The following is a 118371-nucleotide window of genomic DNA, read 5'->3' as shown; positions in this document are numbered from 1 at the left end:
GTTAAAATAGGAATTCATGTACATCCATCGAAGTAATCTGTTTATATTCAGTTCTGAAAAGAGAAATTGGTCAAGCTGGGTCCAGCAAATATCCTCCAAACCCCTTCCGTAATCCAATGAAGGATGAAACAAATGAAATAAAAATTATACACCAATTGACTGTTTTTTTATACTGGCGGTCAATAAACACGCCCGCCACGCTGTATACAGACGAGTGTGAGAATACGTACAGGTTGTTAATTAGGATTATTATTTAACCCTCGATGTGTTGATAGACCTCGCGTGAGTCGACACGCGAGGGCCATCGCGTACGACAAAACCACTATTTACATTGACGATTCCCTTTACTTTAGAAATGCCTATTTTTTTTAATCGGTTATTCTTATCTGCAGATTAAAAGCAAAACAGAAAGTCAACGAAAAGAAGGAGTTTTATCATGTTATTTTATTGTATTCATGAGATTCTGAAGTTTCAACAGTACTCCCATTTTACTATCCCTGTATTTAGATTGGTATACATTTTTTTCTGTTTATAGTTGGCCCATTTTTTCATTCCCATGTTTTGCTTTTTTATTGTACCGATCGATTGTCTATATGCTTTTTTTATTTGTTATGTATTTCCCCTTTCAGCATTTGATTGTATTAAGATGCGCAGGACTTTAAACAGTATGTGACGAGAATATCCTGCTCTGGGTTAAACCGAATAAAGAGGAAAAGGGGAAAAAAGATAGAAAACGAGAAGGGGGAAGGAGATAAGAACATGATCGAGAACAGAAAAAGAAGAAAAAAAATTGAGACGGAAGACGGGGAAAAATAAAAAAAGAGAAGGATAAGAGAAATAAAACAAAAAGGAAGAAATGTAGAGGATCGAGAAGGAGAAGACAAATCATGAAAAAAGGGGGGAGAGAACGAAGAAGAAAATGACGAGGAGAATTATTAATATCTTATATTATTTGATCACTCAACATGAAACAATAGGCTATTGCCCTCCGTATCAACTTTCGGTTTCTCGTGACCGCAGGATGATACTGAGGAATGCCATCTCGCTGTATAGAGGACCTGTTTCAATTAAAATGAAGCATTAATCATATTAATCAATAAGACAGCGGCGTTGACCAGAAACTGAGTTCTTCGTTCAAGCTATATAGGAATAGAAGAAGCATTCGCTTCATTAGTGATGACATTGTTTGCTGACGTTAATCCCGGGTGATGGGATGTATCATAGGGAAGGGGATGACCTGGACAAATATCACCACTTTCTAAGTAAGGAAGGAATTAATATTTGCTTATCAGCAAATAATTGATTGGATTGTATGAATCGTTTTTTTTTTCTCTCTCAATGTTCCTGTGGCCAAATGAAAGAGACCCAACCCGTCGTCGTCGTCGTTGTTGTTGTTGTTGTACCTTAATCATTTAACATATTTCTCCCTCGATGAAACCTATGTTTGACTCTATTACGAAGCTTATGTCAACTGCAAAATAGTATTTATTTATTTGTAGATTTATTTGAGGGTGGCATTGTCGGTTTCAAAACTGCTTCCCACAACAGTCCTGTCATAAAATACAATTTGCTATAATTGATATTATTATTATTATGGTTATAGAAAGAAAAAAAATGACCGGCATTTGATGACCCTCGATTTACACAATACAAACGTGTTTTAAGTATAAGGTAGTGATTTGAACATTAATGCAAGGCTGTTCCCTCCTCTTTTACACTTTGTCTCTCATAAACCTTTGTGAAACATGTACTTTCGCTCTAATTTTCTCTTTTTTTGGGCATGGATTCATGAATTTCCAGTGAATGTCCTTTTTCATCGTCACACCCCTTTCATTAGTGTCCTTGCTACTTATCAATATGTGTGGCATGCGTCCACATAAGATAACCATTGTATATGAGTGTCGATCGGTGTTCATGGTGGAGAGGGGGAATACTGACCAAAATTTTGTTCTCTATGATTAATTTTCTTTTATTGTTTAGGGATGGGGGAGTTGATTTATATAATTTTGACCTTTTTTAAACAAAAATCCAGTTTTGTGATAGATTTTGACATGATATATTTATGAATTGTTAATAATTTTAGAATTTTTCTTTACCTTTTATTCCTTTTCTTTTTTCTTTCTTGGTCGTGATAGTTTATGGGGTCCAAGGCCCATGCACATCTGTATGTTAGCGGGTGAGGCCCGGGGTAATCTTTAAATTGAAGGTCAAGTTCACCCCCAGAAAAGGGTTGATTGAATCATAAGAGAAAAATCATGTAAGCATAATACTGAAAATTTCATCAAAATAGGTTTCAAATAAGAAAGTTATGACATTTTAAAGTTTCGCTTGTTTTTCACTAAACAGATATATGCACAACTCATTGATATGCAAATGTAGTCCGGGTTATTGAGCCAGGTGCCACACGGAAAAGGAGAAATCTTCATTTAGTGCTTATAAACCATTTTTTACCCTAAATATGAATATATGAAGTAACTAGACTGTATCTTGAAAATTAACTTGTGAGGGAGCTTTTTTTCAAAATGGCCGCCAAATTTTCAGAACAAATTATTGGAAAAACTTGTAAAAATGTGGGGTAACTTCTATTGTCCCCTGAAGTGAGTAAGGCTTTGATATGGCAGCAATTATAGCTGAAAGAGGGGAACCTATTCTTTCCTCTCCAAGTATAGTTTCAAGAAAATGAAATTGGGTGTACACAGCAGAAGTGCATATTGCCTCAATGGGGGCTCAAAAATTGTGAATTTTCAAATAATAAGGCAATAATTCAAAAGAGGTGGGGTAGTTTGACAGCCGCGCAGAGGGGTAAACTTCAATATGCCAGCACTTTTTTTATATAGCTGATAGAGCAAAGCATATTCTTTCCTCTCTAATAACTCGGTCACATTTGGTCTACGGCGAGCCGAAAATAGCCGTTTTATTCTTTTTTTTTCAAACTACCTATATTTAGCTGGTACAAAAAAAGTTAAATGACCTGCCGTTTTTTTGTTTGTTTGCTTGAAATTTATTTCTGCGTTCCACATGTTCAACATAATACAACATAATCAATTATTACATAGATTTTACATATATATACATTTTAGACACACGTATCATTTACAATCTCTTTCTGTATATAAAAAATATTATTTAACTGAATTTCAGAACGCAGGAGACCGTCGTCATGAGCGACCTGCTTGATGTTGACGACGGCCTCAAGGTAAAAAAAGCGACATGTAAAACTTACACATTTTTAACAAGAGGTCATGAGGGTGTAGTGCAAGTGCAAGTGTAGTGCAAGTACATTAGAAGAGGAGGGGTCAAAATTCATCATTAAAAAAAGTACAAGTATAGTCAATGTGGCGGATTTGAATACAATGATATTAGGTTGCGCTTCATAGTGGCTTTAAAGGAATAAAGTGAGGAACACATTTTTGTAGTTTGTTAGGTGAAAATTTCCAGAAATACGGGTAGGGTATGTGTGAATTGTACTGTTTAGATTAAATAAATTTTGAAATGAGGAGGGAAGTTGATGTTGTTTTTGTATTTGAACATAAAAACTGCAACTTGCATGACATTCAAATCAGAAACCTTCAATGTTTTGAGCTTACAGAATAGTGGATCAGAATGAGAAAAATAAGACGATCCTGTACAGATACGAAGAGCCCGCTTTTGTAAGGTGAGAATAGGGTTGAGTTTGGTAGTTCCACAATTGGCCCAAACAATATTACAATATGTTATGTAAGGAAGTATTAGTGTATTGTATAGTAAAAACAGAGTTACTCGTGGTAACATAAACTTTAACTTATTAATAATTCCCACGCCTCGAGAAATACATAGTGTAACATGATTTATGTGATTATTCCAAGTTAAATTCTCGTCAATAATGACACCCAGGAATTTCGAACTCTTCTTTTCTTCAATTGTATTGTTGTCAATGTTAATATTAATTGGATCATTATTCACATGGATATTGTTATGCTTGAAATGTATAAAATGGGTTTTCTGAATATTGAGAGAAAGTTTATTGCATTTGAACCATTTCGAAATTTTTATTAATTCGGCATTCAAGATATTTTCTAGAGACTTAAGGCTCTTATGAGAATAAAATATGTTAGTGTCATCTGCAAATAGGACAAAAGATAACAGTGATGATGTATTGATTATTTCATTGACGTATAATAAAAAGAGAAGTGGACCCAGGATAGATCCCTGGGGGACACCACATTTGATTAGAAGAGACCGTGAATTAATACCATTAAAAGTCACATACTATTTTCGGTTGCTTAAATAACTTTTAAACCATACGAGCGCTGAGCCCCGAACACCAAAGGAATACAATTTCGAAAACAATATATCATGATTAAGAGTGTCGAACGCTTTACTAAGGTCTAAGAAAATACCAATAATGTGTTCTTTTTTGGCCATGGCTTCTGTAATTTTATCATATATCTGAACCAGAGCTAGATCCGTGGAATGATTTTTTCTAAAACCATACTGGTTTGGATTTAATATTTTATGGAAGTTTAGAAAATTATATAATCTATTATAAACAATTTTTTTCTAAAATTTTTTATATACTAGGGAGAATGGAAATAGGACGGTAATCATGCAGTGATTTCATGTTGGTCATCTTTTTTGAAAATTGGGGTTACATTGGCTATTTTTAACAAGTCTGGGAAAATACCGGATTGTAAAGACTGGTTAAATATGTGTGTTAGTGGATCAGCAATGAAATGGATTATTTCCTTTAAAAGTGAAGTATTAATTTTATCATGACCTTTGGATTTCGAAGAATTTAATGATTTAGCAATATTAATGATTTCATTCGGGTTTGTCGGTCTTAAAAATAAAGAGTCTTGAATCGGTTCTGAAAAGAATTCAGTAAAATGAGCATTATTCGGAGTAGTAATTTGGGTGGCAAGTTGAGGACCAATATTAGTAAAGAAAGAATTAAAGCAATCGGCATAGTCGTTAGAATCTGTGATTTTGTTACCATTGAAAGTAAGGTTACCTTTAGGTATAGTCTCATTTTTTGTTCCCATAATTTCTTTTATAACTTTCCATGTGGCTCCTGAGTTGGATTTTACCTTTTGTAATTTGTTTGAGAAGTGTAACTTGCGAGAAAAACGAATTAACTTTGTTAATTTGTTACGATACGTTTTGCACACAACTAGACTTGTATCCGTAGGGTTCCTCAAATGTTGTTTATAAAGTCGGTTTCTTGTTTTTATAGATTTAAGTATACCTTTCGTTATCCATGGGTTTATGGGTGTATTACGTTTACGTTTATTTCTTACAAGTGGAATGTTTTTATTGTAATAGAATTGTAGCCGTAGAGTAAATGTGACCGATGTGTTAGTGGTTAGGCAGTAAAAGTGGCAAAACTATATATTAGAGATGCCTTTTTATCTCAATGGGGCTCCAAAATGGCGAATTTTCCAATAAGGCAATAATACATAGGGGGTGATTTTAATAGCCCCCAAAAAGGGGTAGGCTTTTATTTGCCAGCACTTCTTTATGTAGCCGATAAAAAAGCCCATTCTTTCCTCTTTAAGTGGTTTTAGTGGCAGAACAGTACCGGTATATCAGAGACACTGCCAATGCATCCCCTGAGAGGGTTAAGTCTCGATGTGCCAACATTTTTTATATGTAGCTGAGAGAAAAACTTATTCTAAACTTTCCAAGTGGTAAAAAGCAGAAATAGTTGCATTTAATTGAAAAAAAAGGAAATAATGAAAGGGGGAAAAAAGCGCGAGCTGCAATTTTGGAAAAATCGACCTACAAATGAATCATTTTTAAGACTATTATTGTAGGTTTGGTTATACTTCCCATTTATACACTCTTTTAAATTTTAATAGTTCTCATTTCTGTTGTATTTTCTTCACTTATTTTACATCACTAACTGAGATAATTTTCAAAAATTCATAATCAGTGTCCCGTTTCATATGTTATTAAAAACAAATGTAGCTGGCCTACAATTTCGGTAAACTAGGCTATTATATCAGCCAATCAAATTGAATATGAGTAGCCCCGGCAGCAGTAGCTTTTATCTGTCATCGCAAACTTGTTTTTTAACAAGTTATTAAAAAACGGGCCCCATATTGGTCATTCTTTATTTTAGTATTGTTATTTGTGGAAACGTGGGGTGTAGCCCCCCCCCCCTCCCCCGCGGCCATTAAAAAGTAATTCGTTACTCGTATTATTAGATCTGTGCTTGTATCATCGTAAATATATATATATTTTTTTAATATGTACAGCGGCGACATGCGTGGAAGCGGGTCCTTCCTGGCGCTGCACACTGCTGCTAGGCCCACGATCAATTAGGCAAAACAAATTTTCTGAGTATTTCATTTCTGAGCGTTGTGAGTGATGTCTATATTTCGATCCATAAAATGTGGATTTTTTTCCGACTCTGCATGAGCAGGGACGTGAGGGGGAGACCTGCTCTAAGAATATACTAGTATACAAAATTCTTTTTTTTTCCGTTTAATTTGGATCTCAACGTTATACCATAGACTTTTATTCGACTCCGAATCAGATTTATCTTGAGATTAGACTTTAGAGCTTGCCTGGAAAAATGGACAGAATTCAAGTTTATGCGAGCTCTGACAGCGAAAGTGATCATGAAGAGTTTCATGAAAGGTAATATTCTGGCAAAAATGTTTAGGTCCGCTTCACATTTTATATATTACCCAAAACGTGACGCTTTACATGGTACTGCCGTTTACCGTCATGCGCCAGCGGTCGTTCTGATCGGACACGGGCTGGTTCGGCGTAAAACTGCATACGGTACCGGTACCGTACTCTGCTCAGCTCAGCGGCACTCGGTGCGAATGTGTTTGCGTTTGTAACTGTCTTATACCCCTTTCATAAACCCAATTAAAATGAATTAGGCGGCTAATAGCAGCATAATTTGGTCGTAAATTTGGAAGAGGACAAGAGTTATCCGCATTACTCTGATGCTGCTATTATCCGCATAATAGCAGCATCGGGATAAGATTTTGAGTTTATGAACGCATTTCCAAATAATGCGGATAATTGCCATGGTGCGGTCACAAGGTTACCCTTTTCCAACACAACCGCATCGGAGGGGGCGTGTCCAGTTGTCATGGCGATTATTCGCCTTTTTCAGGACGGGCGCTCGTAAAAATAATGCGGCTTATTTTCGGAGTTTATGAACGCAATTTTTATTGAATTATCCGCATTACTCTTAGGCGGCTAATTGGAGGATAGGTTTATGAAAAGGGTATTAGACCATGATGTAGACTGGAGTCCTGGGCTGGGGCCGATTGCACGAAAGGGTCTTTCCAAGGATCGTCTTTCGTGTCGTCCATATTTTATGATATGCTATAAGCGGGGTGTTTCTGAAATTTATGATAAAGAATAAGATTCGTTAGTTTGCTTTTATTCTTAAATCAAATTTTATACAATTTCATTATATATCACATCACTTTATAAACAAATATTTTGTTTATTTTAACGGACGAATAAAATATGTTTGCAGATGATTAATTTAATAAAAAATGGGCGACACGAAAGACGGTCCTTGCAAAGACCCTTTCGTGCAATCGGCGCCTGGCAGTGGCACTTACCAGTTGCAAGTTGCAAAAACTCAACTGCATGCTAAGTTAAACATGGTTTGAAAGGAAAAACTTCCACAGGCAGATTGTCTGCACCGCCCGGTGTGTGGCCGCTTAAGAATAAGATTAACAAGTTAAGTTAAGCAAGGCCTAGACCAAAAGCTTCGGTCTCTGTTATGTTGGTTGTTCAGCTGAACTCCGTTGGCTTCACTCACCAAATACAGGGACCGAAGTTCTAGCGCGATCTGTACAGGGGACTCAATGGCCATATGTTTATGTACTTAAGATCGGATTAACGGGGAAGTGAATTTGCACGACAGCCCAGGTAAGTCACTGTTTTTGTTCCTTTTAACTTGATTTTTCTCTGTTTTTTTGGCAATTAAATGAATTAATGCCAAAAGGCAATATTAATTTGCATTTTGGTCGCATTAATTTTCAAAATTTTTATTCATTAAAGACAAAAATTGAAGAGCCCCGACGGGGGGATTTTGCATTGCAAGTCCCCTAATGGTGGCTGCACGATAGCGAGCCGTCTGTGTACAGTACGAGGAGAAATTAAAAAAAAACTAAATGTTAAAAAACTCGAAACAGACGGCTGCCAGCTGTCTAAAGTTAAGCTAGCCTGGAGGCGTCTGGGGAGTGAAAGTCATATAGATCTACTTTTATTATTTGTAATTGTCTTGCTAGTGATTGCAATTTTCCATTGAAGTATTAAAGGCCAAGATGGCCGCTTGAATAACCAGTTAGTGTGCAAGACCCATCTAGTAATTTGACACAAGCTTTCTGTCTGTGAAGTGAGAGATTAGGACAAATGGAACAGACAAAGACAATCAGTTTAGATCTTGTCAAGACTCAAATTTTCTGTTTTGAACTTTTAGTTTTGATCCCTCACTCTTACACAATGTATTAAGTATCAGTAACAAAAAAGGCATTAAATAAAAGAAAAAAAAATACAGCATTTGACATTTCAGTTGTCATTAAATTGTTAATTTTCTTCTTCCCAAGCCTCCTTCCACTTTCGATTTCCAGTAAAATTGAGCTTAATGTTATTTGTTTGAATTGTGTGTGAAGTATGATCATAACTTGTTACTTTCATTAAAGTATTTTCCCGGGGGGGGGGGCACTTCCATTCACGAGTGGATACCATGCGCGACCATGGGGTCTCGAAAAGCACCCTAAACACGTATTTTCCATGTTCTGAAAATGCACCCCTAAACAAGTAATGGCATGTGAAACCTTACCCTTAACTAGTATTGGAAACAAAACAATACTTTTGGCAAGTATTCCCTGAATTGAACCCCTAAACAAGTGATGTGGATAAAATAGCGATATTTTATTGATTATGTCACGGGCCCGTCGATCGTGGGTTTTACCTTTACACATCATTAATTTTGGTTTTGTATACGGCCCCACCTTCCACACCTCGCAAAAATCGGACTCTAAACACGTAGTGTTGGGGCAAAAAGGATATCCTTTTAATTTTGTTTTATCATCCCTGCAAATTTGACCCTAAACACTTAGCTTTCCTAGCGAAATAGATACCCTTTTTTCATTATTTTTGTGTTTTTGACACCCTTTTCACGTTACGTACGTAATGTGCCCTATCGTGAAAAAAAATCCTTTTTACATGTTTTTTTGGTTGCGCATGGTATCCACTCGTCAATGTAAGTGGCCCTCCCGTGAGTATTTTTAAGTGGAAGTGTTCCAACATTCAAATTGTGATATCTAAATGTCTTTGTTTACTTGATTTCCCATCATTTAATTAATAATATGTTCTTATAATTTGCATGAAAAAAAATGATGAAATTTAATGGGGAAAAACAATTTCCAATAAAAATTGCTTGCAAATTTTGGGAAGTGTCATTTTTAGTAATCCCCCAGAACAAACCCATGCAGATTGACAAAATGACAATCGATGTTATTGCTTCCTTTTGTTGTAGACCCTTGAAAAAGAAGACGTTCCACCAACCTAGAGTAAAAATTGCCCTCCAAGCCTCGGCTGAAAATAAACAGTTTCAGTTTCATTCATCTGCTGAAAGACCAGCTCTGGATTCTCAATCAAGAGGATATGGGACTTTCCTGCATATCAACAACCCATCAAGGGATGAGTCACCTAACAGTAGCATTTATGGTTCAACAAGAAAGGAGAAGCAGATGTCACACGATCATCATTTACGGCATAGCCAGACCAATGGGTTAAAAGGTAGACCTGTGAAAGACCATCGGCAAGAACCCCCACCTCTGAATCACCAGTATGACAGCAGAAGTCGCGAGATGACCTTTGACATTTTGCACCAAATGATGCAAGAATGTCGGCAGAATTCAGAGAGAAATCAAGAACCGTCACCCATGAATCAGCAGGATAACCGTCTTGACAGTGGATTTCAGAAACAAGAACAAACTCCAAAAAGACACTGTCAGGGATCGGGACTGACACCTTACGTTCCAAAAAGGTTGAGGAAGTCCAATAGTAGTAGCCTAGATGAGGATCAGAGACATGGTAATTGGTCAAAGAAAAACAACCCTGATATTTTTTCACCTGATCCTGTAATTGAATCCAATATTGAACAACCTACATCATGCTCAAAACCACCCAAACGCCTTTTTTGCAATTTTGTTCTCCACGAAGGACCCGTTACCCACGTTGAATGGAATATTCCACAGTTCAGCCATCTGTTGCTGTCTAGTTCTATGGATAAGACTGTTAGGATATGGAACTATTCTACTCAAAGGAGGTGTGTTCAGACTCTGAGATGCCATGAAGGGGCAGTGAAGGATGCACAATGGAATGCAGACGGTCAGCTGATACTTAGTTGTGGGTTTGACAAGACTGCTCGCCTCTCCGATGCCCGCAGTGGTTAGTCATTTTGAGTTTGTTTTATGTTTTACACATATGGGCTATTCCACGGTTACTCACATTACATTTGGAGACACCTTGACTCATACTTGGAGCTGTAACTCCATTATTATTGATAAGAACTAAACATCTCCTTATCACAACAAAGTACACAGTCTGACTATCCTTTGTATAAAAACAAAACTTGGGAAATTCTATTGTGCTCCTGGCAAATCTTTGGAATGTGTCGGTTACTCACGTTACATGATTTGGACCAACCTGTGGAATTGCCCATATATGTATTAGGAATGTCATGGTGATATGTGAGAGATTCATTAAAAAAAATCCCAGGTATATTGTTTATAATCAATCTACATTATTTGATGAATATATCCTCATTCATTATATACTTCTGGTACTTCTCGATTTTTATAGATTCATATATGTGATGTTTCAGTTCTTAGAAACAAATATCATGATTACCAGGTAAAAATAAAATTCGATACTACAGAAAAGATAAATGATGATAAAAAGTAGTTCCTCCAATAAATGTATTCAAAGTTGATGCATAAAATCTTTGTGTTTAGATATGAATAATTCCATTGAGGATATTTGTACCTTTATAGTCAGTATGTCAAGTGTTCAGTGTTTTTAACTTAGATTAAGTTAGCCATTTTCCCAACCAATAAAAGATTTTATATTTTGCCCATTGAAAGCAATTACTAACTGGTGTATTGTGATGGCCTGCCTTAGGCACAGTTGGTTTAATAAGTTATTTTATTGGTCTATCACACCATATTGTGAATTCCTTTTGAATTTTCATCTTTCAAATACAGGAACAAATTTCCAGGTTTTTGACCATTCATCCTATGTGACGTGCATCAAATGGCATCCCACCGACCCACAAATGTTCATAAGTGGCTCCTATGGCTCTACTATGTACTGCTGGGATACAAGAACAGGCTCTGTAAGTAAATCAAATATACAGAGAAAATTGTTAGTTTGTAGTTTAAGAATAAAATAACTTTTAATAATCTGGTTATGAGGCGTTATTGATAGACGTACATTGTACATACATGCATATAAGAACTTTACTGATTTATTATTTCCTTGGTCATCAGAATCAATTGGTCATTCCAACACATAATATGTGTACATCCTCCACTCCCTTGGTAGTATTCTATAGTTTTGTTGATCGATGGGGTTCAGAGAATAATTTCATGGTGTAAATCGATATATAAAAATCACTTTTGAAATTCGAATTTGCTGGTATATTGTTATACATTCGTAATTTTGTATGGATAACTATTAAATTGAATCATTGCAGAACTTTTATTAATCCACTCTTACACCATTTGTTTTCTCCTTTTAGATTGTTCATCAATATGCAGGCAAACTTGGTCAGATCCTGGCAGTGGAATTCATCAACAATGGTACTGAGTTTGTTGCTACGTGTGACACTGTCAGTCGAGATTCTACCGATCGAACCATCATGGTCTGGGATACGAAGACGGCCGCTCTTCTTTCAAATCAACTCTACCATGTAAGTTGGGTATTCGTAAAGGAAATGAGTAACTTTTTGAGGTTTGCAAAAATCCTGTGCCATAAGTGCTGTCAGTATATGCATTAATGTTTTTCAAGAAAAATCCTGAAAATTTTTAATGATAGTAAGTTCTTGTATAGCGCATAACACATTATGAATAACGTCTCTATGCGCTTCCAAAGGACTTCGATATTATTACTCTGGCTGTAGCTCAAGCAGCTTTCACGCGCTCGGTATTTCAAGGAATAAATTCCTTTCATGTACCCATTCACCTCACCTGGGTTGAGTGCAGCACAATGTAAATTAATTCTTGCTGAAGGAAACTACGCTATGGCTGGGATTGGAACCCACGACCCTCTGTTTCAAAGTCTGGAGACTAATCCACTGGGCCACAATGCTCCACATTTTATTTCATGATTTGCCTGCTTTGCAATAAGTAAAGAGTGATTAATTTCCCTCCAAATTATTAGACCTTTCTTTCCCTAGCGCATTTTTGTTTTGTGGAGCAAGGATCAGGTCTGTTGCTACTTCACAAAAATGGTCAAAATATGACTAGGTAACAAATAAGTTGTGCATAAGAGTAAGGACCAGCTGATAAATATTGATACGCAGTGTGAAAGATGATTAAAAACCACTACAGCTATTTCACTCCTACATGTAGATCAACATTATTTGAAAAGATGAAGACGTATCCAGTTACTTTGATCATCTCATATTAATTGGAATTAATCTGTGGTTGAATTCTTAGATTGTATGTGACACCACAGTCACACCAATCATGCCATTCAAAAGATCATAATACCGTAAATAACGGTGTATTAACCGCACCTTTTTCTCGGCGGGGTAGAAGCAAAAGTCGGGGGTGCGGTTTATACACGGTGACGGGTCTGAGCCAGCCCGCCGTAACCCCTCCCGTACATGTACGATGTCTGCCAGTTCACAACACATCGAGTGGCCGGGCGTAGCCGCCCAGGCAATGTCGTTTAGAGGGGTATGAGCCGCGGGTAATGGGAAGCGATTATTGCAATATTAATTAAATGTTGTCCATAACAAACGCACTCACCTTCATGACACTAATTTTGACTTTATTCTCGATTCAAAGTAGTGAAGTTCCCTGACTAATTTAGAAGAGACGCCAAGCATACTCGGTAATATTTTGTCACCGCTGAGCGAGAGTTGAGTGAGCTTAGAGATTGCGTTGTAATGTGGTTACAGTGCGACTTAAGCTGGCGCTATTCAAAGTCCTGTTTCGCGTCAGCTTGTTTTTTTTTCTTTCCTGTTTGCTTTTCATAAGATACCATGTAAACCACGCACGAGAGAGACGGCACGAAGCCGTAAAAAAACAACTGGAAAAAATGCCAATTTCTTTGTTTCTTGAACCTTCCTATAATCCCGTATCCAAAATTCATGCTAAGACATCAAATTTCTGAAAGTGATTGTGAGATTGTGATGCAAGAAATGTGAATGTTTCTTCCTCCTACGCTGGGAAAGACACAGATCATAATTTGATGTACTGGCATGATCCTGGTACTGTATCGTAGTTTGCAATGTAATGGCAGTGCTGTGTGTGTGTACACTGTGACTGTGAGGTGAGCGAGTGTGTAAGTTGCCAATATTGGCGGGACCGTTCTTTCTTTCTAACATTTGTAGATGAATTGATCAAGAACAGCATATTTCTGCATACCGGTAATCTCTTTGGATACTTTGAAATCTTAAAAGCTTAGATTTTGTTTCTCCGTACCTCAAATATGCATGTAAATGTGAGAAGATTTTTTTTTTTTTTTTTTTTTTTTTTAGTCCAAAGTTGGGGGTGCGGTTAATACACGGGTGCGGTTAATACACCGTTACTTACGGTCATAATAGCTTTGATCAGTCTTGAGTCAATTTCATGATTTTATGATGATTTCTTCTTACAGGAGAAGTACACCTGCTGCAGCTTGAAGTCTCATCCTACAGATGATGTTTTCATGGCTCAGTCCAATGCCAACTATATTGCTCTCTTCTCTACCAGTAGGCCTTACCGACTCAACAAATACCAACGCTTTGAAGGCCATCAGGTGGGTCTTTGCATTCTCTGATCTCAAAGGCCCAGTATTCTGATAGCAGGTTTAACTTAAACTCAGGTTTAAAGTTGTGGTTTAAGTATGGGAAGCCAAAAGTATCAAAATTTTTTATTGAGTTGAACGTTTCTTATGTTTACTGTGCTCTTTCCTGATTCATCGATGGTGAAAACAATAATATATTTATACTTCCTAGACAATTATGAATAATTTGAGAGCCAAATTAGCTGAAATACGTTATCTTTACCGTAAGTGATTTATGAAACAATTGGCCATCCATACTTAAACCACAACTTTAAACCTGAATTTAAGGTAAACCTGATATCAGAATACGGGCCTTACTATTTAAAGTTCAAGCCCATCCCATCAGCAAGTTGATTAGAATAAATAGAGTAAAATAAGAAAGTTGTGATATAAGAATAGTCATTTAATTTCAGTATTAAGTAGGAGATGTACAAGTGAAAAAGCTGGGTCCCGTAACACAAAGGTTAGCTATTGATCGTAGGCTTTATTTTCATGATTGATTGTATACTGTGGTCAATGCAATCAATCGTAAAGATGTTCTTCTACGATGATTGCTAAGCTTTGTGTTACAGGCCCCTGATGTCACCTCCAACACAAAGGCAATTTTGATTATGTGATGTCATATCACATCCAATTTTGAATAAATTTGCAGCATTATGTTTGTTTGATTTTAGTCTCTTCATTGAAATCAAATTGTTAGGGTGGATTTAGGTTCTGACACATATCTGTGTTAAGCACTCCAAATATCTGTGGCTTACAGTTAAATATGAATAGGTCATGTAAGTTTTGTCTCGCCTGCATAGCAGAGCGAGACTATAGGCGCCGCTTTTTCAACAACGGCGGCAGCGTCAACATTGAAACCTTAACCAAGGTTAAGTTTTTGAAATGTCATAACTTACAAAGTTTATGGACCTAGTTCATGAAACTTGAACATAAGGGTGATATGTATCCCTGAATATCTTGCGCATGTTTCAGGTCACATGAACAAAATCAAAGGTCATTATAGGGTTAATGAACTTTGGCCGTGTTAAAGGTATTTGTTGAATTGGCATCATAACTTAGAAAGTTTATGGATCTACACATGTAGTTCATGAAACATAGACATAACGGTAATGAAGTATGAATGATTGTTTTGCACGTGTCTGAGGTCACATGATCATGGTCAAAGGTCATGTTGGGCAAATGGACGTAGTGTTTTATTATCATATGGGTGTTTTCTTTTGCTAATAATAGCTGTTTTCAAAGTCTGCAGTGCTACTATATCAAATCGCGTAATGCAGGCGAGACTGCCAGAGGCTTTCCACTTGTAATTTCAACTTCAACACATTTCTATACTGGATATATATGCCATCGACACCAGTTAGTTGAAAATATAAAAAACATATTTACCTTGATGGTACAATGGCTGAGTAGCCTTTCTCTCTTCCCTTTCTGCAGGTTGAGGGATACAGGATCGGTTGCGACTGTTCCCCCGATGGCAGTTTTGTGGCCAGTGGCAGTTCTGATGGAAAGGTGCATATCTACAGCTACAGCAGCACCAAGCTGACAAAGACCCTTGGAGGTGGTCAGCAGGAGGGCGCCTGTACTGATGTGGCGTGGCATCCTGTCGTGCCTGGTGTCCTAGCCAGCTGCAGCTGGGATGGCAAAATCAACGTCTGGACCTGAGAGGTACTGTCTTTCACATACTCTCAAACCTGCTGTAGCATCTGCCTGTAGGACCACCACTCTATAAAAGCCATAATTTGAATTGTACTTGAATTGTTGAACAATGTATTACAATGATCTGTCCAGAAAGACCACCTATTCATAAAGAATAAATTCACCGTCTCCCTTGGACGGTCTTCAGAGCATATACATGTTCACTGTATTGGTTATACTCAATGTTTGAACAGTCAAGTAAGAACGACGTGACTGATTATGGTGATTTGTCCACAAACCTTGGTAATTTCTGTTATTCCTTATTCTTTCATTTGCTCCCACCCTAGTAGATACGCAAGTGATCCATTCTTTCAAATGATATTCACTTATTTTGTAAACAAGGGAATAAAACGTTAGCCTAAGTTTGTTCATACATGAAGGTGTATCCTAAGATGAAAATGTATGGAACGGAACAATTCTAATGGCTATACTCTATAATTGTGGTTTGCAGTGCTTTGACTCCATTTCTCCTCCCTTACATAACATGACAGAACCATCTTCAAGATGCAACTGGCTGCACATTTGATGCCGATCTGATGAAGACGTCCTGCAGTATTTACCTGCAGAAGCCATCCTAAATAAAGATTGGCTGCCGATGTCACAAGAAAGGATCATCACCCGACTGTGAATAACTGGCCGATTCAGCAACTCTCCTTGATGTGCTGTTCACATGTGGTCATCTTTGGAATGCATGTGTTCCATACAATGCTGCACTGAGGAAGATCTTCTGCAGAAGCCATTGAAGAGACAAACTGGCTACTTATCTCACAGGGAAGAATCGTAACCTGAGTGTGGATGGAGGACCATTTTACTTCTTCCTCCTTTAATTTAAGAAGAGCTTCAACAATATTATTTTCTTCATTCTAAATGTACAATAAATAATGATATCATCTCATCGTAAAAAATATAAAATTGGATTCACATTGCGCCTTTTTCAGAGGATACAGATTGCTGTTTAATGCATATAGATAGTTTGGATTTATTTTAAAGATTTTTTTCCCAAACCTTTTTTAACAGGTTGAGTGAGGTAATGTTTCGTAAAGTTTGACAGGGTTTGTTCCACATACTTAGAGCAACATAAATATTTGACCACTAGAAACAATCCTTAAAATACTTTTTCTTGCACAGATATTCCTCTTGTGAGACAACTTCTTATACAACTAAATAATGAAAGTTTTGAAGAAAAAAAAATTACAGTCTGAAATCTCTTATCCGTACACGTTCGGACCAGCACCAATCCAGATAGGGGATTTATCCAGATCTGGGAGACCCAATATTAAATACCTACAGCTGCCTCCCCAATGGTAGCTACATGTAATCTATTGTAATGGGCGTAGACAGACAGTATTCACTGCAGTGTCAGTGCAAATTATAGACGTTTTTTTACAGAAATAAAATCGATTGGTTGCCAAAAACTCTTGGATAATTTACCTTCAGATTCATCAAGCATACCTCGAATGAAACTAAGTTAGAAATTTTAATCATCACAGCAGGCATCACAGCTTTGCAAAGTCAGCCATTGTTACACTGACTGTAGGCTCAAACGTGATAGATGGTGCTGTACGTAATGCAAGACAAGCTTAGCTCGCGAGACATGGCAAACGTTGTTTTTTCCTCAAGAAAAAAGAGAACCTGATAAAATGGTTGCGCTGTGCCTAGATTTGCTGGAAAATTTTCTTAAGTTCTTTTGGTAATTTGGGTAAGTTATTTTTGTCACATTGTGTTTGATGTGAACTCGACTAATAGTCTAATCAGGCTGTGTGACCACCCAGGAATTAAACGATAAGATAGAATTGTACATTTCAATAAAAATGAATTTATTATGTATATCAATATGACAAACGAGAACTTACCGTTTGAAGTTTAATTGATATTTTATTAGTAATAAGAGGAGGAGATTACGTGTATGAGAGAGCCCGTTACTGCGCATGCGTCAATTTTCGTAGAGTAGAAGGCGACTGTGTATAAATTTTTCGAGAACTGAATTAGCGTTTGAAGTACATGGGAGGGTGAGGAGGGACGTAATCTCCTCTTATTACTAATAAAATTACACTGTCGCCTTCTAGTAAAACAGGAGTCATATCTTGTAGACTACTGGCTTAGGATGGCCTGAGAGAAGGTCCTTCCACTATCCACTGGTTTATCATAGAAAGTCTTGAAAGTCCTTTCATTTGACCAGCCTGCTTGGCTTAGTATAGCTGATACTGGCAAGTCATTGTTCTTTGCTGCCGACGTTGAAGCCGCTCTAGTAGAGTGGGCCTTGTACTTGACTGTATCAATGCCTGCTGAACTCAGTACATATTTTAACCATCTGGAAATTGTCTGAGCTGAGACCCTTTTGTGTGGCTTCTTAAAACTGATGAACAATCTCTGTTCATTTTTTCTGATTGGTCTAGTCAGCTTCAAGTAGTATCTTACAACACAAAGTCTCTTATCTTGGGGGTAAGCTTCCAGGGTTACAGATGTATCTAAATTACCTGGTTTTGACTGTTTGAACAGTTCCTCAAAGTGGAAAGAGACTGCGCTGTTAGACAAACTCATTTTGTCCAGTTTCATGAGGTGGAGTGTTTGAACACGTTGCGCAGAGGTCAGCGCAATAATCATACATAGTTTCAGCGTTAACATTTTAAGAGTCAATGAGCTCGCTGGTGAAAGAGAACGTAGGTAATTAAGGACATGGCTGACATCCCAAATCTCTTTATATCTTGCTGTGGGAGGACGAAGATGAAACACACCTCTCATGAAACGCTTGATGAGCGGGTGAGTTCCAACTGAATAAGGGGTGTCCAGTAAATTAAGAAAGGAAGATAGAGCACTCCGTGCACAGTTCAAAACATTATATCCAGCATTGTCCTTGTAATAAAGTTTGCTCAAGAAGTCTAACACAACAGTCACGTCTGCATTCAAATGATCCGAGCTTAATGTTTCACAGAAACCTGCAACAGACAAGATCAAGGCGAGAATGTAAAGGGTGAGGTTCATTAGTAATAGGTTGTGTAAGTAGTGATTCACTTCTTGAGAGGAACATGGGTTTCCCAATTATCATTTTCTTGAAGAGGGGGAACCATGCTTGAGTGGGCCAATTTGGGACTACTAAAATGCCCGATGCATTATCCTCATTTATTTTTTGGAGGCATTTAGCAACAAGACAAAAGGGTGGAAAAGCATAGAAATCCAGCCCCTTCCAATTGAGGGTGAAAGCATCTACTGCTACAGCTTCTGGGTCAGGCAACCATGAAACATAACTCTCTGTTTGTTGAGTCTAGAAGCAAACAGATCAATTTTGGGCAAACCAAAATGATGCACAATTTGAAGGAATTTATCTTTATTTAGCATCCATTCTGTTCTGTCATTAAAGGATCTTGACATTTTATCAGCTTGGGTATTGAGTTTTCCAGGGAGGTAGGCTGCCGTGACCCAGATATCCCTTTCTCTGCACCACATCCACAATTCTCTTGCGGCCTTATTACACTCATTTGATTTAGTGCCACCCATGGAATTGATATAGGACACTGCTGTGACATTGTCTACACGCACCAAAATATGTGTATCGCATAACTCTGAGCACAGAGATTTGAGTCCCAGCAGAGCTGCCCTAGTCTCAAGATAGTTTATTCTATTATTCTGGGCATATAAAAGTTTGATGCTGTTCCATCTGCCACCAGTATTAGATTTTAGATCTGTGGCCCCCCAACCGATACCACTGGCATCGGTACGAATTTCATGTTGTGGTGTGGACCGTCTCAAAGGTGAGAAAGTTAATTGCACATTGTCTATCCACCACCACAATTCTTTCCTGGCTTCTGGTGACAAAGTCATCTTTCTATCAAAATGACCCCTATTCATTTTTAATGAGACAATCTTGTCGTTTTCTAGTGCCCTGTAAAATAGTGGACCATATCTCGTGGCAGGTAGAGCAGCAACGATTTTCCCAATAACTTTGGCTACGTGTCTTATGGAAGGATTGGAAGTATGTAGCAATTCAAAGCACAAGCTAATAATGTCTTGGGCCTTTTCCTCTGGCAAGGTCATTATCATTTTCTCTGTGTTGAGAACGAAGCCGAAGAAAGTGATTTCTGTCACTGGAGTGATTACCGACTTTTCTGGATTGATTAAGAAACCAAGTTTTGAGAAACTTTCAACAACAGCCCCTAGGGCTTTCTCATTATCCTGCTTTGAGTCAGCAATAATGAGAAGATCATCTAGGTAGCTCACAACCACATGTCCTTGTTTCCTCAAATCAGCCAACAATGGTTTGAGTAGCTTTGTGAACATTCTAGGGGCTGAACATAGCCCGTTTGGCAAAGCTTTGAATTGCCAAAATTGGCCTTGCCAGAGGAATTTTAGGTACTTCCTATGATCTTTATGAATAGGGACTGAATAATAGGCGTCTTGGAGGTCGTCTGAAGAAAGAAATGAATTTTGCGTATTTTGCAGTATTAATATTTTCCATCTTAAAATGCTGGTCCTTCTACCTGGGTCATTGGTCTAAAAAAAACAGATGTTCACTATCTGGTGGTGGACGAGATGCAGTGGCTGGTGCTGCACTTCTTTTCCATCCAGCCTTAGCATACTGTGAGTGTGCACCCCGTCCTGATCTCCGACTATAGGGGTGATAGTTATGCTGATGGGATGATTGGGGCTTGCGATTTGGGCCCTTAATAACCCCTGCAGTAACCTTCTGTTCCTCTTTGAGCTCTCTAACTTGTTTGCTCAAGTTTCCAAACAGCAAGTCAGTGACTGGTGTGGTAGGCTTACAAAGGTGCCGAAAGTGAGGGTTCATGGCAGGTTTTATCAACTCCTTCCTCATGCAATTTATCTCAAAGTTGGCATTGCACAAAAGTGCTAACGCATCTTGCTGGCTTTCAGTAATGTCAGTAGAAGAAAGCGTGTGTACAAATGCATTTAGCCCTCATGTAAGTGATTTCTGAATTTTTTGAAATTTTTGGAGTTGAGATGTGGTGTGTTGTTCCGTGTTTGACCTCGCCATACTTGTAAATCGGCCTCACGATGTCGGGATACTCTCGAAGGAGGGTGTCGTAATGTGAAGAAGAAATAGCAGTCATGATGGTAGGCGTTACATACTCCCCGCTGGCGTGAATACCATTAACTATGAAGTTTGTAGTACTGTCGATGAGTCTCCGATTTTTAACATCCACGAGCAAACCAAATTCTCGTAAAAAATCGGCACCGATGATGGCTGATGGCAAGTCTGCTATTATGAAGATCCAGCGAAAAGTTCTCCTCAGCCCCAAATCCAGCGTAAGGGATTTCTGCCCATATGTAGAAATAGGCGAGCTATTCACTGCTTGAAGTTTGACGGAAGTAGGCTGGGTATTTGAAACAAGTTTCTGAGTTACTGGCAAAATGCTGACCTCTGCTCCGGTATCAATAAGAAATTTAGTTCTTGTAGACTTGTCATAAACGTGAAAAAGGCGACTCGGGGGTGAGCTTCTACCAAACGAGTCGGTCGCCGCTACTCGCTGGCATGAGCGTTTCCCTGGGTCGAAGAAGGATGTGGTTTATCCTGCCAGGAACACGGAGACGAACACTTCTTGGCATCTTTCCCGAATTGCCAATGATACCAGCATTCACCACCTGCGTGTGTATCGAATTGGCGTGCGCCTTTTGGATTGTTACCACGACTGCGACTACGGCTTCGATTCCGTCTCGAAGACCTGGTACTTGAGCGACCACGATCCTGATGAAGCACCTTGGTGAGCGACTGGACCTGCAAAGTCAACTGCTGAACTTGGCTTGACAGTCTCTTGAATTCCTCCGGGTCTGATCGTGTCGATGGTGAAGGATCGGAGGTAGTCACATTTGAAATAGGGAGACCAGACGTGGAAGGAGAACTGACTTCAATGATCTTGTCTGCCATTTCAGCCAACTGAGTAATTGTCATAGAATCACTGCATGGAGCAAGGACAGTCTGAACTTGATTAGGAAGTCTCTGCAAGAAAAGCTGTCGGAAAATGCTGACTTCAAGCTCTTTTCCTCCAAGTAACTGTTCCATGCGGCGAAGGAGTTGAGTAGGCGAGCGGTCTCCAAGCTCTTCTGCAATTAAAAGCTGGTTCAGTCTCTTCTGTTCCGAAACTGAAGTGCGTTTCGTTAATTCACTTTTCAGAACTTGATATGGATTGGTAGAGGGTGGAGAGACAAGTAAATCCCGAACTGCAGCAGCATACTCAGGTTGCAGAGATGAAACCACGTAGTGATACATAGTTTTCTCACTGGTAATGCCTCGAGTTGAGAATTGTGCCTCGACTTGAGCGAACCATAGCACCGGATCATCGGGCCAGAACGGGGGTAGCTTGACGCTAACACCGGCGGCAAGAGCACCGGGCTGCTGCACAGTTTGCTCCATAGCTACCGGTATAGGTTTATCCACGATAATTAAATGATGTGAAACAGAATTCCGGAGAAAAAGTAAGCGAACGAAAAATCACGTCGGGGTCACCAATGTGGAAAGTAAGACTGTGTGTTGTTAAAATAAAGCTTACTCCAAAATAAGTTACTTTCCAACTCACCGGAAAACTGTGAAGTTCGAAGAGGTGTAGATCGATGGCAGGTGAATGACCACCAACTGGACCGAGACGCGAGATGAGTGTCCGCGAAGAGTTCGGGGCAATGGTAGCTGAGCGATGAACGACGTGAAGCGCTCAGGTCAAATAGTTTTTATCACCGCGAAAATGAAGTCCAAGTATATTGCACAAATCCCGGTAGATGAAATTAAATAAACATGTCGCGTTTCTTGATCGCGAAAATGAGCTCATGAAATAATACGTAACTAAAGGTCCGACATGAAAATGCAATGTATCCGAAATGATATTCCGTGAGTAAATTAATATCCAAAATAAAGGTAGTAGAAAAGGACCGCGTGGGTAGTACAGAGGTTGACTAACTCCTCAAGACGTGCGAGAAGCATGAAGTGAACATGACGAGTTCGCAAGAAGTGAAAAAATTACTTCATAAAAAATAATTTGGTTGCAGGTTGACTATACTGGGAAATCAAAGTGAGTTTGATTGATTGAAGGATTTTATTGAAAATATCCATTCTCGCAGTCCAAAGACTGAATTGCAATGGTTACAATGTATGTACAAGATAAAATAAATGATACAATTAAACATAGGAATTTTGATGTTAGATTAAAATTTCATTTCCCCTTGTACTAGATTGAAAAAAAAATTGGCAAGTGTTTGTCCGGATAATAGAAAGATCCGGACAAGATAAGAACAGTCGGACCATAGTATCGCGAGTTCCATACCATGATTGCAGCATTTTCCTTTTGTGGACATTATTGATGGTGTCTTTATATCTTCACTCAAATTGGTCCGTCATTGGTGATGATTGCTTCCTTCATGCTTTCTTGTCTCACACGAACTATTTAATAATTTCTTTCAACATTTCAAAGTCCAATTTATCAGGGATGTCACTAGGTGTCCTCCAAAAACCCTGATTTTTTTTTTGCAGGCAGGGGCAGTGTCCATGGACAGTGACGACTCCCTATAACATGGTACCGGTATGGTGGATAGTGAAGAGGCAGCAGCAAATCTAACCCATCTTGAGACCAGTAAGATCCCCAGACAATCACACTGATTTGGTTCTTCATATTTGTTTTTGTTTGAGTGTGTGTGTTTTTCAAAGGTGGTTTCTTACCTCATTGTGATCAAAAGGTTTGAAAGACTGACTGGTAGTTGTTAGATGCTGCTTTTCTGATGAATTCCTTTCGCGGCATGTTCACAAAAACTCTGCTGCTTGAAGCATACGTCAGTTGTTTGTTGCACCAAATACACAAAGCAACCACACCAGGTTTATCTTGCGAATATATTCCAACATAAAATCTCCATTGTTATCTTTATCCTCCATCCATGACCAGTTCCATTTGTTCTTAACGTTCACTTCCAATGCCTTGATATCGTCCGTTCTCTCAATCTCTTTCGTACTCATCTTGGCTGCGTAATCATATCCAGTGCAGTGACAGAGAATCATAATCCAAAGAACCTGGTGATGATGATCATTAATATATTCTTGCAAACATGTTCAAATTCGATGGAAAAGTCAGATGATAAATCACAAAATATATCCTGTTTGGCCTATGTACTCATGCAGCTCCCCTGGCCTTGCTCTTGCGATGTACCAAATATGTTTGCACATGGCAAGCTGGAGTTAGCACGATGCCCAGCACAGTCTACACCGATGCTCCCAGCGGGGAACTCACTTTGATTACATACATTTCCCAACATAGTTTACCTACAACCACATTTTTCATGAAAATATCTCAACCAAATCACCAAAAAAAACTTAGATAGGATAATTTTCCAGTTAATAAGGGGGCAGCGCAAACATTTGTTCACGTTCTCTTTTAATTTCCCAGGGAAAAACAACACATGCCTTGCTAGCTAGCGCTAGGCCTCAATACTGACCAGACATCGCCATCTATCATGTTTGAGCCTACAGTCAGTATGACAATGACTGACATTGCGAAGCTGCGATGATCCAATTGGTCCTTTGACATTCAATCCATGTTGTTTTCATGCGGACACATATTTTCAGCATTGTTGACTGGTTTTCCAATCTTACAGCCACCACTTCTTCATCTCCTAGATTATCATTCATTTCTTTATATTCCAGGGATGCCAGTGGCAAATTGCTCGTAAGCCTGAAAATTTGTTTTGGGGTGTGGGGTTCTTAGATGCTCTTTGATGCATTCTGAGGGATATTTTTCCCTCATATCTAATCCAATTTTGAGTTATACAAGGTCTTGACTCGTACAGCCCACTTTCACTTCCCAATTAGATCCATCCTGGTGAGATCATCAACCTGCATTCTTGAGCTTTTCAGGGGTGCTTTTTTATTACTTTTATTTTATCGTGATAATAGAGCATCTTGACGAGTATGTGACATGGCCGATTATGACGTTTTGCCCCAACGCGATGAGCCCTCTCGATGCGTGTAGCTATGCCAAACTTATCCCGTAAGATCTCTTCAACGAGGGACACGCAATCTTCCTGAGACGAATTATCAGCTTCCTTGATCCCCACAAGTCGAAAATTATTTCGGCGTGAAAATCTTTCTCCCTTGTTGATATCTAATTCCAGATGTACAACCTTGTCGCGTAGTACATCAACTTCTTTTCTCCAAGTTTCCTACCTTTTGCTCTCAAACTCAATTACCTTTCCTAGTTCAGTTTCTACTCTCCGGACATTCTCAAGTAGGCTATCCATGGCATTTCGAATCATAGACTAAAAACTAGCTGTAGTCTGTCGAAAGTAATCATCCATTGCGGCTTTGGCTGCTTGTGGGATACCACCACCTGAATCGGGTCTATCAGCTGGCGCCGTGGAGCCTTCATTGTTGGGTGTGGTCGCTTCGCCTGCTGATAGCATTTTAGCTTTCAAATCACTTTTTCTGCAGATTTTCCTTGTTTTTTAGCCTTAGTAGTGTTGGGTTTCCGGAGATTATATTTACTCATAATCAACTGAAGATTGAAAAATCACTTGAAGTTCAAGTAAATCCAAGAGTTTGAGAGGTTATAACTTATGAGGTCTCTGCACACGTCTTTACACCTACGCCGCCATATTTTTTATCCTTTCAAAAGATTACCATCATAATTTTTTTTATATTTTCCAAATTTTATTGATTTTCAAGATTTTTTGTTACATTACAAAACAACAATCATACAGGAATTACATAATTGTATAACATTAAAAGAACAATAATCATATAGGAATCACTGTAGCAATTACAAAAAAATAAAATAAAAAATAACAAACAAACAGACCTGATGTAAAAGCTGAAAAATTTGTCCAGGTTCAACATATATTAAACAATCAGGTTCAGCAAACAAAAAACACAGAAAACAAATCATAACGAAGGCTAGTTCTTCTGTATGCCTTAGGGAGATCAAGGTGGCGCTCTACATCGTGGTCTTTCCTTTTCTCCTTTGAGTGGTTTTCCACATATTCATGTACAAAAGTTCACTCTTGGAAACAGTTCATGACAGTTCTTATTGTTTTTAAGTAGACAAGGTAAGTCCAACTCTATATCATTATTCATGTTTTTGTGTGTTGTTTTTTTAATGTTTCCGGCATTTTGATGTGGAATGATAACATTTTCTTTCCTTTGACGTTTTGAGTTATTTCATCTTGTATTCTCTCTCCTTCCCGTCTTTTCCTTCTTTGTAGAAGATGCGAGCAGGATACTTGAAGTACACCACTCTCCTTGTATTTTCCTCTTTCAGCTTCTTGATGTGAATCGCAAATAGGATGCTTTCCATTGTGCTCAAAGGGTTTCTCCGCTTCAAGAAGCAACGTGCATTTACCAAGATCATATTTTTGGTCGAGTACCGATTAAAAGCTGCAATAATCGGCCTTGGTCGAGGTGATGAGGTGCTTCCGCTGCGATGTGCCCTTTCGATGATTACTTCAGCTTCAATCTGCAAATGCGACTTGGCAAATGACTGGATCAAATTTTCACAATTCTTGTTCTCAGCACCCTCTGGTAAGCCTTGGAACACAAGTGTGTTTCTCATTCCCCTGGCGGATAGGTCAGTCAGACGTTCGCATAGCTTCTCATTCTCCTTTTCTTGTGCATGCAATTTTTCTTTGATTGAACCAATGTCAATCTCAATCCCTTCTTACTTTTCATTTACTTCTTCTATCTCTCTCTTATTGTTATCAATCTGAGCAAGTGATAAGTCTAATCTGGCCACAATGTCATTGAACTTTGAGTTCATTTGATCCATTCTGTCAAGAAGCCTTGCTAGTAAATCTTCAGTGGTAGTACTTGCCTGCACCTTTTCATCTCCATTAATCTTTCGCTTCTTCTCCGCCCGTGGTTTGTCTTCGTCTTTTTCCCTCTCCTTTCCCCGGCAGCTTGCGGGTGCGACTCCTGCGAGTCCTGGCCTACTTCACTGATTCCAATATTAAGCACTGACTGCTGAGTGAGATTTTCAAGTGGAACATCCAAATTTTCATCGATGTCCATATCTGTTCTGTCTGAAACTGAGCCAGAAGGGGTGAAGTATTGGGAAATCCTTGGTAAAACGTCCATTTTGTCCATCTGTCTTTTCTTTCCACTCATTTTTAAATGATTTTACAGAAATTTTCCACGATGAGAAATAATACGGTTTGACTTAGTAGGGCGCCATCTTTTTCCTCATTACCATCATAATTACTAAGTCCACCAGCTGTCTAGCTGACAAATCCCACAATGTCTCGTGTTTCAGGAAACATGCTAGGAAACTTCGAAAGAGTTCTGTAAGTTCATCATGCACTACAGTACAGATTCATACATGCATGCAAGTTCAACAGCTGTTCAACAATCCATTTCTTCCTAGCAAGTTTTTAGCTGTAAGTTGCTTAGATTTCAGTTTGGTAAAATTGCTGTCAAACTGCTTCTTGTTTACAAGGAACTTTGCAGGATCAACTTTCCTTACTAAATCATTGATTATGGATTCACATGCTGGAAGATTGTCTCCATCAGCCCATGCAAAGTAGAAGGTGGTCAAGGCTTCTAGCATTTCAACATTCCGGCATCAAACATAAACTGACAGCCACTGATGGGCAACCCTTTCTGTTGGAATTTTACATGCATTTTCCAAGCAAATCACAGATATCTGACAAATGTTCTTGTACATCAGGGCTGTAGTGGAAATCATGAAAGAGATCATCTGCAAGCCTCTACTTATATCGGCAACTCTTTAGAAGAAATTCGCATTTGTTCCAATTTCTTGAAAACTGAAGAGCATGTGTTATATACACTTTGGTTGTTTCTCAAAACAAAATATTCCCAGAATGCTGTTGAGCACTTGAAGAGTCCCAGGTACCTAGAAGACTGTGGCTTGTGATGATTCCAGATTGCTGTTTGTGGGCACTGATGAATGAGAGACCCAGGTACCCAGAAAGCTGTTTGTAGGCCCTGATGAAATGGAGTGGTCCAGAAATCCATCTTTAGATATCGGGCCAGAGAGGCGAGATTCACCCCCTCTATCTCAAAGAAGAACATCCTTCAGTCAATTTTGGAGTATGATGACTATTAAGTTGACAATTGCATATGACCTCTAGTAATCCAGTTCATGTGTCAATTGATGATGAACTTTCATGTTCCTTCTTTGACCTCTTCCTCTTCTACCACCTGCATGAACTCTGTATAGTCTCAAATCCTGCATCTTTTCCACAACAATACACGTCTTCGGGTTCAAGTGCTTAGTCAAACCTGCTCTTCTTTGCTCTCCTTACTCATCTTGTCTCTTTGAAGGTTTCCATATTCTCGTCATTGTCATCATCATCATCATCTGCTAACATGAGAGGCTCATATCTTTTCTGTAATTGATCACCACAAAATCCACCTTTCACAGGGCTCAGGAGGTTCGCCTGGGGTTTGTAGAAAAGGAGATGGTGCTGGTAATTGCAAAGCACCCATGATTTTCCTTCTCCAATGTAGTATCTGTAGTATTGCCAATGTAGTGGAGCGTTGTGGCCCAGTGGATTAGTCTTCTGACTTTGATACAGAGGGTCGTGGGTTTGAATCCTAGCCATGGCGTAATTTCCTTCAGCAAGAAATTCATCCACATTGTGCTGCACTCAACCCAGGTGAGGTGAATGGGTACCCGGCAGGATAAATTTCCTGAATGCATGAGCGCCGAAAGGCAGCTTGAGCTGAAGCCGGGGTAATAATATTGCGCCTCAGAATAGAATATTTCTAGATAGATGGTGCTATATAAATACCTATTATCTGAGGACTCAATAAATGATGGGAGACAAGATATGTAACATTGTAGGGATACTTTTATTCACATATCGAATCGTGGCTCAAAACGGGTTACATGCAGGAGCAAATTCCTCGCAACATGTTCAACTATGGAATGCCAAACACAACATGTGTGTATCATCCCATTCAATTTATTCCACGGGGGCAATCTTGAGTTGTACCATATTCCTGGTATTCATTTTCTAGCTCTTCTTTGGCTACTTTGAGATTTTCTGGAGTGAATTTGTCCAATGCCCCCATGCATTTTTTGACTGAATGGAACTACATATAAAAAATATGAATTTTAGGATGCAATGTTCATCATGATGAGCATATTACCTGCCCATTTCTAACTTTTCATGGCATTTCAGTAATATGCCATTATTAATATGCAAGGCAGTGCAGCAATTTTATATTACAGGAATGACTTTTATCATTTTGCTATTTGAACACCCATTTCCTTTCTATGTGGAGGAAAAAATGTTGGATGTAACTTGATATTTTCATGAATGTCTCCTTTATGAAGTTTAATAAATTATAAGATTATACATCTCTAAATTCCTTGTGTATTTGTTATTTCTTTTCATTTTGAATGCAGTATCTCAATATTTTTTTAAGCATCTTATTCTTTTCATTCTTTTTTTTCTTTCAAAAATTAGCATTTTAGGGGTCTTATTTCTTCCTCAGTCACATTTGCTCGACGACAAGTCACAAACAGCCGTTTTAACATTTTCGGTAATAGCTACATTTTGGATAAAAATTAATATAACAGCTGTTTTGACTCACCGTACAGCCGCCATAGAGCAAATGTGAATGAGGTATTAGTTAAGAAGAGCAAACTTTTTATTTTATGCATAAATCAGCAGAATTAAATAAAAATTAAATTTTTCGAAAAAATTTGATCATACAATTCTGTAGATTGTGCCATGGGCAACGCGCGTGCCGATTTTCATCGCAATCAACGGCCCAGATCATAAAGGGGAGGGGCTGATTCAGCCCCCCCTCCCCTCTCGTCTTCTTAAGTGTTAAAATAGCCGTTTATTACTGTCGCAAGTTCTCTCCATATTATTTAACACATGTTATTGTGGGCTCCTTTGTGCATGATGACCATTTTTGATCGGCATTTTGAAAAAAAAGTGGCTTTTTAAGGAAAATCACAGAAAACATTTTTTTTCTCAAAATGCACAGTATAGCAACTGAAATTACTCCAAAATCCTCAACGAAAGACAAATATCAACTGGAAAAAACACGATCTCACTTTGCTACAACAATGATGATCCACACATTTATTTATTTATACGTGTGAGGAACTCAATGCTGAAAGTGAATTTAAGATTTTCTGAAATGGAAAAGGTAATTTTTAGAAACAGAAAATCACTGTCCCAATTGCAATTAAAATTTAAGTGCCACAGGGCCATATTCAGTGGCGGAACATAACCCGGAGGAAACAACGTGTTACAGGGGCACAGCATTGTTCACCAACAATACAGTACCCCTCCATTTGTCTCCAAGTCACGGTCCGCCACTGGCCATATCTATAATAGGAAATATTGTTGTGTCTTCAGAGTTGAGATAAAATCTAATCCATTTTCTGAGAACTATCGTCACTCTTCTCAAAACGTACATTTCACACTGAGCACTTATGATGCCGAAGCTACATGTAAATTTACAGATGCATCATTAGCATTTTTCTGTCAAACAATTCAGGAAAAATGAAAAACAAGGCTGGAAACGGATCTTTCGTCCACGGTTTATCTATACATTATTCATGTTTTTATTGTGCAGAAATGTCATACATACAGTTTTTCACATTAACATTTGCTGATCATTGACTTTCTGAAATATGAATTTATACACCTACAATCACATAGTTGATTAGAAAGGAATAGTACAAGAGGCTTAGTATCTATGGTTTGTTGGTCGTAATATTTTACAGTGGTACGTGGGAAGAGAATATATGTTCTACTTTTACTGGCATCATATGTTATGAAACATGTATTATATCACCTGTTGATAGAATTAAAACTTGCATTTCTTGAATATGAGAACAAAACAAAGTTATTACTTTGCATGAAAAACAATATGTTACATTTTACTACTTTCTACTTCTTGACCACTAATGTTTCTAATTAAAAGTTGATTATTAAGCAGTATAAAAATCTAACGGCATGATGTTAGTAGTATTTAAAAAAATGGTTAGCCGCTGTTTATTCTACTTTCTAGTATAACTTCTTGACATTTGACAATTCTTTGTATCCCTTCACATTTTACAAAAACACATAATATACAGGAATATTTTCAGAAAGGATAATTTCATCACCATACGACCTCATTCCCATTCACCTCTCTCATGATTTATTTCAGTCCCAGTGAATACAATGGAAGGACTGGTAAACATATATTTCAATATGAAGTTATTCATTTTTAAAACAAAACTCTCTGATACGTCATCAAATTATATACAAAAATCTTGTCCACTGTTAACAAAAAAATAGGAATACAATCTTGCCAATCAAATTTAAACTAAGCGATCCTGCTATTGTGTTTCTTTTCTGATATACATATATATATATATTCAACATTCGGGTAAACAAAACTGAATACAAACTTAAGTACAGTAAATGATAAATTTTCACACACAAATATGATTAAGTACTACAGTAACATGTTTACGATACATTAGGACACTGTTAGTGTTGCTTTGGTTGGTATAATGAACAGGGTAGTTGCAATCTTAACTAGGCACGGTCCAGATTAGACCAAAAATTTTGAAGGACCAGCTATAGTGCAATCGTATCAAACTATGCTACATATGACACTTTTTACATTTAAATAAATAATGTGAGTAACTAATAATTTTTAAAGATATCTCTGAATTTGCTGATTGTAACTTAAAATAAATTTTTGAAATCTTAAATAAAAGAGAGCCGTGCATTTTTTTTAAAATTGGGAATCATGATTTTCATCAAACAGCTGTATGCTGATGGGGATTACTGAATAACTTTTTTTTACCTGTTAGCATAGACAACTGTTTGATAAATTTCATCATGCTTTCATGAAATTGCGTTATGTAATACTGATATTCATAAAAGTAAAATGTATGAAATATAAATACAATAATTAAATAATATAAATAAGGTAATTGATTAATAATATTTTGAATTTGATTCAGAGGATAAGGAAATCTTATATTTGAGTTTCAGATAGAGGCAACCATTAATGAATGATTTAGTTGTTTACAGAAGAAACAAAATATTAAAAAAAAAACTGACCGTTAAATTAACCTTTGTAATGATTTATTTCAATTTTGATGTGCCACCTGCAAAATTTATTGAGTAAATTATGATGATAAATGTCATAGAAATTTGAATGTGTTACTTTAATTTTCTGACAAGAGTATATATGATAAAAAGAAAAAAAATCTGTATACTATCATAGGCTAGTCAAGTCATCAAAGCATGCGAGTCTGATGATATGCATGTAGACTACATTGTTAGTGCAGGTGGTAGTATGCAAATAATACACATAATCAAGGTCATTAGTAAGAATTATACACCTTGGCTTTGTAACAGTTCTAACATGCCCGAGACAAAACAAGGGCGTTGGACTGTTTCAAAGTGTCTGTTATTGTTCTAGAGCCTGAGTAAAATTACGGTATATATTTTATAAGATGTGATGTGGATTCTTATTTGATAAAACCATACTCATCTCAAGACCATTAGCAGTCAATATAATAAATAGTCACTGGTCAATAGTACCAGTTGTTAGTTAATGTTCCTGTTAGCTAAAATTACTGACTGGTCATGTAATAAATTTCAGCCAATCGTTGATTAGTATCTATGTTACCATTTTATAGAAGAGGATCAAAGCAAATCACTCTGAACAGTGACAATCCCTCCACCCACACCCAACCCCTTTATCTATGTGTAGATGTAGGATGCCCGACAAAGAATACATACATGAACAATAAAACTAAGAGACAACATATCACACAACATCAATCTAATTTGCTTTGTTTATCTCAAGATACACCTTGACATAAATAACATGCAACTAATAATTTACTGTCTTTATAATATAAAAATCAAAGATATATACACATAATGCCAGATTGTGTCTTGCTCCTTATTATTCAAACCTGGTGGGCCGTTTCATTAAGCTGTTCGTAAGTTAAGAGCAACTTTAAGAACGACTGGTGATCATTTACGAGGCCTCCATCATCATCAAGCCTAATCGGTCACGATGGCGGTCTCCTGCATTCATTTATAATCTTGTTTAGAAAAAATATATAACACAACTTTTTTTTTTAATATTTATTTACAAAACTAATACTATGCGACTATTATTATTTTGTTATAATCATGTATTACCTTTGTAAATATTGTATGTACATGTATGTATTTTGTAATTCTGATATTGATGTGAATGCAGAAATAAATAAAATCAAATAAAAAAATTATCGTGGTAAATGGTATATACGAAAATATTCATTGGCGATGGTTAAGCACGAAAGAAAGGATCACCAGTCATTCTTAAAGTCACTCTTAACTTATGAACAGCTTTATGAAACAGTCCCCAGGTGGGTGTATCATAAAGCTGTTTGTAAGTTACAAGCCACTTTGTGAACGACCGGTAATTCTTTTCTAGTCGTAAATGATATAGACTTAATGTTCACTGTGTACTTTAGCTTCTAAAAAAAAATCACCAGTCATTTATAAAGTCCCTTGTAACTTACAAACAGCTTTATGAAACACATAACCTGCTTTAGTGACAACCTGTCTACTAAGACCTCAGGTTCGGATTTCCTTGACTAATTTTCCCCCATAGAACATGTACGACGGGAACCTTTCCATAAAGGCCCCTTCATTGTTTCCCTCAAGCTACGATTACACCAAAACGGAATTCTCCCCAATAATTTGGACCAAATCAGAGGCGAATCGGTCCGAAAAAGGTCCCATATCGGAGCACAATTGCCAAGAATGGACTTCCAAGAATTACCCTAATGCCTCTAAGAATCCAACCGAATTCCATCCAAATACGGATTGTGGCCTGAATGAAATTTGCCGTGGCCACATTCGGGAGTATTTTGGAGGGTATTCGGCTGGTTTTGAATATTTAAAAACGAGGCGAATCCGTCCACGGACGTTCTCGAATCCCTCCCGAATTTTCTCACATTCAGGGAGATAGAAAAGAATACTTCCGAATCCTCCTGATTTGATTCGGGCAGCTCCCGAATCAGAGACCGAATAGTTTCTGAATCCACCTACATGTAACTATCCAAATCAGGCCATATTCGGCCAGAATCAGTCCAAATTTATTTGGCAGAATTTGATTTTGGTGTAACCCTGGAGTAATATGGTCTTTATATACAGGATTCATTGTGTTATACATTAAGCCTACCGCAAACCTTACAATTGGTCTGCAACAAGATTTTGGAATAAAACGTAATAGAATTTGATGTGAATATTGAGACCTGGAACATCTTACTGTGTACGGTTCTAAATCATAGTACAAAATACTTAATGTATGTTCAAATATGGGACTATGCTAATATCCTAAGAATAAACGTGAAATGAATGTCTAGTTGTTTGATGTCATAGCAATCGTGTGATTGGCTACCAATTTGGCCTTTATTCCCCAACAAAGGCCATAAATTTTATTAGTGTTTTTACAGTTAATTTGAAACCAAAATGAAAAGATACTTTTCATTTGCATTTTCAGAATATGAACAAAATGTGTGATTTGTTCCAAAATCAGATCATGATCCAGTCGCAAGGTGTATGGAGGCCTGTACACTGACAATAAAGACAAGAAATAAACTGACAATATAGATGAGAAATAAACTTTAAAACACAATCTAAGCTAATGCAGTATTCAGGGGCAACGTGCTCCTCTGTATCTCTTAAAATGAAATGTGCAGGAATTTCTTTGCATAAAAACCTTGGACTAATGAAAGACTACCAAGTATAAATAATCAGTTTACAATTAATCATATGTACAGAAATTTACAACATAATTTTCAAAATACCAAAAATATTAAAATTCTTCTCTCCATCATTTGGCCATCCAGACACATTCTCCTTTTTTTCCAACGATTCCATGTTTATTGGCATTGTAATCATTGTTTGCATAGCTAAAATGAACTCATCCGAATCCTATATTGTATAACACGCCATCGAAAATAACAATGTAACAACCATGAAAAAATCTCCCTCCTTTCTTGTTTCTATGACTGATACATTGAAAACAGTATCATATTTCATTACCTAATAGCATAATTGTCATACACCATATCCATAACATACACAATAAATTCACATTTTTTTCACAGCATATTTCCCTATTGTTATTGACAAGATATACATTTACAATTTTAGGAGCAAATGAAAGAATGAAAAAGAAAATTGTCTTGCATTTATTCTAGGGTACTGAAGCGGGGGAATAGAAATGTGATGAAGGATAGAAATACAGTTAAGAGATGATACACACATGTACCACACAAAGAGCATTTCAGAAGAGAGACAGAAAAAAATGAGACATAACTGTCCTTATTAGAACTAGGAGTGATCATGACTTTTGTATGCCTAGTAACCACTACTCACAATATTTCATCTCAAATTTGGGTTGACATTTAGGTTTCAGAGAGAAAAGTAATTGATCATTCCTGAACACTGCTTCAGGACAAATGAGGTATCTCCATTTCACCACCAACGTCGATCCGTTTTTCTCTCCCACGTACATACGCAACAAGTCAATCCCTCACAATGGACGTCAGATATACCAGGAATTCCCATTCTGCATGCACATGGAATTTCTGTACGTCTCTAGACATTGGTTTGAGCCGTGAACACATTCCACCTAAATGCAGGGCCGCATGGCTAAAGGTGATAGAACAGGAGACATTCCGGTTGATGTCATCTGCGTTACGCTACAGAGAAACTGTTTCCGAGCAATTCCCTGTGCGTTCTCTAAGCCGGCTTTCTCTCTGTGTGGATCGGCAGTGCGATTCATCAAAACGGCACGCAGAATGCTTTTTGACACTTCCATTAAGTTGATTGCCTGCAGCCCTCGGCAAGGAACACTCTTTCAAATGCGAGGACCTTTCTCTCTCGTTCCAATGACGATGCATCAACAGTCGTAGATGTGTGGCAATTTATCATCAAGCAGAGAGTCGGAGGAAGAGGAAGGGAGAAAGGAAAGAGAGAGACAGAGTAATAGAGGAAACAAAAATAAATAAACAGATACAGATAAAGGGAGAAACAAGAAATAGCATAACAGGTAGACACATATAATTGACATAAAAAACACTTCCTATTTGGGAGTTAGTTAGGAGCTGTTCCATACATACTTCTCTCTATCTCGACCATGACAAATGGAAAAAGGGAAATAAACTACATAGCTAACAGAATGACTATAAAAGTGGGTTCTTTATGTACCACTTAAATCTGTCAGATATGACATGTTTTTAGAAAATTTCATATAAAAAGGGCATTACTAAATGATTCCATCCTTGATGCTTCTTCATAGATGTGTTATTTCTGATTGATTTTTTTCTTCTTAAGTTGATACTTTATTATGGTCACCTGATTATATTGATAGTTTGACCTATTAAACTACCTGAGTAACTATTACAGAAAGGAAATAACATGTTTATCTTGGTCACAAAGCGACACTCAAGTACATTCCATCTTGAATGCATGCATAATTGATGGAACTTTATCTTCCTAAGAATGTCCCTAAAACTTTACCACAAATAATTCACCTTCATTTCGTGAATAAACCTTCAAACATATGTTCATGAAACATCCACAAGAATATAGAGAAGTAATGAGAAATATTATCATTTCCTGTGATAATTACACTTTTCACAGAAGTTTTGCTCTGCAGTATTGTACAAAAATGTAGAATCCCAAATATGCAACTTCTCGGATAATTACAGAACATGGACACAATTATGATGGCATGGGCTTGCTGTAAGATCGACTTCTACATTATCACCTTCTGAAGTCGTAATCACAATTTAAAGCATCTACAGTCCTATAATCAACCTACACACAATGTTAAACCATTCCTAATTTAAATGGTGTTTTAAAGACGTATCAAGACAGAGGATATAGAAACAAATGAAGGTAACAAAAAATAGTTTCCTTATGAATCCTTGGGAAATAAAATTTGTATAAATTTTGGAATGGAAATGACATTCAGAAGTACATGGTTAAAAGAGTCCTGAATTGTTTGGTTTTCTAAGTACATTTAAAGTGGCATTAAACACGAATACGAGAATATCCTGAACTACGCAGTATAAAAAACAAGCAATGAGTATCAGAGTTGTCTCTAATGAAGTTGCTACATTTGCAATCATGATTTTTCTGTTTTCATTCATTATAATATGCAATATCATTACTAATCTACACAGACTTAGCGTAGCGTCACACACTTGTCTGCATATACGAAGCCTTTGATCTCCCAATAGGTGCAGCTTGGTTGGTGGAGGCACTACCGATGGGTCTTGGCTTTTCTTTCATTGGTCCATCTTTGTTAGCTAATTTACCTGGCCTTACACCAGCATTTATCTGTCCATTGATTCTGGGTTTGACGATTGCTGTTGATGTACCTGTTGTCTGAGGAGGTGCCGACGTAGGTGGCGGAGGAGGTGAAGTCTTCGGATGCCTTGGCGGCGGTTTCTCAACAGGGGTTCTGACCGGACTTGGTGGAGGACTTGGCGGATCTTCATGTTGCCCGTCGGCTGACTTGGAGTCAGTGTCGCTGTTGTAGTGTGATGGTGGTGGACTGGAACGGCCACCGCCGTTGACTTTGTGCTGTGGGCTGCCGTCACCCTCGGACCCCAACCGTCTGGATGGTGTGCTTCGTCTTGACACGTTCATTGCAGCATCCGCCTCGGGTTCAAGAGAAGCGATGTCACTGGAAGCAGCTGAATCAGAGGTATGGGTGGTTGCACTGGAGGTTGCCAGGACATCGTCAAAGATGCCCGAATCAGCGGGAGTTGCAGCATCCTGAGGGGAAGTGGCATTGCTCAATGGGCTATCAACAGGAGGATGGCTGACATCCTCAGGGACACCTATAACCAGGTCGGACAAATCAACAAGGGTCTGCTCCTGGGATGTCTTCTCCGCTTCAGGTGCATCATCCGTCTGTCCATCAAGCAAGTCAAGCAGGAGACTAGTGTTTGATGGACCTTTGGGATAGGGCACCCGTGGAGGTGGAGTGTCCGTAAGATCAAGTAGATTAACAGGAGGTGGAGCTGTTTCTTCATCGATGCTTACATCCACCAATAGATGCTTTTCGGGCTCTGGCTTTTCTTCCACCCCTTCACCCTCCTTCTCCTTTGGCTTGTCCACAGCAGCTGAAACCGAAGAGGATTCCTCCTCATCTTTCATGCTCATGCCACATTTCACACACAACAGGGAGTATTTCTTATTCATCGTCGGCCTGGTGATCGTCTGAGTCCCCTTGTCATGCAGCAGGACAACACCATCCTTCCCAGTTTTCCGCTTCCTGGTGGTCGGCACAAGCTTTTCCATTTCCTTCTTCTCTTCTTCTTCCCTCCGTTGCATGGCGCGGGCCACGACATGAGCAGGGACGGAGTTGTAGGTCCTGGCAGCAATCAAGCCATTAGAGACACTAGTACCTGAGCTTGACAGAAGAGGATGGCTACTATTGGATTCGGTAGGAGATGTTGCCGATGGTTGGAACACTCCCTTGTTGATCTCACCCATAATTTGGTGGACATAGTATTGCAGATCTTGTGGAAGCTGTTAAGATATAAAAAGAAAAAAAAATCATTAATCACTGCATCATATAATTCCTTAGAACTACACCTTTACTGCTGCTGAGTATTGCCGTAAAACTAGAAGTATAAATGTCCAATATATATTTTCTCAACTCACAAATATATAAGACTTGATTCTTCCAAAGTTTGAGGTTATCTCTACATTCTAAAATTTCAAGAACAATGTAAATTTTATGACAAAAAAACTAAAATGACTTAAATAAAATAGCTAAATTTTTCATATTGTCAAAAAAATTTTTTTAATGATTATAAATCATGATAAATCATAAAATTCAATGACTTAATTCAACTTATTAGATAAAACACATAGAAAAGGAAACAAAAAAATAACATTATTTTTTTTAATTTACATTGCAACATATTCAAAATAAAACTCATTTACCTACCATAGCATTACTAAAAAGGACAAAGCAAAAGTAACTGATGGTATAAAACCTTCTAGAAATGACATCTTCCAGAAAATGACATCAATCTATTCTTGCTGAGGTCTACAAGAGATTATCTTTGCAACTAGGTGAAATGAATGCTACAGCCTCTGGCAGAGACTATAAGACCTTTGACTGACGAGGTTGCTCTATAGAGAAATCTGGGTAATTAGATTGGCAATCTCAAGAAGCTAATCTAATTGGGATTAATCCGATCTTACTCTGGCAACTCAATCTGTTAAGGATGTGTTGGAAACCATTCAATTTAGATCCGATCAACCAACAGAACAGCAAATAATTTCAAAGTATTTTATCTTTCTATTTCTGTTTTTACTGAAATTGTGGATTTGATACCTATCAAACTATGAAATCATTGAGGCATACCGCACACAAAAGCAAAAAAATATAATAATAAATTTTAAAAAAGGAGAACGGCTCTAGCAGTCTTGCCTGCATTACGCAATTTGATATAGCAGCAGTGCTGTCTTTTACAAAAACAGCTAATGAATAATTATTCACAGAAGAAAAAACTAATATGATATGATATTATGTCCATTGACAAAAAATTCATTGTGAAATGACTGGTATGGAATTTATAACATGTGACCTCTGATTGCGTTTTGATATGCAGGTCTACTCAGTACATCTACCATCCAAATTTAGTCAAAAAGTGACTTAAGGTTGAGAAGAGAGTCTTGCACGTGAACTTAACGTTGACCTGAAAATGACCCTCGACCTTAACATGTAACATGACATGTAGGTCTTCTTACCGGGGGGGGGGGGCACTCGACCAAAAAAGTGGTGGGGGTGTGCCGCGGGCAAGACAAAAAAAGGGGGCCTTGGAGCGGGCTTATTGTAAAAAGGAGGGTCCTCGGAACGGGCTTCGGAACGACAAATGTTTGTGAAAACGGGGGTCCTTGGAACGGATCGCCAGCGTGTGAGTGCATATGCATCCCTATGGAACGGTCATGCGTGCATGATGCAGGTAGCGCGGCCTCCGCCGGGGGAGCTCTGCGGCCGCTTTTCACCAAAATTGCAGCTCATTCAATGCGATCGGAGCGGCGTAACGAAAATGCGAAGCTTTGGAGCGGATTTCTCTTTTTTTTTTTCGATAAGAAGAAAATGCTACGCCTTAGAGCGGCTTTCTTTGTTCTTTTTCTCAACAAGGCAAAAATGCAATGACTTGGAACGGAAATTTGAGTGTGAAAATGGGGGTCCCCTCCGCGGCACATACCCACTATGCATATTATACTGAGTGCCCCCCCCCCCCCCCCCGGGCTTCTTACTACATCTACAATCCATGTTTGGGTGAAAGTGACTTGCGGTTGCAGAGTTAGGTGTCAACAAGAGAGTCTTGCATGTGAACTTTAACGATGACCTGAAAATGACCTTACCATGTGACCTCCGACTACAGCATAATATGCAGGTCCCCATGTACACCTACCGTCCCAGTTTGGTTGAAAAGTGACTTACGGTTGCGGAGTTAGGTGTAATAAGAGAGTCTTGCATGTAAACTTTAACGTTGACCTGAAAATGACCTTCGACCTTACCATGTGACTTCTGACTTCAGCATAACATGCAGTTCCCCCCAAGTACATCTCGTATCCAAGTTTGGTTGAAAAGTGACTTACGGTTGTGATGTCATGTGTCATAAGCTTTGTGACGGACGGACGGACAACATTTGGATCCCTAGGTCTCGCCTTCACCTCTGGTGCATGGGCAGGACAAAAATGACTCCATATTCTTCTTGGGATAATGGAGCAAAGAACACTGAGTTGCCCTGCATGCAGGAATACTTCAAAAGTGCTTTGAAAACTGTAGTGTCTAGGACTCATATCACGATCATCACTCCAGGACAACGGAAGCTCTTACAACCTCAAATAAGGAATGATTACAAGTGACATTTGCATTTAGTCAAGTTACAGGAATTATCCATATCATGTCACTTATACGCTCCAAATGCCTTTTCATGATTATCCAAGTACGGTTATACAAGCTATACAAGCTATCAAGTGTGTTAAAGGTGGAACAATGTCTTGAACTAGCACCAGACAAATTAGTTTTTAAAAAGTAACTATTTTAAAGTTGATTCTGACATTGGTGATAATTTTTTCAAAAGACACAATCTTGTGCTTTTTCGTGTGCATTTTGGAACTACTCAATGTACATGTAAAGGTAATGTTTATGGGCATGAAATTTTCCAGCCCTGACTCTATAGCTACCCCTTGTGAGGGATCAAAGAAAGTATACAAATGTCAATGTGTGAAAACAATAGTGATAATGATGATGACTTATGAGATGATGGTGATGATGATGGTGACGATGATGATGATGATGATGATTATGATGATGGTGATGGTGATGATGATGACTTATGAGATGATGATGATGATGATGGTGGTGATGGTGATGGTGATGATGATGATGGTGATGATGATGATGATGGTGATGGAAATGATGATGATGATGATGATGGTGATGATGATGATGATGGTGATGGTGATGGAAATGATGATGATGATGATGATGAGGGTTGGAGGAGGAATGGGATGATTATGAAAATGGTGATAAGGATGATGTTGATTATGAAGAGGTTGAGAGATTATGATGATGTTGTTGATGATGCTGCTGATAACATGATGGAAATGTTAATGATTATCACAAAGGTTATTGAAAATGAGGTTTAGTACGACGATTAAGATGGTGATGTTGATAAGAATAAAATTAATCAGAAGATTGTTGTTGTTGTTGATGATGAGGATGATGATGATGGCGATGATGGTGATGATGATATGCTGTTATTATTATTTATTAGTATTATTAGTATTATTATAATGATGATGGTGGTGATGATGATGACGATGATGGTGGTGAACATGATGAAGATGGTGGTGGTGATGACGACGATGATGATGGTGGTGATGATGATGACAATGATGGTTGTGGTGATGATGATGACGGTGATGGTGGTGGTGATGACAGAGATGGTGGTGGTGATGATGATGATGGTGATAGTGATGTTGTTTATATTGTTGGTGATGATGATGATGATGGTGATGATGATGATGGTGGTGGTGATGATGATGACGGTCATGGCAGTGATGAAGATAATGATGCTGCTAATGCTGATAATGATGAAGAAAATTAACTAAAGGTGATAACTTACTTGGCTAACTTTATGTTGCATATACGCTCCTGATGGCGTACACTGTAATAGTTGAACAGCTAGATCACAGTCTTTCTTGTATCGATTCTGTGAAGACAAAAACAAAATGAATTGCCATGAAAACATTTGGTAACAAATATCACTTTATCAGAATACTCCTGAATCGTGAACTTTACTCACCTGTAAAAATGAGAATTAAATTCATTTCATCAAAGTCTGTTTAAAGTTAGAATAAAAAAATAAACTTGATATTTTAACTTAAAATGCCATTCTACACAAGGAAAATATCACACCCTAAATCATTCAAAAAAGTGTTGCCAGTCTCTTTCCATTGTTGTCTTTTTCCTCTTCTTTTCCCCTCTCCCTTTATCCTTCTCTCTCTCTCTCTCTCTCTTAATCTCTCTTTCCCTAAGTGATCTTTCGTCTGATCTTCTTTCTTGTTTTGCAATCTCAGAGGGCAATTTTCAATATTTTTTTAATGGGTGGGAGTGGGAATGTAGAAATATCTTTGTCCAATGTATTTTGCGTTCATTGCATCTACAAAGTGCAAACTGTTTTATCTCTTCTGAATTTAACAAAGTTGTCTGCATTCAAGTGTTATCTGTTATCAGTTGCCAAAGGCAAAAAAAGAAAGAGTTACTTTCAGGTGAAATACAGTGAAAAGTACATATCACTTACTTCCCACAAATGATTGGCATGTATTTTAAGAATCGTTTCCATTCAAAACAGATGCATTTTTATTTTTTCATGCTTTTCTGGTTTTCATTGAAAGCCTCACTTTATAAGAGAATCAACCGCAAATGCATTCTTTACAATAACTTACATATCGATGAGGTAAACCACCATCGCAACAGAATTATTTCATTTTAAGTTTTAATTCTCACGCTTTTCATTAAAGAATATGTTCATATCTAAGGCTGACAGTGACAGCTTGGAGTTAATTGTTCCTTAGCTATGTGTGCAGGCAATACCATTATTAAAGGCAGCAGAAGCAGTATAAGCTAAATTGCCTAAACATGTCAAAAACATTTAATGGACTAAACTAAATAATTCCTCCATATCTCCAATGAATTCCAGAAACGAACTTATTGGCATGTTGAATGAAGTCCGGAAAATTCCCCACTTATATTTTGGTGAAAGATTATTTTCACATCTACATTAGGTAGCTATGGTGTGTGCATAAAGGACAAAAGGACTGAGCGGAATGTATCTATGAGGTAGTATCTTTCAAAAGCAGTCATGCAAGTCAAATTTCCTACATTATTCAAAAGTATCTAATGGACTGGACTACAATACAATAAAACAACTCCATTGTATTCTTTTAAGGATCTTCTTGGAATGTCAAATAAAGTTTGGAAAACACCCCCACTAAACTTTTATGGAATATTACTTTCACATTTACTTTTCATAGCAATAGTTTAAGTACCTTGTCAAGAGTCAAAGCTGCATCCTTCATGTGGGAATCACGCAAGCAGTCCTGCATTTACAATTCTCGCACTTCTTCATACCAATGAAGAATGCAGGAAAGCTGCAATGAAAAGATACATCATGCCTTCAAAGGCAGGATTCTTCTAAAAGACGAAGCAGAGACTCTTGACAAGTTACCTTAGAGCATAAAGGACATCGTTCAACATGTTGTACACCCCTGAGCAGAATACACTGTACTGGGCCTTTAAAGACTGTGGTATGCATCGACTCAAAAGTTATTTTTAAAAAATATATTTTGTCTTAAAGAATGCATGAATTATTTCTTTCCAGTATCATCAATTTTTGTAATAATGATGGTATACAAATAGCGAATACGCATGAGTGTGATGGTGCAAGATTTCGCATGAGGTGAAAGAAAGATGCTCTATTCAACGAGGCAACGAGGCATTGGTCGAGTTGAATAGAGCGTCTCTTTCTTTCACTGAATATTCGCTATTTGTGTTGTACAACGCCAATCTAGCAAAATTATGAGAAAAAAAAGAGTTTTCCCTGTGGTCATTTATGAAAAGGGAGCCAAAATATTGAAAGCGAAAAGCATTGCGCATTCAGCCAGCATACGCATATTTCACCTTTATTTTTACTGAGCGCAATGAATTTAATCATATTGTGACATCACCTCCTAAAGCCGTGCAACGGTACATTTTGGATGGCACGTCGTGCGTGCAACGGTACGATTGTTTGACATTCAGCCTCCTATTTGCTCGCATACAACAAGCTAAGTAAGCGTTGTACAACAGTGGATAACAGCATTGTGGACATTGTTCAATATACAATTTACCCTGAATGTGCCACATGAAATTCAGGCCCGTCTCACAAGGACTTATGTTCAATTCTGATCAATTGCAACTTTGTCATTGACTTCAGTTGTATCACTTATGAAATAGAAGTAGAGAAAAATCTGGAGTTGTAATTATGTCAGACTGAATGCAACTATTTGACAGAGGAGGCCAAATCCATCAAATCACTCTTAATGGTGAAAGATTCAGTGAGGTTTTCTTATGATTTTATATGTAAATACAACTCAGTCAGAATGGAGAGAAACCAAACTAAATTGCCTTAAGATATATTTTTTCTGACGTTAAGATATATATATTTTTTTCTGACATAACATATTAAGGCCTACATAAAGCTTGTCAAACAATTTATTTAATATTGCAGTTCATTTCATTTCAATATTTCTGAGGTCTAACACACTTTACTAACTGCATTTTTGTTACTGTCCTTATTGATGCATACCATGAATTTGCAATTGCACGCTTCGCAAACTGTGTAATGTACATGCATACATTATAACATCAACATGTAATCTAAGACCGCTGCCATCAGCAGAAAAATAATGTCACATCTGACTTTAAAATCTTTGAATTCCCAAAGAGAGACAGCCTCAAACCATATCTCTGATTTCAATCCCAAGGTTTGTCTTTAATAACTTAATGCTTAATGTAAACTACTCTCTCACATTGAGATTAGCATATAATGTGGTATCTGCTGATGAAAATAACCTGACCATCGGCAGTCATAGCAACATTATCAGCTAGTAATATAGCAGTTCAATCACTACAGAAATCAAGTATGGAAAGCCATATCAGGGGGGGTGTTTCATACAGATGTTTGTAAGTTAAGAGCGACTTTAAGAATGACAGTGAAACTTTCTTACACGCTAAACCACCGTAAATGAACATTTTGGTGTATACTATTTACCACAAGATAGGCTCACCAGTCATTCTTAAAGTCGCTGTTAACTTATATACAGCTTTATGAAACACCCACCCGGCCTTAAATGCAAATATAAATGGCAAGGCCACTTTTCCATTGTACATTTCTATATTACTGCTTAAATGAACAAAAAAGGGAGCAAAATCTCTAAGGGGGATGGGGGGGGGGGGCGGGCACTGAGACCAATCAAAAGTGAATCTCGCCATTTCCAGCGAAACATTATTAATTCATCATGATATACATGTATATTTCTTTTAATTTCAATGAGTGTTTATCAATTTTGGTTTCAACTTTATAACAGAAAATTCAAATTGCATGTATTTGTACTTTAATTGTTAAATTCCAAGACATCTGTATAGATTTTGTACTGGAAATGAGCAAAAATAGAAACTGAGATGAAACAGGTATCTGTATCTGACTTTCAATGGCAAGTCCTACAATATACAGAATAATGTACTGTTTTGTCATCCATACATTCCCTCTAATTACACAGACTATATATATGGTCAATTCATGATTACAGACCAGTTATTGGAGAATTCTTATAATTACAAGTCCTGAAGATGTTTGATATTTTACTCAATTACACATACCATGGTAGCATATATCATTCACTTGATTCTTTTCTAAAGCAAATTATTGATGACATTCACTTCAGTACTCTTTCATCAATAGAAGATAAAATATATTACATTAAAGGTACCCAGTATACAATATCTACTGGTGATTTAAATTCATAAATGTAGCAATTGGGGACCTTTGGGTATGTAAGGGAAAGCTGAGCTTACAGTACTTAATTAAATCATACGCAACCATCATTATTGATTGTATTGTTCACTTCAATACTCTTGCATGAAAAGTAAAATCAGAACATAAATATATTGGATCATAATACCCTACTTTGTTTTGAGAAAAAAAATTTAGGAAGCTGCCAAGGTCAAATCATGCTCTATACATGTGTTAGTCAAAGCAATTGCTAATGGACAAATGCGGATCGTTCGAATGTACGCAGCTACCATACAGGTGTTCGCAAGATGGAACGACTATGATTTATCCTCCTGCATTTGATTTCTTTTTCGACCGATTACCCATGGCTGCTTCCGCACCGCTGACTCATCAAATCGTATCTGGGTCCGTGGCACCCGACGTGTCAGGATCGGCTCGAAAGAAAACACCTCTGTCCGCCCACGTCCCTCTCTGAGGGGATGCGTCGCTAAATCAGGGCGACTGGGTATGGCAGAAAGGCCAGGGTGTCTTGAGGAGACGGGGACATATCCCTCACTTGCTCCTTTTTCAAACACAACATGAATTTTGATGTCAACGGTAGGGTAAAAGACCAGGTACAAGGAGTCATATGGTAGAATTGTGCTTGGGGTCAAAAGATACATAAAGCATTGATTTGGCGTTTTGAAAATCAAACTTTGGAAATTAAAAAAATCCAATACAGTTAATATGAAGAGGCTTGAAAATGACCTACATTAAGATCTGAACAAAACCAAACTTAATACAAAACATGATTTGAATAGTTAATACTTAATTAAATGCTTAAAACTAAAAAATAATACATCATTAAGAAGTGTAGTTTATCTCCATTATAGACATCCAAGTGTGCTCAAAAGTTAGTGAACTGCACCACAAAATGCACTCCTTCATGCTGAGTGTTGAATGTAGACAACAACACTAAAATGTTTGACGAGCCCAGCGAGACAAACTATATTGCATGTAAAGTTTTATCACCTGACTTCACAATGAAATATCTAAAACATGGCAGAACTTGAACATTCTAAACGGCACAGAGTTCACTGCCCCTTTAACAACAAAATATTGGTGCTCTTTTTAGAAGTTAAAAATCCTCATTTTCATTCTCAACTCTATTATGATCACGCTATTATCTGCAAAATGGGCAGTTGACTAAATCAAATTATCTTTCACAGTATCAAAACAACTCTATAGAAACATGGCACAGAGTAAGTGCATCCATACAGACATCATTTTTGCCTCTTAATTGTACTATACAAATAGAGACACAATTTTGCATAAGTAAACACCGATATTAGAGAGGTCCGCTGTCTGTCTCCTGGGAAATAGACACTCAACACTCATCACGTAATTGCTACAGATTCAGTTACTTCATTTATATTCATGGATTTTGTGAACGTTAAAAATGTCTGATATTGAATGAATTTTTTTCTGCAAACTTGCTATCATAATAATAATAATAATATAGGATTTGTATAGCGCACGTTTCCACCTTGCTAGGTGCTCAAGGCGCTCCTATATTACCCAGGCTAAGCTAGTCTACCGAAGGAGAGTAGTAGTAGTAGCAGTAGTAGTAGAAGTAGTATTAAAAGTAGTCGTAGTAGTAGTAGTAGTAGTAGTAGTAGTAATAGAAGAAGTAGTAGAGTAGTAGTAGTAATAGTAGTAGTAGTAGTAGTAGTAGTAGTAGTAGTAGTAGTAGTAGTAGTAGTAGTAGTAGTAGTAGTAGTAGTAGTAGTAGTAGTAGTAGTAGGAGGAGGAGTAGTAGTAGTAGTAGTAGTAGTAGTAGTAGTAGTAGTAGTAGTGGTGTAGTAGTAGTAGTAGTAGTAGTAGTAGTAGTAGTAGTAGTAGTAGTAGTAGTAGTAGTAGTAGTAGAAGTAGTAGTAGAAGTAGTAGTAGAAGTAGTAGTAGTAGAAGTAGTAGCAGTAGTAGTAGTAGTAGTAGTAGTAGTAGTAGTAGTAGTAACAGCAGTAGTAGTAGTAGTAGTAGCAGTAGTAGTAGACGTAGTAGTATTAGTATTAGTAGTAGCAGCAGCAGCAGCAGTAGTAGAAGTAGAAGTAGTAATTAGTAGAAGTTGAATTAGTAGTAACACAAATAATTGTGATATACACAAGTGTATTTCCATTATCATCATTATCATCAGTTTTTTGTTTTTCTATGATTTTTATCATCATCATCATAATTACGATTATGATTATTAATATCATTATCATCATAATTACTGTCATAATCATGTTCAATTATATCTCCTTCTTTCACAACCATTCTCCATATCCTTTCTTTTCTGCAATCTGCATCTTCTTCTCTTTCTTTTTTTTGGGGGGGTTCATAACCATGTCTCCTCCTCTCAACTACCTTATCTATCCTACACCACGTAGACTTTGCCAAGGGCTAAGATTAAGACACCCAAATCTCCCTTACTCACACATTTCCCCTCTCTTAAAGGAAATCCATACAGGAATTGCTTCATTTTGTTGACATCATGACTAGATTTGATAAACATCAGATACATCTCACCAAAATGGATGTCAAAACTGACATTTTGGTTGCCACGGGAGACCTCCTAACGATGTAAACATCTCCGGTTTCATCATCATTTCCCATTGCTTCTCACAAAGTGAAGAAGCCATTGTTTATTAACACTATCTCACTTCTTTTCAAATGTGTAAAGATGCAAACTTTTCTAAGGTTCTTGTTGTATAATCTTATTGTTTGTTATAATCAGTTTTTCAATCCCTTTCATTCTATATGCCTTTATCAAAATTTGTTCGGTCCAAAAGAGAATATCTAGGATTCAAGTATAATATACACACTTAAAGCCATTTTAAATGTTAATGAAAAAGAAGTTGTCCATTTCAATTCAATTCAGTATTTCCAAGTTCAATTGCAAGGCCCTAATGAGAACAAAATTATAAACAGAAAAGGTTATAATGCTATTCTACCTAATTGGTAGAGGAAGAGAGAGTTGTAAAAAAGGGACAAACAAAATCTTACTAGAAAAAAATAGGTACAAGATAAAACAAGTGGAACACCTCTGGCAGTCTCGCCTGCATTACGCAATTTGATATAGCAGCAGTACTGCCTTTGAAAACAGCTAATGAATAATTATTCACATAAGAAAACATTAATATGATGAAATGTTACGTCCATTGACCCAAAATGACCTGTGACCATGATCATGTGACCTAACAAAAAATCAAGTAGACACTTTGTACAATGGTAATTATAATCAGTATGGAAATCTCTTTAGGGGCATACAGAAATATCCAACTACTAGACAACTGCTTTTGACAATTTTTAACATAACACTTTTCTGAGCATAACGTGCAGTCCAGCTGGAGAGCATACTATGAGTCATCCTTCGTCACCTGATGCATCATCCCTGACCGACCCAATGATGCATCATGGGAAGGAAAAAAAAACACATCACTTTCACTGGTATCTGTTGAAAACCCAATCTACAGGTAGCTGCTTTGATGTATTCAATGCTAATGATCTTATTAATAGTACATCTCTGTGATACCATTCTGAGGGTAGGGGGATATGGGATTATCTAATAAATGCAGTTGATACATGAGACAAAAATTTCTGAAATAGATCTTTGCAAAAATTTATTGAAATTAGAGTGACATTCATTACGTTATCTGCAATGGCTTTTAATGTCATTTTATCTCCGTTGAATTTACTTTAATACAAAGGAAACATTTTGTAGTACAATGGTATCTCAATATTGTTTCTTCAAACAAACTAACAAGTTTTACTGATATACCAATCAGATTTTCAATAAATATTGCTCAATGAAGATGAAATGCTTTGCTCTAAGGAATAAGTGTGATGACAAAGATTAAATCCCAATATTCTATTTAAGTACTTTTCAAAGTTAGTTACATCTATGTATATAGATTAATCTTACTTTGCATTAAACTTTTTATTTTTACTAAAATATTTTTCTGTTACTCAGTTTGATCAATAATTGGATGACAACCATATCTCTGATTTTTTTAAAACTAAAATGTGGGGAAAAATACATGTATCAGGGAATAATTTTGCGACACAAATTTGAATAGCATTTTTGGTCATAAGAAAAAAGCTCTCAACTAAGTAATGTACAGTCCTATGTAAAAATATGCTATACAAAAGACTTTATGCATAACACTAGCAGTCTTTCAAAAATGTGGAGCGAATTGCGATACGATACCAGGAAAATCATTCACTGTGTACACACTCTTACAAACAAACTAGTGAAATAACCAGATTAGTAGTCATCCGGGTAAAATTGACCAGTTTCGTCAAAATCCCTGATTATATTCTAGTCAGAAATGACTGCATTCTGGTCAAATTTGACTAGCCACCTGACCTTTCCATCCAGTATTTTCTAAGAAACTTAACTTGTCAAGAGTGTGATTGAACTAGGTTAATTTCAATGAATGTTATGTAGAGGGAGTACATGGAGCAGCTTTGAAAAGAAAAAGTCACCTGCAAAAAAAAACCCCAGAAAGCACCTGTGATAAAAAAAAAACACTTTCTAAAATCACTATGATGTCATTCGGATACAATAAGTGATAAACGCAGCACCCAGCACTTGGATGCATCACTTCAAAGACTTATAAAGTATTGTGCACTGAGTCAATTTACAATAATAATGAAAAGCTAAGATAAAGGTAAAAAAAAGAGGTTTGTGAAAATGTCAAGGCCTTGGAAGGCCAAGAAAGTCATCCAAAATGTACAAATTGCATTTCGACCCATTCATGGATGCATGCCTAGTCTAAATCCATTTACATCCAAGTCAGCAGGTTGTATACCTTGAAAGTCAGAAAAACATCCCTCAGTATTTTCCTTTTCTTTCTTTCTCTCTCTCTTATCGATTCAATTTCTTTTTGTCACTAAAGCTAAATCATGTTTTACTTTCGGCGTGCTAGCTAATTGTAATGAACTTGCAAATCAAATGAGTATATCCCAGTTATTGATAGTAAATTATGAAAATACTTACCATGATTTTCTTATTTACGAGATAAGTGGATATACTCATTTGAACCCTCCCACCGACCCCTCGCCTTGCGTGGCAACATGTCCTGCGTTCAGGCTCATAAGAGGAAATGGACGCCAATTTGCGTGATGATCTTGGGATAGTGCGTGCATAGGGAGATGCTGCGCACGCGCAGGAAAAATTGTGTACTTTTATTCGGCGTGCTAGCTAATTGTAATGAACTAGCAAATCAAATGAGTATATCCCAGTTATTGATAGTAAATAAGAAATGAGAACAAAAGAAGGCAACATCAAGAAAGACATTTCAGGTTTATTTCAAAGAAATTGTATATTCCTAATCTTTGCAATTCTCCTTTTTGGCATCCTCTCTCTAGTAAATCCCCATCGCTTTTCAGTTTTTTCTACCATTCACTTCAAAAGTCATTCCTCATTTGATATGTTTTCTTACAAATTCTTATTCTCTCTTTCAAAATCGGAACTCTGATAATCTACCATGTATTATGTTCTTAATCCCAAGAAAGAAAATATAACAGACACAATACCTAGCAATTATGCCTTATTATGTACATGATTTTCTGTGGTGACACAACATTTGCTCCTGCGACAATTGCTCCAGGCTTAATTTCGTCTAAGATGTAGGGTTAGCATTAAGGTTGCAATAGGGTTTTATGTTAGGTTTAGGGTAGGTATAGTGTTAAACCCAGGGTTAAAGGTGATCATTGGATTGGTGTGTGTAATTTAGAGCGGAGCAATTGTCGCCAAAGCAAATGTCATGGTCCCGATTTTCTACCCTCTATGTACATAAGTTTGAATTCAAAGGGAAACAATGCAGCATGTTTATCTATGCAGCATGTCCTCATGTTCAAGATATCTACATGGGGTTTTCCCTACACCTACAAGGAAACTAAATATATTTTCTAACAGAATCAGTGGTCAACGTGGCTGGGTATTTTGATTCACAAACACCAGTAGGACATAATGGCCAAAGAAAATATAAAGAATCAATTAGGACTTACATTTTTCTCCTCTAATTTGTTGATTTCAAACTTGGTGTCTAAAAGCTTTTGACTCAGCGTCAAGACCTCCCTGTTCAGGGCTTGCTTTTCCTTCTCATATGCGGCCGCCTGTAAAAATACAAAGATGTAAAAAGAAATAAACAAGAAGAATACTAGAATCGTCATCTATATTAGGCTATCACAGCCATCTTTTAGAAATATGGTATGGAATTTTTGAATAAACCTTCATGAAAATACAATAAAAAAAATTAGAAGTCATCATACTTCAAAGTTTGACCAAAAAAAATAAATACACTATCATTTCACATATACAAAAATTTTCATCACCATATTACAGACTGCACAATGGCGCATAGAGCATATTTGACCATGCTGAAACCTTAAACCAAATGGCTCTCATAATATAACATTATATAAAAGGAGAGAAAATCTGACCAATATGAAACCGTATTCCATATGGCTCTCCTTAAATAAAAATGTAATGGTAAATCACATAAATAATAGACACAGCACATGAAATGAACAAATTAATGAATAGATGAGGGAAAATAATAAAGAATATCTCTGATATGTAGACAATGAAAGCACATACACGGATGGATGATTTTTTTACACTACAAATCTATTTTACAATGTTATGGTGAAGCAACCTTATACCCTTTTTACACACGCTAAAATTTCCTTAAATTGCCATTTAGACCCACCTATAGTACGGGGTTAAGCTTAGCCCACTTTCTTTATACACAGCATTTTTGCAAAGTGGGCTAACCCCACAATTAGTACGGGATTATTTGGCCCTGCAAAAAAGCAGGATTATCCAAGCAATTGCGGTGCTAAGAGCGATAGCGTAAAACGAAAGTGGGCTAACCTTAACACCGTACTATAGGTGGGGCTAAATGGCAATTTGGCCCCACCTATAGTACGGGGTTAAGGAAATTTTAGCGTGTGTAAAAAGGGTAAGAGTGAAGTACTTGTACTACGAATGATCGACAAATGTATTTAAGGCATGAGCTACCACTAGTCCGGGGTTAGCGAGTTTCATGTGTGAAAAGCAAGCATTCCTTATCCGGGGTTAGCAATCACAATTTGGCATGTGTGAAAAGGAAAAAAAAATAGTACGGGGTTAAGGATAGTACGGGGTTAGCGATAGTCCGGGGCCAAGAAAATCCTGTGTAAAAAGGGTATTACTGAATGAAAGATAGTTAATTGCTGATAAGATTAATGATTTGACTAGTCTAATGCTTTTTTTATCAGTATGTCAAGCCCATCATCATAAAACATTTTAAATCATTACATAGACTGCATGTGACCATAATTATGGTCTCTCTGAAGAGAGGAGTGATAAAGTATTCCTATAAATATCACATATTCCTTAAAACTACAAATAACACAACTTGCTTCTGTATAATGCAATTTGCACTTTTTATCCTGGTTATACTTACAACTAATGAGTATTGTGCCACAGGTTGTATTTGATATTCATAGCTATCACCATGGGATGGAATAGTAATGAATAATGCATGAAATACCTTGTGGGAGGGGAAATATTAAATAATATATCCCACTTGTGGCAAGTAGTGTATGCATGATAGTGTTTTGGTGATATATTTCAGTAATTCAATAATTTGTCATAGAAAATATATGAAACTATACCACTTCTGTTGTTGTTTATCATTTAGAAAAATGTTACGATACTTTGTATGAGAACTTTATGTGTAACTTGCGTGTTTGTAAAATTGATCAAAATTTGGCCTTTGGCTGTTATGATCTTTTAATAAACCATTTATCTAGATCTATCTTTCTATCTATTTATCTATCTTCTGTGTACTGGATAAAGTAGGGATCTAATTTTGAATATGAAAAATATGCCTGAGATAGTACATTCCACCCTCACATGATAAAAACACAATCATGAGGATAATTGTGCCTCCATCAGCTCTGGAATTACAGATGCATGATAAAGATTAACATTTTGTTTTCATCTTATTTATTAAGGTGAAAATTACAGCAAAGATGGAGGTAGGGTTTACAACAACTGTTGTTTACCAATTTAATTTATCATCCGCATTCTATGATTATTCTACCATGTAATGAAAGTCTTTTGTTTCACATAAAAGTAAATAGTCATCAATTTCCATTGACATACATGTTCTGAGCCAATTAGATGCGAGGATTTTAGTAGCTTATAACAATAGTCAGAGAAAATCACTATGTGTTTCATTCATGAGAATAATGGTCTCTAAGTCTAGTGAATAAATATCAATAGAAAAGTGTCAAGTATTTCACAAAATAATAAAGAATTTTTCTCTGAATATATAGGCATGTTGTGGTCTAGTGGTTCAGATGCTCGCCTTTCAAACAAAGGGTCGTGAGTTCGAATCCCAGTCATGGTGTGTTTTCTTTCAGCAAGAAATTTATCTACACTGTGCTGCACTCTACCCAGGTGAGGTAAATGGGTACCGGCAGGAAGTAATTCCTCAAAAAGCTGTGCGCACCAGAATCGGTAGACAAGCTTAACCGGGGTAATATAGGAGCGCCTTAAGCACCTAGCGAGGTGGATACGTGCACCACACTAATCCTATATCATTTATTTATTTCAAGTGACACAGCTGAGAATCCATGACAACAAGGCATGATGACCTCTGGCTTGCTTTCCACATGGACGACAAGGACAGAATTGAAGAATAACCGAACATTGCAATCTCTCTCCCTTCATCGGCCTCACCACAAAGGAGGAGAGACATACAAGAAATGCTGCTAGCCAACCATATCCAGGCAACATCATAAATCAAGAACAAATTTCTATGCAGAGATCCAGCACTTTTGTGCCAAGCAAAGGAAGCAAATATTCAAGGCTCCTTGAGATTGTGACATTAGGTCAATGAACGGTGCCTGGGCGGCGCAGGAAAGTGCAAGGCGTTTAACATGAGCAGAGGAAAGGAAAGTACAAGCCGTTTATTAAAGATGAGTGGTGTGATGTTAATAGCCAGGTATAGGGCCTTATGTTGCCAACACATCGCCTAAGAACCCAAAGGCCATTAAGAGGTGTTTAAGACTATGACAAGATTTGCCATCATCGCCCGTGGACAAAACATTTGAGAAGCTTTTCTTACTCAGACAGGTTTATTCCCAATATCCTTTTCTCCGGCCAGACTGAACTGAAACTGCTCAACCAAAAAACATTGTCAGATTAGATGGGTATTCTTTTTTCCAGGAATAGAGTGCAACAAGTACTACCTTTGTACTCTTTCATGATTCTTATTCAAAAACGTTTTGCATATTACCTATCTATCCCTAAATGTTGATAATTCAGTGCTTTGAAAAGGGAATAAACCTGTTTTTCTACAAAGGCTGCATGAAATGATATAAAATGAAGGGCCATCTCTTCTCTTAAACACTGAATACAGCAGAAAATTGAGAACTGTATGTAGGTGATATATAACTGTATCTAAAAGTACAGTGAAACCATTCCCTTTTTGCCTTGACAAACATGCACATGTATATATTCAATTCAATTCTGGTTTTATTGTGAAAATGGTACATGACAAAAGTCAGAAGACTCATATTATCATATTTACAAAGTAAAAATGTACATGTATATTATTAAAAGATTACAATATATCACAATATAGTGCTAGACAAATAATCAACAAATAAAGCCAGAAAAAATAATTTTGGACAATCTCAAAAAAAGATTAAAATTGATTGAAATTATAACATATGGCCTATGAAATGTCAATTGCAGCTTAAATCCTATTACACACAACAAATTAAACACCAGAATTTTGACAGCTAAACCTCCACAATATCCCTTGCATACCTCCACCTACACAACAATAAACACAGGTTATAAACCAGCAATACCTTATCTAACTACTGTATCTGAAGGACAGGTCTGGATGGCAATGTTCGTATCAACAATATCAAATCAATATAGCACATCAGCGCGAGTCCCGCCATTATTTTCACACTAATTCCATCACATGCTTTCATTCCTCTGCATAATTCATCGCCATGTTTTATGTAATTACGTGGAGGGTGGGTGGGTGAGAAAGGTGAGTGGAGGAGAGAGAGAGGGAGAATGTGTATGTGAGATGCGGGCCCTCTTTATTGGTGGATGATTGTGTAAAATTGAATTTGACGGACTATGTGTCAAGTTGTTTTTTTTATATATATATTTCGGTAGTCACGAGAGCTTTCCGAACTCAAAGAGGAGAGGCTCAAAGCCCATGGAATTTAATTAAAACCCAATGAAAGTCACGGCACAGCAATATTTCAATAAATTACCGGCATGTTTGCCACCATTAAAATACAGCGTGTGGCGTAGTAGGATGACATGCAAGTCGTCATTGTTTGATAATAACTAGAAACATCAACCACTTTTGTTTATCCATGAAGGTGCAGTCTTCATACTGACTGAATAGCATTTTTCAGAGAATTCAATTTACAATGTATGAATTTATGTTATGAAATCCTGGTAATCTTTATTCTGTGAAAATGCATAAAGTGAACAATCAAACATATATTTATCAAACAGAAATAATATAAAAATGGGCTTTAATACTGTTAAAATTCAATTTTTTATCCAAAAATACTGTTAAAATTCAAATTTTTATCCAAAATTTCATTAAAAATACATTACTATTAGAGAAAAATATATTTGCACTATGAATTTTACCCAGGTTGCCAAAAAACTTTTGATGATCGATATTCATATTGACTTTTTTAAATGTGAAAAAAGACTTGTCATGTATTCAGTTTTAATAACTTGAACTGCATGAAGTAATTAACATTTTCTATTTTTTGTGGTTTTTTTTAGACATAAACATCTCATAATGTAGATATATTAATTGCAGTCCATCACAATTCAGTTTAGTGTAATTATTTGTACTCTCACTTATTGATCCATTTAAGTAATATCCCCCACTGCTTACATTATGATAATAAAGAAGTGCACTATTGTCTTCAACAGTTTAACATCTACCATTGATATCAGTCATGTGACTTTTTACATGTTTGCATGTAGGAATAATTAATTTATCCCCCAAGCTGTACTTTGTGTGGGAAGATGATTGGACCCATCATAAATCATATCATGATATGACAGCTTGCTTGAATTCATTTCACTTTCAATTTATTACTCAGATGTAGGCGGGTTTAACCCATTTAGTTGCATTATAGTGCCTAATAGACTTGAGTGCAGAAAAGCAAGTCTTTCTTTATTACATTTAGATTGGGTTCAGGAATGACAAGGTGATCAGAATATCTGATGTTTATCACGTATGGGCAATTTCACGGTCACTTGCATTACAGCTTTAAATGTCTTGTCTAATACTTGGTGCTGTCACTTTAAGAGGGATGAGTCTTTCTTTCAAGTTTATATTGTCAATTTATCTTGATATCCGAGGCTTTAAAATAATACACACAGAAAAGTTGTGTGATGTATATTGTTGACGCCGTGACATTAAAAAATTGGTCAGTCACATTACACAAAAAGGACATGAAAAAAAGCGACTGATTACTTCTTTTTTCTTTCAAATCAAAACAATTTTACCAGTTTCAATACCTGCAAAGAATTACTTACATATAGCAATCTAGATGAGACATTTGAATTTGGGAAGTCACTTTGAGTTTCTTTTGTAGATACAAAAACTCTGGTCAGTCGCATTACAGTCTGTCGCATTACGGTCAGTCGCATTACGGTCTGTTGCATTACACTTTTTCCGGCACCACAAATTTGACATGTTTTTAAACATTCCCACTGCTTATATTGGTTATGTTTGTTTCTGTTAAACTGAAATTAAGTAAAAAAAATATATATATATGTAGTCCCATGCACATTGTTTTTGTATGGTTTGAATTCCCCTATCAGGAGATGTGTAAGAAAAAAATGTGAGGCTTATTTTGATCCCCTTTGTATTTATGAACTTCTATATGAGTTTTATAAGAAAATTTTGATCCAGATTTGAAATAGAGCCAATTCAAATTTGTTTGAATGTCCGCTTTTGCTTGGAATTACCCACATACTTTTGTACTTTATTACATGATATTATTTTAAATATCTGATTTTTATCATAAATACATGTGGTACTTTATCATGTGATGTAAATTCCATCACATTCAACCTAGGGCTGCAATATTTTTTTTCTAAAATATGTAAATGATCAAAATTAAAGCAACCTGAAACAATCTGAAGTACCCAGAAATTATAAATTTTCCCATGTGATATCTGTGTAGGCCTACTTACTCCGCAGCATACTTCTTTATACTCATGAAAATTTCAAGGACTTTGGACGGAGAATACAGTGTCGTAGATCATTTACGCTGTGTTGACCATAAAATAATCCTTGATTTTAAAAAAGATGGTTTAGAACAGAGCAGCATTGTGTATAAAACTGCTATGCAGCATAGGAGTTTTATGCAGCATGTGCAATTCAGTCTTTGTAACTGCAATGCATGATACAATGAATACCATACAATATAAAAAAGGATTTGCACATGAATTGACAGTCAAATGTATTATTGATCCGATACCCTGGTCGAACCATGCTATGAATATTCAAACAGTATTGCCACTTCACACAGTCCCATCCATTCACTTTCCTTTCAGAATTCATTGAGACATGAGAAGCAGCAACTCCATTACTTGGTTCGTCACATCTGAGAAACTTCTTGAATCAAAAACTTGATTGATCTTGCAGCGTTATGTCAAACAACTTTCTTACTTTACTTCCGATGATGAAGTCTGGAAAGAGTTTTGGCGCTAGTTCTGTAAAATGGCTATGCACTGTGACGGGCAGATTAGGATCTTGTATGAACCCCTGAATTAGAGTCAAGGTACTGTTAGGTAATTTGCTTTTCTGATTTCAAAATGGAAAGAGCAAAAACAAAATATTGAGTGAAAATTTATTACATTTTTTAGATTTAAAACAGAAGAAGTCATTTTTAAATATTTTGATTCAAGAATGAAATATAAAAACGGGAAAACTGAAAAACGGTTCATTTTTTTCTGTTTTACTGTGTTTACATATTTAAATTTTTCCTTTGAAAAACACAAAAACTTGTCACTCTAACTGAAGCAATAGGTATGGTCATACAAGGACGCTTTTTAGATGTTGCCTTACCAGACATCATTTACGAGTTCCTTATAACCAATGTTTTGCGCAAATGCAAAATATGATTGAGAAGTTGTAACGCTCTAGATTTCTGACTACATTAGCCATGCCTCCACCACGCCTCTCACTGACCCAAAACACCCCGTTGCGTTAAGTATATAAATTTGCGGAATGCGGAAACAAACATGTACGCATATCATATAGGACAATCCAAAGTAGATCTTGTGAGCATTAATAATCATAAATAGGCATTGAATCGTTTAGATCTATTTTTTGTAGTAAAAATGGGTGAAAAAATATTGTTTATAAAATATTTGAAAAAGCAGTAGATCCTATTGAAAAGAGAGTAAAAAGCGGTAGGTGGTCAAAATGCTTGAAAAGCGGTGACTACGCCAAAAGCGTAAGAGTTGGCAACTATGCTCTCTGCCCCTTCGAGATTATTTTCTCCCCTGCTTCAGATTCCTCATCTCCTCTGGATTTAAAGAATGTAACAGAACTAAAATCATCCAATGTAAAATTACCAAGATTTGTGGTTCAGAAATATCCATTCACATTGTTTCTATGTTCACTGACTGAGCCAAGAATGAATACTTGAAAAGCATTCTCTCACTGATCCCCCCCCCTCCCCTCCAAATCCATTACCCCCAAACTTCAAATATCACAAGGAGTTTCTGAATGCTGCACACACTGCGCGTCATTAGAAAGCAATGACCTTTTCCCCTCCTCGTTCCTTCTTGATACATGATGGCCCTGAAAGAGGAAGGACGGGGCACATTAACATCAGAGAGAGAGGCGACATATCAGAATGGTAATCAGAACGGACCGAAAGGGCCGATCGTCTTCACCTTCCACCTGTAAGCCTGGGCACACAACTTACATCAGAAAACCGATACACAGCGATTCCCCTCGCCCTGACTGACTGTTTACACTAAGAGGCCTGCTACCACTGACATTTCTCCTTCATCGCACACAGTACATCCATCAAGCATGCTACGGAGTGGGAATCTAGTTAGAGATTCCAGCAGATTTGGACATTACTGCTGGATGGACTATTAAAAGACCTTCAAAGGCAGTGTATATATTTCCTGGCAATGTCTTATCACATTTTCTAATCCTGAATAACCATGAAATAAAAAATAATATTGCGAATTATTATTCAAAACAATTTGCTTGAAGGGAGTATGAAATGAATTATAATTTTTTTCTCAGTAATTAAAGAAGTGTGCATCTACTTCAAATCATGTTATAAAACCATCCTTTATAAAGCGTTATTTTCATTTATCAAAACAATGCCCTGTACACATATTTCCATGTGCTTTCTGTTTTTATTTTTCTCCCTAGACAAGGGTAACCTTGAAAACATGCCCTTAATTTCTTTTAAGAATACATGAAAATAATATGAGGGAAAAAGGATACTCAAGCATAAAGGAATGAATTCTATATAAACAACCATTTCTTCCTTGTCTCATTTCTGCAAATAATACCATCTGTGTGATTTAACACTAAACAAATGCACTACAGAAATATCAAGATTCCATCCCAAATTCATACCCTTTTTAAACATTATTCTGGTCGCCGAGCCAGTCGTAGTTTGCTATACCTCCTGGTTATACATCCTACCATTACCACTGATACCGTGTTTACATGTGATCGGCAGAACCGTGAGCCAATGCAGAATCGGCTTTTTTGTTGCGTGTAAACGTAATTAACTTGCATAGGCTTGCGGTTCAGAATCAGCAATTTTGCACCACCAAAGTAGTAGGTTCAGAACCACAAGCCGATGCAGAATCAGCTTTTTTACAACGTGTAAACAGAAAGCTAATTCTGCATCGGCAATTGGCGCACATTTCATTTACTTAACCATTGTGACATATTTCAAAGCGCACGGATTCAGCGTTGTCTTTATTATGACGCATAATGTTGGTGAGGGGATCATTTCATGTTTTTGCCCCAAAAGCCGATTCTGAACCGCGAGCCGATGCCGCGTGTAAACGCGGTGCAAGATAAACACAAAAGCCGATTCTGCATTGGCTCGCTGTTCTGAACCAAAACACATGTAAACACGGTATAAGATAACCAAACTCACATTTCTATTATTATCTCGGACCCAGGTAGGTTTGTTTATGCAAGAGAGTCCAGACAACCACAAACATCAATTTCAGGGCTGATAAATTCATGAATAAAAACCAAATACCCTGGATTGAGTTTAGGTGCACACATTCCCTACTGAGAGATATAAAGGGAATTACTCAATAATTTATTTGAATCTTAAAAAAGGGTTGTTTTTAGGGGTTTTAAACCATTTTTACGTATCAAGCCTCAGTAAGCATATTCAACTAAATGTATAACATTCGAATTATTGCTTACATCTTATGTACAGGATTACTATTAAATGACAATCTTGATTATTTCTCTAAATCCTGTTATTCTTCTATTTCATATACAATGTATCACGTTTGAAACAAAAATAGCTGTTTCAAATTTCTTTTGTAGAATAATAGAGGAGACATCTAATTATTGTGACTTTGAATTCATATGGATTGTTTGAATGTGTTAAATGGGTCAGATGAAAACTTAATCAAAATTTAAAATTGCCCAGTTTTTAATTTTAATTTAACAAGTATATAATGAGTTGAACTGTAAGCTTGAACTATCATCACTGAGGTCCGCAAAAAAAAGTCAAAGAAGCTTTTTAAAGAGTGTTCTATAACCATTTCGTTAATAACCTTAAATGCAATACACATCAAGCATGAACTTGCAAAGGTAATTCTGACTTTCAAATGGAACTGTGACAATATATACACAGCTAATGCCAAGCCTGTATATTTTTTCACAATATTAGAATTACAGATTCATGCAATCGCATCCGGAATCATGTCTCGTCTAAAAATAAAAACATAAATATACATGATATACATTGTGGTTTAGATCTATTTCAGCGACTAAATTTCCTTTGGTAATACTCCTGACAGATAAAATTTTTATCAACTCTTTAACAGAGAATCTCCTGGGCTCTATGAACTTTATATGCATTATGTGGTTCAAATAGGAACTTTGATATTCAAGGTTTGAATTTATAGCCATTTTATGGTTAAAGCCAGATCATCAAAATTCATAGTGTTATCATGTTTGCACTATTTGGCATCAGCATACTGATTACATAGGTAGCACCTGATTCAATGAAGCAGTAATTCTTGTCGATGAATAGTGATTGAATGAACATTATCCTTTTCAAGGTGGTAACTTGGCTCTCTACGGAATGATTGAATCAAGATTTGTTTAATCTAAGATTTAAATTGCAGCATATTATATCTGAAAACGATTATACAGGTTATGACTTGATGATGTTAAGCCCCATGAAAAATTATTTCAGAACAGAGATTTTAATAATAATAATAATATAGAGTATTTCTAAAGCGCCAAATCCACATTGATTATGTGCTCAAGGCGCTGAAAAATATACTTGGTATATCATTATTACCCCGGCTGTAGCTGAGCGGCCATATAGGCGCTAAAGCATTCAAGGAATAAATCCTACCGGGTACCCATTCACCTCACCTGGGTCGAGTGCAGCACAATGTGGATAAATTTCTTGCCGAAGGAAATTACGCCATGGCTGGGATTCGAACCCACGACCCTCTGTTTCAAAGTCCGAAGACTAATCCACTGGGCCACAACGCTCCATTAAGGTCATATTTAAAGTCATATTTCACTTCAACCATCTATAATCGTAATAATACTAACAGGTTTCAAACAAAATATGTAATAATTTTCACCATGAATACATAATTTCTTGCTCAAATAGATGATGCATTTTGCTGAATGAAGGTTTAAGCATTAGAGCAATTTGACTTCATGCCAAAAGCATTTCCCCTCTCAGTTCTTATAAACTACGAATCAACATAAATTTCCACATGCCTTTCAAATTACCCAATAGCATGCAATTTCCTGACAATCCAGATAGTACACTAATTTTTTATATTCATTTTTTACTCATCATACTGAACTAAAACATTCATAGACTAAATTATAACTCAACACAACAGGATCGGATCAAATTTTGCTCTGAAACCTCGAAAAATTCCCTGTACCTCCATTTCCTTTCTGACTGCATTACAGATCAAAATCTCTGCATATATACATGATTTTCTTATTTTTGTCGGATGTGGAAAGCTGTTGAATCTTCATAGATTTTCAAAGGTTGTCTTGAATTTCTATTTAATGTGCCTTTTTGTGATAGTCTCTTTCTGTATAATCAGAACGCAGTTCCGTCTTTCCTTCCCAAAGACCTCGGCCCTGTAACATACAACTTAGTGATTGATCGCAAGGATGTTTTTTATTACTGATCATACACAATGATCAATGTGATCAATCCTCAAAAGCAGCCCCTACGATCAATTGCATAGCTTTATGTTGCAAGGGCCTTCTATGTCACATAAACCTTGCATTCATGAGCTTGTTAAGTTTTCATTGGATTCAGAAACCTGGAGCATCTTGAATTCGAATGAGTTCTGGATTGTCAGGATAAGGTTTCGGCTTGCCCTTGGGAGCGTTCCATAAAGCACCATGTTGGTGATTTTCACTTGACAAATTTGCTCTGAGCCAATCAGCTGCAAAGATTTCAGTAGCTTATAACAAACAGTCAGTGTGAATCACGGACGATCAGTTTCGTGAAATGTTCCTTGGATAAACTCCCTCAGGAGTCATAGAGAAGGAGACAAAACGGCAAGTCTGGGAAGTGCAATTGTCAAAAACCCTTTGGAAAATATGGCCCAAACCCTGAGGGGTTGTAACTGTAATATTGAATCCCTATGGCTAATACATAACATTGTACCATATTGCCATGATTGTACCGTTCACAATACAGTTCACATGGGAGATACACAATACGTTCTATCATCCACTATGCAAAACTAGAAAATTCGGAGGGTGAATACATAAATTTCAGTCATTTTTTTCCCCCAACTGTCAACATGTATTTTTTGCATTCAGAAATTTTACCCGAAATTAAGTTTTCCCTTACTCCACTGGCATGGGAAAACTCACATGAATTGTAAAATTTTTTTTGTTGTTTTCTTTCTTTTTTAATCTTTCTATACCTAATGACAGGAAAGTATATAAAGATGATTTCTTATTAAATTGAGTTGAGTTAAAATGAAAATAAACCAAACTTAAACTTGAATCTATATATTCTAATGGGCGGGGATAATACTAGGGAATACCAAAGTGATTATTATAACATGAAAATGTATTGGCAAGTTTTAGGCACTATACATGAGCTTCGTAATAGTACTGGAAAGAGCAACAAAAATTATGCACTTATCCCCCCCCCCCCCCCCCAATATTTCCGATTAACAAGTTTAGAAGTAGAGTACTTCACATCAACAGTAAATATAATTAAAAGTGTAACCTCCCTTTTTTTGTTCAGGTCATTGTATCCAAGCTGATAGATGGAATAACTAACTGACCAGGGGCCTCTTTCATAAAGGACTTACCCCTACAGAAATTTCCAAGCTTGCGGGAAGCGTGCGACTAGCTTGCGCAAGCTTGCGGCATGCTAGTAACTAGCATGCGGTTAGCTTAATAAGCGTGTGATATGCGTGCAGAGTAATAGTTAAGCGATCTTTTAGCGAGCAGGGACTGTTCGCTAGCATGCACTCGCTTATTAAGCGAGTGCCCTGCTAGTCGCATGCTAGTTACTAGCAAGCGGCACGCTTAAATTTCGGTAGGGGTTCAACTGTTGTAGCTTTGCCATTATGGCAACTACCATGGTAACAGGGCTCAGCAGCCAATCAGAATCATGGTTGCCATGGTAGGTGCCATAATGGCAAAGTTACAACAGTTGTTAAGTCCTTTACAAAAAAGATCCCAGGGCCCGTAAAACAAAGATTCGCGATCAATCGCCTAATGAAATACCCTATCAAGATCATCCTTGCATGCTAATTTGGTCAATAGAGTAACCAAGAACCAATCAGAATTCTTCTTTCAAATTAGCGATTAATCGCTAACCTATGTGTTACAGGGCCCAGGTTCAGTTCAATTCAGTTCAATTCATTCATTTTCTCAGCATTAAAAAAATGATATATACAATATATACATGAATGACAAATAGTATCAGAGAAAATTGGAAACTACAGAAAAGTTTATAAAAACACCAAGTCAAATCTTACAGGTAATGCCTTGAATCTTCTTTGCATTTTATCATTCACATATCAGGTAAGACCCCTTCATGACACCTGGATAGAATTTGAACAACTTTGCACTAATTGCAGATATTTTATTTAAATGAAACTGTTTCTGGGTTTATATACATGTACTCTACCCTGATTCCAAATAAACATCATTAAATATGACAACCAAAATGAATATCATCAAATATGACGATAGAGAGAAATACTGATGCTGAAATTGCTCATGCTAGTGCATGTAAAATATTTAAAAGACCCTTGAAATACAATAAATTTAAGAAAAAATGATGAAAATGTGAATAATTCAACTGACATGAAAAAAGTGGTATTTACAGTGTTACATGAAAATCTTCAAAAGGGGTGATCTACATTTCTACATGGTTACTGTTATATAATTTATAATGCTTGGTTTCTAATAGCTTTGTACATTATACAAGTTCAGCTCTTTGAATATGATTTTTTATTTGGGAAATAAGATGGAACTCCATCATTACAGAGCAAACAAGTTTAATTTTGTGAAATATGGATCATTCCATTTCCAGATTGATGACTATAGAACAGATTAAAGAGACATTTTGTAGCAAAAGGAATATTAACTCACATATTCATCATAGACTTCAATCCTATATTAAAGTTTGGACAATCTCCTTAAAAGCATGTCTTTACTCCAATTACATCATATGAATGTGAAAATATTGATATGAAATAAAACCATTATCTCAAGCAAGAAAAGGGCTAAAATTTCAGGATATAATCTTTGACTGTGCCTGTCTGATATCCAGTAACTAAATCTTTCATAAAGATTAGCATTTTTAAGTTATCACAGAAAATAAACAAATTACTGAGAGAGGGCACAAAATACAAAATTTTTATTTTCACGAAGATCTAATTAAATGGTTGAAAAAAATCAATGACCAATACACTTTTGTAAGATTGGAATTTTAAATGAATGCCAAAACTTTAGAAAGGCTTGAAAGTCCTTGTAGCTCTGAATAATACATGTACATGGGCCTTGGAATAAAGGCTACAAATTATATTACTTATTTGTGACCATATTTATCTTTAAGTCAGCAGTTATTTAAGCATTTAAGATAGGAAAGCTTTTAGGAGGTGATGAATCGCCAAATTAAATGAAACTGATACTTGAGAACAGTAAGAAATTATGCGAAACCCACACAAACTATACAAAAATAACACAACATCCATACACTATAAATAGACTATCAATTCAAAGAAATTTTATAGAGGTTGTGAGATTCTATGGCAAGATAAGAAAAATGTTGCTGAAAACCCCCCCTGTGAAATTTGACAAGTTGGACACCTTTTCAAAAGTCTGTGACTTTGCAGGAATCCTGCAATAAAATACAAAAGAACAAGTGGAGATATGACATCATCAGCCCACCTAATGAATATTCATGACGACTGTTTTCACAAAATATTGCTCAACTTAATAATTCAATAACTTTGTTATTTGTTATCCGTTTTTGACGAAATTTGGGGCATTTTGCTCAGTGAATTTTACTCTATTGATTAAGATATAAATACTTTCAGCCCCGACCATCCCTTTAAATATGACAATCAAGATGAATATCATCAAATATGGCAATAGAGAGAGAGACATACTGATGCTGAAATTGCTCATACTGGTGCATGTAAAATATTTAAAAGACCCTTGAAGAAAATAAAGCTAAGAAAAATTGATGAAAATGTGAAAAAAATAATTCAACCGACATGAAAAAAATGGTCTTTCCCTGTATACCCCATTTTTTTTAACCTATGATGAAATGCGAGAATGGGTAATTTGAAATGCAGCTTGGCAGTTTCATGCAGGGAGAGACGCTCGGGAAATTTATTTTTCAAAAAAATGTTTTAACTAACCATGAATCGCAGAGAGGAATCCTAACCCTTCGCTTCCCTACTAACACTGATGCCTACAAGTGGTAGACCGATATAAGAGCAATGTATAATTTCTATAAAAGTTTAGAGGGTATACCAGCAGATCTGTTGTAAAATTATTTGATGTTGTAAATAATGAGAAATATGCTTGATGATGTTTTTAGATATAAACATTAAATGAAATAAAAATGAGAACAGCTTATTTGTTGTAAAGCATTCCATGATCCTTGTAAATAATAATATCCTAAATGATATCTTGGTATGAGGTAGAGTTTTTAATGTTATGTTTGTAGAGATAAAAAGCAAATGAAACATATAGGAATACTTAGGGTTGCTTAAAAGGGCAGTTTGATGAGGAAGTAATGATGGAAACATAAGTAGTAAAAGAGTTTGTAGAAATGACGGCTAGTATGGGAATAAAATATGTATCATATGATGAAAACTTTGTAATCTAAATTTTCGTGTGTTGGGGATAAAGTATTATTCTATATCAACTTAAACAACGATTTTATAGTTTTCATACATTGAAAATACTGAAATACTGACAGAAAATTAAAGGAAAAGTACCAGGAATATTTAATCAATGAATGATTTATACATGTAAGTTTTAATTTACAGCAGTGGAATGTCGTTTCATTTTTTTTTTTCAAATTAAAAAGGTAGCCTGATTCAATAAAGATATGATTTTTTCCTAATTATGAGATAATTTTATAATCATAAAATACAGATATTTTTTTAGTTTATTTTGCAGGGGCAGAGGGACACTGAAATCATTTTGAAAGACAGGAAAGATTTAATGTACTAGCAGAAAAATCTATGAACTGAAAATATATCTTTTAAAAAATCAAAATGGACATAAATATTTAAAACAAAATAAGATGATTGTACTAGTATGAGAAAAATATATATATAGTCTGGTTTTCTGCTTCATAATTTGTAGCATATCATTTTGGAACACACAAGGGACTTTATGAAATGAAAAGAAACAAAACAAAGATACGACTTTCAACAATTATTTCCATGCTTCCAAACAAAACCAATTACCGCAACAGATACATTCCTTGAAAATGGCAAAAAGAGAAGAAACATGATACTATATAATCTTTTCGACTCGATGATCATGACAATCAGCCGCTAATGCTTTGAAACTCATGATTTTGCTTTGAACACCGTAAGGGTGCATGGGTTTCCAATGGGATTACACTCACTCACAAAAAACAACAGAAATCCAATAAATATATTGATGAACAATAACATACCATGAACTTTTAAGAAATAATAAATTCACACAAAAATCACACAATGATCGAGTGCAACTTCACAGCATCCATGGGACTTTGAAAGGAAAATTTTAAAAGTTTTCATTTCAAAATGAGGTTTAAATGAAGAATATATTGTATGTTTACAATGTGTGCAAATAAATATTCTGATAATGAAAGATACAAAAAGAATTGTCTTGGTTTTTAATATTTTACCTGGTCTTCATAAAGCAGTTGTGTCTCTCTTTCCTGAGTAAGTAAGAAATAAATTTGGATCACAGCTTTAAAATGAGCGTCTTAATCTTTGATCTCCATATTGCGTCCTAACACTCATAAATGCAAGAAGAGAGTTTCAGAAATTAAAGAGCAAAATATGCATGTGTATAATCCTTTGAAAGTATAATAGCAGACTCTGTATGGGAAGGGGCTTTGGGACTGATTTTACCCCCCCCCCCTTTCCCTTAATCCCCTAAAAATTTCTTGCGAACAAATATTCCAAACATGTGTATGCCCTAACATAATACCTATACAGAAACTCACTAAATCAAATTGTAGAAGTCTCATAATGCCCACAATTCAACAAAGAAAGTTATATAGAAATGTTGAGACATATGTAACAATTACAAATGGATGGTTGGATGCTAAATTAATACATTCAAGTGATGTGGAATAATTATTCTTCATAAGTTTGGCTTTGTGATAAACAAAAATATATGAAAATAATTGCTCTTCATTAATTTCATTCTGACAACTTCACATTCTATTTTTCTAAATGAAAATCATGCTGTAAGCCATTTGATATTTTTGTATGCCCTGCTTGTTCTGTTACTCAGATATTTCCTGGGTGCTCCTTCTATGTGTGTATATATTTTATTCCTTTGTTGAACGATTTGAATGTCAATAAAGTGATGAATTACTACTTGGCTTGGCATGGAATTTACTCAACTTTCTTGCTGCTTGCTGGCAACATACATGAATACTGAATGAATTTGTGTGTCACTATGCTCAAATTTATTACACAACTGCTTTTTTATCAAATTGAATTAAAATGCATGTCTTCCAAAGTGTAAATATGCAGTATAAAGTTTTTTTTTCTGAAAAACAACAAACTAAAACTTCATATTGCACCTGGAAGTGGCAAAACGTCAAAGGAAGAACTTTTCTCTTCTGTTTTTATGAAGGCGGGGATAAACGCTTTTTAATATGATTTCATCAGACAGGCGAAGTTGCATGTGTATTCAACTGCTTTTGTTTGATATTTGAGGGATTACAATCAAATATATCCCCAAAGTATCCCGCAAATGAGGATATAAAAACAATACAAATTTATCAGATACCATACAAAGCTCAGGCGACGATTTCTTGAGAATTTTAGACGAACCCGACTTATCTTTCAAAGGACGAGAGATTAATGTAAATGATACATGCTTATCTGCATGCTGTGAGCAATCTTGCAGTCTAGTTTACCTTTGTTTTAGATCGGACTCAGAAATTGAAAACTGTCACAAATTCCACTGTTGGAAACAACCTTGAGAGCTTATAGACACCTCATTTCCTCATTCAGACTCTGATGTAGTTTAAATTGGCATTTGAAATACCAACTGACTGTGTGTTTTTTTTATATGAATATGGATGCATGTCTGTCGGAATATGAGAGAATAATTCATGATTAGAAAGGCTCAGAGGAAAATTAATTGCTTCTTTTTCATGGCACCCCCCCCTTCCTCCCCAAAGGTAATATCCGGTTGGTCTATTGTGCAAATACACATGCTGTAGTACCATAAATACTGCTTAAGTGAAATAAACATACCATGTAGATTTGGTGTGCTTTGATAAATATACAAACTAGGACTTGATACAATTGAAGGGGAAGGGCATTGGTGTACACATTTACGGCCAGAAAAATGTTTTTAAAAAGGATGTTCTAGTGGAATGAGATCAGGGGCGGCGGAGCGAAGTTGAAAGTGGGGGGGGGGCAGGGAAAAAAGAACAAATTTTCTTGTGAAAAGGGCACCATCTTAAAACAAAGAAAAGAAATGATCTAACCAGTGTCATTTGGGGGCTAGATATGTGGTATCACGTAAATTTATAAGCTGTGAGCGAGCAAAAATTTTGACATTCTTATAACAAAAATCCAAGTTTTTTTAAGCTTTTGACAACTAGTATAAACAAGTGGAATGCCTCTGGCCGTCTCACCTGCATCACGCGGTTCAATATAGCAGCAGTGCTCACTTTGAATACTACTCTAACTCGCACAAGATGTTCAGTGATACATGGTTACTCTTATGTCCACTTTTTATGAACTAGACCAATAAACTTACAGAGATATGATGGTTACTCAACAAAAAACCCCAACATGGCCAAAGTTCATTGACCTTACATGACCTTTGATCTTGATCATGTGACCTGAAACTCGAACAGGATGTTCAGTGATACTTGATTACTCTTATGTACAAGTTTCATGAATCAGATCCATAAACTTTCAAAGTTATGATGGTAATTCAACAGATATCCCCAATTCGGCCAAAGTTCATTGACCCTAAATGACCTTTGACCTTGGTCATGTGACGTGAAACTCATGTAGGATGTTCAGTGATACTTGATTAACCTTATGTCCAAGTTTCATGAACTAGGTCCATATATTTTCGAAGTTATGATGACATTTCAAAAACTTAACCTCAGGTTAAGATTTCGATGTTGATTCCTCCAACATGGTCTAAGTTCATTGACCCTAAATGACCTTTGACCTTGGTCATGTGACATGAAACTCTTATAGGATGTTCAGTAATACTTGATTAACCTTATGGCAAAGTTTTATTAACTAGGTCCATATACTTTCTAAGTTATGATGTCATTTCAAAAACTTAACCTCAGGTTAAGATTTGATGTTGACGACGCCGCCGCCGTCGGAAAAGCGGCGCCTATAGTCTCACTTTGCTTCGCAGGTGAGACAACTAGTATAAATGATATCATATTCCTTTTTTCTCTTTTTGTTGGTCGTGAAAACATGGGGAGAGGGCAAAAGCCCCCCATCCGATCGCCGCCCTTGAATGTGATGCTGTTAAAACACCTAAAATCAGAATTAAGGGTAGTATGTTTAAAGGTCAAGTCCACCTCAGAAAAATGTTAATTTGAATCAGAGAAAAATCAGACAAGCACAATGCTAAAAATTTTATCAAAATCTGATGTGATATAAGAAAGTTATGACATTTCAAAGTTTCGCTTATTTTTCACAAAACAGTTATATGAACGAGCCAGTTACATCCAAATGAGAGAGTCGATGATGTCACTCACTCACTATTTCTTTTGTTTTTTATTGTTTGAATTATACAATATTTCAATTTTTACGAATTTGACGATTAGGACCTCCTTGCCCGAAGCACAAAATGTTAAAATAATGGAATTTCACGTGTTCAGGGAAGAATGACACTTCATTTCACATGACAATGACGAGGAAATAAAAATATTTCATATAATAAAATACAAAAGAAATAGTGAGTGATGTCATCAGTTCCTCATTTGCATACCGACCGAGATGTGCATATAACTGTTTTGTGAAATGAAGCGAAACTTTAACATGCCATAACTTACTTATTTTACACCCGATTTTGATGAAATTTTCAGTGTAATGCTTGTTGAATTTTTCTCTTTTTATTCAAATCAAATTTTTGTTGGGGTGGACTTGTCCTTTAATAAGAAAAAAGACAAAAATAAAGAAAAGCAAGTTTTGGTTTGGAATTTATTCACTTGCATTATATGTTACATTATAAACATTGATTTTTGTGCAATATGAAAATTCTTTGATCAGGGGGCACTTTGCTCTAAAAAAAATATGTTGAGATTTATGTTCACAGAAAGCACATGGAAATACCCATATAATTTATCATTTTGAGAAATGATTAATACAATTCACAAGAACCTTTGGTCATGCATGTGTACAGCAATAGCTGATTCACTCCCCCCCCCCCCCGACATAAACCAAAATATGAGAAAGATTGAATTCCTAGATCCACAAACTAAAATAACCAATTCCCTTGGCACCTTTATCCAATCATTTTCAGCTGTAAAATTCCCTAAATCAGCAATAAAACCAAACAGGAAGCAGCCTTTTTCATAGCAGTGTATACCCCGGTTAGGCAAACAGGACTCATGAGTGTATTATTGGTCATGTATTAGGGAAATAACGGCCCCACGGATCAATATCTGGGTGCAAGCCGACAGAGCCTCCATCGTCTGGGTGCACTTGCACCGTGACATTTGAGTAAAACATCATAAATATGCAGTTATGAAAGCGAATCTTTATTACTTGTCCTCTGTGCCTGTCTGCAGCCGAGCCTGGATGTATGTGTACGTATGTATGATATGCAACACCGTGTTATCACACTTAGTTATGAAAACGCACCCCAATATGTGCGTGTTTCTACTTCACTGTTGCCATGGTCTTTGATTATTGTCATGACTTAAAAGATAATATACTCGACATCTCAAAACTTTGAAAATTATTTGAAAATTTTCTGCTAAAGTTTAGAGCATTAAGATAAAAGGTATCTGTTTTACACTTAGCAAGTAATTATGAAAACTAAATATCATTATAATCATCTATGCGTATGCTTTGAAAATGCATTATTGATCAGTATCATTTCTTTTCTATACTAGATACCAAAACCATAACCTGAATCTTCTAAAACATGTATCAATTACAAAATATATCTAGATGTATTTTATAATCTATAACTTCCCACACAAAAAGTGTTCCTACATTTTTGAGAACTTTTTCCCCGTTAGATCTAGCAGGTTTTCAACCAAGTACCAAAATCCTTTTTAAACGTTTTTAAACATTCTCCTTCCCCTTAATACACTAAAATCAGTGATTGGCACAGCAAGTGATAAAAATGACAATTTCACTTTTAACTAAATCGATTCCCTTTTCGAGCAAATCACAGACATCTACATTTCCAAATAGAATCTAATTAAAACAGACAGACAAATAAACCCACTAGCCCATTCAATGCAAACATGGTAGCGGCGCAATTATTTTTAACGAGCCCCAATCAAAGGCTGCATGCGCAGGTAACGACCGCGCTTTCCCCGTCGCCCTAATCCCCTCTTTAGCACCCGGAGCGGTGGCAGAAACACGATTTGAGGACGGGGCGTTTGGAATACTAATAACGTGTGACAGAGAAGAGTGGACTGTATAATGGAGAAGGGGTAATCCAATCGGTTTGGCACTTGAGCGCATCAATAATGAACACGATTATGAGCAGACATCGGGAGCCAAATTTGGGTTATCAGCGATCCCTTAGCATGGATCTAAGGCCACCGTCTGGATGCGATATGGATGGACGAAGACACGTTTCAGCCCTCTTGCCTAGCCTATTTGAACCGTAAATCCTGGGTTTTTTTCAAACAGATCAAACATACAGGTTGATCAAATATATATTCTGGGTGTACAAATTGGGATCATTGATACTTCTTTGATATCAAAATTATTAATACTAGTTGCCAACAAGGCATTGCAACTATGCAGAAGAGATGCTTCTGGGGAGCAAATATAAACAATTTATTTAACAGGCCACGGGCTTGTATCTTTATCGTAATCATTAATTTTGTCTTCAATGCTAGCTGTACAAACTTTGCAAAGACAACAACATTCATAGCATTGTGTCTGTGGATTAATTTCCAGTTATTCGCACCAAACAGGATTTTTTCATATCACCTTAAAGATTTATTTAAGAAAAATCTAAGTACAGATTAATGAGGCATGTTAAAAGTTAATCCAGCAGGGGGTGTTTCACAAAGATTTAAGTATGACTGAGAGTCGCACTTAAATACAGAGTTGCAAAATTATAAAAGGCTTGACCGCATTGGTCAGATCGTGTCATGACGACGCGTACAAATGCGTGTCTATCAATAAGATCGCGAGTTGCACATCATGTATGCATCGGTATTTAAGTATTACTTAAGCCATACTTAATCTTTGTGAAACACCCCCAAGTCTTATTTCCATTTATTTTTATTTTCTCCTGATCTTCTCCTCCCTATTCACCATCTTCTCTGTATGTATCTTATCGCCTTCATAACACTCTTCATACTCACAATCTCTTTTCCTACACAGCAAAAACTGTGGTGTTAACCGGTGTACATAGAGGACCACACCAGTTATTTTACACCGGTGTTAAATTGGTGGTGTTAGTTTTACACCTTTAGGTGTTATTACAACACCTTTTGTTGTTACATTTACACTCTTTGGTGTTATGTTTAATCTATAGGGTGTAATTTTAACACCTCAGGGTGTGGTCCTCTATTAACACCAATTGGTGTCAGTTTTAACACCGCAGTTTTTACAGTGTATACCATTCTCTCAACAACTAATCACTCAATGTATTTCACAGCTGATATGTACTGTAACTGCAAAAGTAAAGATGACATTACAATTTCATATCTTCAGTTTTGCAGAAACCCATATTCAACTTACACAAAAAACCATCCTCTCGAAATAACAGGGAAACTCAGGCATTTTCCTTCTAATGTAACAGTCACACCGGTAGAACTGATACCAGACCGACCAAACATCACATTATTCCCAATGACGTATCATTGGTTGGTTTGGAGTCAGTTTCATAGGGGTGACTGTGGGTAGCATCATCTACTCAAAAAGTTCTTATCGCCATGGAAACAAGTGATGGGGTAAGAGAGAGAAAAAACCACAGCTGCATCAAGTACGTCCTGAAACAATTGCACTGTAGATGAATTCAAGCTCGGCAAATTGCAACTTGGGGCCATCCTGCAACTCATGCACGCCAGCCGTCTATGAAGCTGCAAATTATGTGCAGCTGGGATGCAGCGGATAGGAGCATCTTAAGATGGCTCCAACATTGCCAATTTGGAACAAATGCACATATTCAGAAATACAGTGAAACCTGTCAATAGTGATCACCCGAAGGAAAATATGGACTTTAACCAATTGCTTACTAGAATAATAATAATAATAATTCGATTCATATAGCGCCTTTTCCAGAGGATACAAAGCGCTGTTGTTTGCATAAGACAAGTAAATGTTTATGGTTATATAAGTGTGTTTTGAGATGTTTTTTGAAGAGGTTAAGAGAACAGAGGTTTCAAAGAGATGGAGGGAGTTTGTTCCAAACACGGGGGGGGGGGGGGGGGGCAAGAGATTGAAAGGAGTTGAAACCGGCCTGTTTTCTGGACTTTGGAATTACATAGGAAAGAGTAGCAGTAGAACGAAGAGAGTATGTAGATCTTTGTTGCTGAAATAATGAAGAAATGTAAGAAGGTAGTGTGGTTGACAGAGACTTATAGGTTAGAACTGGATGATCCTGTAAAAAGTCTACACGAATCTTAGAATTCAGTAGTCTCTATTTTTGGAAGTGATTTTCATTGTTACTGCAAATCCTTGCATATGATTGGTCGAGAGCAAATTAGTCAGCGAAAACTACTAATAAAACCTTTCATGAGACACCCCTCTATTCTCACACCAAATGTGGGATTGCAAGAACAGGGCAAAGGAATAAACATATTCCAAGGATACGTACCTAAAAATTATCAGTTATCAAATAAAGCATTTATAATGGAACAAGCAGTTTGTGTGTATCAATCTATTGTATCTTTCAACTTCTTAATAATTCAATCATAATTAACTGAGTTGGTGGAGGTAAAGTCATATCAAGGGTTCTATATCAACTTAAGACTCACTATTTCTTGCTTTTGGGTTTTGTATAAATTTATACAACCTTCGAATGCACGAATAATTCTATGATCTGTTATCTCACCAAAAGATGGATAAATAGCAAGATTTTACTCAGCTACTTTCTATAGAAATTTCACAAGACCACACATCTTTGAACATCTCTTGAGGACATGATTTTCTTTCCCTTTCATAGAAATCACACCATCTAATCTCAAGTAGATGATAGTATCCACAAAAACATGGTTCCTACTCGTATATATCTTGATGCTATCAGACCTTCCTAATGGCCATCGAATCTGTAGCCCGGGTAATATGTCACACCGATTGTCTTTCAAGAGCGTGTTCGAGCAAATCCAAGCTTGAAATATTTGCCCCGGGCCATTTTCGGCTCGTCCACCGAGCAAGGTCAAGCCTCGCATGTGGAGAAAGAGATAAGGGAGGGGTCGCTCCTTCAAAAATATGAGGATAATTGGGTATAGGGTCACGTGACAGCAACCTGTCAGGCTCTTATGGGAGAATGATGAGAAGAGTATTCCACTGGAATGAGTGTACAGGGAGGGAGACAGACCAGTAATTGGATAGGCAGGGGGAGGTAATTAAACTTGACGAGATGTGCGCCTCAGTCACGAGAGTGTTTTTTCGCAGTCGGGTGCATTCTCCCCCCTTGCCCGTTCTGTAATGTTGTTATCCACGGGGGCTGCCATGCGAAGAGTGCACATCTACTCACATACCCAGCGACAGAAACTTGTTGATCAATCAGCGATGGAGACTGAAGATAAACAGGGTTAAGGATCTTAAGGAACTTTAAAGATCAAATCACTCTGTCATGGTGCATAGAGAATGGTGACTCACCATTTCTCTAACATTTTAAGCTCTTTGGGCAAAGTTATAAAAGTTTTAAATAACATGTTATGTTATGCAGGGCCTGCTGGTAGAGCAGTCTCCTAACTGAAGTGGCTACCTTGGGTGAATTAAACATTATTATCATTATTCTTCTATGCGATCAATATCATATATCGTCAGTGATTTTACGAACTGGCTCAAACCTAATTTTCGATCAAATTTTCAAAATCCATTTTTATGCATATTCCGATAGCCCGTGATTCACTCTATTGATTTGCCAAATTTCAGATCAAAATTTGTATTATCTAAAGAATAGGAGCATATTTAATTTTTTTACAAACCAGCTCAACCCCCTCCTTTGATTTTACGAACTGGTTTGAACCATACTTTGTGTATTAGAAAGTCTCTGGAATGGCGCGCTCAGGTCAATGACCCGACCTAGATGCAGTGCGTATGTAGCACGTATGTACTTTGCGCAGGGTTTGTGCCTATCATTCATACACATAGCATGAATGATTTTACGAACTGGCTCAAACCGTGGTTTGTGATGCTAAAAATCGATGTGCATGGTACACATGATTTTACGAACTGGTTCAAAACCCGTTTTGGGGAAAATTTAGCAACTTCTAAAATGCACACATGCACTTCTTTTAAATATTGAGAGAATGAACATGAATTGCTGACAAAATTAAGCATATTATAGAATAGAATGCATGCTTTAAATTGGTATGAATAATTGATCTGCTTTCTTTCAAAGCGCAAAGTTATGAGGGACTGAAAAACATTCATAATTTGTACTCGATTATCTCAAAATTTTGGAGACCAGCCAAGGTTTAAGTCCGTTTGTAAAATCACTGACGATATCTTGCAGATGATGTCAGAATGTTAGTTCTATCTTTCTGTCTCCATATCTTTCCTTTTCTGAAGCAAATATTGAGTCCCTCTGTCATTTTCTCTATCTTCTTTCTATCCCATACCCCTCTTTTTTTGTCTCTGTCTCACCCCTTTCTTTGTCTCATCAATATATCATCTCTAAATCTCACAACTCTTCATATACCTTTCTATTACTCTGTCTCTCTTCCTGTCTGTCTGTCTTTCTCTGTGACTCTCTCAATCTCTAAACATCTAACTCACTACCTTTAATAACACATCTCTCTTTATCCACCACCTCCCAACCAACACTAAGCGACCCCCCCCCCCATCATATTGCCTGTGTGGAATGAAAGCCTCTGAGATTTCATCTCACCAGCGCATCAGTAAATCCTTGCTTAAGATAACATCATACAGGGTAGAAGGTCCCTGGGGTGTGCTCTGTGCACTGGACGAACAAATTCACTTTCTCAACGGCCGACCGGCCAGCACTTTGCAAGCACGGGCTAAAGAACCCCCTGATGTGATTCAGACGAAAATTAACCAGCTCAGCGCTCAGGGGCGTGATGACTAATTTCGTCATCTCGTCTTTCAAGACCGGGCACATGAGACACTGAGGCAGAAAGTCAGGGGAAAAGGTAGATGGCACGTAACATTGTCAGCATCGTCCTTCTATATGTTTTAATGCTTGATTAGGTAGGGACAAAATCTTAAGTTGCTTTTGAATAAGCCCAGAGCCCAAGAAAGAAATTTTGTAAAATTGGCTGGTGTTTCATCAACATTTGTTGTCAGACAAGTTGTGAGATCTAACAACTTGATTTCACAGGTATGTGAACCATCATGAAATTGTCCCCAAAATGTTGTAATCTACTTACATTCAAGAACTTTGCAGAACCTCCATTGGTTATAATTGCAATTCTGCTTTTATATGTTACCTGATGATACACCTATCTAATGTTTTGTATTCTTATATTTTATTGCCATTAAGCTTCTCTTGTATTTGTTGCCATATATACATTTTTTTTCTCTTTCTTACATTTAACTTGAGCCCTCTGAAGACTGGTTTGGTACATTCATCAAAATTATTCATGATATCAGCCATGTATGTATGAATTATTATGCATGCAAAGCAAAAGAGATTGTGTTTTGTGTTGACACTGTATTATATTATGCTTCTAAAAGTTCTAATCTATGATGATTAGTTTTGCTACTTTCAGTTCTATAAAGATGACATATATACTTACGACATCAAGAATTCTCTCCTCTAAATCCTGGTTTATTTCATGTAATTCCTGATGACTTTTCTCCAATCTGTAATGATAAAGTCAAAGAACAGAAATGGACGAAAAAAGTTTTAAAAGAAAAATCGAAACAATACATCATTATCGTTCTTATTCTTCCTGCTTGAGTCTTGTCTTAGCAAAAGCTAATGCTCCTGGGTTGTGTTACATAAAGCTTTGCGTAAGTTACAAGTGACTTTACAAATGAATGGTGACCATTTCTTGGGAGCTAAATCAACACCAATAAACATTTGGTGGGTATCACTTAGCACAAGAGGGGTTCATTGATTGTTCATAAAGTCATGCATAACTTTCGCACAGCTTCATCAAACGGGCCCAATGGTCGCATTTCATAAAGATTTCTTTTGTCTGCTACATATGCCTATACACACCACTGGAACATGTTCTTGGCTACTTAGTCAGCCACATAGGGATACATCTTAGCACAAGGTCATCAGTCATGTGTAAGGTCATGGATAACGGTTTTGTGAAACTGCCCCAATGATATTTTCATGTAGTCTTTATACTGAATAAGGCCAAAGAAATCCTCCTTTTCTCTCTCTCTCTCTTTTAAGAAATGGACATGAATAAGTTACAGGTCAATCACAGTATTCCCTTTCATACAAAATGTTCCAAGGCTGTGATTACACACATAAAGAATGGATACACAAGGGGTTAAGCTTCGTCTTATCATGGATATCTCATGATCGTAGTAGAAGCATCGCAAAAGGCAGCGGATTTGAGGGGAGTTGGAACACGAATCCCGATGGGAGCAATTGGCACATTTTACCATCCATCAATTAGTTGAAATGGAATCTTGGCTAGAGACTCTTCATTCAATTGTCTTTCCCCTTTTCTTCTCTTCTCTTTTCCCCCCATTAGATCTTCTCCCTCTGTATTCATCTCTCTTTCCCTGATCAGTCAAATGCTAGACTTCATTCATTCCCCGAGGGATGGGTTTGCGAGATGCGACCATGACAGACGAATCACATACGATCCATCACATTAGGAGCTCCGCGCGACTCACATTGCGTATTGATACATTGGTTTCCAGCTCCGAACATAGAAATAATATTCAAGGCAAATTTTTGCTGTTTTCATAGCTTGGACCTCCTGTACAAGTCTGCTCACTATTTTTAAAAACAAAATACAAACTACAAATGTTATCACAAAATCAACTTTTCACATTTACTCATCTTGAATGTTGCAGTTAAAAGTAATATCCATTACCAAATTTTGCCCATTAAGATAATGACATCCTTGGGACTGACTTTCCCAATTGATTGCTAATTTCAAAAGCATCATTATGTAGACAAGTTCATTGAAAAGTCACATTCATCTTAATATTTTCCATTCACATTCCATAATGAGGATTAAATAATTGAATAAGTTTTATATGCAACAGAATATATATATTTATTATCATTACTGCTAAATTTATCAATATGTTTGGAAATATACAAATACAATTAAATAGGACACTGCAATATTAAAGTATTCCTAATTACAATACTCTTCAGGTTGTTTTTAAGGAGACAAACTTATATGAGAGGAGAGAAAATACCTTTTTACAAAATACAAATTCTTAAGAGTCTGGTTAGGATAAATTAAGAATAATAAATGCTGTATCAAGGCAACAACTGATCTATTTTTTTTTTACTAGCTTCTCTTTAGGATGCAGGTAAACTATAAACTTCTATGATTAACATCTGAATAGAAGGCCGCACATCCGTTATCAAACTTTGAGAATTGAACCAAAAAATTATACTCTTATCACACTCCCACAATGCCAGTCACACCAAATAAATCGACTTCAGTCTGATTAAAGCTATGGCATTATTGTTAATGACATATAATTGGACATTCTGGAGTCGCTTTCGTTGGTGTGATTGTAACATCGAATGACCCTCAAATGAACCCAAGATCATAATAGAGTACTATGACCTGACACTGAACCACTCTCTGCCAGCTACTATAAATCAGTCTTTTCTCATACTACAGTAATGATACAGGATAGGTTATCACAATATCAATGATACATGCTTCACTATGTTGTTTATGTATGTAGGTTAAATTGGGAAGGTAGCATCATTGGCATATGTCCTTGGATGTACACAAACAAATATGAATTATTGTTATCAGTCTACAGTTCCGCAAAAATTGTTTCATCTTATTTTCCTTGTTTGTCATGAAAACTGTCATTTATCTAAACTCTGATATCGATTTTTCATCATAAAATGAAATAAAGCTAAGAAATACAAATGTGTACTTGCAAGTCATATACTGAATTGTTGTTACAAGTTTGTCTATCAGTGATATTCAAATAATAAAGACAAAAGGGAAAAAGGCGAAATTCCTTTAAGGAAGTGATCAATAGAGGTTTAAAAGTAAACAGAGCAATTTTATCACCAAGTAATCAATGAATCTAGGATAGAATTTACCTCACTATCTTAACATCTACCCAAGATTTTAGAATGAGGTTGGCATTAGAAAGGGTATAAGAATTTTCCTCGCTATTTTGACATCTATCAGACCTTCATTTTTGAGGAGCTAAAATCTTACATTTTACATCTTTAAATCCATGAAATGGCCATCTATTCTCCATAATTCCTTGAAATTGTTTTGATTTAGTTGAAAACTATCAGAAAATTGAAGAATATACACCTCTTTCCTGAATCTGATTTGAATTTAAACTCCGTAAACATTGTAGTCCCATATTTGTAGATTTTAATGGCAACACCATGGAAGTCTACATGTGGGACTACAATATTTACCTAGTTTCACCACAGATTAATTAATAGCTACACAGCTATTGCATATATATTAAGAAAAATCTACAATTTAACATGTATTGTATTGAATTGATTTGATTTGAACTCCTCAAAAAAATAATGAGAGCGATGTAATGAGCTCCACGAAATTACAAACATGAAGGCTGATCTACCTCACTATTTTGACATCTACCTTCACTGTAAAAACTGTGGTGTTAAAACTGACACCAATTGGCGTTAATAGAGGACCACACCCTGAGACTGTGTTAAAATTACACCCTAAAGATTGAACATAACACCAAAGAGTGTAAATATGACAACCAAAGGTGTTGTAATAACACCTATAGGTGTAAAACTAACACCACCAAATGAACGCCGGTGTAAAATAACTGGTGTGGTCCTCTATGTACATCGGTTAACACCACAGTTTTTGCTGTGTAAGATCTTAGAATGAGGTTTGCTTTAGCAAGGGTCTAAGGGCACAAGATATACAGTGGTGCTCATAAGCTTTGAACCACACCGGAAATTGAAGAAATTTAAAGCATCCAAAATCTGTCATGTTCTAGACATTCAATTGTGATGTCAGGTGATGACATGTTATATTCAATAAACTAAAGTTTGTTTCTCTGGGCTCAGCCAGTAGCTGAAGTGCTGTTGTCTGCATTTGAGCAATTTTGTGCACAACTGTAAATCTGCATGAATTTATATGTAATGATATAATTGTCATTTACATTAATATGTTATTTGGAAGTTGGATTTAGAATTATCTGGGGCCCGTTTCATAAAGGACTTGCAACTGTTGTAACTTTGTTACAATGGCAACTACCATGGTAACAGACTCAGCAGCCAATCAGAATCAAGGTTTCCATGGTAGTTGCCATAATGTCAAAGTTACAACAGTTGTACGTCCTTTATGAAATGGGCCCCTGGACTTCTTTAACATCTACCTTAGATCATCTAAGATTAAGACGGGTCAAAGGGCATCAGATATAGATCTATTTAAATGCATTATAGCAAGGGACAAAGGGCATCAGAAATAGATCTATTTTACTACATTGTCAACATTCACAATCATAAACAATTAAACCCTGAGTCATTCAAAAGTCTTCTTTATGATTCCCCTTACTACTTCTTCATCTACTTTAGATCATTATTGAGCAGGATCAGCATTACAATGGTCTAAGTGCACCAGGGGTCTGTTTCATAAAACTTTTTACCTGAGAAAACTCTGGTAAAAACTGAAAGCTAAGGTTAGTCTGATTTCTGCCATTGACTTAAACACAGGGCAAAACATCTGGTAAAACAACCTGAGTTTTCCCAGGTAAAAAGGTCTATGCACCAGGCCCCTTACATAAATATATGTTTTCAATCAAGGTCAATTACAATCACAAACAATCCTCTCTCATTCAAGAGTCTGGTTTATAATTCTAATACTTCTTTTACATCTATTTTTAGATTCTTTTACGAAGGATGAAATGCTAACAAGAAGGGAACAAATGGCATATACTACAATACAGATCTACTTTACATTAATGTTAATGAATAATGATTTTAACTCTTTACTGAACTAAATAAAAATAAAAGGAATTTAAGAAATAACAACATCATACTATTTTCATTCCATGAACATTGCTTTGACAAGCACTCTCGCCAAATATCTGTGCCTAAGCCAAACGCATAAATCTAATACTAAACCTAATTCATCTTTCCAATGTTCCTAGTTGACAATGCAACCACTACCCAAATCCTTTACAATTAGATTAGAAACATCCATTTCCAGCATATTATGCATAACACATATGCATTGGGGCAAGGCCTGCATTGCTGCATTTGTTGATACATCCATACCAATTTCAAATGAATTCCTTCCTGCTGTAGCCTATTCATGCAATTTATTTTCAAGTTTGATTCAGCTACATGCCCCGAGGCACACCGCCTTTTGGAGACGGGTCTTAGACATGCATTTCTTATGCGGGATGGATAAGAAGGTGCATTTATCTCGTTTATCTTTGGAATGTGCGCCGATACGGTTGGAGTGGGGTTGAGGAGAAGAAAGGGGGTCATAGACGGCGATGTTTATCTCTGCATCCAGCCACTTGTTTGTACGCGAGCAAGGCATCAGGTGATATCTTAATGGGTTAGGAGGATGAAAGAGGAGAGGGGAGAGATGAAGATGGTGGAAGATGGGGTGAATAGGTCATTTGGCAGTGGAGGGAGGGGGAGCTGGTCAAGTGCATTTGGTAGTGTATTTGGTCGAGGAGCCGAGGGTGGTGGTGGTAGTAGTCTATTAGGTAGTGCATTTGGTCTAGGAACTGAGGGTGGTGTGGAAGTGCATTTGGTATAGTCTGTGTGTTTGGGAGCAGAGGGGGGGTGCATCTAAGAGTGTGTATTTGTGGGAGGGGGGTTGGCGGAAGTGCATGTGGGTGTGTGTACGTCTGGGAAGAAGGGGGGTTGGAAGTGTGTGTGGGTGCATGTATGTCTTGGAAAAGGGGATTTGGGGAAACGCATTTGGGTGTGTGTATGTCTGGAAAGAGATGTCTGGCAGTAGGGACTGGGGTGGTGGAAGTGCATGTGGGAGTGTATGCCAGAGAGCACGGGGTGGAAGTGCATGTGTGTTTTTTTGATTGGAGAGGGGAGCTGGAAGTGCATGTAGGAGTGTGTATGTCTGGGTGAGAAAGGAACAGAGATTGATGGACTCTAAAAGGTTAATGTAATTATACAATTATCAAAACTTGATTGTACCTGATGTACTTGCTTAAAAGGAGAAAAGAAATCAAAAGGAAATGCAGACAACTGTACAGACAAGAGACCAATGAAGGTGACTGAGATTAGTCAGACTACAAACATGGAAATAGACAACAATAAAAATAATCTTATAATACAATCTAAGAGCTACTGAGAAGAAATCCTAAGCTTAAAGGTAAAAAAAAGAAAGACTTTAATGAAGATGACTGTCAGAGAAAAAAATCAGCGTAAAAATTTATAAATATTTACAAGACGATAAAATAATATGGTAATTTTTTCATGATGTCTTCTGCATCATTTAAGGTATTGCTCTCAAGCATCAGTAAAGGAAATTAAATCAGAAATGATTTCTTGGATTGAAAAAAAAAATTCTACAAAAACAGTTTTGGTATAGTAAATAAAAACGCACACAAGATAAAATAATAGTATGAATGCATCCTTCATCATATTATACTTCCAATTACTATGTTTGTGCAGTTTCAAGCTCCTGGCATGGCCGTAAAATGTGCTGCGGATCAATATGCCCCAGAAAATATCTGTCCAACACACACACAAGTTCCGTCAACAAGTCCATTCATCATACAAAGTGGATCAAGTGACTCATCTATCCATTAAATCCGTCAGATAATGGCGATGATGGAGGCACCCATGATGGGGGGGGGGGGGGGGGGGTATCGAGACCATGGGAGAGTCATTGGGGATAGTGTTATGGGGATTGCATAGTCTGCAGGCACAGACCCTGATTGAAACTTTGATCAACAAGTGTGTCTCCACGCAAAGACTAGCACATACAAAACTTGCTGTTTCGGTTCCTGAGCGTTCAGTACACAAGGCATGAGTAGGCTGCAATTCAGACCCTTTACTCGAGTGAAGGGTTTGCACAGCAGACTAGAGATTGCATAGGAGAATCAGTGTAGATGAATCATTGTGGATGTTGTTATTGGGGAGCGTTACATGAAGCACCTTGTCTTTGATTTTTCACTGACTAATTAGTTCTGAACCAATCAGATTCAAGGATTTCAGTAGCTTACAACAATTCACTTCCTTATTAGTTCTGACCCAACCAGACACAAAAATAGTAGCTTATAAATGAGAGAAGGACCAATGACAGGAAATGGGTAATCATAGGAAATCAATGGAGATATCTTGATGGGTGACTTATTCTGAGCCAATCAGATGCAAGGATTTCAGTAGCTTATAACAATAATCAGTGAACATCACCGACTATTTGTTTCATGAAATGCTCCCATGGGAGCGAATGGGGAACACCATCTCCGAGATTGGTGTTTAAACAAGATACTACTACTGCATCAATACTACTACTAATTCAATATGAAGCAGGGGCTTGAGCCCTGGTGCTGTAATGTGATTTCATTCTTGTCTTTGACTAGTAGAAGACTGGGTCACCAATCCTCAGCCCCATGCGACAGGTAGTACTGAGCTAGATGTTATCAGTAACATCTGAGGGCCTATTTGACATTTGAATTTACTTGTAACTATTACGAACAACAAGTACTAAAATGACGTCTGATTGATCAAAATCAAATTTGTTATAGAATTGTAACATTTATCAATAAATAACAACAACAGTAACAAATTTAGGGTAATGAAAAAGAGGGGCTGCACAGAACAAATCTAAAAATAGACGCCTGCAAATGACAATTTTCTTATATTCAGCATTGAAATGTTTAATGAAAGTTCCTCAAAATACAGAAGAGGCGAGTGTCCCTTGCACCCCCATCTGGATCCATAACTGTCAAGCTTTGTGAAACAGGCACTAACTCTATGCATGACATCAGAACCCCACCACTCGTCATCAGACAGGGATTTGAGGGGGGATCTTAGAGGGGTTTAGAGAGCCGGGGAGAGTCTAATCGGGAGTGACACCATTCATCCTATCATCCTACCCAGCAGAGCTCATCAAGCCCAAGAAATTATCTAGCAAGATCAAAATGAAAATGGTGTATAGTTTTGAGAGGTAATGGGGGACTACAGAGGTATCTCCAAGTTTCAATGACGCCAATAATCGCACAATGACCCCATTACTTGAAATAATATCCCGGTACCCAAGGGCGTCCCATCTTTTAAATACCAATTTGTATTCATTGATATTTGCTTTTATAAGGTTTAACTTTGTTAAAGATTCAGAACTGGAGCAATAAAATTTATTTCTCAATAGTCCACATGTACATCAGTAGTATAAGCTGCCTAGAGGGTTACATTATTAAAAGATCAAGGTTGATTTTGTACATGCATGATTTGGTTGATATGGAGAAGTGCATACATTCCCAATTCTTGTATACAATATCATTTCTTTTAGTCACCACTTCATCAGCGGTAAAATTTCACAGCCATTAACCATGTGGACTGAAGTGTGTAAACTGCCGAAGTGAAAATCCAGATGTTGAATTGACACTCTTTTATGCTTTTCACACTGCATTTCCTAAACCCCATACTATCCTTAACCCCGGACTATCCTTAACCCCATATCATCTTTTTTTTATTCACACTGTCTTTCTTAACCCCATACTAATTGCTTAGCCGGGGTTAACGCCTTAGCAGAATTGAATTTCAGACAGAAACAAATCACGTCCATTACAACCTTGAAGGAAATATACGAACAAAAATTTGGAATAATTTATCACTGAAAATAGCACATCGAAGGGAGCATTGGACTATTTGAAGAAAATAAAGAGATTCGGTCTTGAAAATAAGATAAAAATTGAAATATATCATGGCCAAGAACTATTTTTGATAATGCAGTTATCCGTTTAAGGGGTAAACACATCCATTATTCCATCTTCACTTTGAATACAATTGTCATTTGCTCCATCTAACCCTAAAACAGCCATTTCCTGCGAAATCCCGCTGTGACGTAGGTGCAATGCAGTCTTCGCTGTCAAGGTACAGTATGGTATTCAGGGTCTAGGCATACACTCCACGACCTCTACTATGAATAGACCGCGCACAGGACAGGCATCACTGTGAATTATTTACAAAGTGAGTCAAAAATACTCCTCGTCCCGAAGGCCGCTTGGATCACATCTTTCGGGCTCACATTATACAATGAGGCCTGTTCCTAAACCCGGCTCATGAATATCTTGTGCAAATTCAAATGCTCGTGGGGGATGTTTACGTACGTGCCTTCCGCTGGGGACTGAGTTTGCAGAAGTGCCCATCGCAGCACAGCTCAGAATAAAGGATACATCCTGAAGAGGTGGATGGAGATTGCTGAATCTGCAAATGTTTCATTTGGAGGGCTAGAATAAGATCTGGTGCCTCTCAAGGGATGTGTCACAGAAGATCAGGAACTATGGTGTTTACACATCAAATTTGATCACCATCTATCCATGACATGTCATACATATACAACATCTTGTCCCTTTCCTTGTATACCTTGCTTTATATATACATTTTTTCCTTATTCCACCTTTCCCTCCATCCCTCTTTCTCACTCCAATCAAATCAATCAATCTTTCCATCTCTCCATAATTTGTCCTTTCCTTTACTCATCACCCGATATTATCAGTCCTTAATATATAGCAAAACTGCCTCGTCTGAAAATAGCTTTTAGTAAAGATGATTTATTGGACTTAATTACGGCTATCAGGGAGACATCAATTCTAATACCTGCTCACGAGGGCCTCCCGTACCGATGGGAAACCATTCTTCAGTTGATATTAAATTCAGTCAAATAGATGGGATGACAAATCCTTATATTAAAAGGAAAAGAACATTCTTATTCTTAGATAAGAAAAAGTAAAATGAATAAATATGGCTTTGACATTTGACAGAGAATCGTGTCTCTCAAGCAAGTTGAATCTTTGTTTGGGGGTGGGTTTTTTAAGGGGGGCATGATATCTCTCCTTGAAAGGGTAAGATTTTTAATTATAACACACCTACATGTGAATATGATAATTCTTAGAATTCATTTAGATTTAATTAATATGAAAGCAAACTATGTAAAAGCACAATATGACATTTTTTTGCTACTTTAACATCTACTAAAGATCACAGCAACAACCCCAAAAAAACTCTAATTGTATTCATGAAGAATTTTATCTATTCAAAAAAATTGTCAATGGCATATCAATAAAAGCACCATTGTAAGTTTTACCAAATGTATTAGTTTTTATATTGTATTTTCACTCCGCATTATAAAAATTTGGAGCAAGACCTTTAATACAAATCAAGTCGTGTGGATAAGAATTATAATTATGCAAGATATGAGATGCCCTCTTTCACCACCAACCTTTTTCTCTTCTCTAACTACATATGAATGTTGAAAATACTGGGCGTTGTGGCGTGCACCTGTAAAACAAGCTGTGACATGGGGAAGTTACAAATTGATGCAGAGCTAGGTTTGAGGTTCAAGCCCTGGTCACGTCTTTCGGATGGTGATGTTAAAGGTCGGTCCCAGACGTAAATAATCATATCTGATTGATACACGTCTGACAAAACTCAAATACACACACACACATATAAGACCAAATACATCACTATAGAAAATGGCAAAAGACAGTCGGTGTAACAAGAGACGACTCAAAAAAACGCTGGGAGACAAGAATAGGAGACGAGACAGGATGAAGAAGAGTACCAAGAGACAGGTTGAGGGTTAGTGTGAACAGGGAGAAAACATTCATTAAAAGCCACTCAATTAAACACTATTCAAGGGCCTACCTCTGAGTACAGGCAAATCTATGAAAGAGACGTTAGAGAGTGAGAAGGGCACAGAGACGGTGAAGGCATGGATGAAAGGAGTCCACAGAGAGGTCCAGAGAGATGACAGAGCAACAGAGACAGAGGAACACAGAAAGTGATGGGAGACACAGAGAGAGAGAGAGAGAGATGGGGGGACAAAAAATGGACATAGAGAGGGAGATAGACTGATACAAATAGAGAAAGATAGACTAATAGACTGAAAGAGACAGGGAAATGAGAGAGGGACAGACGGAGACAGACAGACAGACAGACAAGAGAGGGAGAGTAAGAGAAACCAAGTGAGAGACAGAGAAAAAAGGGAAGAAAGAGACAGGGAAAGACAGACAGACACAGAGAAAATAGACATAATAACTGCTTCATTCTTTATTCTGTCTATCATCAAATACTCATTTGGACTGAGCACAATATAATGATGAAAACTCTCAATTGGTCCCCATGGACAGCTTGTCTTTTTTTCTTTACACTGCTTTGTAGACACTGTTTATTGAAATAATGTCCAGTCAGAAGTACAAGTGATTTCCATGGGAATGAAATAAGGTAAATGCACTAGTATGTGTCTCCAATAAACTATGATATTAAAGTGATCCTTAAACACTAATTTGGGAGTTGGTGTTCCTTAACGATAATCGATGTTCCCTTTTCCTTATAACATCATCAAAATGGCAATTATGATGTGTATTTTCTTGACATCATTTCAAAGCTATCAAAATTAGTCATATTTTGAATGCTTGATCAGGGCAGCATTTCATGAAAAGCTTTGTGATTTTCTCTGACTGATCTGAGTTGTGAGGGTAATGTGTGTAATAAGATTCATTTTCAATATTTCATTTTCTGTCAAAATAAACGAAACAGGTGAAACGGATCTGTATTTTGAATTTTATATGAAATGAAAGCATGTCATCTCATTTCTCAGAAAAAACAAGAAATAAGTCAAGATCATTGAAGAATTGAGTTACGCTTCAATGATTACAAACATGAAAATATGCATTTTCATACTTACTGAATAATAATCATTCATGCGTGACTAATAACAATTTGCTACTAGATGGAAAACAAAGACTATACTTTTCACTTTAATATGATAAATTATTCATTGAGTTTATGAAAGCTAGGTAACAAATTTTTCACTTTTATCATATTCCATCCACTCATTTTTCAGTGTTTTTAATGTAAAGTGTACAAATAATTCTTGTAGACACTGTACATAAGATTGCATATGTATGTTTGTATTATTTTATAGGCAGATATAATGAAATAGATCAAGCTGTCAAATATATTTTTCCCAAGGTGAGGTAGTTATAAATAAAGAATAATTGTCGCATAATATTGCCTTGTCAGCTTGTCATGTAGAGCAGGACTAATTTAAAAGGACCAATACAAGATTTTTACAAATACGAATTACATGTATATAATTTACAACTTTCCACCCCTACTCCAACCAAACATCCAAGGTAAAGTCTGCACACGCAGACAATGCAGCAGAATAGGAATCTTTCTCCAAATCAAATACCAATATAGAATAGGATCATAAAATACACCTGCAAATGTCAGAATTCATGAGACTGGAAGGCTAGACGAAAGGGCCATGATTAATTCTTTGTCGACCAAGGTAAAACGCTCAAGGCCCTCCGTGACTCACTTTGTACGTGACCTTGGGAGAATGGATTTTGAAGTGATGATGCTGGGAACATGCGTGGTTTCTATACCTCTTTTTCTTTGCTTTGAACGCATCCCCACACTTTATTCCAGAGTTTTCGACCATGAAATTGAGGTTTATTAGTAATCATGTATTCCTCCTACTGTATACTTCAGGCTGTGAATCATGTTTACATAATTTGCAAGAATTTAGTTTAGAGGAAATGGAAGCCCCGTTTTGGATTTTTTTTAATGAAATGAATCATTTTTCAATGAAATGAATCATTTTTCAATATCATGAACAGTATACTTTCAAGGTATTATTAATGTTGCAAGGCTTGAACATCATTAAAGTAAATACATGACTCATCAAAAATATATATATATATATAATTTGATGACATATTGATGAAAAACTCTTTGTCAACTGCTGCATCCATTCAAAGAAAAGGCATTGATACACTGCTCAGCATCAATGAATGATAGAAACAAAACTTAACATGGCACAATGAATCAGCAGGCTGATTTTTTTTGTTTCAATTATTTTCTCAAACATACTTGAATATGAATGCATCATGGTGTAGTTTTTGACTCCCTTCTCTCATTCAGAGAGTTGGGAGTTCAAATCCTACTCCAGACATTAATTTCCTTCGGAAAAAAAAATCATTAATATTGTGATGTGGGGTACATGGTGACCTGATAGAAATGTATTCCTTGGATTCAGAGTGCATAACAGCTGCTATGCTGTAGTAATTGTGATTTTGTATTTAAAGTAGAGCCCTTTTAGAGAGACTTCTAGACCAACCTAAAGAATGTACCAAAGCACAATGTAAGTAATAATAACTATTTTATGAATCAATCCAACCATTTTAATCAAAATATAAAGTTGTTAATAATTATTTCAAAACACAGGCAGTATCGAGATTTAAGAGGGTAAAGATTATCTACCCTTGGATTCACTTTCTTATTACACACCTAAAATGTATGCAAAAATTGGAAATGAAAATTGGCGGGATGAAGATGAAGTGTTACTTTCTCATAAGCCATGTTATGCCAACAAAGGAAAGCACATGCCCGGCAGCAGACATCACCCCCCCCCTTCCATTTTATTGGGCTCTTGACTTTTCATGAGTGACTTCAAATAGACAAAACACTTGTACATTCTGGCATTGCACTGAGACTATTTGTATTTGAGCAGCTCTGCCAGCATTAGTTCACTCAGTGTTCGGCAAACTGACCTACATAAATGCTAATATAGGGGTCTGCAGGGTGAGAGAGTGCACATATATGATATTGCAACGGATATACAGAGTGGGTCAGAAAATATTGTTACACTTTCTTACATGCTCATATTAGAAATACAATAGAATAAATCATAATTCTTGCACCAGTGTCAGAGTAACTCTTCCAGTCTTGATACCACATGTATGGGGAGTCAGTAATGTTGGATAGGAACAAAATAATGGATCTGGGTAAAAACCCTATTTGCACCAACATCAACAATGCCTTGCCTTATTTGGATTCCACTGCACAATAAGCAGGAAGTCCCTTTGTAATGATAATTGATTTATTTCAAATCAGGCAAGGCACTTGTTTAAAACTTCCTGACATCATGGCACAGCCAGTTTTCTTTAAATGTGCCAGGACACAGAATGTGACAATGGTTTCACGAAAGTTTCAAAACCGCTTTCCTAATACGCGATGTCCATCACGTCAAACAGTCTATCGCAACATGGCAAAATAACGGGCAACAGGAACAAGCAACAATCTGAACAAGGGACGATCGGGTCCAAGCAGAACTTCAAGGACACAAGAGAATGTTGAAGCTGTTCGAGAAAGGCTACAGGAAGAGGGGCAAGAGAGAACAACATTAAGTCGGAATGGCTTATCACAGAGTACTTTTAATCACATTACCCGGCTTGACTTAAAAATGTATCCCTGCAGGATGATTTACTGCTTCTCTTGTTTATTTTTCTTGATTAATAAACATACGCATAAACTTAATACTCATTGTTTGTGTGAATGCTTTTGTCTCTGTTTCAGCAGGTAATCACCCGACTTGGCGCAAATGGGTTTTGACACTTTTTCAAACAATGGCTGCTGTGCACTCAACCATAACAACAACACTGAAACAAATCTTACCAAGTGGCAAAAGGAATATTTACTCTATCCATACACGCTAGAAATTCTCTCTGAATCCCACATTTTCTTTAAAAAATGCTTAATTTAAAAAGTACAACATTTTTTCTGACTCACACTGTAGAGTGAATTTCACTGTCATATCTGGGCCAATTCATGTGTGAGAGAGGGAGGAAAAAGGAGAAAGAGACAAAAGAACTAGTTTACGAAGACAAAGTCAAGCAAAATCATTATTCTTGTATCTGAGCTTTAGTTCAGCAGACAAAATTTAATATATGCCTAACATGGAGGGGAAAAGAGAGGTACAAAATTTTTGTCGGATGTATGGCCATATGCAGAATATTTTTCCGGGGAAGGGGAGGGGGGAAGGCATAAAAATTTATGTAGAAAGTGAGGGCTGAGTTTTTCATGAAGGTGCTTTTGTATTTTGAAGAGGATATTAAAGAATGTAAACATTTACAGTAATAAATAAAGATTTTCAAAATTAAGGAGGGGAGGGTAACTCCCTCTCCCTTGCAGTATATATGGCCATGATTCCATGTTAATTATACATTACTGATGTCTTCCATTTAACCTCTGATCTGTGACAGGACACTTGTTTACAAAATTCTGCGACAATCGTAATGTACATTAATACTGATATCAGTACATAAGTGTGTGATAGAAGTAGATACTTAGGAATCAGGGGGGGGGGATGATGAAAAGATAGAGGGAGACAAAACCTGACAGAGTTGCAGAGAGAGGGATATAGAGAGACTATGTAGATTCGAATCAGTGATAGGTCAATACGCCATCATGTGACCACAGCAGCAAGGATCACATTTGTTATATTCTAGGTTTTGACGTCACCTTGTATTGTTAACTGTGGCATTATATTCACTAAGATGATGTCATTCACTGCTTATAAGTTGCGTAATCAGGTATTTTACTTGATGTAAGTGCTAGTGTTTACATTTCGATTATATAAAGAATGCGCTTGCTGTATATTTCAAAAATCTTTTGATTATGACATACTGTAGATGGATCAGAGCTGCAGCAAGCTTTCCAAGTTAATCGTAAAGCCAGATGATGAATGCAGTCTCTGATGGCAAATCTACATAGACCATATAATAACAGATATTGCCTGGTCTATCTTATTGATAAGTAACATTTCAACTCCGAAGTTATATTTTTCCTTCATTACTCTGCCCTTCAGGCAAAATGTAATCCCTTGTGAAAAATATATCTCCGTCTGGGAAAAGAAATGTTATATTCAAACTCTAGGTAGGCAATATCTGTATAATATGCAAAAAGGAGAACTATTTGAATTGAGAATCAGTCATTAAAACTTTGGATCTTGCCATCAACAGTCCACTCCTCCTTCCCTCTCTCGTCTCCCCATCTACCACTACAGTCACACCAAACAAACCAACTCCAGACCGATCAAAGCCAATGCATAACTTCGAACGGCACATCATCGATCAATCTGGCGTCAGTTGCTCCAATGTGACCGGGGGCGCAACCACTCCTGCACCCATGGAGGATCATTGATTAAGGATGGTTGTGCCACTTTGCAGTCCCTCTCCGGTGAATTGTCAAGATGGATTATTCAAAAGGTTAATCAGACTCGAGTGAGCAGATGTCCCCCAAATTCTAAGGTTCAAGACAGCGTCCCCTCTGACTGCGGATGATTGCTGGCGGTGGGTTGGGTAATGAGGCTGGGGAACTGTACCCCTCCTATGAATTGGTTATGTGTTTGTTTGGACCTGTACATGCACTTAATAATTCAAACCATAAAATGGTTGCTCGGGGGTGCTTGCCTCTTCTTCTTTGGTAAACCAAAACAACAAAGTAATTGCAGCAAAAATGATCATGCACTTTATTCGCAACAAGAGTGTAGCCCAGGAAATTGAATAGTTGTTATTTTTTTTATCAGGGAAAATCCTCTCACTCGCAAAACTCTTCATGGTAATGTTAAATGCCATATTGACACAATTTAGTTTCTATTTTAAAGGCAGTAAGACTGGCAATTCTTTTATACTAATTTGTCTATATGTGTAACGGTAAACGTTAGGCATTCCATATTTAACTATTATTATGATCATTTTTATTCTTCTAGAATAACGATGCTGTTCATGATCATCAGGGCCGGACTGGAGATACAATGGTGTCAGGATTGAACCTTCTTGAGGATTTTGTAGATGGAGATTCATTGAATCATGCTGCTAATTCCATCACTTCTCCCCAAACTAAAACTTCAAGAAAATAATGCAAAAAGAAAGAAGTGAACAGCAACAGAACAAGATAGAGGAACTCGAGCATGAAAACCACTATCACTGGTCGTGAGCATGGGGTGCACATGCATGAATAATGTTCTCTCATCCACTTATTCAAACCCGCATCTTCTTCCAAACTCCCATTTTACACACGCCCTCCTCATTCTCCCACCCTCCATTCCTGGAGCATTCATGTCCTTCGATCAGCTCTCAGCCCGGTGAAGAGGAAAATCAGAAAGAAGCTAAAGCAACACGTGCCAACATCACCCACTAAAACGTCTCTCTGACTCATCCCTCCTGAAAAGCTAGACAAACATGTCGTCCCATTTCTCTTTCTCTCGCGATCAATCGCTCGAACATTCTACAAAAAGAAAGATAAGATTCACAGGAAAGGACCTGACTTGGAACATTCTACACACTTGAAAGGAGACAAACTGTGGTGAACAAAAACAGGAGCTGTACATATTTTAAAGAACTTCAGACAAACCTCGCAAATTCTATAGCATTTCCATCCTTAAACCTGGGCATGATAAATTTCTGGAAACAAATAAGCTTAAAGGTAAATTCCAGTTGTGGGAACGATCTATAATGATCACCAAAGTGTGTGTTTGTATGAATAAAAAATATGTGCCAAAGGATAAACGTGGATTCTGTCACTTCCATCAGGTCTTTATTCCAGCAATAATAATACACTGTCCCACGTGTGCCTATCAGTGTTGGTGTGATCGTTTTTAGCTAGATATTATGATTTCACAAAGTTCAGTTTATGTAACTGTACCAGATCTAGATCCACGATGATATATCAATACTTAACCTTGGTTTTACAGACTTTCGCATGAAACCAGTGTTTTACTGCAACTACTTTCATTTAATACTAAATAGGTTCATTATTGCGGATTGAAATAATCGCTAGAGGGGACAATCTTTGTCACTTGATAAAGAGTTGCAGCGGCACTCGAAAGCTCGTGAACTTGTAAGCTAGTGAACACTTTTTGCGAGAGTGATCACGAATTTCCTAGAAAGCCAGTGAACACTTTTTGCGAGAGTGATCACGAATTTCCTTGTTGACCATAGTAGATTGCGAGACAAATGAATACCCTCTAGCGATTACTTTCATTTAGCTTTAAAATAACTGAGATAAGGACTGCTCAATGCAATAGGCCCTATGTGACAAATGATAAAAAAATAATTACCTGATTACAAATAAAGTCAAGTCTACATTTTGTGTAAATTCAAAAATATCTGTCACTGTCTTATTACAAATTACTTATAATTTGATGTGGATGTGGTTTCCTAAAAATAATAAATATGAGCCAAAATTTGTACATCCATCAAACCTTTCATCTAGTCATTTCTAAATTTGTGGTTTGTTATGAAGTACATGTATAATTGTGTATTAATTACAATTTCATAGTAGATATTATTGCAATTATATTGCAGACTAGTGCTGCAAAAGAGTCAACACTTAATATCAATGTTTTAATGTTTATTAAGATCAGCATAAAAAACGTTCTGCTTTGTTGGTTGGGTGGAAAAGGCATCTAAGCAACATATACTTGTAATTAGGAGATTAAACTATGTACATGTATGTTATCATACTCGGTCTTATATTGTGCCCGTCTGCATCAAAGTGTGTATGATAACCATGGAAACAACAGCACATTTTTAATAACAAAATGCCATGTTGAAAACTACATTGCACTTTAATCTGTTATTAACAAAACATCGAATTTAATTTTTTCGCTTGATTTAGTCAATTTCAGTAAAAATCTACTCTAAACATGTTTCAATTTCCTACAACAATCAGAAGTTCTGCTACATGTGACATATATATATACATTGTATTCTGTATGCAATGTGAATTTTAACTTTGCTGGTTTTGAGCTTTCAATGAATAAAATATACCATTAATATTCGTCATTTGCCATCTTTATGACGTGAATGAGAAAGCCTAAATTCCCAACCAACCTACACTATGTGTCTGACATTTATCATTGTCTACATATCATCTAAGAATGAAACACCAATACCATGAATGCAACGCTAAATTCCGAATTTCTTCTCCTAACTCCTGACATATAGTACCCATTATTTTTGAGAGCCGCATCATTTTCTTCCAATCAAACGGATAAATATATATGTATAAAAAAGGCCGAGTGTGAAAGATCTGCAAATGTATTACTTTGGAATGTTACCATGGCGACAGCACCAGGGCCATCACTGCCAATTTAGAAAGGATTCTAAAATGCCTCCGTGCTATTTTTTCTGACAATACGACTAATCTGGCATGAACCAGGGAAGAGGTAGGAAAAATATTTGTTAAAACCTGAAATCGTATTGCATGTGCAGTGCTAACCTCTCCACAGACTGCATGTATTATTGCTGGATAATTCTTTGAATGCAGTATTCAAGCCCAGTGAGGCTCACAGCTTAAAGGAATAAAGACAGAAATAAAATGTAATGGCAATAGAATGCTGATAACTTGATTTGCAAGTAATTGAATTATGAATTAAAATGCTATTCTCACACTGCCTGTAGTTTAATTCAATTAGATGAAAATTTCTAGGGTCTCCATATTCACAACATGCCTGCAGTGCCAGACGCAAGCACTTTATGTAGTAGTAGGTTTGATGCATAAATTAATTTGAGTAAAATGTGACAAATCGGGTATGATCATAGCAAAAGTTTTTCACAACACTACTTGTCTTTTTGCATTTATTGCGCCCCCAATTCTCATCTTCTCTCTCACCCACGCTCTCTCTCCTTTAAAAAAAAATGATTCCTAAAATTCTTTGTGTCTGTTTAGTTAGCTCATATAATTTTCTTTGAAAAAAAATCACAACACAAGAAGAAATTCCCACACATCCAGATAGAAAACAGGAAGAAGAGTTTGAAGGTTATGTGTACTCTATGAATTGTCTCTCCCTTTGCTATCAGCATTTCACAGAAATCATCAAAAAATGGTTGCTTAATTACATTTTTTCTGGTTGAGGGATGGGAAAACTACACATACATATCCTGACTTCATCTGAAAAAATAACCATCATCTGAAGAACCTTTCATTAAAAAGTTAAAATCACTGACTTGTTTGTCGAAGCCAATCAGATGCAAGGATTTTGGTAGCTTATAACAAAAAATAAATGAAAATCACTGACTATTTGTTACATGAAATACTCCCCTGATGGATATTGTTTAATGACTAAATGGATTTCAAGCCTTGGTTCATTAATTTAGGTTTGATAATCATGGCTCTGTCTAAATGATCTCTTCTTTGCTTGGTGGCTTCAGGATGCTTGGTTAAAATTTCAACTGGTTGCGACACGGATAGAGCAGTCTAGACGTATGTTCTTTCTTGAAGTCAGGCTTAAAGTTCCTCCATTTACATCGTCTGTATATCTCTCCGGCATGACGCTCTCAGTAAATGAACACTAATGAATAAGTCACCTTGCCAATGGAAAGTATATCATGTGAAGTCTCTATTTTTCTTACTGTACTCTTGCACAATGGCATCTCTACTGACAGGACTTACTGTAATTTAGGTAAAGTTGCTCAGAAAAATTTGCTCCATCCTTCATTCTCCTTCAGCATGTCAAATTAGAAATAATACCCCTAAAATCTGTTTGTATATTCATATTTAAATGTGCATTTATTTTATATAAGTGTTTGAAATAATTCAAATCTTCCCAGCACCAGATGATAAAAGTGTCTTTGTCACTGCCAACAAGCGATGCACATTATATGTAATATAAAACTATTCAGCATAAGAAACAAATATGGACCAGTTAATCTTTGTATTTTTTTAAATTAAAGATTCCCTGTATCTTTAATTGTAAAAAGTGTAAAATTCATTGATCCGTCTTATCTCATCATTTTTAAAGGGATATTAAATGAAAAATTAATGCTTTTTGGAGTGTTTATTCTTCCCTGCACTTTTTAATCTTATGACAGGAAGGGAGCGAGTTGGCTCAGTCATTTGTGTCAAACCAAAGGTCAAAGGTTGGAGGTTAGAAGCCTGTAATGTGTGTTAACCTGCCCTTCCTGTCTTGCAGACGTAGGCTACGTTAAGGTGAAAAAAACTGTGCCTCTTGGATAAGACGTTAAATGGAAGCCCAGTGTTGGGAAGGGAAACCTAATTTGCATGTTCTGCATGGTCCACTCGTAAAAATTACTACACAATAATACTTTATATTCCCACATGTACATGTACTTAATATAATACTCATGCATTATACTTTTGCTGGAGCTGCCTGCTCTCTGCATTCATCCAGCTCATTCTCTATGGAAAAAACACCAGCCTTTATTCTCAAGTTCCATACAAAAAACTTATTCCACAAAATTCCCTAGAAGATACGTCTTCGATGATACTTACGCATTATATTTTTGCTGGAGCAGCCTGTACTCCTCCCTGCAATCGTCCAGCTCATTCTCTATGTAAAGAGTACTCATTCACTCCCGAACCTACTACACAACATACTTATTCCCTACAAGATACATGTGCATGATGATACTCACGGATTATATTTTTGCTGGAGCAGCCTGTACTTCTCCTTGCATTCATCCAGCTCATTTTCTATGTAATGAGTACTCGTTCACTCCCGAACCTACCGCACAATATACTTATTCCCTAAAAAGATACATGTGCATGATACGCATTATATTTTTGCTGGAGCAGCCTGTACTCTGTAAAGAGTACTCGTTCACTCCCGAACCAACTGCACAATATACTTCTTCCCTAAAAAGATACATGTGCATGATGATACTCATGCATTATATTTTTGCTGAAGCAGCCTGTACTCCTCCCTGCCTACTGCACAATATACTTATTCCCTTCATGATACATGTTCATGACAATACTCACGCATTATATTTTTGCTGGAGCAGTCTGTACTCCTCCCTGCATTCGTCCAGCTCATTCTCTGTGTAGAGAGTACTCTGTAGGAACTCGCTCTCCATTAGGTTTATCCTCTGTTTACTCTCCTCTACCCGTTGCTTCAGAGTATAGTACTGTTCCTTGCTGCAGCCGCACACCTACGTATCAAGACAATGAAAATACAATGCAATTGAAAGATTCCCCAAAGAATGTTCTAGACACCTATGGTTCTTTTGGGTTTGTATTTAAGTTTGATTTCAGATGTAGAAATGTTCTTAGCTACAACTGCTCACCTACATAATAAAGACAATAAAAAAACAAAGCAATTTAAAGGTTCCTCTAATTATGTTCTGTAAACCAATGAGTCTTGTGGATCTCTTTGAATTACTCTCCTAACTCTGTTGCTTAAAAGGTAGATTAGTTCCTTGCTGCACCCAGCACACACACACCTACATTACAAACAAAAAATTATGAAATAAATAGGTTCCTAAAACAAATTATCTTGTGGATTTGCATCTTATAGTATCTCCTACATCCTTTGTTTCAAAAAGTAGTACTGTTTATTCACTGCAACCACACACCTGTTTAAAAATAAGAAAATAATGTACTTTGAGAAGATAGGATGAACACTTTTAGTAATTGGAGATTAGAATGCAACATACTAAGATCATCGCTTTCCGAAATATCCAGTAACTAAATTAGGCATTTGTGAGATAAGCATTCGGAAGGTTTGTTTTAAAGGAAAATAAAAAAACATTATTGCAATAAAGAAACCAGTTTCATCTTGTGCAAGGAAACCCATCAAATTTTGATGTGCGATGAAATGTCATGCAGTGAAATGTTTCAAAAAGGAGTAAAATCAATTGTGAAATAAATATAAATAAACACAACATCAGCAGGGATAGTTTGTGTCTAGACAAAGCAAACTAAGAGAAAAAAATTATGTGATTTTTTTCTGTTTCTTTCTGTCACGGACAGACAAATTTGCATAAACATGAATATAAAAATGTGGTATGACCATTCCTGGACAATATTTCCCATTTTTTTGTATTTTATCTATAATTACTTGCAAACAAAACTCAAGGCAATCTAATGATTGTCAAAATAGGACCAAATCAATATTTCTCAAAAGCGTCCATCCGTAACAGCAGTGTTCAACACCCCTATTCGAAAGTGAGTGATTCCAGTTGCTTTCCGGACCTTACCAAATAAAAAATATGGATTTTAGTAACCTTAGATATCAATGAAATATCTGGCATTGATTACATCATAAGAATATAAAAATGAATTTTTTTTACCCCAATGCTCATGTTAACTGATCAGGCTCAGTCGAGGATTCTGTTTTGAGCATTGGCGGTAACTTTTCCTTTGCTTTTCTCAGACCTCAAACAATTATTCATCTCTATATTCCATCATATCCTCTCTATCATATATCAAATTGATATTGGAAGAAATCTGAGACTTCAAGTGTATACCTGAAACTCAAATTCAAATGTACACACTCCATGAAACAGAATGAGATGCGCGCAGAATAGCTGGAGGCCCCCTGAACGGACGACGATCGAATAACACAACAACCCACGTACACCCTACGCAAAGCGACGGGGACATACATAATGGGATAGCTTGCACCTTCCCCTTGTATACACACATACACAGGTTTCTCCCACGTAGACGTCCCCTTCATACGACATCGCCGCTTATAAAAAGAAGACGGCAAAAATGAAAAGGCCAGAGCGGTACTGCACTTGTGTGCACCCGTTCTGATGGGGTATGACGGAGTCCGCACACTGAATCACGTCTAATCAGGGCTGAAAATCAATGAAGACCGGCGGATTATGCCTACTGGCTAAGAACAAGGCTTAGGCTTTGCTGAGCTTAGACAGCATGGTGGGTGCAAGAAGGGGTTACTGAGGCAGTACTCCTCTCTGACTTAAACTGCACTTAAGAATCTTTAGAATCTATATGCAATATCCCTGCGGATGAGAAAGTCATCATATTAAAACTCCCTTTACTATGCTATGGCATTGTAAGTTTTGATTGATATCACATTTTTAAAATCTATCAAAATAAATCAAGACAATTCACAACAAGTGGGAAATATTTGATACTTGATGTTTCCATGTAATGCATTGGAAATGAGATTTTTAAGGCAGTCACATACACTGACTCTATACCATAGGAAATGTGTAAGTTAACCGATGTTATCTTCTGCTGATGTAGATATACTATAATGATCCTCACTTAGGGGTTGTTGCAAGAAAATATTTGCAATCGATTGCAAATATTCTGCTGCAATTCTACAATTGATAGATCAATTTCATTTGTACCAAATCAGTTAATACAATGCTTGTTTCTAGCAGCAGATTACCAATCAATCGCAAATTTGCAATTAGTTGCAAGATATATAATTGATTCAGGTCCTAAAATTACCTTGCAATCAATTGCAATATTCTTGAAACACCCCATTAGACTACAACTTTCATACTTGTGGGCTATATGTTACTCATTACAATGGATGATTCAAATATTTTATCCTAATTTGAAAATTAATGCATCATAATTATGAGGAAAATGTCATGGTCATTATGATTTTTGTGATAGAATTTTATGTATTGGCTTTTGTGAGCAATTATCATCAAAGGAAATTGAATTTCAAGGGATTAGATTGTCAGGATCAGGAACAAGAGTGTCAAGAAGCATTTCATCTTAATATATTGCTATTCAACTTTACAAAAATTTCTTTCTCAATGAACAAGTCATCCTTGAGGATAAAAGAAAAAGGATAATTTCTGTTTTCCTAAATGTCTCTTTCTTGGTAAACATTTATTATCTTTTTTATCTTGCTCAAAGTTTTTTAACAGCAAATCATAAAATATGGTGATTATGGGCAAAATAGCATTAATGAAAGGTCCCTCGTGACAGAATAAAATGTCAATGTTGCATTTTCTATATTCATCTGCTTGATATAATACCTCAGGGCAAATCGTGACATAATGAAATATCACAATTTATATTTAGATATAACTCCAAGCGATAAATTCAAAGGAATACAGCTGAACATCGTGTGGAGAGAATATAATATTTTTCAACAAATTTATTGAGTATAAAATGTATTTTTAATTGTTTTTTCCATAAAATTTTGATATAATTAAATGTCAAAATTTATTTAGATCGAAATCCTTGCAATAAATGCAAGGAAATGCACTATTACATGGTGAACGTGGTAGGGGGATTATTATTTAAATTCATTTTCATTATCTATTTTTCATTATCTATTTTTCATTGAATTTATTTCAATTTAATTATTGCCATCAAATTCTGATATAACATGTCACAATCTGTCACAATGTCACAATGGATGAAGATCTTAGCATAAATGCAAGGGAATAAAGGTAAATTATTCCCATGATCCCCCTCCACTGCCCCCCCCCCCCCTCCTGTATTTTACACTTGCTGTTACTGGAGATTTCATGTACTTGTTTTCTTCCTAATAAGTAAAAAACAAACGCCACATGCAAAAATTTATCAAAAAGAAACGAGTAAGATTGACACCACATCTGAGGAAAAGATGTTATAGGAAAGAAGCGGTGCACATCTTTGAGTTTGAGTCCTGCCTTTCTGTGAGTCATGTTCACACCAGAGTGCTGCAGCATGACGTCGCTATTGTTCAAACTGCTAGCAATTGCTTTCTGAAGGCAAGAAAAGGGTTCAAGCACTAGGCAAGAGATTATGCATATGAAATAAAGCAATTGCTGAAGCATGATATTTTGCTTTGCTAGTTATTGCTTGTGCTTGAAGCAATTGCTGGCAAGCAATTGATAGGTGTTATGCATCTGACCCATTATCAAGCAAGAGCATTTGAATTCATAGGCATACCTTGTATCAGTATGCCTTCAGCCTGCCTGCAATACATGTCTTTCACTCAGGAGGTGTCATAACGCCAATGGGGCGCAACAAAACATCCCTCAACACGGCATCCATACTGCTATCTCATTATCGCCATTTTAGAATAAGCCCCAGCCTAAGCCACTGATCACTGTTCATTCATGAAAATGTCCTCGTTAATTTGTAAGCCAATGTGTCATCAAGTCACCCACCAAAGGAGATGGCAGATGTTTGTCATGGAAACTCGTCGTCGTCGGGAGACGTTTCCATACAGAATTGAACATACATGCATGCTCTGGTTGTGGAATGAGACCCTCTATATATTGCATCAATAACCATACATGTATCATGGCTAGGCCAAGACACATGTTATGATGCGAGTGTGTCATGTGGAACAGATCCTACAGTATATAAATTGCTGTTTTTGTTTGCAATTTTAAAATTAGCTTCATACGGATCCTCGTTCTAATGAATTCCATGATATATGAACTATTCAATATTATCACACTTTAGATCATAATTACTTGGAGGCAAGTCTGTATACATGAAGGGTTTATTTTCTGGAAATGGGAGATACGATTCCAAAATTTAAGCCAAATACAAATTCAACTTACAAATTAAAAAATGTTAAGATATGTTATTAATACTTACAATATGGATGACTATAATGCAAAGCATTTTCATGATTAACAAATGAATAGTAGGTCTATATCTTCTTTTCTTAAAATGACATACTCTGATATAAAGAAACAAGAGTGTCGCTAATACGAGCACATAATATTGAATTATATGAGCCTAGGTTAAGTTAATCTGAAGTTATCGCATTTACAAGAAAAAGTTAACAGATGGACACTTAGCATGATATCATAATACATCCAGTAGGATGGGCGTTCATATAAAGAAAATAATTTAAGGGGTAAACTATGATTTGTATTGATTTTTATTTTAAAAAAAATTGGTTGAGAAAATTTATACTAAGATCAATAAAGCAACATGACCTTAAAATTCCTTTAACTTCTGACATACACCCATGTATTTTCCTGATAATGGAAAGTCAATGTCCATGATGGCAAAGTCAGTGAGAAGCCTGAATGGGACCGTCAATGGATGTGGGCAAATGACAATGATTAAAATGCCATCAAGGAATTTAGTCATCTTTGACTCATTATCAGTAATGTGAGATGAGATCGAGATAGTTCCCTTTGGTACTTTTAGGAGTAGCATGTTCACACACAACTACCTGAGTCAGAGTAAACATCAGGGGGGTGTTTCACAAAGATTTAAGTATGACTTAGGTCGCACTTAAAGGTCGACGCGTACATGATATGCAACGTGCAATCTTATTGATCAATACGCAGTAGTGCGCGTCCTCTTGGCATGATCTGACCAATGCTGTCATGCCATTTATACTGCGCGCAACTAGACATTTAAGTGCGACTCTAAGTCATACTTAAATCTTTGTGAAACACCCCCCTGGATCCTGTAACACAAGGCTTAGTGATTAATTGTACAGTTGATTTTGACGATTGCACATTGTAGTCAATGTAATCGATCGTAAAACAATGGTTCTACTATCATTGCAAAGTTTTGTATTATGGGCACAAGAAATAGCCAATTTAGTGAAAGAATGTGCCATGAACACACAAGCTTTGCTTTTAGTGGACCCCTCATTTCCATTTATGCTCAATTCTATACTTTTTTTTATGAAGTAAGAATGCTAGTCTGTAAAATTGTATCTGATTTATATTACATTGTATAATGTTTTGAATTGAAATGGAATAAAGAAATGAATTGAAAAAGCAGGGATATATGTCCAGAAAGAAGTTCTTTTAAAAAAGAATGAGGCAATTTTTGTGTGGCATCCGTTTGTGCTCTTATAATCGAGGAGGTATTTTTTGCTGTGACATCAAATTTGACTTGTGTCAAAGAACGCAATGAATGCAATGATGTTTATGACATCACAATCCAAAAAAATTTGCATAAACTTCGTTGAAATGTATACCTTTAAATATAAATCATATATGCCTCTTACATGTAAATTTAAATTCAGCAGATTTTTTTTTGTAAATGGTAACTTATTTTCATTAGCTTATAACAAGTGAAAATCACGCACTACTTGTTTCATGAAATGCTCCCCAGGTCTGTATAATCAAAATAAATTGGTGATTGATTTTTTTTCACCGACAACTGTTATAAGCCACTGAAATCCTTGCATCTCATTGGCTAAGAATAAATTTGCTGGTGAAAATCACAGACAAGAGGCTTCACGAAATATTCCTATGGAGTAGGTATGTACAGTATATTGATCAATCTATCATATTCTAACCTCCAGCCATAGCATAATACCTAGCGGGAACATGCCAGTGCATAATCTATAGGACAGTGTTATCTACTGCTGATGTAGACATACTGGATTTTGTTAACATTATGAAATCCATAGCATTATACATGAATGTATTTTTTATTGTACATCAGTCATCCCTCATGACTGCATTGACTATAATGTGGATACAATGTCAGTACAATATGTTTAAAGATATCTCAATGGTTGTATATATCTACTGATGATGTATGAAATATTTGCCTGAATTCACAAAGGTAGTTTTTTTTTTAAACAATCAGTCGAACCCATGGTTTTTGCAGGTTTCCTGGATGAATTGAGCTTATTTATCATGTATGTTTACAAATCGTCGCACGCACCACGAACCGTCCTGCGCACTTCGATGCGAAAGTTAGTTTGGCAGAAAACACATTTAAAGAAAAGCTTTTTTTTTAAAAAGCTTTTTAAAAAAAAAAAGCTTTTTTTTTAAAGTGAACCTACAAGGAGAGCAAATTATTTACTGGTTTATTCGTTCAAAAGTTCAGGTTCCAAAGTTTCATCCTGTATCTTTATATTTTCTTTAAGTGAATTATTTACGCTACAGTGGGCATCGTAACAGAGCGGACAGTTCGTGGTGAAATCGCGAGGCGCGATAGCGCACTGTATCTATTCCAGAGAGGACGGTTCGTGGTGCGTGCGACAAAATGTCCAATGCTCAATGCACATGTTTGTCACAGTGCGCCATATTGATGCCTGTTCCCATGGTCGAGCATGCCGCTTTATTCATTAGTCCACTGTTTTGAATTAAGGAGTCCACACTTCAAAACAAAGGACTCATGAATAAAATAGCATACTTAACCATGGCAACAGGATTCAATTTGCACACTGTGACAAAAGCGCACATCAGCATTGGACCATTTTAACGTACACCATAAATAAGCATGACTCATACAGGAAATCTGCAAAAACCATGGGTTCAACCGATTGTTAAAAAAAAACTACCTTAGTGAATTCAGGCCAAAGTGTTTCTACATCATCAGTAGATAAATACAACCATTTCATTTCATTCATTTCATTCGTTTATTTCCATTTTCAACAATTACAGTTTCTTCTGTACATGTTGACATATATAAATAACAAAACATATTTCAATTATTCCTGTACAGAAAATTATATTCAAGATTATTACAAATCAGGTTGAAAATGGAGGAGGCTGCTAAAAAGCGGAGCTTGTAGAGTGCAGCCTCCTAATAAATATTCTTGCAGTTGTTTAGCATATAAAAAAAATATGGTACCAACTTGAGCATGACCAGTTGAATTAAAAAGAAAAATTGGAAATAAAAATAGAAAAGGAAATAAGAAAAAGAGAGATTAAAGGTCTCCAGAATCCAGCCCCAGCACTCACAGACGGACCTCGCCGATCAACAGGAAAACGAAAGAGATGTATAAGTGTACGTGACATGATAAACATGTTTGATTAAAAAAATACAAGAGCTTGAGTGATGAAGAGTTAAATTCAATGGTTATCTTGAAGAAATTTTTTGAACTTATATTTGAAAGAATTAAGGCTTGGAGATCCTTTGATGCTACTATTGATAGTTCCCCAGAGTCTAGGGCCTTCGAAAGTAAAAATTGATTTTGCAAGGATGGTCCGGGGTAGTGGTAAATGAAATTCATCGGATTGACGTGTGGGATATTTGTGAAGGGTTTTGTTTTTGTTAAATGAAAAATTAAATATGGGTGGTAACATATTATTGTTTAACTGATACATGAATTGACCTAAATTATATTGGTACAGTGTTTTTATTTTTAGAATGTTATTGTTTAAAAACAACTCATCTGTGTGAGATCTCCAGGACAAGTTGAAAATAACACGCAATGCCTTCTTTTGTAAAAGCAATATTCTATCTAGGTAGGTTGAGTGTGTGTTTCCCCAAACAATTGCTCCATAATTTAGATATGGTAAAATTAATGTTGAATAAAGCATTTTTAGGGAGGAAGTTGGAAGAAAAAACTTAACTTTGTTGATAACACCAATATTGCGTGAAATTGTGCGACATATAGAGTCAATATGCGATTTCCAAGATAATTTGTTGTCTATTATGAGGCCTAAAAATTTAGTTGTAGTAACAACTTCAATGTCTACATTGTCTAATTTGATATTAAATGGCAATTGTTCTAAAGAATTGCTAAAAAGCATGCATTTCGTTTTTTGAACATTTATTGACAATTTGTTAGCCTTAATCCATTGTACCAATTTATCCAGTTCAGTGTTCAGTACATTAATTAAAATATTGGGGTTAGGATGAGAGTAGAGTACATTTGAATCATCTGCAAAAAGGACATAAGATAATATTTCAGAGGAGTTCTGGATGTCATTTATATAGATAATAAATAAAAGAGGGCCCAGGAGGCTACCTTGGGGAACACCCCAGTTAACATTTTGTAGAGAAGAATTTTGTTCATTTATGCTTACGAATTGTTTGCGATTTACAAGGTAGTTTCTGAACCACTCCAAGGCCTTCCCACGAACTCCATAATTTTCAAGTTTGTAGAGCAGTATCTCATGATTTATGGTGTCGAAGGCCTTGGAGAGGTCCAGAAAAACACCTATTGTATGTTCAAAGTTGTCAATAGCTTTTGTGATTTTGTCAATAAATGAGAGAGTGGCATGAGATGTACTATGTTTTTGGCGAAATCCAAATTGAAAATCGGAAATTATATCATATTTATTCAAAAATTTTAATAATCTTGTGTAGATTACCTTTTCCATAACTTTTGACAAAGTAGGTAATAAGGCTATTGGTCTATAGTTACATACATTAATCTTTTCTCCTTTTTTGTGCACTGGTATTATTTTTGATATTTTCATACTGTCAGGCACTACGCCATTACTTAAAGAAAGGTTGAATATGTATACTAATGGGTCAACAATGTATTCTATAACATTTTTTAATAAAATATTGTCAATACCATCGTGACCACAGCTTTTTTTGTTTTTTAAGTTGTTCACTATATCTATTATTTCATTTCTATGTACAGGTACTAAAAATAAAGAATTTGGATTTGGTTGGTGAATGAAATCCGTATATTTCTTTTGGGTTAAAGGTATATTATCTGCAAGACTTTTTCCAATTTGTGTGAAGTATTGATTGAATATATCAGCTATACGAAAAGAATCGTGTATTTCAACATTATTGTGCTTTATTGTTTTTATGCGTTCTTTTGTGCTTTGTTTATTTATGGCAGTGTTTATTGTTTTCCATGTTTTATTGATGTCGTGTTTGAAACGAATTAATTGATTTGTGAAATATTTTCGTTTTTCACTCCGCAATAGTTTAGTGAGGGTATTTTTATATGTAGTATATTTACGATGTGACTTTTCTGAGCGACTGATTTTATCAGCATAGTACAAGTTATTTTTGCGATTTATTGATCGTAGTATTGATTTCGATATCCATGGAAGTCTTGGACTCTTTTTATAATTATTACATTTACTAACCAATGGTACATGTCTATCTAAATGTGAAGTAAAAATTTTCATGAATATATTATATGCTGCATTAGTATCTTGAGAACTGAACACCTCAGACCAATCCGCGTCTTCAAGACCATCTTTCAAGCTCTGTAAATTATTTGGTGTTAGTCGTCGGAATTTATGTTGCTGGGTATCTTTTTTTGCTAACCTAAAGGGAGTTCTTGAAAATATCGGGAAATGGTCAGAGATATCAGATAAAATTATTCCAGACTCGGGTAAAGGAGAGACATTACTAAAAATATTATCAATAAGGGTTGCAGATTGGTTAGTAACCCGAGTGGGTTTTGTTATCAATGGTAAAAATGATGATGTAAGCATGATATCCAAAAATTCATGCGATCTATTGTGGTTAGATTTAGATATGTCTATATTAAAGTCACCTACCACATAACAGTCTTTATTATAAAAAACCGGATTTTGTAGAAAATCTTGCAAGTATTCAAAAAAATAATTTGTGTTGGAGTTAGGAGGTCTATAAAATACTGCGATCAGTATGTTTTTAGAGTTTGGTACCCAAATTTCAATGATAAGAGACTCTACAATTTCATTCATACAACTAAGATCATTGTGAGTAAAATATTCTAGCTGTTCATTGATATAGATACCTACCCCTCCTCCCCGTCTATTACCCCTATGGTTTTCTACAAACGTATAACCAGAAAGTGAATATAAACCATCAGATTCCTGAGATAACCATGTCTCAGTTAGCGCGATTATGGACATTTTATTATGTGAAGATGAATCGGATAAAAGGCGTAAATTGTCGAAATTAGAGCTCAAACTCCTTATATTCATGTGCATTATTGAAAGTGTATGTGTAGATTTATCAAGTGAATTAAATTGATTTATTGTAAAGTAATTTGAACTTGGATAATTATTGTCGTTAATTTCATTTAAATCAGTAGCTAAATTCATCTCCATTGATACAAGATTTTCAAACGAAGAATTGCAGTTAGTATCTTGGGTTTCGTTGTTCGGCCTAAACAAATTGAAAAACTCATCATCATTCAACGCTGAAAAGGGGAAATTTTCAATCACTGGGAATTGAAAGAGAAAAACACGAAATGCAAAAAATTCGCTTCCTGTAGAGATCGACGAGACCGCGTGCTCGTGTCAGCAAGGCAAAGACCTGGAGAGAATAATAATTAGATAAAGAAAAACTGGTTATACACATTCCTATGAAGAAAAGGAACACAAACACATGAGAAGTCATCAGATAATCATTGGCAATTGTATTATACGATGTCAATTGCATTGTAAATATTTTGTACTAAATAAGCATAAAAGGGTTGGGTGAGCTCCCGTGAATAAAACAAGCTGGGAAGCCTCCCCTGTATAGAATAGGATAAGGGATAACACAAATTCAAATTATTATGGGCATGCTTCCCCGAAAACTGAATGAAGGTGGAAAGGCATTCGAATGTAGTTATGGTGTTCGTACATTTAAATATAACTTGAACTCTTACACCTGGTATAACAATTTGTTTGCCTTGTTCGAAATACCGTTGAATTAATGAATAAAAAGAATAATCATCTGAGATCCAGACTATGTTCACACTGTACATTAATCATTGTTGATTTGTCAAAAACATTAATTTTACTAAAGCTATCTGTTTTTTTAGGTAGAATGGTTGCTGCTTTTACAAAAAAATATGTCTTCTATACGTCCTCAGTGAACAGAATAAACCTACATGACAATTACAAAGTTCTTTCCTCTTTTGACCTTACAGAGCAATGTACACTTATGATTATGATTAATAATTATTTGTTTTCCTTCTTTTTTCTTATTCTCCAAAACAAAAAAAAGTCTTTATAAATAATGGACAAGCATGGCGTGTACGCAAAGGTTAAAACAAGATAGTCATTGAATCCAAAATTTCAAAATAACTCCAATATGAGCAGTTTACTGGATAATTTAGGATTCATCAAAATCACAGGGTTTTTTTTTAATATAAGACTTAGTATGATATATTCCTTTTTTTTTACTCCGAAACGAACCGAGAGATTTTATTTTAAGTCCACCGGCAAAATGTTAATCTTGTTTATGTGTATACATTTCCGGAGAAATGAATAAAAGGAATATTTTACTGAGATCTAGGTCATGTTCACACTTAAGTAATCAAAAATAAGTCTAGAGTATTCAAGCACCAATAGATCACTGGATCAATTAATACTCCTCAAAGATTTCTGAAAATCTTCTCTTTTTTGAAATTCAGAGTTACAATCAATGTTTCTGTTTGAACTCTTAAAAAAAATGTACATTTATAAATATACCACAAAGTTAGGAACCAATTCTAAAATTTGACCGACACCTATAAAACACATCGTTATCATGTTTCAATTACCGGATAAATTATTTGGACAAAAAGAATGTTCTGCTGGCTACAGGTCATGTTCATAATGTAGAATGAAAAAATAAATCTAATTCAATTCATCATTGAACTAGCTTACATCTTCTTTCCAATACTATTTACAACAAAAATGAAAAGAAAAAATCATCATAAATGATCATGTTCTTTCCTCCATTGGTTTGAAGTAAAAGTACCATGATTAACATGATTAAAATCTATATTTTTATCAAAAGAGCTTGTGTTAATCATGTGAATGACTATGTCAATACAAACTGTAATCAATTGTAATACAAGAGGTCAAACATTTCTATGCACATGATGATATAAATGAATCAAGATTCAAATTCAAAGACATGTCTAGAATGCTCATGACCGACCGTTTATTGGATTGTGAACCCATCATGCTCACAGAGCATTATTATGAGAAATTAAGGCCACGAAGGTGAAAAAACAATTCCAAGTTTCAACTTGCACTAAGCATGTCCACTTCCTACTCAGTTGAAGTTTTGAATCTTAATTCAGAGTTTATAATAAAAGATCTAGATGAAAATGTTCTTCTACTATCTTTAAAAAAAAAACTCATACAGGCATAGAACTATACTTTCTCTCCCATTGCTTTCATAAACAGTAAATAAGAAAATGTTGTTTTCTCTACGGCTTATGTTAAAATTCTAAGTTACAACTTACAAAATCATTTACCACTTTCCAATGATTATTTTTACATAAATTTAAAGGAAAATGAGAATGTTATATGAATACTATGCATGTAGCACTGCCAGGAGTTAGACAAGTTAAAGATATTCAATACTTAACTTCCTGTAAATTTTTAGCAAAAAGTCACTTTTTTTTAAATGCACATATATTCTGACATAATTTTTTTTTGTAAATTAATAGGCCCTAGAGGAAAGAAATGAAAAAAATAAAATCATCTTAAATGATCATGTTCTTTCCTCAATTGGTCTAAAGTAAAAGCACCAAGTTTCAAGCTGCACTAAGCATGTCCACTTCCTACTCAGTTGAAGTTTTAAAACTAATCCAGAGGAGTTTATAATAAAAGATCTAGATAAAAGTGTTCTTTTACTATCTTTGAAAAAAAAAAGAAATCACAGTCATAGAACTATACTTTCTCTCCCATTGCTTTCATAAAGAGTAAGATGAAGAAATGCTGTTTCCTCTATGGCTTACGTTAAAATTCTAAGTTACATGTAGATCTTACAAAATCATTTACCACTTTCTAATGATTATTTTTCTTAAATTTAAAGGAAAATGAGAATGTTATATGAATACTAAAACACCGCCAGGAGTTAGACAAGTTATAGATATTCAATGCTTATACTTCCTATAAATTGCAGCAAAAAAAATATTCTCTCTCTCCTTTGGCCATCGAGGTAATTTCTTGCACACGTGTGTCAACAAAGATATAGATGAGAACATTTGGGTTTATATTTACATTTGGGTTTATATTGAGATATCTTTAGAGATATCATTGAGATATCTTTAGAAATAGCGCAATGCAATAAACGTATACTGACATTGTATCCACATTATAGTGAATGTAGTCATGAGGGATGACTAATGTACAATTAAAAAAATACATTCATGTATAATGTTATGGATTTCATAATGTGAACATTATGTCCAGTAAGTCCAGTGTGTCTACATCAGCAGTAGATAACACTCTCCGCAAGTCTCTTTCAATTTAATTTAAAGTGATTTCTTAACCTCCAATTGTTGTTTTTTTCGTCTTTTTTGTTGATATCAACAAATTAATACATTAGGCCTACAATGCCTACACTTCAAACACAATTAAGGCTACTTTTTTAGTATGAATTACCTAAAAATATTATTGTTTGTAATTATTATTCATAATAAAGGGGTGCATATAATATTTTGTGGAAATTGCAGAAGTTTGCAAAATTAATTTACACTAAAAAGTTCAGAAATCAAATGGATATGGATCATCTGTGCTTGGTGATCAGCCATACTAGGGATATAAGTTAAACCCGGAGGATTACTTTCAGATCTGAAATGATTTAAATCTAAATCTTAATCATCTAGCCAACTGGGTCCCGTCTTACAAAGAGTTATGTTCGGTCTGATCAATCAAAACTATGGAAAGCCAGCAAAGTCAACATCTAGAAATAAGAATGCATGTTTTTTTAAACATATTTTCTAGATATGATGTATAATCACAGATTCACTGTTTACTTGACAATTCAGTATGCTTCTCTTTGCTTTCAAAGGACATTGCACAAATTTCCTAAAGAAAAAATTATGACATTGATGGATTTCCATATACTGTACTTCAGGTTGATCGGATCAATCCTAACTCTTTGAAAGACAGGGGCCCGGATCTGGATCTACTTTTAATCCATTATATTAAGATATTAAGATACAACCTTGGAATATGATTTCAATCATAACTTGTAATCATTACTCGTTGATTTCTTACTTTCCTTTTTGTGTGTAATAGTATAATACTATTTAGGTCAATGATATTTGTATTTAGCATAATACACAGGGCACGCTCATAAATCTATAAAGACATCTTCAATGTATTTCTTCAACTCTAATCTAATTGGTATAAATGCAAAGAGAGAGTGGAGAGTAATTCCAGCTATATATAAATAAGAAACATGTATAAATCACACGTTTGTATATTTGGTTCTCTACATACGTCATACGGCCGCAGAACAGGCACCTGAGCAAATGGGAGGCTCGCTGAAGAACAGCTTAAAAAGAAAACATTCTCCCACTTCATTAAACTGACTTCCTTTCCTCTGGGGTAGTACTTCTGGATGAAGAAAACCTCTGACACCTGATTCATTCGTTTCCATGGCAACAGAATACGGGGAAAGGAAATGGGAGTTGGAGACAGGAGGCTTGTGTTTTAGGGAGATATCTTGATATAGCTTAATTCCTGCTTGTCTGGTCCAAGAGAGGATTTCGATTCAAACAATTGCACGGACTGTGGTTTTAATCAGACAGACAGCATTCGACCATGCACTCCAAAGATCCATCTTATTAAAGATTTTGTCCAAGTGTGGGAATAAGAGCTAGATCACTTTATCTATAGTTCTCTTCAGGCTTTCCACAAAATAAATCATTTGCTAGAAACCACTCAAATACAATTAAACAGGCTTTCTTTCTCAGCAGACTGATAAAGGGCCCGTAACACAAAGCTTAGCGATCATCTTACAACATGCTTTAACGATTGAATGCATTGACTACAATGTACAATCAATTGTGAAAATCAAACATACAATTAGTCTCTAACCTTTGTGTTACGGATCTTGGAGGGTAATGCTAACCAGAATTAAAGTCTATTTTCACAACTTGATAGATTCTACCTAGTTTCATATTGAAAACTTCACACTTGCAAGGGTTCTAGAAATTTCCAAAATCCAATCCTGCAAAACCATTCGGAAAATATTCCACATTCATCTTCATAACGTACATGCCAGTTTCATATTCAAGAGAGGCTACAGAGCCCTATGCAGATTAAACCAGTGAGGAAAAATGAAATGCTGAAGAAATTACCACATATTCATCTCATATCAAATGTGTTAACTATAGACACTTGCATGAGTCAAATCTTCATTGCTTTCCAAGGATCATTACTCCCATCAAGGTTTCCTCAGAAGTAAGATTCTGATAATCCATCAGTGATTTTTAAACTATCCTAAACCTTGGATGTACTTCACACACAAGCAAATCACAGTACGCAAAAATTTAAAGCACTTCAAAACAAAAATATATTTGTTTTATATTGATATGACATAATATTCAGAAAATATATATTTCACAAATTTTTCCTTTCCCTTTCATTAATTTGTTTTTATTTGGTTGTAAAACTTTTGAGGGACCAATCTCCCCCCCCCCCACCTGTACACCAGTGTTCAGTTCTATATCAAAATAAGAACTAACAAAAAATCAAATATAAGAACATATTAATACAGAAATGTGTGTGCAACCGATTGCAATTACAGAAAGGCAATGAAATGTTATTCATTTAGGTACAAATGTGAAGTAAATAAACCAATAATTAATCAATTAATTAATACTATTCATTCCTGATATCCATTCTTTAAAAAAATTACATGCATGAACATTTTGTTCACACATGCACACTTCATGTTCTACATGATTGAATGACTGATTGGTTGTTTCATTACACTAAAAGTACTCCCAAACCCAAAATGTCTCTGAATCTTTAATATCAATGCATTACTTTTTGATGGCATTTCAAATCCCATGAGCATTTCATAGTTTGGAAGTGTACCTATCATCTAATTTTCATCTCGTTGCCGAGCAACATTTATAATGTAGACAGCACGTCGCATATGAGTCATCCCTTTGCGACCGACCTGAAGAGCAAATCACTTTTAATTATAAATACATACCATGTACTACTCAACCTCATAAAGCACATTAGAGGATAGTAGAAAGTGAAGCAAAGAAAGATCACTCTGCCCTGGCCATTTGCATGATTTCAGGTGATTTGGCCACCGTTGAACAGCAAAGGAAAACTGATTTTTATGGCCAGGAGGAGAGCGAGAGTTGAATTAAAGATGAACTCCCTGTGACATGTACATGTACGGAAAGCACCCATCAGGCGATGCGTGTTGGTAATACTACAGCTCGTAAAGCCAGCGTGTATTACACAGTGCAATTCAGCTTCCAATACACATCGGCACACAGCATGTTCAGTACAATGCATACAGTATATGTCTAGAGCCCACATGTTGATCAATACCATCACAGCTCATCCACCCAACCCATAAATCAGGCCACTGCTCCCGTCTCCCATCAAATAAAACTCAAATCTTCTCAAATTCTTCACGTACATGCAAGCAAGGTGTATCAAATGCCGCCATACACAGGTTAATACGGTATATACTCACCCCGAAAATATGACAGCCAATTTTCTCCCAAGTTACTGCTGCAGCCTTTTACCCACTTTAGCAGGGAGGAGGCAGCATAATTTATTCTGACTCTGTGTGCGCTTTATCAAAACGACAATTCACCTCGGGCTCCATTAAGGGATTCCCGTAAGCCAAACAGCATTTTGTTTCTTCTACAACAGCCCCTATACAGATAAACAGCATTCAATCAATTATTCCAAATGACTTGCATTGTATAATTCCACTAGATGGATGGACTGAGTATTAAAAGCTGATTAATGCATCGAGTGGATGACGACATGTCCCTCGACCCCACTTAATTTACATATTAACTTCCACGCCGTTAGCATCATTCGTTTCCCATTAGCTGAACTTATTAGATGAATTTTTTCAAGGGATTAGAAAATTATGATTTCTACTTCAGTACTTACTTTAAAAGGTCTAATTTGACAAAGTTGTTTTTCTCTTTGCAGTAAATGAGATTCATTATACCACCATCATGCAAAAGTTCATGACTCACCAAGTGAGGTCTAGTTATGGGGGGGGGGGCGCTCTCCTTATAATGTCCAGCTCTTTCTTGTGGTAGATTAATATCCTGCAACTAGGGCAACATATAATATGCCCACCAGTACTGCAGAAAATTGAGATATTGGTCAAGAAAGTGAAAGTAAAAGGTAGCGAATTGACCTTATCATTTTGACCTCAAATCGATTGGCTTCCTGGGATCCAAACACCCAAAATTATTTGAGCGTAGCTTAAGTTAAACAGAATTAATCGCATTTACAAGGACTTCAGAAGGGTAGAATGAAAGCATGTCACCGTGACCTTGACCTTTGATATTTTGACCTCAAAATCAATTGACTTCTTAGGATCTATGCTAGTATCATGCAAACCAAATCATATGAACCCATCTAAAGTCAAACTGAAGTAATCACGTTCACAAGGAAAAATTAACAGACGGACGGACACCAAGCGTGATACCATAATACGTCCCGTCTAGAAGGGCGTATAATAAAAATATCTTGTAATACTGTTAAAATGCAGATGCAACTGGCTTTTACAGCACACTGACATGAATATGAAACCAAGCCATCATGTCATTTATGAGATGTAAGTATAGCTCTGAAGGAAAGTTAACTTATTTAATTCGGGATATGCAAAGTTTTTATTCAAGACAAGTGAAAATGATATTTTTGACATTTGCACTAGTTTATGTAAGCTCTAATAAGCTTTAA

The 118371-nt window shown here is 36.3% G+C and overlaps 3 protein-coding genes across 6 annotated transcripts; 1 reads left to right on the top strand and 2 right to left on the bottom strand.

Moving 5' to 3' along the window:
- Positions 1–6493: 6493 nt before the first annotated feature.
- On the top strand, positions 6494–17128 carry LOC121418407 (WD repeat-containing protein 25-like). The gene is made up of 7 exons (XM_041612251.1): positions 6494–6621; positions 9500–10416; positions 11232–11362; positions 11768–11938; positions 13855–13995; positions 15460–15690; positions 16212–17128. The coding sequence occupies exons 1-6, from the start codon at positions 6557–6559 to the stop codon at positions 15685–15687; spliced, it is 1653 nt and encodes a 550-aa protein (XP_041468185.1). The 5' UTR covers positions 6494–6556; the 3' UTR covers positions 15688–15690; positions 16212–17128.
- A 4068-nt stretch (positions 17129–21196) lies between these two features.
- LOC121418049 lies at positions 21197–22087 on the bottom strand. Its single transcript, XM_041611752.1, has one exon. It carries the CDS (start codon positions 22085–22087, stop codon positions 21197–21199), a length of 891 nt encoding a protein of 296 aa, XP_041467686.1.
- A 12388-nt stretch (positions 22088–34475) lies between these two features.
- Positions 34476–117222, bottom strand: LOC121418406 (pollen-specific leucine-rich repeat extensin-like protein 1). 4 transcript variants are annotated; one of them, XM_041612249.1, is made up of 7 exons: positions 117137–117222; positions 100124–100293; positions 78963–79029; positions 68514–68546; positions 51840–51947; positions 41877–41963; positions 34476–38247 (listed from the first exon to the last, which is right to left on the bottom strand). In XM_041612249.1, exons 2-7 carry the CDS (start codon positions 100216–100218, stop codon positions 36904–36906), a joined length of 1734 nt encoding a protein of 577 aa, XP_041468183.1. In that variant the 5' UTR covers positions 100219–100293; positions 117137–117222; the 3' UTR covers positions 34476–36903. The 4 variants fall into 4 exon arrangements, with proteins under 4 accessions (XP_041468183.1, XP_041468181.1, XP_041468182.1 ...); XM_041612247.1 differs by lacking the exon at positions 117137–117222 and adding an exon at positions 116636–116653; XM_041612248.1 differs by lacking the exons at positions 68514–68546; positions 117137–117222 and adding an exon at positions 116636–116653.
- Positions 117223–118371: the final 1149 nt, after the last annotated feature.

The sequence above is a fragment of the Lytechinus variegatus genome, chromosome 7 (assembly GCF_018143015.1).
Source record: "Lytechinus variegatus isolate NC3 chromosome 7, Lvar_3.0, whole genome shotgun sequence".
NCBI lineage: Eukaryota > Metazoa > Echinodermata > Echinoidea > Temnopleuroida > Toxopneustidae > Lytechinus > Lytechinus variegatus.
The sequence above is the reverse complement of the archived record's forward strand: the minus strand, read 5'-3'. Positions and strand labels throughout refer to the sequence as shown.

Coding starts and splice junctions, on each gene's coding strand:
- LOC121418407 (XM_041612251.1), top strand. CDS start 6,557: ATGGACAGAATTCAAGTTTATGCGAGCTCTGACAGCGAAAGTGATCAT. Junction 10,417..11,231: donor CCTCTCCGATGCCCGCAGTG/GTTAGTCATTTT, acceptor TTTCAAATACAG/GAACAAATTTCCAGGTTTTT. Junction 13,996..15,459: donor AACGCTTTGAAGGCCATCAG/GTGGGTCTTTGC, acceptor CCCTTTCTGCAG/GTTGAGGGATACAGGATCGG.
- LOC121418049 (XM_041611752.1), bottom strand. CDS start 22,087: ATGGAGCAAACTGTGCAGCAGCCCGGTGCTCTTGCCGCCGGTGTTAGC.
- LOC121418406 (XM_041612247.1), bottom strand. Junction 68,547..78,962: donor AGGAGAGAATTCTTGATGTC/GTAAGTATATAT, acceptor TTACTTACTCAG/GAAAGAGAGACACAACTGCT. Junction 38,248..41,876: donor TGCAACATAAAGTTAGCCAA/GTAAGTTATCAC, acceptor ATATCTTAACAG/CTTCCACAAGATCTGCAATA.